This window comes from Callithrix jacchus, chromosome X, assembly GCF_049354715.1.
Source record: "Callithrix jacchus isolate 240 chromosome X, calJac240_pri, whole genome shotgun sequence".
Classification (NCBI taxonomy): Eukaryota; Metazoa; Chordata; class Mammalia; order Primates; family Cebidae; genus Callithrix; species Callithrix jacchus.
The window spans coordinates 4,858,180-5,002,358 of NC_133524.1; positions in this window are offsets into that span (position 1 = coordinate 4,858,180).

Sequence of the window (144,179 nt, forward strand, 5' to 3'; positions counted from 1 at the left end):
TGGTTATTATTTATCCAATTTATCTACCTTGTAAACTCACATTTAAGACTTCCCCCAAAACATAAAAATCTCTTGTAGAACAAAGTATTAAACACAAAGTAAGATTTTAATATAAATAGATTGTTTCCATTATTTTCTATAAACAACAATGAAACTACAGTGACATTTTATTTTTGCATACAAATTTTATCATTTTGATATAATTTACTACTATAATCAGTGTTAATACATTTGAATTTCTAATAGTCATGTATTTGTTTTTATTTTAGTTTTAAAAGCTAGTATACACTTACCATGAATCACCTGTTTAATGAGTAGTTTGATCTCGCAATACCCATTTTGTTGTAGATTCAAATATTTTAATAAAATTCTAATTTGACAAATACTTTGATGTTTTTATATTTCAACATAAAAAACTGCTGGGCTACACATAACCATCGTTTTTGAACTTGTGCAAAGGTTTTTTTAATGTATTATTCAAACTATATGTGCACTTACTATAAACTGAGTAAGTGATAGCATTTGAGTTTTGTCAATATATTTTTATGGTGATAGTCTATCTCCAGAATCATGTTGCCTCTATTTGATAAAAAAATCAGATTGCAAAGCCTAAGAACAATATGAAGTGACAGCAAAGGATAAAGAGACAGGAAAAGAACTCTGAGCACAACTCTCTACAGATGGAAGCCTATGTGTGGAAGACATGCAAACACATGGCAGTGTGCTTTGGGTATTCAGTTGGTACCTCTGACAATTATTTAAAGATAAATTGTTAAGACAAGTGTCCTGAGGTATGGAGAGTAAAGCTTTAAAACAATAAACATGGAAAAGGGCAAATGATATAATTCAGAGAGAGAGAGAGAAAGAAGAGGGAAAGAGAGTGAGACAAAGAAAGGGGGAGAGAAAGAAATAGAGAGAGAGAGAGAGAGAGAGAGAGAGAGAGAGAGAGAGAGAGAGAGACCTTGTTTTTGGAGCCATTTGTAACGCAATGAACCAGTCCACAGCAAGACTCAATATACCTAAGAAAAGGCTAAGGTTATGATTTGGGGTGGGGTGGGGGAAGAGAGAGAGAGAGAGAGAGAGAGAGAGAGAGAGAGAGAGAGAGAGAGAGAGAGATCATGTCTTTGGATCCATTTGTAACACAATAAACCAGTCCACAACAAGACTGAATAGACAAAAGAAAAGGCAAAATGATTTAAAGGCAATTTGTAACACAATAAAGCAATCCACAGCAAGGCTATATTTAGATCCCGGGGTACAAAAATATCACCAAAACCAAATAACAGCTGAGATATCAGTGTCTTACAGTTATCAAACAACTGATACAAATTAATTAGCCCTCATAATGAGCATTTACACATACCTTCAAATTCAAAAAGAACAAGCAAATGCAAAGCATCTTTAAAACCTTGACACAATAATGCGGGTTTGATTTTTCCTCATTGTGTTTCTTTCATCTTAGAGTTTCTCTCATTACATCAACTTGGCAGCAAATGACAGATATGGAATTTTGGGAGTCTGCGTGGCTCACTTGTGAATCCTCTTCACTTCAACTCCCCACCTCCAAACTGGGAAGTCACAGTGAGGGTAAGTGCTCAGTCAATAAAACCCTGGATGCACTCACTAATGAAAGACCACATTGTGAGAGAAACATTTAAGGGCATGAGTAGGTGAAATGAACTAACCTTTAGAAATAAGCCTGACAAGCTCCATCTTAGCTTTGCCCTCTCTGCCATGGGCCCCTCAGGTGCATTACTGGGTCATTCTGTACTCAGAGCCTTGAACCTTTGAGGTTTGGGTCATGCTGTTCTCAGTACCTGTAACTGTTGTAACCGCATCCTGCCTGGTAAGTCTACCTGCTATTGTGAAAATCCCCCCTTGGTGATTGATTGTATGAATAGTACCCCCTGCTACCCCACTTGATGATTGTATGGAAATACTCTTACTAACCAGCAACTATGGGAACCTCCTGCCTCCTGGTTACCAGCTTCCTCCTACTAACTTGCTTGTTCTGCTTCTGTAAAATTTTGCTTCAGTTAGACTCCTCCTCCCCTCTCTTCTAGGTTAGGTATAAAAGGAAATCACATTCCCCTCTCTGGGGCCAAGAGATTTTAAGTGCGAGCTGACTCTTGGTCACCGGCAATAAAAGACTCTCAATTGGAACTCAGAGTGTGGCGCTTTCCTTCTTACTCAATCGGGTATAACATAAGTAGACATACATAAAGTCAAATATGCCACACACACCCCCATAGTGCAACACTCCCTAAACACTTTTTAAAACACATGGTAGCAAGAAATGTGGTGAGACCTAACTATTTTCTTGGATGAATAAAAACAGAGTGCTTCTGCTCCTGGTCAGTTTTGGTTTGATGAAGAAGGCAGCAATTTAACAACTGTGGTCGATGTTAACATTGCTGTGGAATATGGAGAAGTCTGTCAGAAATCACATGTGAACCCCCAAAATCTGAGACAGATCTCAATTAATTTAGAAAGTTTATTTTGCCAAGGTTGAGGACATGCACCCATGACACAGCCTCAAGAGGTCCTGATGACATGTGGCCAAGGTGGCCAGAGCATAGATTGGTCTTATACATTTTATATACATTTTAGGGAGACATGAGATCTCAATCAACATATGTAAAATGGACATTAGTTTGGTCTGGAAAGGCAGAACAACTCAAACTGGGGATGGGGCTTCCAGGTCATAGGTAGATAAGAGACAAATAATTACATTCTTTTGAATTTCTGATTAGCCTCTCCAAAGGAGGTGATTTGGTTTGGCTGCATCCCCACTGAAATCTCAACTTGAATTGTATCTTCCAGAATTCCCATGTATTGTGGGAGGGACCCAGGAGGAAGTAATTGAATCATGGGGCCAGTCTTTCCCAGCTATTCTCCTGATAGCAAATAAGTCTCATGAGATTTGAAGGATTCATCAGGGATTTCTGCTTTTGTTTCCTCCTCATATTTACTTGCTGCCACCATGTAAAAAGTGCTCTTTCCCTCCTGCCATGATTCTGAGGCCTCCCCAGCCACGTGGGACTGTAAATCCAATTAAACCTCTTTTTCCGTTTTTATCAGCAGCATGAAAATGGACTAATACAGGAGGCAATCAGATTTGCGTTTATCTCAGTGAGCAGAGGGGTAACTTTGAATAGAATGGGAAGCAGATTTGCCCTAAGGAGTTCCCAACTTGACTTTTCCCTTTAGCTTAGTGATTTTGGGGGCCCAACATATTTTCCTTTCATACAATGTACCACTAAAACAGCTCTACTTAATGTACCTCATGAAATCCACATTTGTAATACACAGACCACATTCAGTACTTAACAATTTTCCACACTGCTTATTTCCATTAGCATTTTCTTTAGCCTTTGATGATTCTAACAATTTGTATTCTTCCTCTTAGTTCCTCATGATCTTTTTTACCCTGTTTTATCAAATAATTAACTCTTAGTATTGTTCAGGGTTTTCTCACACAGAACATATTTTTTCTGTAAATTGCCTCATTTGCTCCCAGGGAGTCCACGAGTATCTATCCTTATTGTAATTGTAGACTCTTGTGATTGTTTGCTTGTTTGTTTGCTTTTGGCATAGTCTTCTTTTCTGATATCTACATAAAAACTTTTTAAATTGTATAAAAGGTAATTGTGTCATTCATTCCTGATGGTTTCTGTAATAAATTATCACCGAGTGGCTTAAAACAGCAGAAATACATTATCTTATGGTCTTATAGGTCGGAAGTCTTACATGCTAGAATAAAGGCTATGGCTGGGTTGCATTTGCTCCTGGAGACTGTAGGAGAGAATCTGTTTCTTGTCCTTTTCTGGCTTCTAGATGAAACCGCCCATGTTGCTTAGCTCATACCCTACTTGATCATCTTCACAGCCATTAACATCACATCTCTCTCTGACCCTTCTGATGTGAGAACCAGGAAGTGTTCTGGACCTTTATCAACTTTTGTGATTACATTGGGCCCTCCTGGATAAAGCAGGGTCTTCTCGCATGTTGAAGTCAGTAGCCTTAATGCCATCTACCAAGTCCTTTTTGCCACAAAAGGTAACATATACCCAGGTGCTGATTCTTTGGGCTTAAGCATCTTTTAAAAATTTATTTTTATTTTTCGTGGGTATATGGTAAGTGTATATATTTATGGGGTACATGAGGTGTTTTAATACACACATGTAATGCATCATAGTCACATTTGGAGAATGAGGTATCCATCCTGTTGAGCATTTATCCTTTGTATTTCAAACAATTCAATTATACTCTTTTAGTTGTTTTTAAGTATATAATTAGGTTATTATTGACCGCGGACCCAGGCATCTAGGCATCTTTGAGAGCTCATTACTTGGCATATCACACTGATATGGTTTGGCTATGTCCCCACAAAAATCTCATCTTGAATTCCCCCTTGTTGTAGGAGGGACCTGGTGGGAGGCAATTGAATAATGGGGCAGGTCTTTCCCCTGTCGTTCCTGTGATAGTGAATAAGTCTCATGAGATCTGATGGTTTTATGAGGGAGAGTTTGCCTGCACAAACTTTCTTTTTGCCTGCCACCATCCATGTAAGATGTAACGTGCTCCTCCTTGCCTTCTACCATGATTGTGATGTCTCCCGTAATGAAATTGTTATGTTATATTATAGAGTAGTTCCCCCTTATTTGTGGTTTCACCTTCTGCTGTTTCAGTTACTCATTGTAAAGTCTGTAAGATATGAAAAGAAAGGGAGCAGCAGTGAATGCATGCTCACATAACTTTTATTAAAGCATATTGTTATAGTTGTTCTATCATAAGTACATATGTATAAGGAAAAACTATCTATCTATAGTTATCTATCTATCATTACTATCTGAGATTTCAGCCATTCACTGGGGGTGGGGGTGTTCTTACTACATATCCCCTGTGGATAAGGGAAAGCTGCTGTATTAGTATAACAAACACTACTAATGTCAAGTGAAAAATAAATATTGCTTCTAAGATTCTGATGAGGTGGTAAAAATGCAAATGAGATCATTGCTCTTCTCGCTGAAAATAAAGCAATGGATTCTCATTTATTTTATGATAAAGCAGAAAGCTGAGCCATGGCCCTTAAGTTCCTACACAGTCTAGTTCCTCTTTTACCACTTAACTCATCAGTTTACATTGTCTCTGCAGCTCAAAACTTCAGCCACACTCATTGCCCTTCTCATGCTAGAACCTGCCTAGCTTTTCAAACACTCCTTTTTCCACCTTCAAAGAGTTATGTCCCTCTCATCACTCAAGACTCAACATAAATCATTTCCCATCACCCTACCCTATCATAATTAGACCTCATTCCATCCCTCTGACATCTTCTCTTCTATTTGCTTTCGAATCTTGTCACATCCTGAAGTCACCTGCTTATGTATTTGCTTCTATTTGTGCATATTTTACACTCAACACTCAAAAGAATGCAACTCATGAGAGCACAAACATTGCCTATCAGGGCTACACATGTACATAAAGAAGGGAATAATAGACACCAGGGCCTACTGGAGGATGGAGGTTGGGAGGAGGGAGGGGATTGAAAAACTACCTTTCAGGTACTATGTTAATTACATGGATGATGAAATAGTTTGTACACCAAACACCCGTGATACATAATTTACTTATGTATCAAACCTGCATATGTACCCCTGAACCTAAAATTGAAAAAAAAGATTTGATAGCCAAGCTATAACATGGTGGTTACACAATTATGTACATATTTTTTCCAGTTACATCAGCAGTCCCTAACCATTTCGGCACAAGGGATTGGTTTCACGGAAGACAATTTTTCTATGGACCAGCTGGGGGTTGGCTGGTGGATGGTTTCAGGATGATTTAAGCACATTACATTTATTGTGCACTTTATTTCTATTATTGTTACACTGTAATATATAATGAAATGATTATACAATCCCCCATCATGTAGAATCATTGGGAGCCCCAGTCTTGCTTTCTGCAACTAGATGATCCCATCTAGGGGTGATGGAAGACAGTGACAGACCATCAGACATTAGATTCTCATAAGAAGTGTGCAACCCAGATGCCTCACATGTGCAGTTCACAATAGGGCTCATCCTATGGGAATCAAACCCTGCCACTGATCTGACAGGAGGCAGAGCTCAGGCAGTGATGCAAGTGATGGGGAGTGGTTGTCAATACAGATGAAACCTCACTGGTTTGCTCACCCACTGCTCACCTCCCGCTGTCAGAACTGATCGTTGGCCTGGGGTGAGCCCCTGAACAACAGCATTTGCTCCATATTTAGCAGTCACGACTGGGCATTTTATTGTAGAGTTATTTTTCACATACACACACACACACATATGCATTTTACATATATAAATGTATGCGTATACACATTGTATATTACTTTATATACACATGCATATTTATATATACCTATTTATATTTAATATGGACAGATACATTGCTGTTTGTGAAAGGATTACAATTTACTATTGTACTTATTTTATTTGGTGCTTAAATTATCTCAGAAATTGGATGTTCTCCATTCTGGCTTCTATGTTTTTCTCACATGCCCTTGTAATATTATTGAGCACTTTCTCACATTGTGACATATTTGAAGATATTTCAGGCTCTTTTCATATTTACCCAGCCACAAAACTGGAGTTGGTCATATCTATAATGAGGCCAGGTAAGAGACAAACAATCTGCATGCTAGGGTGTGCTCATTGCTAATGGATGTCTTTGCTTCTCTTGGATATTTCAGTGAAGTGATCTAGGAATTATATGTATTTATGCACAAACATACACATGCTTGGGTTTATATACATACATTTACAGATATACATATGCACATGTACTGGTAAATAGACTTATCTTTGCATATTTTAGAAATAATCAAGTCACACTCATACCTTCAATTTCAAGCCTTTCCTATAAAGATCTTATTTATATATTTGCATAATATACATATATTTGCATATTTTAGAAATAATCAATTCACACTCATACCTTCAATTCAAAGCCTTTCCTATAAGGAAATGTTATTTTATTTGGATATCTTTTTTTATTGTGAGAATCCTAACTTCCAACATCAGCAAGTGTTAATTCTTTTCATCTTGATTATCATAATTATTAAAAGTGCACTGTTTATCACCCCTGTATATGTGTGTGTACACACACACATACAATGGTTACATTCAAAGCAATGCAACCATTACATTTTTACAATAAATAATTATATTCAAAAGTAATGAGTTTATCACTTTGGAATATGCTGCTCAATACAAGAGTGAAGATTTCTTTCAGTACTTTAAGTGCAGAGGGAGTGAGTCTACTAATAAGACATATATCATGGAAAAATAGCACTAGAAGATAAGACCATATTTAGCCTCTAATAAGTACAAGATTTGCAAATGTTTTATGAAACATTATTGAAACGACATTTATGAAACAATATTGCCAACTGCATGTGTTCAGCAAAATCCACAGTATAGTCCCCATTAATCTAATAAATACATGATAGGAGTAAATACATATACATGTACACTATAGAAAGCAAAGGGCTTGTTTTATAGCATCCAATAAACTTTTGGCAAAAGATAATAAGAAAAGGTCCTCTTTTCAGTTATAATTTCTCATTAAAACAGAAGATGGCATCTTATCTACAGTATGTGTTTCTTTTACTAAAAGTTGTATTACTCTTTTGTTTGGAGTACACTTGTGACTTTTGACCATTTTTTGTCTAAAATAATATAAAACTGAGCTTTGCAACTCTTGAGAATAGCGAAAAATATAAAAGCAGAAAGGGCAGTGATTTGTAGATTAGTGTTATTTTTCTGCATGTTTACTATTGAGCTTCAAATTAGAATTGTAAGATGGATAGATAGGCAAGGTATGGGATTCTGCCATGTGTTTGTCCATGGGATCACATAACGGGTCACCACTCTTGGTATTTAATTTTCTACAGATAATCTTTTTGTTTTGTTCTTCTACAGTGTTCCCCCCAGAACAATTGCTTCTTCGAAAACAGGCAGGAAAAAGGCAGCGTTATTAAATGAAAGTTATCATCGCTCCTTCGGTGTAATTCTGCTATCAGTCTGAATTCAGAGTATCTTCTCATGGGCCAGAAGTTTTTCAGCCCTCACAGAAATAGGAACGAGACTGGGAAAAATGCCAAGTTCTAGCTGTGGTCTAGGTTGTCTTGATTAAAGGAACTCTATCAACAGAAGAGTCTGAACTCATTGTTTGCTGAATATTCTGGAATATTATTTGACATTCCAGAGCAATGCATCGTGAGCAAGAGGTGCCATTCTCTGAGAGAGAACAAGAAGGGTGAAAATGTTCATGATGAAACAAATCCATAGGCATCCCGACCTCAGCCACAAGCAAGTTTGCTGAAAAACCACTGCTTTGCAAGAGTGGCCATTCAAAATTGAAAAAAAATGATTGTTCTCTGGAAAATGTCCAGTTCATTTTCCCAGAGGGAAATAATAAATCTTCTATTTAACAGTTCTGGATTTTCTCTGACTTGCTGTACTGGCTGCCCCCCTATCCTATTCCTATTTGATTATATTTTGCATGATATCAATGCAGCTCTGGGTCAGGTATTATAACTGTTTTTAATTTAGCTTAGCCATCACCTTTTGCAAGTATCCCTTACTCTGAACTGTGATCATTCAATTTTAAATATATGAAAAAATATTTCAAACATAGAAGATTTCAGAAACATTAAAGAATCTTTCTTAATGCTGGCAAAGATATGGTAAAGAGAAACTCTCCTACAGTGTTGATGGGAATGTAAATTTGTACAACCACTATGAAAAACAGTATGGAAATTCCTCAAAAAACTAAAAACAGAACTTCTATATGATCTGGCAATTTCACTATTGGATATCTATCCAACGGAAAGGAAATCAGTACATCAAAGAGATATCTGCACTCCCATATTTATTGCAGCACTATTACACAATAGCCAAGATTTGGAAGCAATCTAAGTGAGTATAAATGGATGAATGAATGAAGAAAAGGTGGTATATACACAAGAGAATATTATTCAGCATCAAAAAGAATGCAGTGGTGTAGTTTACAACAGCATGGATGGAACTGGAGGACATTATGTTAAGTGAAACAACCAGCCACAGAAAGACAACTTTCACATGTTCTCATTCATAAGTAAATGTGAAAAATGTTAAATCTCAAACCCATAGATGTAGAGAGTAGAATGGCATTTACCAGAGGCTGAAAAGGGTAGTGGGGAGGGGAGTAAAGTGTTGATGATTAATGTGTACAAAAATACAGTCAGATAGAATGAATAAGATCTACTGTTCAGTAGTACAATAGGGTAACTATAGTTCATGATAATGTATTGTTTATTTAAAAATAACTGAAGTCATGGAATTGGAATGTTTCTAACATAAAGAAATGATGTATACTTGAGGTGATGGGCATTTCAATTAGCCTGATTTGATCATTACGCATTGTCTGCCTGTATCAAAACAGCAGTTGTACCTCATAAACATATACTATCATATACCAATAATAATTTAAAAATTTAAAGTTACTCCACATAAAATTACTTCAAATTTTAAAAAGTGACTCCAAAGACAGCAAATCAAGCTAATGAATGAACATTAAATCCATACTCAACATTTCACCAACACTGTAACAAGGATAAGTGGTTGATATGCATAATTTAAATGTTCTACAGGTGGAAAATAGAGAAATAATAACACTAATAAAAAGTAGAAGTGGATTGGGAGAGACTGCCAGGTAGAAGTTGAAATAGATTTCTCTCCCTCTTTTCATGAAGAAAGTAAGCAGGTATTTTAAAGAGGATACATTAATGTAAAGACTTATGGATATTCTTAAAGAGTTTAGAGGAATCACTAGAAAAATTGGAAATAAAATAAAATGAGACAGTAATGATTATGGGAAGTTTGAATGATCATTTTTCTCCCTAATATCTGATTTTTTGGACACTAGGAATCAATAATCCATGTTTAGTATTCATAATCAGTGAATAATTTTGAATGCATGATTATTAAATTTAACATTTATATAACATATTATATAATGTCCATTTTTAAGAAAAGTAACACACACAGAAATAGACCCTTTATTTATAATTGTCAGATGGAAAAAACAAATGTGGCAAAATGAAAAGCCACTTTTCTTGTGGTGGATGGCTGTCCATGTTGGATAAGGAGTTATTTTTTCCACCCTCCTGCGCTGCCTTAACTGCAGGGTTCTCCAAGTTAAATCTCCCACCAAATAAGAGTGGGGGTGAACATTTCTGAGTGGTGAACAATTTTAATGCCACTCAGAAGATGAATGTTGAGTAATGAATTAAAGGAGAAATGGATAGAAGTTAAATGTTTGAACTTTACTCTTTCATAGGTCTGAATGCAAAAAGATAAAGTGGAATCCCAGGAAATGGTAAAAGCACAACATAATAATTTTAAAAAGATAATAATCATAAAGACATTGAAAATAATCAGATAAAAAGAAATAATCAACAGAATAAACAGAAAACCCACAGAATGGGAGAAAATATTTGCAAACTGTGCATTCGACAAAGGACTAGTATCCAGAATCTCAAAGGAACTCAAATCACCAAGAAAAAAAAAGCAAATAATTCCATCAAAAACTGGGCCAAGGATATGAATAGATATTTCTCAAAAGAAGATATACAAATGGCTAATAAATATATGAAAAATGCTCAACATCACTAATAATCAGGAAAATACAAATTAAAACAACAATGAGATACCACCTTACTCCTGTAAGAATGGCCATTATTAAAAAATCAGAAAAACAAGAGATGTTGGCATGGATGTTGGGAAAAGGAAACACTTATGCACTGCTGGTGGGAATGTAAATTAGTACAACCTCTAGGGAAAATAGTATGGAGATTTCTTAAAGAGCTAACAGGAGATCTAGCATTCAATCCAGCAATCCCACTACTATCTACCCAGAGAAAAAGAAGTTATGTGAAAAAGACACTTGCGTATTTATGTTTGCACCAGCACAATTTACAAAAGCAAAAATGTGGAGCTAACTCATCAGCTAATGAGTAGATAAAGAAAACGTGGTATATATATGCCATAGACTACTACCCAGCCATAGTAAAGAATGGAAAGAACGTCTTTTGCAGCAACTTGGATGAAGCTGGAGGCTGCTATTCTAAGTTCTCACTTATAAGTGGGAGCTAAGCTATAAGGATGCAAAGATAGACAGAGTGATATAATGGGCTGTATAGACTCAGAAGGGAGGAGGGTAGGCATAAAAAGCTACACATTTGGAACAATGTACACTACACAGGTGATGGGTACACTGAAGAATCAGAATTCATCCCTATATAAAACATCCATGTGACAAAACCTTGTACCTCAAATGCTGAATAAAATAAAAAATAATTTTAAAAAGCTGAACTGGCTCAATGTGGAAGGGGAAGTTGGTGATGGATGAAGACAGCACTCTGTTATCAGTAATGTGGTTTCTAATCAACTGGAAAAACCAAACCTAAGCTAGAAAAGCTTTTGTTTGGATAAAAAGAGGGCAATTGAAAATGTAAAAGAAACTATTTAAGAAATGTATCATTTATATGCATTCTAAATGAAATATTCATGAAAGGGGCATCATTTGTGCTTCTGTTGTTGCAGATGATGTGGAAACACTGATAACTGTAGAGATGAAAAATTCAATTGTAACAGCATAATTGGCTCTGCAGTTTAAAATAACAACAATTGTAGAGCTGTACAGATATTATCATTGATTTTTAAGTTTTAGAGTCACACCCGTCACTGAAAATGTGATCATTGTTGCAGAACTGAATAAAACCTTTGTCTCAAGAACAGAAAAATATGAATAAATTGATGAGAATTAAAATGCAGAAGTGGCAACAGAAACCAGGAGGAAAGTAACAGTGTTAGGAAAGGGGATACACAAGAAAGCAGAAAGGGATTTGGCTTCATCTTATACAACCTAATGTATTGATGAATGATACACATAAATACAGAACTCAGACAAAATGACTTCCAAGGGAAACAAAAATCACTCAGATACCAAAAAGAGATACATGAAGTGTTATTATATAATTATCATAGAATATGTCAATAGGAGTCTTAAACATGCTTAAGTGTAAATGTTTGCTCCCTTAAATTTTACATAATGTAACATAGCCTTTCAGTGATAATTAAGCTGTTTAGAAAGTGTATAAAGAAGGAAAACTTTTAAAGCATTAATTTTTCTGTTTGATATAACCGAATGCTAACACCTGTAGATTAAAATTATTTATGATTAATTGGTGCAATATTTCTACATCCATAACAAGCAGATGTGAGCTCAGAATGTAAATAGTATTTTGTTCATGACCTAATGGGAAAATTCCAATAATACAAGAATGTTTTCACGTTGGAAATTAGTGACATACGTGTACATGAGCATTTGTGAGTGTAAGTGTAATTATAACTTTTTTTCTGGCTAGGAAAATTCAACAGGATAGGGAAAGGGGGGTCTTGGATATAGATGAAATGGTGACTTAGAGGATGGCAAGAATATCTAAGTTGCATAAGGGATGACTCAATCCAAGCAGGACCTAGCTGAAAAGCAGAAATTAAGAGTTTCAAGAAGGTAGTGGGATCATCGATGAGGGATGCAGGAACAGATGGTTTCAGGTGTGAACATGATGGGGATGTGCATCACATTTGTATGAAGATACTTGTGCTTCCTACAAAGATGGAGGCCATTGAGCAGAATCTAGGATGCAGAATGACAATTCCACAGGGCTATTGCTTTTTGTTCTGCCTCCTATGAACTACATCACACATCTGCATGGAAAGTGCATATGGGAAGGGTGTGCTGTTTCAATAAATGAGTGACATGAGTCATGCAAGAATATCTCCATTTCCATATCAGGTCATTAAGATCCTCACCTGAATTTAGTTTTGGTATTTCAACAGAGAATAAAACTGCATATTACTTTGTTCTTTTAAAAATTTTATCTCCACTTGTTTATACAAGAACAGGTATTACTTGTCTGTAAGTAGTGGCAAAAAGAGTACCTGAGCAGTGCACATCCATGACCAATCCACATTTATGCATTTATGTTTATTGTGGCATGTACATTTTCTTTTCTTTCATTTTTCAAGACAGGGTTTGCTTTTCTACAGGTGCATGCTGCCATGACTGGCTAATTTAAAAAAATTCTTTTAGTACAGATGATGAGATTTTGCTATGTTGCCCAGCCTGGTCTTGAACTTGAGAAATCCAGAAGTCCAGAATTCACATTTGGAAAAAAATGGGGCAGTGAGATCTTTGCAGCCCATACTGTCTGAGTTATTATTGTAGAGTTCCTCCTTCTAGGAATCAATCCATTTCTCAGCCTATGGTCTCTAGATTAGAAAATTGCTTCATTTATTTATTATTTGTTTTTGAAACACGGTCTCCCTTTGTCACCCAGGCTGCAGTGCAGGGGTGAGATCACGGCTCATTGCAGCTTCCAACTCCCAGGCTCAAACAATCCTCCTACCTTAGCCTTCTGAGTAGATGGTACAACAGGTACACACCACCATGCATGGATTTTTTTAAAAAATTTTATACAGATGGAGTCTTGCCATACTGCCCAGGCTGGTCTTGAACTTCTGGGATCAAGTGATCCTCCTCCTTTGGCCTCCCAAAGTGCTGGGTTTTTAGGTGGAGCCATTGTGCTTAGCTGGCATACACATTTTCAAAGCTCATGGAACTGTATTCTCAAAATACTTTCATTCCATTGCATAAATAAAGTTGATTTCAAAAAAGAGAATTTTCTGAGAGAGGGTTTTTCCTCCTGGATACTATTGACATTTGGGGCTGGATAATTCTTTGTGGTGGGGGCTGTCCTATGCATTGTTAAGATGTTTAGTAGCACCTCCAGCCTCTGCCCACTGGGGAACATCCCTGGCTCTATTCCCTCTTCCACACTGAGCCATGACAAAAACAATGTCTGTAGACTTTATCAAATGTTCCCTGGTAGACAAGATTTCCACCAGTTGGAAACCACTTATCTCATGCTACAATATTTGGTTCACTTAAACGACAAAATAAATAAAAGACACTGAAATCAGCACACAATCCAGAAATGGTCACAGGCAAATAGGAGTTTTAGTGCATGATGAAGGTGATGCATTTAATGAGTGTTAGAAACACTAGTCTTGCGTGTTTTTTGAATAAATGCAAACTTTGGAAAAAACAAATGTGGGTCTCTATTTTATGTCAAACGTCAAAATTCCAGAGATATTATAGAGTTAAATTGCCTGATACAACGAGAAAAAGAACATAGAGGTGGGTATGATCTTAAAGCAGAGAAAACCCTTCTAAGTAATTTCAGAGATAGAACATCAAAGGGGGAAGTGATTTTTGTTACTTAAACTCAGTAAGTCCTCATAGCACATTTTTTCCACATCTTCAAATAGAATGGTTGCATCTCAGAGCACATATCCTGTCTCCATCCAGCACCGAAGCCCAGAATGAAATGTGACCATGAAACTTTGCACTACTAATACTGTAATCAGCCAATTAACAATTTTTTTCCTATTTGGAAGCCTGAATTGTATTGAATTATATGCTATAAATTAAATTGATATATTTATTATTCTCAGTCCCTCTGTGTGATATGAATGGAGAAAATATATTGCAAGGTTTATGGTTTAACTAATCATTTTAAGAGGAGAATAATACAATTTTCTTGCAGGAAAATGCAGATATAACCTTTAAGCACATATAAAAAATATGCTCTTCTCATATTTAAATTAAGAGAAATATGACTATTTTGACATTACACAATGACATATAAGGACTATAAAGATTTTTGTTGCCAACAGAGAGAATATGTCACTAAAATTGTGTAAAATCAGAAAAGGTAGAATTATTAATGACAATATAAAACAAAAACAGAAGTCAGAATCACAGAAAAATATTTTAAAATTGGTTAAAAATATTACACAATGAATAACTGCAAGTTATTGTTCTTGACATACTATGTATAGAAGCAACATATTCTAAAATACAGTGATTTAATGAAGTTTAGTGATAAACATTTGATATATCTCTCATTTGAAAATATGTCAAAATGATGAATAATTTAGCCATGATTATTGATGGAGTGCTGATACTAGAAAACCACATTGCTATTATCAGCCAAGAATGACTTAATTTTTCTTTTCTTGGTGAAGTATATTTGGTTAGTTGCTTATGCAAATCTAAATGCCCATTTTTTCTAGCTAACAGAAATCCTAAAACTGTGAGAGCAATGTGAAACAAATCAACTGATTAATTGATATAGATCCAATGCAATGTTGATAATTCTCTTCTTGCTTATCCAACTTCTCTTGGGCCATGTGACGTGTATAGCCAGTAACATACATGGTGAATCCACCGGGGCAGGGAGTGGTGTGGCCATCTATCTTCCATCTCTCTGTCTGATGTGTAGACAGGAAGCAGAAAAACATTCTCATGGAGCCTCTTACCTCCTGCCAGGACCGACAGAATTTCTTTGCTTGACTAAACTGTGGTCATGCTCCTGAACCTTGTCTTAGGTCCCCTGTGCACTTCCTTGTAAAATCCAGTTTTAGCAAGAACTCTGCTAAGCCAGTTTAGCAAGAACTCTTCACGCTCCTATCTGCTCAGGCTTCTCATTCCCCTCCCTCCTCCAGGTGATGTCTGATTTCACTGGCCTGACTTCAGCTAAAATCCTATTAGGTTGATTTAGCCAGAATCCCTCTCACCCTTGGTGTATTCTCTTAGTCATTTTTCATCCACGGACTCCCACCCTGCTCCCTGGCTATAAATCCCCACTTGTCCATGCTGTATTGAGAGTTGAGCCCAATTTCTCTCCTCCACTGCAAGACCCCATTGCCATAGTCCCTGTATCTATCCCAATAGCCCAGAATAATGTCTGTTTTACCATGCTTTAACAGACATCATTTATATTTCTTTTATTTAACATGTCATAGCATTTTCAGGCTTCTGGTTAGCTGAGAAAATTAGCACTCTGCATGTTTAATCCATCTAGAGTTAAATGATAGTTGCTGTTTTAGGCTGAGCTTTATCTTCTCCAAAATTCACACGTTGAAACATTAATCCCCAAGACCTCAGAGTGTGACTGTGTTTAGAGACGGGGCCTCTAGACAGGTGATTAACATAAAGTGAGGTTGTTACTGTGGACCCTAAGCCAATAGGATTGGGGTCCTTGTAAGAAGAAGAGATGAGTGGTGGCGCACACCTGTAGTCGCAGCTACTCAGGAGGCTGAGGCAGGAGAATTGCTTGAACCCGGGAGGTGAAGGTTGCAGTGAGCAGAGATCGTGCCATGGCACTCCAGCCTGGCACCTGGTGACAGAGCAAGACTCTGTCTCAAAAAAAAAAAAAAAAAAGAGAAGAGATGAGGACACAGGCATGCTCAGAGAAACCACCATGTAAGAACACAGGGAGAAGGTGGCCTCTACAAGCCAAGGAGAGAGACCTCAAGAGGAACCAGCCCTGCCCACACCTAGATCTTGAACTTCCAGCCTCCAGAACTGTGGGATAATAAATGTCTGTTGTTTATAAGCCACCCAGTCTATGGCATTCTGTTATAGCAGCCTAAAATGGACTGAGGTCACAGACACGCACAGAGGGATGACCTTGTGAGGACACAGAGAAAAGACAGCATCTACAAGCCAAGGAGAGAGGCCTTGGGAGGAACCAGTCCTGCCCACACCTTGATCTCAAACTTCCAGTCCATAGGACTATGAAAAAATAAATTCCATTGTTTAAGCAGCCCACTCTATGACACCTTCACATAGCAGCCCTAAAAATTAATATATTAAATAGTTACTTCCAGCCTAAGGAATGTGGCAGCATTGACATATTAATATATAGTTTTGATTATGAGACTTAACCACAGATTATTTCCTGGAGCCAGATATAGATATGGTACATTCTGACATTGGCCCGGGCTATAATGCCAGTGACCATGAGTAGACAATAGCCATGACTGACAACTTCAACGCATTTAAGATTATGGTCATGGTTTCTGGGGAGGAGCCCAGGTGGCTACTGTATAAAGACCCTATTGGATTTGTCAAGCACCAGTTGCGAACTCAGTGATCATACCAGCCATGAGACTCATATTGTTACCTTATCGTCAGAGTGAATTAACAATTATGAGAAACCTGAGCTCACACAAAGTTTTAGAATATTTACTGCATTATAACTCAGAATATGATCATACTGTTGAAAGATTAGGGCACACGGCGGTTTTCAAAAATGGATGCCTACTGCAAATCCATCTAATCAACACATACTCATTTAGTAAACACTTTTGGCTAGAGCCTGTGCTACCAAGACTACAGCAATATCTGGATGACTTTGCTGTCCTCCCAAAGCATAAAGTGGAGCAATAGAGAGGAACAGCACCTATAAGCATATGAAAAGTATAACAAAATGTTGATGGATATCAGCTGTTCTGATTTCTCTGTCCCATCTAAGTTGCAGAGGAAATATTGAGCTTCTTTATTTTTCCAGGTCAGCTGACACCATGACTCAGAGAGCCCATCTCAACAAGATGATGAAGCAAACTCAATTTTTCTCCTTCTTCCATGGATATGCCACGTGGGTGAGGTTGTTCCTGCACTGTGCATTTTTGAAACCAATAGGGTCTTACAGGCACTAGTAATTAATCTGATTTTGTGCTTTGTACAGAACAGAATCAATTTGCCAGAGGAGAATCATGCAGCTATTTCAGATTAAGGAATGATAGCACAAGTACCTTGCTTGCAAATCCAATAGACTATACCTCGGATTGCTCTTCTGTGCTTGGCAAAACTTTTTTAAGTTCAAGTAAATTCCCCTTTTTACAATTAGGGCATCCCAGGATTATCACCCTCTGCTTGACACCCAGTATAATTCCCTGGAATTAGTTGCTCATTTTGGAAACACAAAAATTAGAAAGATAATGGATTTCTTGAATTATTATTATTTTTTTCGAGGAGTGCTTGAAAATTTCTGAGCCTAGGTATCTTAGTGCATAAAATTTCTTTAAGTAAGGGGATGGAAACAATATCTCACTGCTCCAAAGGAAATAAAATGTGGGGTCTCTTGAAAATGAAACAAGGCTAACAATGGTATTGGAAGAGTACATATAAAAAGTCCACTAAAGTGAGGGAACATATGAGAACTGGCGGATGATTGATGTTAGTTGAAGGTGGGAGAAAAATGACTTCTTGCAGGGGATAAAGCTGTATGCACTTGAAAGGAGTAATAAAAAATACATGCATGAAATTTAATAAACGGGAAGTTACTGGGAGAGTAGCTGGAGTAGAAAGAAAATGGATTATGGAAATAAAAGGCAATAAAACAATAATATATGAAAGATGGGACTTCCATTGATTAAAGGTGATGATAACCAGCCATAAACTGAGGACGGTGATCAATTCAACCGAAGGCTAGGAGTTTCAAAGTAAAATAATAATGTTTTATCTGTGGTCCATATCTATCTATCTATCTCTCATTTAGCAATATATTTATCTATCATCTATCTATATCTATTATCTATCATCTATCATCCATCTTCTATTTATCTAGATTGATGGATGAATGGATGGATGGATGATGGATAAATAGATCAAAAATAAGGCAAATAAATGATAGATACATATGTATTGCTATTGAGGGTGGTCAGCTCTTTTTATCCGAATACTTTAGTAAACAGCATTTTACAAAAAGTTTTAAATTTGGTATATGACTCTTAAGTATACCCAGTGTAATGATAAGTTAATATAAATCGCTAACATCTACCTGTTGGTCACTCTACATAGGAGCTCAACTATACGAGTAGGAATATAAGTATAAATTAATGTAATATGTAATACATATTTGATAGATTAGCTTCTATCTATCTTTGTTCTAGTTGTCTTTTGCCTATGTATTCATTATCAATCTGTATCTGTTTATTATCTGTCTATATGTATTATCCAGCTATTGTTTTTCTATTTATCTTCTATTCATGTAGATTGATAGATGGACAGATGTATGAATAGATGGATGGGTGAATAGACAGATGAAAAGACAAAGAGATAGGTGACAGAGATAAATATAACCAATTAATATTGTTAATGTTCACAAACTGAGGGAGATGATAAGAAAAACGTAGAGTTGCCATAGAGTGTTAACCTCAAGCTATTGATAAAATTGTCCACTTTGCCTAACCCACTCAACTTCAAGAGGTGGGGAGTGATGGATGTTTTCAAATGGGGGATGTTGAACCCAGTTTCCCATTGGTGGTGCGGAAGTGCAGGGGATGACTGACTCTCACTCAACATCTATTTCAAACCCTTTCGATGTATCCCTCTGTATTGCTGAGCCCAGAAAAATAAAAAATGTTCATTCTTCATTTCCTGTGTAGATAAAGATTATGTATGCAATTTAGACCTTTTTTTCCTTTCTTTGTAAACTTTTTCGATGACATAAAGCATGCACTCTGAAAACGTTCTTACAAAAATTAAACAGCTTTCCAAATAAGGCAAGACCTACAGAACAACCTCCCTGTCAAGAAACAGAACACCATCAGGACCTTGAAGTACCCCAGAGTTCTCTCCCTTTCCCCTTGGAGACAGCTTTAGCTTATATTTTACTACAATTGCTTCCTTGGTCTTTTTTTCTAAACGTGTATGCATAAGAGTGAAAATTTGGGAATTTCACATAAATGAGCTTATAGCTTACCTGTTGTTTTGTCTCTGGCTTCTTTCACTGACTATCACATTTTGAGATCCAGTCAGGTGTTCTAAGTACCTTGTAGTGGATTTACTTTCCCTGGTGTCTAGTATTTTATTCTGTGAATATACCACAGTGTATTGATTCATTCCATTGTTGGCAGATATGGTAATTGATTTCATTTGCAGCTTCTTTAAGCCATGCAGCTGTGAGCATTTTTCATCATATTACTTAGTTCACAGAGAATATAATTATGAGTAAAATTCCTGGGGCTTCATGTGATTTAGGCTTTGCTGACTGGATAAGGCACCCAAAATTCTGAAGGTGGAAGGTAAACCGCCTCTGCTCTTTCTCATTGGAAAACTCAATCACAACCCAGTGTTTGTCGTTTTATTTTTCCGTGCCTCATCATTCCGTAGGACAGTTCTTAGCTTTGTGGGCATTACAGGAGACAGTGCCAAGCATTCACTTCTGCTTGTTCGGATGTCACAGGACAGTACAGTGTGGAAGACAAGCCGTGCAGTCATGAGCCATGGGACTCAGAGAATTGGATTAGGGTATTTAATTGGACTCATGACTCTAAGTTCACTGAACTTCCAAATGTAACCAGTCCCCAATTGACCCCGAAATGCCCTCTCTCTCCATGTGAGGAGCTAAGTTTTGCTTGCTTGCAAATTCTGCATGATATCACTTGAGGTGGTTGTCTTGCAAAGGAAGTTACTTATTATCATACCATCAGTAAAGGCCTTCCCTTCCTCCAGATATTAAAATCAGATTCCATCTTGCCCCAGGAGGAAAAGTAGAAAGTCTCATCTAGGAAAAAACAAGATGCATGCTAAAGAAATAAGATTTTGCCAAGTTATATTGTTAGAAATGTAAGTGATCTATATGAAGATGGATGCTAAGGATGTTAGACATGGAAATAAACAGAACCATGAATCAAGCCAAATATACCTATTTGGGTGGACTCGAGACTTTGTAATTAAAAGTGATGGCTCCATGCCTAGGTGAAAATATGCAGTACTTGTTTTTTGTATCTGGCTTATTTTACTTTGCACAATGTCTTCCAGGTTCATCTTTGTTGTTGCAAATGACAGCATTTCTTCCTTTTTAATGAGCGAATAGTATATTCTTGTGTGTGTGTGTGTAATATTTTCTTGATGCATTCGTCTGTTGATTGTCACTTACAGAAGTTGAGAGGTACTTCTACTCCAATGAGCTCCTCAAATGTAGTTGGGATAATGGAACTCCTGAATGGCTGTGCCAGTGGAAAGTGCTTAATCACCAGAGACAACATGACCACGAGTATTATAATAGGAAGTATGACTTTAAACTCACTTCATAACGGCCCAACTACATGCAGCCTTCACATTGTATGATGCATCAAGAGGGGTCGATGATGGAATAAAATAGAAAACCCAAGAGGATTTTACTTGCTCTACTTGAAAACAGCAAGAGGACTTTACTTGATCTACTTGAAAACAGCAACAAGAAAACTCCAGGTCTGATCAACAGCATCTTGTCTTGAGTAAAGACAATGAATGGTCCTCAATTAGTCACCACACCTTGACTGGTTTAATCTTAGAGACACTTCAGTACTGTTGAAGAGGCTCTCTTGTTAAAGAACCCACTGACACTAACAAGTGTGGATGACAAATCTCATTGTTCAAAAAGTCTTACATTTTTGATATTCATTTCTGATTATTCACAGAGCTGCCATTCATTTCATTTCACTGTCGTACAGTGTTTCTTTATATAAATTTCCACAATATACTTATTCATCTACTGCTGGTGGGTGTTTATGTTACTGGCAGATTTTAAGAGGCTGGATGCCATATATACATGCACCTTTTACATCTGTCTTGGTTTGCATATGTCACTTGTTAAAGGAGAGCCGTTGTCTGAGCTATTGGCCACTGACTTTAATTTCAGCTCTAACCTCTTGCTCATGTTTCCATAGCCTACTGCTGTATATGAACCATATGATTGGTCCAGACCAATCCTAGGGCTGCAGGAAATCTCAGAACAATAGAATACAATGCCTGCTGCTGAAATGGTTTGGCACATGTGAACTGGTATCCTGAGCAATGTCATTCATGGGAGATAATGGGCACCCACATATTCCTGAGCAGTGTCATTCATGGGAGGTCACTTAAGATCGGAGTTACCTTTTACCACATGCTGTGTGTTATTGAAAATTTTGTGTGTCTGTAACTTATAGAGGACAGGTTCATAAATGGCTGGGCTAGACTGGAACATTCTATAACATTTGGACCATAATTACAACATTGCCTAGGAAACTGCACCCTATAGAACAGCAAGGCATATGAACCAAATGTGTGGGTATGACACCCTTATGCTCTACCCTCTCTTGCATGGAAACTTTAACTTGTCCGTAACATGGGTTGCTCCATCTCTGCTCTGTGGCCTTTTGAACTCAATAATACCTGCAAGCCATAAAGCAAGAGACTCATCCGTCCTGGTATTCTACCTCTGCTTTTTGTCAATGCTATTAGCTCATCAATACTTCCGAATGCCAATAATAGCTTACTTAATCCCAGAGGCTGTCTTTTGCTTAGTATTTTTCTACACTCTTTACAATTTGAAAAGAGAAGTTGGCTTCTACATGTACCCTCTCTGCACAGCACAACAGCTGTGCTTATTACTCAGTGAATATTTTTAATAGACTTTACTTTCATTTTCAATAATTATTTTATTTCATTGAGACAGGGGCTCACTCTGTCATCCAGGCTGGAGTGCAATGGCAAAATCTTGGCTCACTGCAACCTCCATCTCCTGGGCTCAAGCATTCCTCCCACCTCAGCCTCCTGAGTAGCTGGGACTATAGGTGCACACCACCAACTATTAGCACGCCTGGCTAATAGTTTTGTATTTTTGTAGAGATGGAATTTTACTGTGTTGCCCAGGCTGGTCTCAAGCTCCTGGGCTCAAGTGACCCTCCCATCTTGGCTTCCTAAAGTGCTGGGACCATAGGTGTGAACCACCACACCAAGCCAACTTTATTTTTAGAGCGGTTTTAGATTCATAGCAAAATTGAGCAGAAAAATAAACCTACATTGACACATCATTATCACCCAAAGTCCATAGTTTGCATTAGAGTTAACTCTTGGTTTTGTACGTTCTTTGGGTTTGGACAAATGTACAATGAGATGTATCGATCATTATTGTGTCATACAGAGTAATACCATTGAGAGATATTTATACAGCATAATAATCACTCACTGGAAAAATGGGTGGATATTTAGATGAACTTAAAGCTGTGCAAATTACAGCTTCTAATAGTGAGAAAAATGAAGTCTACGTCTAAATACTGTGAACATGTAAACACTATGAAGACAGGGTGCAACAATAGTGCAAACAATGTGAAAACTGAAATAACCATAATACAGATTGTATGACAATGGAATATTATAGTCATTACAGGGCAGGAAATTCTGTAATTTGTGATGAACATTATATTAAAGGAAATAAGCCAGGTGCAGAAAGACAAATACTACATGATCTCACACATACGTGGAATCTAAAAAAGTCGAACTCACAGAAACAGAGAGTAGAAGAGTGGGTAACAGGGGCTGGGGACTGGGAGAATGTGAGATGTGGATGAAAGGGTTCAAAGTTTCAGTTAGGCAGGATGAGTACGTTCTGAAGATCGAATGTACAACATAGTGATGATTTAATAGTAGTGTGTTTTTTACGTGCAGTTTGATAACAGCGTATTTTAAGTGTCCTTATCACAAATTCACACACAGACACACTTGCACACACTCACAATAACTATGGGTGCTAATGGATGTGTTAATTTGATTGCAGTAATCATTACCCAGTGTGTATGTATATAAAATCATCATGTTGTACACCAAGCTCACCCAGCCCACAGCCTGCGGGCAATATGTGACCAAAGACGGCTTTGAACACAGCCGAACTGAAAGTTGTAAACATTCTTAGAACATTATGAGATTTCTTTTTCGCAATTTTTTTTAGATCATTAGCTATCGTTAGTATTAGTGTATTTTATGTGTGACCCAAGACAATTTCTCTTCTTCCAGTGTGGCCCAGGGAAGCCAAAAGATTTGACACCCCTGTTGTATACCTTAAATGTATCCAGTTTTAATCTGCCAATTTAGTTTTTTAGAAAACTTTGTATGTGGGAGATGTTAAACTTTTATGTAACTGAAATTAGATTTCTTTCATGCTTTATGAACTGTGAACATTTGAAATTGTTTTTAATATTAATTAATTTCCAGATAATTCAAGTTGGAGACCCACATACATACATACAAACATGAATTCAGATTTATGCTGCTCTGCAAATATATGACTTAAATAAATTCACTGTTAACTATAATCACTCTCCTGTGCAATAGAACACAACAAATTATTTCTCCTAATTAGAACTTTGTATCCATTGATCCATAAGAACGTTGACACACACATTAGTTACATCATTTTTCTGTTCATATGCTTTTTGTTTTTTGAGACAGAGTCTTGCTCCCTTGCCCAGGCTGGAGTGCAGTGGCACAATCTCAACTCACTGCAACCTCTGCCTTCTGGGTACCAGCGATCCTCCTGCCTCAGCCTCCCAAGTAGCTGGGATTACAGGTGCTTACCACCACACCCTGCTAAATTTTGTATTTTAATAGAGACAGGGTTTCACCATGATGCACAGGCTGGTCTCAAACTCCTGAGCTCAGGTGATCTGACCCTTCTGTCTCCCAAAGTGCTGGGATTACAGGTGTGAGCCACCACACCCGGCCAGTTGCACTTTTAATATGGCCCAAAAGTTCAAGACAAATACTACATGATCTTACATGATCTCTCTGGGCAACATGGCAAAACTCTGTCTCAACAAAAAAATACAAAAATTAGCTGAGAGTGGTAGCATGCCCCTGTGGCCCCAGCTACACAGGGATCTGAAATAGGAGGATTGTTTAAACCCCGCAGGTTGAAGCTGCAGTGAAATGAGATCACACCCCGCACTCCAGCCTGGGTGGCAGAGCAAGATCCTACCTCAAAAATAAATAAATAAATAATAAGTGCTTTGGACCTAGAGAAAAATCTTAGACCAAGATGCTTTTTGTACAGATTGAACCCATAAGGAAATAATTTCACCGCAAAATGCCTGAACAAAGGGATAATGATGGAGAGAGCATCAATCTATACCATAATAGTCACTCATTAAAAGACCATAATAAGTCATGTTGTGGGTATCTATAAGTTATGTTATAATAGATCACTCACTGATGTCATCAGTCAGTGAGAAAACTACTAATGAATCTTTCCTCATTTCATACATTAGTGTTTGGGGAAGTTATTACTTTAGAATTCATCATATGAATGAGTCAAGTAATGTCCATATCCTAAGAAAGCGTGGTCCAGTTTAATTACAAAACGTGACATATCCATTTCACTGCAGGTCACAGGTATGGTTTAAATGCAACTGCATTGAAATTGAAATTGAATCATAATATATGAAGAAATTTGAGGGTATTACTGGTGGCAAATTTTCTTCTTTATGAGTACAGGTTGGAGCTACCATAACATCTATTTTAAAACTCAGAGCTCAAAAATATAGGACATAGTAAACCAAAAGGCTAGTATTATCAGGTTGGTGCAAAAAGTGATTGCAGTTTGTTCCATTAAAAGTATGGCAAAACCCACAATTACTTTTGCACCAACCTAATAGTAGCAGGGATTATTTCCTTGACCAGTTTCAAATGGGAATAGAGATGAGGGTGTCGTGACTGTTCTACAACATTCTACACCCAATACATCTAGAATCATGAGTTTATTTATTTTCTTTCTTCTTGTGGCCTGCATGTCACTGTAGCCATAGATGAGTTATCTTGCTTGGGTTTCAATCATGTTTGATCAATTAGGTTTATTTTAGTAGATGTTTCAAAGTGTTCCCAGCACAGTCACCTGGAAGGAATAAATATCAGACATCGCAAGGACTCTCTGAGGACTTCTATCATCTGAGGCCTGGATCGTCTCAGCTTCCTGGGTGGAACAAACCAGTTAGGCCAGTTCATGTATGACTTGCATTTTCCAGTAACTGGAAAAAGCACATTCAAGTTCTCTTTCTTGGAGAAAGTCCTTAGAGATGGTGCCATTTGCCCTATGCCTACATTTTACTTGTTTTGTGATTGATTCACATCCTAGTGTTATCTTAAAATGTGTTGCTTTTCAGGTGCAGACAAGGGCCGAGCGATGCCAGCAGAGTCTGCAAGAAGATATGTGAGCCTGTTTTCTAAAAGTGGCAGTGGGACTCTAGCTAGCCACTCTGTTCTCTTGAGAGTTTGCCTGCTCTGGCCAACCACATGTAGTAAATGGCCTTAGACATGCACCCTAACTTCTTGAAGCAGAAAAAATAGGGTAAGAAAGTAGCATTTAATGAGACACTAAGATATGCTAAACCTTTTGTCTTCTAAATTTACTTTTAATTCTTCCAACAATCTTATCAAGTATGTTTGTGATACTGCCATGCTAAAAATTTGAGAACTAAAACTGAAATTCTTGAATATTTCCAGCAAATGCAGCTAGTATCCATTTAAAAAGGTTTTTTTTCTGAAGTTTTATAGATTTAGGGGGTACAAGTGCAGTTACATTACATGGATATATTGCATAGTGATGAAGTCTGGGTTTTCAGTGCAGCCATCACCCGAATAATGTACGAATAATGTACATAGTACCCATTAAATAAGTTCTCGTCCCTCACCCTCCTCTCACTTTTGCACCCTTCTGAGTCTCCAATGTCTATTATTCCACTCTCTATGTCCATTGTACACATTATTTAACTCTCACTTTTGAGTGAGAACATATGGTATTTGCTTTTCTGTTTCTGAATTATTTTAGGTAAGATAATATGCATAATATAATATGATATTATGTAATTATATATAATGGGAATAGTTATAGAGATTCTAGGTGTACTTGAATTATATAAAAGACAGTAACGCTGGTATATATCTATATACATCAGGTTTAGGATGTGATACCTGCATAAAATGCATATATATATAAATTCTCCTATAAATACACATGCACACGTATGTTTATTGCAGTGCTCTTTGTAATAGCAAGCACATGGAGCCAACCCAAATGACCATTAATGATGGACTGAATAAAGAAAATATGGTACATATACACCATGGAATACTACACTCCCATAAAAGGGAATGAGATCTTGTGCTTTTCAGGGACATGGATGAAGCTGAAAGCCATCATCCTCATCGAACTAACACAGGAACAGAAAACCAAATACCACATGTTCTTACTCGTAAGTGGGAGTTGAACAGTGAGAACACATGGACATAGGAAGGGGAAGGACACACACCAGGGCCTGTTGGGGGGTGGGAGGTGAGGGGAGGGAACTTCGAGGACAGGTCAGCAGGTGCAGCAAACCACCATGGCACATGGATACTAATGTAACAAACCTGCACATTCTGCACATGTATCTCGTTATTTTAGAAGAAATTTTTAGAAAGTATTGCATATTTCAAAATCACTGAGAGTACATTTTAAATCTTTTACCACAAAAAATAAGTCTGAGAATTTGGATCTGTTCATTTGCTTTATTTATTTATTTTTTTACATATTTTTATTCATTTAGAGACAGAGTGTCACTTTGTCACCCAGGTTGGAGTGCGGTGGTGCTATCTCAGCTCACTGCAACCTCCACCTCCTGGGTTCAAGTGATTTGCTTGCCTCAGCCTCCCAAGTAGCTGGAATTACAGGGGCACACTACCACACGTGGCTATTTTTTTTTTTTTTTTTTTGTATTTTTAGTAGAGACAAGGTTTTGTCATGTTGGCAAGGCTGGTCTCAAACTCGACCTCATGTGATTTCCTTGCCTCAGCCTTTCAAAGTGCTAGCCTAATTTGCTTTCTTTAACCATTTCAAAATGTATACAGATATCATTGTACCCCATAAATACTATGTATAATTATTTGTCAATTAAAAATTTTAAAGATGAATGTAAATGTTCGAAGTTAGAAAGCTGACCTTATTTCTTATATGCAGTATTGTTTCAGACACTTATAAGTTATTTACAACAGAGTTTCAGAAAATATTTATTCATAATCACAATTTGAAATATAATCACATATATCAATTAGTCTCAACTCACTAGGAGCAGTTTTGAGTGATCTTTTACCATCCTCTCCTCCATATAACCTAATTCTAACATAGTTGTATGTATCCCCTTTGCTTTTTTGTATATTCAAAAAAATAGTTCATACAGTTGCATCATATTTCATGTTTTACTCATAGAAATGCTAACACGACCTTCAGCTGTGAACTGCTTTAGATTAATGGCCCTGGTATTCCACTCAAATAAAAGGCTCTTTAATTGTGACATGTGTGTGTCTAATAATCTGGCTTAATTTTTGTAAAAAGGCAAGTCATCTCTTTTTGGTGTACGCTTTGTAGTTGTTTTAGAGGGAGAATAAAGCAGAATCAGAGAATGCCCTATAACCCTGATTAAAATTTTATTGCACCAAGCACCAGTTCCCAACTACTGAGAAAGGAACTTCACCCCGTTGGAAAAGTCTTAGAATAGATTTGGGATTCAGTTATCTAGTTGGAACACATTGGCATTGTCATTTTTGACTTATAAAAATGGCGATTTCATCAATCAACCTCTTATTGTCCTAATCATCTGTCAGAGAAAACGTATAACTAATCTTAGCTTATTAAAACAAACCATGGGTCCTAATGGCAACAAAGTGTCCTTTCAATAATATGTTTCCAGCCTAAATTTTACAGGTGCTCCTAACTCACCCAATCTCATAGTTAATGAACAAAAAGTCTCCCTAGAATGCAGTTCTTTTTGAATGGCATGGCATGAAGAAGGATATTCTTAATGCTTCCTTTATAAGCTTTTGGATAAATACCTTTGCAATCTTTTATTTTTCTCCTGCATGGAATACATGTGAAATTCACCTGCTAACTTGCAAGTTAAATATTTAAACTCTGAGCAGGTATGAGCACACGGGGGTCTGTTTGCGTTTTGTAACTTGCTATCATGCAGAACAAGAATATTTTAGTTATTTAGAACCTAATAGCCCTGAGACACTTACAAAATAGCACTCCAATTATGTTGACAATGCCTGGAATATTTAATTTATGGCATGCACTCTGATTATTAAAGTTTATCTATGGATGTCCATTGTTATGCAAAGTACATTTGTGCACATTTTCCTTACCTGTATGGAAGGCATCTTACTAGATGTGATTAGAAATATTATTTTAATGCCTTACATATTGGATATTTAATTAGAGACTGTGGTTACGAGATTGAACAGGAAGCATAATAGAAATGTATTTTGGTACAAAGTCAATTTAATTATATTCTAAAAATAAACAGTGTTATCTACCTCCATAAAAAACAATGAAAATATCTGCACCCTTACGTTCATTGCAACAGTATTCACGGTAACCAAGATGTGGAATCAACCTTATTTGATTGGATAAAGAACAAGTGGTACACACACATCACAGAATTCTATTAAGCTTTTTTTTTTTTTTTTTTGTCATTTAAGACAACAGGAATGGGCCTGGCATGGTGGCTCATGCCCGTAATCCCACTACTTTGGGAGGCCAAGGCGGGTGGATCACTTGAGTTTCAGGCATTTGAGACCAGCCTGGCCAACATGGTGAAACTTTGTCTCTACTAAAATACAGTAATTAACCAGGCGTGGTAGCATATGCCTGAAGTCTCAGCTATTTGGGAGGCTGAGGCAAGGGAATCCCTTGAGTCTGGGAGGCGGGGGTTGTGGTGAGCTGAGCTCATGCCACTGCACTCCAGCCTGGGTGACACAGTGAGACTCCAACCCAGAAAACAAACCAAACCAAACCAAAAAGGCAAAATGAATGAATCTGGGAAACGTTGTGCTATGTCAAATAAGGCAGGCACAGAAAGACAAACACTGCATGATCTCACTTATATGTGCAATATATGAAAAAATTAGACTCACAGAAACAGAATACAATTGTGCTTACCAGAGGTTGAGGCTGCAGGATGGAGTGGCATCATGGAGATGTTAGTCAAGGGTTGCAAAATTTCAATTAGACAAGAAGAACAATTTCAAGAGCTCTGTTGTGCAATATGGTTATTATAATTAATAATGACGTATCTTGTACTTAAAAATTGCTAAGAGTACAGATTCTAAAGTTTCTCCCTACAAAAAAAAAGATTAGTATGTGAGGTGATAAATACGTCACGTAGCTTGATTTAGCCTTTCCATAACATATACATGTATCAAAACATCGTGTTGTGCACCATACATATATACAATTTTTATTTGTGTATTGGAAAATTAAGTGATCATAAAATAACCTTCTGTGCACTATCTTGGCATCATGTCTCACTGATAGGTTCACCTGGACATCCACAGTTTGCAGGCTTCCGAATATGTACATGTGTTTCTGTGGTTCTTTTTGCCCCATGATTCTACATCACAAACGTGAATAAAGCAAAATGAAATTTACTCACGTCAATCAGATATGGAGGAAGACCCCTCATTATGACTTTTTAGAATGCTAAGCCAGAGCTCAATACCATTTCTTCTGTTGTTGTTGTTGGAGGATGTGGTTCTTCACCAAGAATGGCACGGTTTCTCTTTGCAGGATACTGCAGAATGAGAAGAAAATCAGGAGACAGATAAATAGGCTTGGTATTTTTATTTTAATCAAATAACTTTCAAGTTTTTCTTTGGTTTCATTAAATCAAGTCCCCAAAGATACAGAGTTTTGTCCATATTTCATTAAGACATTGGTTTGATTTATCACATTCTCGGGGGACATGTAGAGTAATTATAGCAGACTGACCCTGGAGATTTAGTGTTTAGATTTGCTCCTCAAAATAATGAGAAAATGGTTTGTTAAAGAGCTCCTATTCTTAAATGTTGCTCTCCTATTTTCATTTCTTAGGACCAGTACTGTGCCTAATATAAAACCAGTCTCCTGTGTGTGTTCACATCAGGTGTTTATTTTTTCTGCAGAAGCTAGTTTATTGGTTGTTTTACTTATTTGACTCTTAATATTCCCACACGTTATTGCTATTCTGTGATCCTGGCCTTTGGTTTCAGTTCTACTTGCATGATACCCAATCATTGAAGATCATGTTATTCTGTAAATAATTTAGTAATAGTCAAGGGGCAATGCCGGTATTATAAAAGATAAGTGAGACTTTATAACTGAATGTAGCCACTCTGTTACATGCTTTTCTAGGAAGTATTGATTCTCATTTGTATTGAAGTTCTAGACTGTATATATGTAGTTTAGAAATATATATATATACAGACACTATCGTGTACATATATATGCAATAAACATAACTGTACATATATGTTTATATGTATATAAATATGTGCATATAATATGTAAATGTATATATGTTCACGTATAAATATATGTGAATATATGAAGATATCTGTTAATATATACACATACGTATATGAATATATATTTATATATACAAATTTATAAAGTGTACATATATATCATACATAAATATATATATGCACATATATAAGCATGTGCATGTATATGAATATATAAATTTATTTACTTATTTATTTATTTTTTGAGCTGAAGTCTTCCTCTGAGTATAGCAGCATGATCTCGGCTTACTGCAACCTTCAACTCCCTGGTTCAAGCAATTCTCCTGCTTCAGTATCCCAAGTAGCTGGAATTACAGGTGCCTGCCACCATGCCCAGCTAAGTGCTGCATTTTTAGTAGAGACAGGGTTTCACCATGTTGGCCAGGATGATCTCTATCTACTGACCTCGTGATCCACATGACTTGGCCTCCCAAAGTGCTGGGATTACAGGCATGAGCCACCTTGCCTGGCCTGAATTTATTAATATACACAAATAGATAAACATATGCATGTAATTGTATATTTATCTAGAAACATAAATATGTATGTATAAATATATACCAATATACAAATACGCATTTATAATAAACATAAATATATTATATATAAATATAATATAGAGTTAAACATTTACCTATATCAAAATACATTAACATGTATATGAATGTATAGATATATTTATTACATATATATATAGTCTGAGACTATCTGTGTATATAAGCTGGGTTATAGATGTAACCTATATATAGGTTTACATATATTTATATAAATATAGGTTATATATATTTTTATATATAGATTACGTATATTTTTATGTATATAAAGCTTTAATGCAAGTGAAAATCTATTCAACCTAGAAAACAATGTAACAGAAGGGTTATCTCGATTATATATATATATATTTATACAATATAGTAATACATGTCATAAACATGTCTATACATATACATACATATTGGTATATGTCCACATATGTACATATTTATATATATTCATCTATATGCAATACAGAAACACATACATTATGTGTTTCTAATGTCTCTGTCTATAAATATAGTCATGTGCCGTGACAACAGAGGGTTCTTAGTAGTGTGTAAGTAATACTTATTCATCCTTGGAGAACATGACTTTACAGATCCATAATTTACACTGAGCTCATTTATTAACATGAGGTTGGCTAATGACTCCAGTTTCTCACTCAAAATCAGTAAATGCCATAAAGTATTTTTTCACGTAGAAAACAGATGCAAGATAATTTTGACTAATGCCTGAACATCAGATGCAGTTTTAAAATCAAAGTACAGTTGAAGACAAATTTCACATCCTTTTTATTTGTTCTAACTTTCTAAATGTATTAGCATAGGTGTAAAATAATAAACTAAGACAAAAGAATTTCCAAGTGCCTAACATGTCTCCACATACCATGTTCTGCATGCAGTGATGCCAGCTCTACAGAGACAGCACCTTTCCTGGATCTAAAACTGGTCTACTGCTATATCTAGCTATGTGGTCTTCCTTTTGCAGTTTTTGGAGTTGCCTTCTCCAAATTTATTTTCTTTCATTTGTATGTTTCTAGTACATGGAATTCTTCATGTTTATAGAAACTTAACAGATGATTTCCACAAATTTATCCTTAAAAATATGAAAATGAATTTCTTATATCTTTATTCATCTGGTTTTACAGATTTCTCTTCATTGAACTGAATTTCTGTCATCATAAATCTTCATTTTTACACTCTAGTAGTTACATAGGTAATGGGCTATTCTCCAGAAATCCATGTGGCATAAATCCATTGTTTCTAAGTATTTACTATAAGCCACATCACCAGCCCAGTATACGTTGCCTATACTATTCCATAGATAAGGGATTTTGCACTAGGAAATGGCATTAGTATGTTTCCAGAAGCTCTATCTTCAGTGTTTTTACAAGGAGGAAGGAGAATGGATTGTTGGTCAGCACCTGGCTCTTCTCACCCACTCTATTGAGACACTTTATATTTGTCCTATTTACTTTTTTCCTATTTCCCTGGCCAGTTGATGAGGTCAAAGTTTTTTTGTTTGTTTTGCTTTATTTTGTTTTGATTAGAGACAGAGTCTCACTCTATCACCCAGGCTGGAGAGCAATGGTGCAATCTCAGCCCACTATTGCTCTGTCTCTTGGGTTCCAGCAATTCTCCTGTCTCAGTTTGCTGAGTACTACAGGCACGCATCACCACACCCAGCTAATTTTTGAATTTTTTGGTAGAGACAGGGTTTCATCACATTGGCCAGGCTGATCTGGAACTCCTGGCCTCAAGTGATCCACCCATCTCAGCCTCCCAAAGTGCTGGGATTACAGGCAGGAACCACTGTGCCCAGCCTGATAAGGTTAAGTCTTTGAAGTAGGAATTTATTAGACAAATATTTTCTAGTTATAACCAAGTAAAAATAATCTGTGAAAGAAAAAGAAATAATTGTTACAATTGTTAAGAAAATGAATAGACAAGCTACAGATTGGGAGAAGATATATATAAACAACCTTTATGGAAAAGGAGATTTGTATTCTGAACTCCTAAGAACATTCAAAACTCAAAAAAATGAAGACAAACCACCGAATAAATAAAAATAAATGGATACATGATTTGAACAGACATATAACCATTGAGAATTTACCAATGCATGGCAAATAAGCACATGAAAAGATGCTCAAAGGCCAGGTATGGTTGCTCACTCCTATAATCCTAGCACATTGGGAGGCCAAGGTGGGCAGATTGCTTGAGATAAGGAGCCTGAGACCAACCTAGGCAACATAGTGAGACCCCTGTCTCTATAAAAAAAATTAGCTGGGTGTGGTAGTGCACACTTGTGGCCTCACCTACTTGGGAGGCTGAGTTGGGAGGATCACTTGAGCCCAGAAGAGGAAGATTGCAGTGAGCCAAGATCATGCCACTGCACTCCAGCCTGAGTGACCTGGCAATACTCTGTCTCAAATATATATAATTGATTTTGAATATGTATTCAAAATTATTAGTAATGGAAACATGCTAATTAAAATGAGATACCAGTACAGAGATATCCAAATGCTTAAAGCAACAACAACCAGAACCAAAGAAACCATCAATCTGACTGTACTAAGCGCTGACACAGATGAAAACTGAAGCTCTCATACATGGCTGTAGGATACAAAATGACACAGTTATTGGAATAATAACCGGGCAGGTTTTATATATATATATACACACACACACATACATATATATATGTATATAAAGTTGAGCATATTCTTAGCATTTGAGCTGGCAATCCCAGTCTTAGATGTTTAACTTAAAGAAACAATTACTTATGTTCAAACAAAAATGATTGTTTAAATGAATACAGATTTATTCATAACTGCAAAACTAAAAACAAGGTAAATCTTCAACTGGCAAACATACAATTAGATTGCAGTACAGTCAGAAATTGGGGTATTTCTCAACAATTAAAAACAAACAAAGAAAACACTGGCACTTAACTAGTGGTTTACCAGGAGTGCAATAACTAGAACACATGGAGAACTGGATAAATCACAAATGCTATAGTCAGGGTGATGGAAGTCAGACTCAAATGACTGCATATAGTTTAATTCCCTCTACATGACTTTCCAGAACAGGCAATGCTGTAGGGATAAAAATTTGTTCCATGTTTGTCAGGGGATGTGGGTTGGGAAAAAGTTTGAGCACAAAGAGGCACAGGGGAATATTTCAGAATGACAAAACTATTTCCATATCACGACTGTGGTAATAGTTACCATCAAAGAGTACAAACTCCAGAATTGTGCACCCAAAAACTAAGTAAATGTAACTACATAGAAAACATATGGATATATAAAAGTATACAAAACATACACTGATAAACTGAAAGAAATAATAAGAACAACAAAATAGACTTCTACTTGCAAATTAATCTCTATTTTCCCCAAATGATTCTTACTGAAATAGCAGTTACTTAAGAAATAGCAAATTTTCCAACTTCCCAAGCTCTGATGACATGTTTGAGCAAAACAATTTTTTGATAATAAATGAGGCATCTAATCACGTTATAGATTGAGATTCTGTTAATATAACAGGTGCATTATTCTACCTGCTTACTTTTTCTAAACTGGCTTAAAGAAATCAAGGACCGTAATAACTTATGTTTTCCATAGCACGGCTGTAATATGAAGTCGCGAAGAGGTGGAAGTATTCGAAGTGAGATGGACTGCAATGAAATATAGGGCTCAGTGAAAACTTTTCCAAGGTATATTATTAAGTTTGGTTTGCACAAAACATTTTATATGTTAATAAAATTAAATCAAACAGGTTACAAAACCACACTTATAAACAGTACCAACAATAAAAGAAAAAATCTAACTTTACATCAAATTGATAGTAATATTGAGTATTATGTTAATAAGGAAACAAATTGCCAAAGTTAACACAAATAGATATGTTATTAGAAACTACGGTTTTTGGTACAAGAAGAAAGCAGCTTCAAATACAAAATAACAAAATAATTTGCTTGTGGGAATCCCTAAACAATGTATAAATATATCAAATTATATTTTGCACTTTGAATATTTCCAATATTTGTCATCACATATTTTAAAAGGAATTTTTAAAAATGCAATGCTAAGAGACAACCCAAATGCCCATTGATGATAGACTGGACAATGTGGCATATATACACCATGGCATATTGTGCAGCCATCAAAAACGATGAGTTCATGTCCTTTGTAGGGACATGGATGAACCTGGAAACCATCATTCTCAGCAAACTGACACAAGAACAGAAAATCAAACCCCACATGGTCTCACTCATAGGCGGGTGTTGAACAATGAGAACACACAGACACAGGGAGGGGAACATCACACAGTGGGGTCTGTAGGGGGGAAATAGGGGAAGGACAGCGCGGGATGGGGAGTTGGAGAAAGATAGCATGGGGAGAAATGCCAGATATAGGTGATGGGGAAGAAGGCAGCAAATCAGACTGCTACGTGTGGTACCTATGCACCAATCTTGCATGTTCTTCACATGTACCCCAAAACCTAAAATGCTATTTAAAAAAAAAAAAAGCTCTGGAGGAGGTTTTGATGTATGCTAAACTTTGAGAGTCACTGTCATAGAGAATCTAATGGAGATGTTAGTTTTTCCAGAAAATGTACTGCATGTTTAATTTTAAACACAATTTTAGGTGGTAGATGGAAATCCCCTCCAGTCCCTTTCCATTTCCTCACCCATATCCTGGAATCCCGGTTAAGAATGAACTCTCTGGGCAGTGAGTGCCACTGAAAATTTTTCAATAAAAGAGGGATAGGAGAAACTTTGGTTATAGAATAATGACTGCTGTTATGTAAATAATGAAATAGAATGGGGAGGGGCTGAAGTTAAGGATACCATGCCAGAGGTTATGGGATTATAAAATAAAGTAGAAAAAAAATGCCAAGCTAAAACTCACAATTTCTTAAAGAAAAGGTGTTCTATAACTCAGTCCAGTAGTAAGGTCTACAAGCTATGATGTCAGTGCAAAAATGAAACAATCCTCAGATCTTGATTTTTAATTATTGTTGTTATAAAAAGGAAGCACGGCTCTTTGGGAAAATAGCTGATTTCATGGATTGAGAGACTGTGAGGTGAACCAAGAATATCGTATTTTTGTGCCCCAAAGAAAAAAAGAACTGAAAGATGAATTTAGAACATATACGAAGGACTCAATAATAAATTTGTTTTTCTCCTTCCTTTTTGATGAAAGTTTTAACTGCTGTGGTAATAGATCGGTTTCACAACAGATGCTAATGATGCTATGGTTAAAATATATATCACTTTCACATATGTATATATATTAAGTATAAGGTGTTTCAACATTTGATACAGTAGATGATTCACAGGAGAACTGCCTTCCTGTAACCAACACTATAGTCTTGTTAGATATTTTGTATCTGCACTATTTGGCCATAGGATTATACCTATTATTCATTAGTACAATTCATATTATGCCGAAAGAGGGAAGTCTAAAATGAGAAATGACCATTTGTCTAGATGTCTGAATCTTAGTGGATTTTAATAATTTTTGCACATCCAACTAGTCTCTCTCCTTTGCCTTCGAGACTGCTTTCTCAATATAACTTGGATTCATTTGGCCTTCTGCATAATCAAGAGTAACCTTCAAAAATGCATTTGATAAAAGGAAAATTTTATCCACTGTTTGAGTTTCACCTGTAGCATACAATTCAACTGTGAAAGAAGTGACATTCAGACCCTGGGATCTTTAGTTTTAGTAAGTTTATTTGTTTCTTTTTAAAGTGAATTTCCTGGTTGGAAAAGTACAGTAGATGTTCAGCAAGATAGCTCTTGCTTAAATAAAAGTTATAGCAATGTTTTGAAAATATTGTAGAATGTGTTACACTTTATTTATATTTATTTATTTATTTTTGAGATGGTGTCTCGCTCTGTTGTCTAGGCTGGAGTACAACAGCGGGATCTCGGCTCACTGCAACTTCCACCTTCTGGGTTCAAGTGATTCTCCTGCCTCAGCTTCCTGAGTAGATGGGATTACAGGCATGTGCCACCATGCTGGCTTGTTTGTGTTTTTAACAGAGACAGGATTTCACCATGTTAGCCAGAATGGTCTCGATCTCCTGACCTTGTGATCCTCCCACCTTGGACCAGAAAGTGCTGGGATTAGAGGCATAAGCCACTGCACCCAACCTACACTGTTTAAATAAGCAATTATATGTATTATGTGCTTTTAATAATTGTATAATTTAGGTATAATTTTAAGGAGTCATTCATTTTCTAATATTTTCTGCTTCAAATTCAATGGAAATGTGGCCCAGAAAATGAAATCATACAATAACCCCACATTTAAATATCCTTTCCTGGTTACTACATAAAACAGTAAAACAGTATAATATAATATAATATGTAATATTAGATTTCATGTTGGATGTTATCACAGGTCCTCAATTTTTATGGTTTATAATTTTACAAAAATAACTCAATTTTCCAATCATTTCTTTTCCATGTGAAAAACTATGCCTATTTAACTATAATGTTTTTAATACCACCTGTCACTTAAATTTCAGAATTGCATCCACATTTTGAGGCAATTTAATTGTCTCTGGTAGAGAAGGAGATTGTTTCTCACCGCTTTGAGTGGCTATGTAAAGTGATTAGAGATTATCCAACTTTTCTTTATCCAACATTTCACACATTTGAGAAATAACATCACAATATATCTCAAGAATGGGAAATAAAATTCAGCTGTGTTCAACAAATACTTTCTTCACTTCAAAAATCAGACTGTAGAAATTGTACATAGGATAGGGAATAGTTAGTCAATTCCTATTGGAGGTCTATCACAAATACAAATGCTTTTGTCATAGCATTATTTATGTTTACAGAAGAAAAATGTTTGCTTTTAATTTTTATTTTCTGGTGTATAATACAGAATAAGAATTTGGAAATATAGAAGACAGGAAAAAAAATTAAAATCACGTGTATTTTGCATTATTTCTTTTAGCATTTATTTATTTTTGTGTGTTTTGTAAAATTAAGAACAAGATATACAAACAAATGGATTCATACAGTTTATTTTATTCAAGATAACTTTGAAATTATTTTTTCATTGATAATTTTTTATTGTTTTATTTTAATTTTTTTTTAGAATTAATAGGCCAATATAACAGAAAAAAATATTAATCATTTTAAAGGGTTGTTGGGTACCTGCATGGATTCCTTACTGAGAATATTGTATCTTTAATTATGTATCTCAGATCGAAAAGCCGTATTTCCTCTTTTTGATATTTGACCTTTTCGAGTGATAATCTTTTATTTTTATTTTATTTTATTTTTACTTTTTATTTTTTTAGGTGGAGTTTCACTCTTGTTACCCAGGCTGGAGTGCAATGGCACGATCTCGGCTCACCGCAACCTCCGCCTCCCGGGTTCAGGCAGTTCTCCTGCCTCAGCCTCCTGAGTAGCTGGGATCACAGGCACGAGCCACCACGCCCAGCTAATTTTTTGTATTTTTAGTAGAGACGGGGTTTCACCATGTTGACCAGGATGGTCTCGATCTCTTGACCTTGTGATCTACCCTCCTCGGCCTCCCAAAGTGCTGGGATTACAGGTGTGAGCCACCGCTCCCGGTCTATAATCTTTGCATACACATATTTCTAGATAATTTTGATAGATCTTTACGATAGATTCCAGTAAACGAAATTACTGTGACAAAATGTAGGGTTGTAAGGTCACTAGTTCAGGCTGTTAATGTTTTTCCAAAAAGAAATAGCAACAATATTGCCAGCCAACAGCATTGAGTAAGGTCTTTTTGACCTGCCTTTTAATCATTGGGTTGTCTTTTTTTTTTTTTTTTGGAATGGAGTCTCACTGTCACCCAGGCTGGAGTGCAGTGATGTGATATTGGCTCACTGTAACCTCTGCCTCCCAGTTTCAAGCGGTCCTCCCACTTCATCCTCCCAAGTAGCTGGGGTTACAGGTGTGTGCCACCATGCCTGGCTAATTTTTGTATTTTTAGTAGAGATGAGTTTCACCATGTTGGCCAGGCTTGTCTTGAACTCCTGACCTCAAGTGATCCACCAGCTTCAGCCTCCCAAAGTGCTGAGATTACAGGTGTGAGCCATGATGCTCGGCTCATTGTGTTGTCTTTAAAAAACAATAATGTTACGATAAAGACTTCTATCTCATTATTAATAGTGCATTTATGACTAGATGGAAGGATAAACATCATTTTTTGGTATGTTTCTTACTAGCCCTGCATAAAATATTTACCTCCATTAAAACAATCAGGACAAGGATTTTGCTCTATATTTAAAATTTAGTTTTTGTCATATTTTATTTTTATGTCTCTTTGTTGTACTTCATTGATCCTCTTACATTTTCAAAATATATTCATTTTGAAAATCTGATGTATGCTTCTCCTTGAGAAAAAAGAAGTACAACATTACAGATGACAAGATTAATAACTAATAGAATCTTTGTTAATGCCTTATTATTATTCTATTTGAAGAATTAGTCTGGCAATTCATCCTATTTAGAGAGGCTGCACTTTGACCCATTTTAAAGTGCAGTCATGTTTTCTTTTTCTTTTTCTGGCGATGCTATACTTTTTTCCCTCTTATACCTTTTTTCCTCTTTTGTTTTACACTTGTTTACCTCGTTCGTATGCCTTTTTCTCTCTTTTTCAAGTGATGCTATACTCAAAAGAAAATATTCTAATAGAAAAGAAAAGAAGGAAAAACACAGAAAGGAAGAGAAAATAAGAGCCACAGGAACAAGCCAAAAACCTGCTGGTGGAAATGCAGCAGAAGCTCCCTCTCTCAGACAATATTTCTCTGCTGAGTTCCAGTGAAGCACAATATGGCTCACTTGGAAGCCTGGCTGGAATCCGGGTATTGTTTTAAGTCATTCAGGAAATGAACTCACAAGTAGACATTGAGGTGGGGACTATTTATAATCCACATACATATTTCTATACACATTTATCTATTCTTGTTTACATATGTATACATATGCAAAATATGCTGAAAATTCGGCACAATAACTGTCAAAATCCTCCACAACTGATTTAATTAGACAATCTGTGAATAATCCAAGTTTTTAAAACAAACGGTTGCTGTGCAGCCATTCATGTGGGTGGTGTGTTGACAGCAGGGTGTTGGGAGATGAAAGGCATCTGATCCCTATCTTCAGGCATTTGTATTAGTATGTGAGCCCCGAATACCATAGAACCACATACTTTATTTCATGGAATTGTGAAATAGGACGATAGGGGTATACGTAAGCAACTCCTCCCTGAGGGATTCAGGAAGTTCTTCACCTGGAGAATGGTGTCTGAGTCGAGACAGAAAGCGGTGGGGTCACAGCCTGTAAGAACCCACAGCACTGTGACATGCAGCACAGACTGTTTCAGAGATGGAGACCCCACATGTTACATGGGGCCCCCGGGTAAGGAACAAGAGTTCAGAAAGAGGAGAAGACCGCAGCATCCATCTACTGACTTCTCCGAGTGGCTCTGACTGTGCTGTACTTGGGAAGACTCCATACAGGGAAGGCTTGCACATTACGAGGACTTATGTAAAACTCTGGGAAGCTGACCAGAATGTGTTGAGATGAGATGTGGAGAGAGTGTAACAGGAATCAGGAAATAAAAAAAGACAGTGATGTGGAGAGGGGAAGATTGAGGGGATGGGGCAAGAGGGCACAACTCAGATTTGGGGATGGATTGTGTGTGTCTGAAAGAGGAAAAAGGAGTATAAATTTTGGATTGGCTGAGTAACAGCTATGAGGAACGAATATGCAGAGATGAGTGAAATTTAATAGAGATGAGAGGATCCCCTGTGGACATTTTTGGCTGGAAGTATCTATACATGTTTAGTTTACAATAATGCATTTTGAAAAAAAGTACACTTCCAAATACAAATGTGGTTTTTAAAAAATGAAGCATTATTAATCGTCTTTTGTTTTAACACCTTCTAACTAATTCAGTAATACTGTGTCTTCTTTTGAATGAGCTACATCATACAGAGTGCCTCCACGAGCAAAACAAAATGATAATGAAAAGATTCTTAATAATTGCTTTATTGCTCCTCAGCACTTCGGTCAACTCAGGCTGATTCCATATCTTTACAATCATAATAGCAACAGCGTAAAATGTTTTATAATTTAAAAAATGACATATGACCCTATTTATCTCATCGCTCTGCAGGTAGAATAATACTGCTATTATTTTTAACTTTAAATACAAAAGGTTAAGTAATTCTTTGAGATAATATAGCTAGATTGTAGAAAAGCTTAGAATTTGATCTTTCAATTCAGAATCCAATATCAAAAAATTTAAAAAGCATCATTATTGAAGATGTACTTGAAATATTTGTAAAAGTGTAAGTACATACATGTGAAATTAATATTCTGTGCATGTACCTCTGCATCTCTTTCTCTTCTTATAAAGACACCAGTCCTGTGGATTTGAGCTTTATCTTGATGACCTAATTTACCCTTAATTACATCGTTAAAGACTCTATCTTCAAATACAGTGCAAGTGGAGAGTGGGGTGAGGGGGAGATACAATCAGACTGTAACAGAGAGAAATGGATGCATAAAGACATTTAGATTTTGTGAATTAAAATCCTCTGCAAATCCATAGTCATTATAATGCATAGTTGATATCAAGCAACCAAAATGTCTCATACAAAAAAATTGTGTAAATTTGTAGATGAAAAGTCCATCAATGTTCCAAGCAGTAGAAGCTATGAATGATGAGCCTCTGCTTCTTCCTTAAGTATAGTTGCAAGTTATTCTGATGAAATTAAGTGAAAAGTGGTGCTTAATATTTGCTGGAGTATCTAGTTTTGTTTTCTCTTTATTCACTTGATGAAAAGTACTCCCAAGGGCAGTGGCTCATGCCTATAACCCGAGTTACTTGGGAGGCGGAGGTAGAAGAATCACTTTAGCCCAGGGCTTTGAGGCTGCAGTGAACTATGATCATGCCACTGCATTCTAGCCTGTGTGACAGAGTAAGATCCTGTCTCTAAAAAAAATTTTTTAAAAATTAGCCAGATTTGGTGGCACATGACCGTAGTCCTAGCTACTTGGGAGGCTGAGGTGGGAGGATTACTTGAGCCAAGGGGTTTGAGGCCAGACCAGGCAACATAGCAAGACCTCATCTCTAAAGAAATAAACACTCCTAGGCACTGATGGAATGACTGAACATCACCTAATATTGAATCTTTCACAATATTTACAGTTAGACTCAGATTCACCTATTGCCTATCCCAATATATCTCCCAGCCTTTCTCCTAAACAAGAGCACCAGATCAAAAATGGATATTGCAATGACAGGTTCAAATGATCATGTTTTACTTGGCTTTTTTTTTTCTTCCTGATCAGTGTTCTACTCTCAACTTCATTAGGTCTGTACTTGACTCTAAATTGTTTGCAGAGTTAATTTTGTCTATGCATTTCATAGTGACATCTCCAAAAACAGTCCAGCCTTGAGCACTACACTGTAAAAGACTTGAATTCTTAACAACTTCTTAAAATGTTATATAAAATACAAAAAGATAGTCCTGACATTGGGAAGCAACATGAATTCTGAGGTGGTGGAGAGAAAAGAGTCTTTTTAAAAATTTTTAGTCAAGGTCTTGCTTTGTCATCTGGGCTGGATTGCAGTGGTGGAAGGAAGGAAGGATGGAAGGAAGGAAAGGAGGGAGGGAGGGAGGGAAGGAGGAAAAGAAAGAAGCTGTAGCTCAGTGAAGCCTCAACTTCCTGGACTCAAGTGATCCTTCTGTCTCAGCCTCTCTTGTAGCTGGAGTTACTGGTGTGTGTCATCATACACAGCTAACTTTTTAATGCTTTGTAGACACAAGGTCTCACTATGTTGCCCAGGTTGACCTCAAACTCCTGGCCCCACGCGATCATCCTGCCTTAGCCTCCCAAAGTACTGGGATTACAGGCATGAGCCACCATGCCCAGCAAAAGAAAAGAGTGTTCAAGGCTGAGAAATTCACATTAGGGAGACAGGTATCACGAACTGAAAATATGAGCACATTCAGCACAGGTGATAATGTGTCTGCTTACACAGAAAGCCCCAGAATAAAGAGGGACCATTTCCCAGAGGTGACATTGATGGGACAACTTGGGAAGAAACTGCTCATGCTTCCTCTGATCCCCACCTCATGAGCATTTGTTCATATTTTTCTCTTCATTTCCATTTTTTTCCTCTGCATTCTGGAAGAATTTCTCAACTTTTTCTCTGCATCTCTTATTAAGCTGTCTTGGATATGTCAACTATGATGTTTGCTGCTACCAACACAATTTCTACCCTGTAATGAACCTCTGGTCTCCCTGGGGCATTTCGGTTTTGTTTGCAGCTCTCTCTCTTACTTCCACTAGGAAGCTTGATGGATCTTTTACCAAATTTTGAAGTATGTATAATCCCTTGGTTTCTGCAATGTATGCGTTGTTTACTTCTGGCGAATATATTCATTAGAGAATCTCCACCTTCTCATTCTAGCTTTTAGTAGGTTGAGAAGATATGAGAAGGTCTCTATCATTGGCTCAGAAGGTGAAGGAAGCATACACAGATATGACTTTCACCATGTCACGTATCAATCTGTTGCTACCTTGAGGGGTGGCAAGCCTTTCTACGTATGTTACCTTTGAGGCAGGAGAATCACTTGAACCCGGATGGAAGAGGTTGCAGTGAGCCTAGATAGTGCCACTGCCACTGCATTCCAGCCTGGTGACAGAGCGAGACTCCATCTTAAATAACAAAAACAAAACAAAGCAAAAAAACAGAAACACCACTGAAGGCATAAATGAAGCTTGTTGCTTTTGGTCATTATGACTTTTTTTTTCCACAGAGTAAAACTTATTTGTTCTTTCTCAGGAATGTTAGTTAAGTGTGTCTCCTTCTTAATTCTCCTCTTCCGATAATTCTGTATGTAGGCTCTAAAACTAGTATTTTTCTGTATTCACTTAAGAATAGATGTAGGCCAGGTGCAGTGGTTCATACCCGTAATCCCAGCACTGTGGGAGCTGAGGCGTGTGGATCACTTGAGCTCAGGAGTTGAAGACCAGCCTGGGAAACATAGTGAGACCTGGTCTGTAGAAAAAATTGAAAACGTAGCTGGGCATGTTGGTGAGCACCTGTATTTGCAGCAACTTGGTAGACTAAGGTGGGATGATCACTTGAGCTTGGGAGGTGCAGGTTGCAGTGACCCAAGATCACTCCAGCCTAGGTGACAGAGTGAGATCCTGAAGAACGAACAAATGAAAGAAAGAGAGAGAAGGAAGGAAGGAAGGAAGGAAGGAAGGAAGGAAGGAGAAAAGAAGAAAGAAAAGGAAGGAAAAGAAGGAAGGAAGGAAAAGAAGGAAGGAGGGAAGAAAGCAAGCAAGCAAGAAAGAATAAAAGAAAAAAGAAAAACTTGTATATATTGGATTTTACCTGAAAAACATGAGGAGAACATATACTGTTTTGAGTCAGGTGGCAAATCACTGAAAAAAATTCTCCAAAAAAAAAAATAGGAAAATAATTGTAAAAACAAGGAAAAGAATAAACTCAGAGATACAGGTTTGGGCAAAGCTGCAACAAGTAATAAAAGCACATATTGGGATATTTAATTTGTAATCAACATGTAGAGAGATGGGGTGGAGATGAGAATTATAGGGAATAAAAAGGGCAGTGTTTATAGGCTATCAAAGGGCAAGGAATGTGGATGCAGGGGAGAACAGGGGAGGTTCTTCTCAATTGCCTCATTGATCCTAGCGTCAGTCCTGCCTCAGGTGCTGACTGCTTATTGACTCCAAGATTTTAGGAAATTTCACAGGCTCTGGGTTCCAAGTTCTGGCTCTCTTATTCTTTCCAATGTGGACAATTGATTAAATCAGCATGGATCTCTTTTTAAACATTTTTTAATCCATAAGATAATAAGATGGGACTAGATATTACACAATCATGTATTTTTCATGACAATGAGTTTAGCCTCAATTTGAGATTCCTTTTGCAATCAATACTAGATATTCCATCTGTCCATTTCCCTGCTAAGAACTGAGCCAGTCAACCATGCACCCTCACCGCAGAGAAAGAATGGAGACTACTTTCTTGATGTTTGGCTCATGACTTCTAATCCCCTGCTGCCAAATGGTACAATATTTTGGTTGTCACCCTAGACACAGGTAAGCAAAGACTTATGAGACTATTTCAATTTCCCTAGCATGTTGGAGAGACAGCTGTAATTTCCCATGAGGTCTTCCAGGATAATATAGGAGACATACTTTTCTCTCTGTTCTCTTATGCTCCTTTAATGTACTGATTGGGAAAATGGTGACATTTGTCATTTTAAAGAGTATGTCACTTGTTGAAAGCTTAAAATCCATGCTTACACATAATCTCAAGGGAACAGGGTACATTTGACAGGAGGCTCAGACAACAGTTTCTGAGTATTGCACACAGAAGGTGCACTTGGGATATGTTTAGCTTGTTGAAGGCAAGAGCATTTAATTCGCTCACAACTAGGACAATTGTGGAGCCATTTTTTGGCAAATTTGGAGAGATATCTGCATGTGAGAAAGTTAGCCAATTGGAGAGGAAACAGATAGATGCCGCCTAGTCCTGGGCCCACAGGAGCACTTGGCAGAGAAAAACAATGTGAGTAATAAGTATTGTGCACAGGGGATCCACTCAGCCATCCCTTCATCTCAAAATGTACCCTTTTGTGGGCAGGGAGGTGGGTTTCTGACACTCTCAAAACTTCGTGAAGACTTCATTCAAAACAGTAATCGTTGAGGGGATGCCTTAGCCTGTTTGGGCTGCTATAACGAAAGGTGTTTCACTGGATAATTTACAAACAGCAGACATTTATTGCTCACATTTATGGAGGCTGGAAGTCTAAGATCAAGGTACCAGGACATTCGGTGTCCGGTCAGGACCCACTTTCTGATTCACAGACAGCACCTTCTCTCTGTGCCCTCACATGGTGGAAGGGGTGAGGGAGCTTTCTGGAGTTCCTTTTATATGGTCGGCAATCCCATTTATGAGGCTCTATCCTCACAACTTCATCACCTCCCAAAGGCCCCACTTCCTAACACCATCACTTTGAGATTAGATTTCAATATAAGAATTGGAGGGGCCAAAAACATTCAGACCATATCACTGTGTAATATCTTATCATCGATAACTTTGTGTGGTGCTTGGTTGTTTGGTTAAGCACTGATCTAGATGTTGCTATGCAGGTATTTTGTGGATGTGAATGACTTTTACAATCAGTAAGATTTGAGTATCACACAGTATTCTCTGTAATATGAGTGGGCCTCTTCCAAAAAAATACAAGACTGAAGAGCAAAGATTAAGGTTTCCCAAAAAAGAAGAAATTCTGGCTCAAGACTGCAAAGCAGAAACCCTGCCTGAGTTTCCAGTCTGCTGGTCTGTGTTGAAGATTTAGGGCTTAAAACTGCCACATGAATGCTTACCCAAATTACCCTGCCAGCCTTGCCTCTAAATCTTAAACCTGTGGACCTTCATAACCTAATTAGACAATTTATTAAAATAAATATCTATTTCCTGTTAGTTATATTTCTCTGTGGAACCTTGACTAATGCACATGGTTTCACCATATTATCTGCTCATGTGCAACCAAGAGTGATTTAAAAAAACAACAACACTCATTTGGTACCAACGTGAGTTATATTTGACTGAGTCTATAGTAATGGATCTTAGCTAATACCACTCAAGAGCTCAGAGGACATGGACATCTTTATTTACTAATTGATTTCCCTTGGGTTCAAGAGAGCTGATAATGCAAATTCCAGTCTGAGTCTGAAGGTCTGAGACCCAGGACAGCTGATGGTGTGAGTTCCAGTCTGAGTGAGAAGACCTGAGACTCAGGAGAGTTGATTGTCTGAGTTCCACTCTGAGTCTGAAGGCCTGAGACCCAGTAGAGCTGATGCTGAGTTCAAGTTTGAAGGCTGACACCCAGGAGAGCAGATGGTATGAGTTCCAGTCCAAGAGCAAAAGGAGATGAATGTCCTAGTTTGAAGGTAATCAGGCAGGACTGATTTTCTCTTATTTGGGGGAGAGTCAGCTTTTTCTTCTATTCATGCTTTTAACTGATTGGGCTAGGCCCCACTAACATTGGGGAGGACCATCTTTTTTACTCAGTTTATGATTCAAATGTTTGTCTCCTCCAGAAACATTCTCACAGACAGGCCCAGAATAATTTTGAGCAAAAAAATTGTGCATTGTGTGGACCAGTCAAGCCAAGACAGAATTTACCATCCAAATAGGCCCTGGGAACAATTCCTGTCATGGGATTTTCCACCATTAAGAAAACAAAAATAAATGAACAAACAAAAATCAATATCACAGGTTAGCCTATAGATACCTGTCTCATAGAGAAGTTAGCCTCAAAAGTCATGGTTATTACTTCCCTCATACAATAGTATTGTATCTTACTTGATAATTTTATTTGTAATTCCTTCATTTAGGGAATGCTTTTTCTCATGGAATATATAAACACCTCTTCTTCAAATGCCCTCAGAACTGGTTCTAACCATGTTAAATATTCCTGTATTAATTTATAAGTTGAATATATTCATTTACTTGTGTTTTTCCATGTTTCCATGAGTTGGATATTATTTTTAAAAATTAACTTTGCCATAAAAAGTCCAAAAAAGGGGGAAAAATCAAAATAGCTAAGGGCCCCAAGGTAAAAGGAGAGGACACTTAAATGAGTTCAAAATGCAAGTTACCAATTTTGGACTTTAATCAGTGAAGAATGTGAAGACAGGAGAGTAATGCTTTAGGAAAACTAGTTGTGGGAGAAGATAGGGACTGAATTTCATAAAGAAAAAATGATAGCAGAGAGTTAAGTTAGACAAATAGTATGGTTTATGACATGATACTATGGGATACGTATAAATAATACAATGGTTACTGTATTAGTCCATTTCCATGCTGCTGATAATAATAAGACATACACAAGGCTGGGCAATTTACAAAACAAAGAAGTTTAATTGGACTCACGGTTCCACGTGGCTGGGGAAGACTCACAATTATGGCAAAAGGCAAGGAAGAGCAAGTCATGTCTTGGTAGCAAGCAAAGAGAGTTTGTGCAGGTGAATTCCTCTTTTGAAAACCATCAGATCTCATGATACTTATTCACTATCATAAGAACAGCATGGGAAAAACTTGCTTCTATGATTCAATTACCTCCCACTGAGTCCCTCCCACAACACATGGGAATTCATGATGAGATTTGGGTGGGGACACAGCCAAACCATATCAGTTACTATAATGAAACAGATTAACAACCAATTGTCTCACAGTTACTTTTTGTGACAAGAGCAACTATCTACTTATTTAACAGAAGTCCCTAATATGATACAATGTTACTGATTTTCATTCTCATGGGGTACATTAGACCTCTCAACTTCTTCATCCTATATGTCTGCCATTTTTTTTTCTGAGATGGAGTCTCACTCTGTTGCTCAGGCTGGAGTGCAGTGGCATGATCTCAGCTCACTGTAATCTCTGCCTCCTGGGTTCAAACGATTCTCCTGTCTCAGCCTCCTGAGTTAGAATGGTCATGAGAGGAAGAACTGTGAGGGAAGATTCAACACAAGTGGAAGACCTCTTGGGTATTGTTGGTACAGCTAGGGCTGCTGTACCAGTTTGTTCTCATACTGCTATAAAGAAATATCTAAGACTGGGTAATTAAAAAGAAAAGAGGTTTAATTGGCTTACAGTTTCTTAGGTTGTACAGGAAGCATGATGCTGGCATCTGCTTGGATTCTAGGGAGGCCTCAGGAAACTTACAATCATGGTGGAACCTGAAGGGGAAGCAGGCATCTTACATGGCCAGAGTAGAAGAAAGAGTGTGGGGTGGGGGGCACCACACACCGTTAAACAACCAAACCTCATGAAAACTCACTGACTATCAGGAGAACAGCAAAGGGGGAAATTCACCCCCATGTTCAAAATCACATCCCACCAGCCCCCTCCTCCAGCATTGGGGATTACAACTGGACATGAGATTTGTGTTAGGACACAAATCCAAACTATGTCAGCTGTCATAGCACAATACTAGAAACTAGGTGGCTTAAAACTGTAGCAACTGATTCTTTCGTGGTTCTGGAAAGCAGAAGTTGGAAATTGATGCTCCTTCTGAGGGCTCAGAGGGATAATCTTCCCCATGCATCTCTCCAGCTTCTGGTTGCTTCAGCAATCCTTGGCATTTCATGGCTTGTGGCTACATCATTCCAATCTCTATTTCCCATTCCTTCTTCATAATATATTGGTAATCTGTTTCACTATAGATTCCTCTATGTGAATCCCTGTTTCATCATGCTCCTTTTTTTTTTTGAGATGGGGTCTCACTCTGTCTCCCAGGCTATAGTGAAGTGGCCTGATCTCAGCTCACTGCAACCTCTGCCTCCTGGGTTCAAGTGACTCTCATGCCTCAGCCTCCCAAGTAGCTGGGACTATAGGAGTGTGCCACCACACCTGGCTAATTTTTGTAGTTTTAGTGGAGACAGGGTTTCCCCATGTTGGCCAGACTGGTCTCGAACTCCTGACCGCAGATCATCTCCCCACCTCGGCCTCCCATAGTGCTGGGATTACAGGTGTGAGCCACCAGGCCCGGCCCACATGCATTTCTTGTAAGGATACCAAGCATAGGAATAGAGCCTACCCTAATCCAACACAAGTGCATTTTAACTTCTTTATGTCTACAAAGACCCTATTTCCAAATAAGGGTACATTCATAGGTTCTGGGTGGGCATGAATTCTGAGCAACACAATTGAACCCTGTAGAGTTGGCAAGTTATTGTTAAATAAGAGGGATTAAAGAGTTTGATACCCATGACCTCTGTAAAAGTCTAATTCTATATATTTTTCTGTATCCTGGAACTTGCCTCAAGCTATTTTCTCGAACAATTCACAAGACGTAGGTCCTAACAGTATGTAGTGCTCACGGCTCTGCACTGAGTTTCCTAACATCTTGTATACAGCTGCGGGCAATAGTTTCATTGCCAGCTCATCTGGGACGGGTTCTTAAAAACTTATGGTACGATCTTGGACATAGAGCAGCTCACTTCTGCTTCAATGTGAAGTTTTAAGCATTCTAAGAAAATATCAGCTATATTCAGTTGGGATCCCAAATTGCCAGATGTCCCTACTCAGCAAGGAAAACTTTTAATGTAAGACGCCTCTATACATTCTTAAATTCCAGCAATCTGTAGCAGCTGTGAGTCCCCGCTCCAGCTTGTACATTGGTAAAAGTTGATCTTTGCAACCTACAGTTAATGTGGAGAAATCATCTGATATTTAAAACTGCATAAGCTGTAGCTCAGTCTTACAAAACATTCACATTTACAAGCAGAGAGTACTTCATTATATAAACCCAGTTTGTCTCCTTAATTACAATGATGACGATTCACGGTATGGAAATACAGTAGATATGAATATGTAGAGTTCACTAGGTTACATTTTGCTTAATCCTGAAATTAAAACATAGCACATATTATAGGAGTTAGAGTGTCTTTGTGTCTTAGAATTACTGGTGTACATTTTTCCTTAGCATAATTAATAAATCAAATCAACCCCTTAAAATATTAAAATGTAAAGTAGTATGACTTGTCAATTATTTCATTTTTCATTAATGTTTAGTTACTTACCATATAGGAACATTGAAGGCAAAAGTAAAAGGAAAAATCTGTATGGTACAGTAAACACCTCAAGTAGCTGTATAATGTGTAATTTAAAAACATATTTTATTTATAAATTTTAAAAATTACCTCTTAGTAATAACCTCAAGTAGCTGTATAATGTATATTTTTAATATGCATTTCATTTATACATTTATTTAAATGATCAGACACAATCTCAGTAACTTCAAATGGTTTGTGGTAAAAGGATTGTATTTTTTCCCCCAAATGTTTAACTCTCTTAAAATTAAAAATTAATCTTAAATAATGTGCATAGAGAAGTGGAAGATGGGCCAGGCACGGTGGCTCATGCCTGTAATCCCAACAATTTGGGAGGCCAAGGTGAGCAGATTGCCTGAGGTCAGGAGTTTGAGACCAGCCTGACCAACACAGCAAATCTTCAGCCTGACCAACACAGTAAAAATACAAAAATTAGCTGGCATGGTGGTGGGCACCTGTAATCCCAGCTACTCAGGAGACTGAGGCAGGAGGATCACTTAAACCTGGAAGAGTAACATATATTTGGATCATAAAAAAGAAAAAAAAAAGCAAGACAAGCATGAAGCATTCAAAATAAAAACTGTTAACATGGAAGTAATCATTGGTGACTGACTAACGTTGCAAGTCATCTATTTGCTTTTGCACAATTAGGTCATTCTTAAAAATGTGGAGTCTCAGGATCTTTTTCTTCTTGAGATCAGTCCATCAAGAATGATTAGTTGAGCACTCAGGTGCTCCTTATACCTTACAACTTAAAAAAAAAATAAAAGGAGACTTTTTTCCAGGTTCTAGTTAGCTGGATTCTGCTCTAAATTTAGATAACATTTGTAGCTATTTAAAAAAAATGGTTTTACCTATAGGATGAGGTAGGACATGGCAGATGCATGCACGAAGGAGTTATTGATTGAATTGTCTAACCCTTAAATATACACTGAAGTCCTAATCCCCAGTATGTGTGAATTTGACTCTATTTGGAAACAGAGTCTTTGCAGATATAATCATGTGAAAATTAAGTCATTAGGGTAGGCCCTAATCTAATATGATGGTGTTCTTATTATAAGAAGAGGTTAATAACCCACTGTTAGATGAATATACAAAATGGAATACTGTTCCGCCATAAAAAGAATAAAATTTCCTCATTTGTAGCAACATGATTGGAACCGGAGAACACTGAGCAAGGTGAAATAAGCCTGACACAGAAAGTTAAATACTGAGAAGCTGGGCACAATGACCCACACTTGCACTTTGGGAGGCTGAGGTGACAGTATCTCTTGAGCCCAGGAGTTTGAGACCAGGCTGGGCAAAATAGCAAGGCCCATCTCTACAAAAATAAAAATAAAAATTAGCTGAGTGTGGGTGGTGCATGCCTGCACTAGCTACATAGGAGGATGAGGTGGGAGGATCACGTGAGCCCAGGAGTTGAGGCTGCAGTGAGCTGTGAGTATACCACTGTGCTCCATCTTCGGCAACAGAAGGAGAGCCTGTCTCAAGAGGAAGAACAAGAGAGCGAATTGGGTTGAGGACATGGTGACACCCAAAAATCCAGCCTGTGGCCATCTGGAGATGGCCAGCACCATTTATATATTCTTGTGTTTTCTCCCACACTAAGAAAGCCCAGTCATGGCCAACCGAAGACAGTAGAATTGAAGGTTAATACAGAACCAAGTCCCTAAAGGGGATAAAGTGGTAACCAAGAGATTGAGTTCAAAACCAACAGCACAGAAGGAAATGTGGATTCATCTTCCAAAACTGAGGCACAGGACAGAGACTCAGGAATTAGCTGAGATGCCAGTGAAGTGAAGCCCTCAGTCACACGCACTGTGATCAGTTGAAAGGGTTCAAGCTTATAAGAAAAAATGGCAGCAGATTTTAAAAGAGTATCATTAAATGTGCTAAGCTTGAGTGAGAACGTTATCTCCATATTCCATAGCACTGTATTTAAACTTCAATACCTTCCCAATTATGGTTTCATAGTAATTCACTTAAAAATGTTTTTTATTAACATTAGGGATATTTCTAACAGCTTCTTTGAGGTTGTTGAATTTATGGTTTGATTCATCAGCACGTTTTTATTATGTCTTAATAAGTGGGTTTACTTTAACAAATAAATATTATGCTGTAATAATTAATTATAATCATATTAAATACTATAAATGCCATCATGTAACTTCTATGAACAGATACCAGTTCAGTCTGAATCTTTCCTTCATTTTCTTCACTTCCTGAAAACTTCATCTGTTTTTTTCTTATTTTCTTATTTTTATTATAATTTTTTGAGACAGGGTCTCCTTCTGTTACAGAGGCTGGAGTGCAGTGGCACAATCACAGCTCACTGCAGCCTTGACCTTTACAGGCTCAGGTGATTCTTCCACCTCAGCCTCCCAAGTAGCTGAGACCACAAGCATGCCATATTATCCAGAATAATTCCTGTATTTTTGTAGAAAAAGAGTCTCATCATGTTGCCCAGGCTGGTCTTAAACACCTGGATTAAAGCAATTCACCCACCTCAGTCTTCCTAAGTGCTGAGATTACAAGCGTGAGCCACCACACCCGATCCACTCATATTTTATCATGTAGAATGACAGTTCTACATAAGCAAAGACTTCCTCCTGCTCACTGCTCTGCACACAGCTCTGACAACCATGTTGGACACTTTGTAGTTTCTGATGAGTATTTGCAAGATTAATAAATTCTTTTGTCTTTTTTTCTTAGTTGTTTTTTCTTTTTCTTTTGTTCTTCTTTCATTCATTAAAAAAAAAATCTCTGAAGGCTACGAAGTGGTCTACAGGAGAGTTTAATCAGCAGTAACTCCCTGCAAAGTTTAAAATCTGTATGTAACTTTTGTTTGACTTCCCCAGAACTTACCTCTTAATAGCCTACTGTTGACTGGAAGCCTCACTGACAATATAAACAGTTGATTAGCACATAGTTTGTATGTTATATACGTCATTACACTGTATTCTTGCAATAAAGTAAGCTAGAGGAAAATATAATATCATGAAGAAAATCATAAGGAAGGTTGGATGTGGTGGCTCACCCCTGTGATCCCAGCACATTGGGAGGTCAAGGTGGATGGATCACGTGAGGTCAGGAATTTGAGACCAGTCTGGCCAATGTGGTGAAACTTTGTCTCTACTAAAAATACAAAAATCAGCCGGGTGTGGTGGCTGTAACCCCAGCTACTTGGGAGGCTGAGGCAGGAGAATCACTTTAACATGGGAGGTGGAGGTTGCAGTGAGCCGAGATGGTGTCACTGCACTCCAGCCTGGGTGACAGAGTGAGACTTTGTCTCAAAAAACAAAAAACAACAAAAAAGGAAAATCATAGGAGAGACAAAATATACTTACTACTCGTTAAATGAAAGTGGATCATCATAAAGGTCTTTATCCTCATTTTCACGTTGAGGAGGCTGAGGAGGGGGAGGAAGAGGAAGTGTTGGTCCTGCTGTCTCAGGGGTGGCAGAGGTGAAAGAAAATCCATGTATAAGAGACCCACGCAGTTCAAAGCTGTGTCGTTCATGGATCAACTCTACTTAACCTCATTCATTTTCGTTACCTGCCTCAAATTCTGAGAGTTCTTTCATCGTCTAGTTTTAGTTTGTATACAGCAGCTGACCAACTTACATTTTTTTTTCTTAGAGTTTTGCTTAGAAGAATAAAACTTTAAATACTGGATATAATTTTAAAATTTAGTTTTCCACTCATATATTATTACACTCTTATATTGTTTTCTTAGTACAAGCTGGTTGAATATGTATTTTCAATTTTATCCCATTTAAATGTAAGGTTTTAAGGTGTCTAAAAATAACATTCTTTTGGTGGAGGCAAGCATTCTGTTTCAAATTGCATCCGTGTGAATTATATCTTTGAAATTATGTATACATATAAATATATATACACACACACATACTGGTGTATATATACCTGATATATATTTCTCTCTCTATAGCTATAGATGTGGACTGACTTGTTTCTCTCTATAGATGTATGTATGTATGTATGTATGTATAAGTAACTATTTATAGAAAATAATCCAAAAAGTATAATATTTTTAAATGATTTTTAACATACCAATGACTCAGCTTTAAATATCATCAATTCATGGCTAAACTTGATTATTTATTCCTTACATTTTTTTTCTCTCCCTTCAGATTAAGCAAACCCCATATATGATAAGATCTATTCATTGCTTATGTGTCACTATTTCAGAATTTTCTCTGAAATGTAGGAGCAACCTCAAAACATAAATCCATAATTTCATTGGAGCACATAAAATATTAGTCATAATGGCTAGAAGTACAAAAGTCAAATCATTGTTGAATTTCTTAAATTGCCTCATAAATTATTCTTTTTACTATTATTAATAGTTTACTAGTTTGAAATAAGATCCAAGCATATTGCATGCTAGGCAATTGGTTAGTATCTCTCTTAAATCTCTCTTAAGTATAGGAACTACCCTTTTTCTTTCCTTGTTATGATTTATGTATAGAAGAAAGAGGATCACTTTCCCCTACATGATTTTCTACATGGAATATGCTGTCTAATTGTATATTTATGACACTTTCATAGTATCCTTTGGTTTTTAGTTTTATTGTGAATTGTAGTCAGATCTAGTGTCCTGATCAGGTCAGAGTTTGTTTTAGTGAGATTATTTCCATTAAGTGGTACAGATTGTACTTTGTTTTGATATTAGGAGCCATTAGTACTTATTAATTATAGGTTACAGAGTATTCTTTCACTATTTGTGTCAACCTCTCACATTTATGAGGTGGACTATTTCCATAAAATTAAAATTGCTTTTATGAAATATTTTGTTAAACTGAAGTACATTTTATTTAACAAAGTGAAAGGGATCAAGGGATAACGGTTGACTGGTTCACATTATTTACCAGGTTTCAAACAACAAGGTATTTTGGGGGGAGGGTTGGGGGTGGTTTAAATGAAATATCACCAGCTTCAGCCACAGATGAAACCTCTCTTGTGAATATCCTTGTCAGAACGCTCTCATGCTCTTTAACTTAAGAGTATCTGAAAGTCGCATTTTTTTCAATGCTGCCTGTCTGGGAATATCTAATACTCTAATCTAGGCCACACTTTTTACAGGCCTCAAAATCTCCCTTGACAATGGAGTGTAATGAACTGAAAAATTTTATATAGCAGTGTTGAGTCTGGCAATGATGAGTGAAGCTGACAACCTCTCTCCCCTAATTTTCAATTCCACATCTTTTGGATATTCTTCACCACACTCAGGGCTGCTAAAGGTGGATGGAGTGATGGCTCAGCCCCTCTTTGTCCCATTCAAATAGTTCACTGCTGTTAAGTGTCTCCAGTGGTTATTTCCTTCTGGGTACTTTAGTCATGTATGGTCAGTACTTAGCTATGCATTGGTTTACCTCAATTTATCCACGTATTCAGGTCAAAAGCCGCACTGGTATAGCTTTTCTGGGAGAATAGAAAATAAAATCTCATCTGTGGTCATTACCAACCTTTCTACTTTCATGGCACTGCCTGGAACCCAGCCTCCTGCCTCAGAAGCCCTTCCCTACCCTGCATATTCTATTTCTATGCGACTCCCCTCTGCCATCACAAATATTAGATTAAGCTACCAGCTCTCTGTGTCTTGGACACTGAGCTAAAAATCTTTGAACTTTATCTCAAAGATTTGGAGATAACATGGAAAAGTTTAATCAGAGAATGACATGAGGGTGTTATGGCCTCAGAAAATTGATTCTGGCTGCAGAGTGCCAAATAATTTGAAGATGAGCAAAGAGACAAAGAAATCAGTGAGATGTCTACAAAGGAAAACTCTAAAGAAAAAAAATAGTTGTGAAAATGATGAAGGAAAATATACAGCTAGACTGCAGTGTGCTGGTGGAGGTATCACTAACAGGCCCTGAGAAGAGATTAGGGAGAGAAGATAGTCTCTGATTACAACCAGTTGTGTCGCTGAAGTGGTAGTCGGTGATAAAATTGTTTCTTTGCTTACGTATTCAGCTTTTTTGAGAGATGATTGACAAATTAGACTTGCAGGTATTTAAGATAGACAACATGATGTTTTGATATAAGAATGCCTTGCATAATGGTTTCCACAATCACACCAATTAACAAATACATCATCCCAAATAGTTATTACTGTATTATCTCTCTCTCTTTTTGCCTCTCTGTTTGTGTGTGTGTGTGTGTGTGTGTGTGTGTGAACACTTAAGATCTACATTACCATATGATCCACAAATCTAACATCTGGGTATGTATCCAATGAATATGAAATATTACAATAATAAAAATAATACAAATTTAGAAATATAGTAAAACAAGTATTTACATCAAATTTACATTGTATTAGGTAGTATAAATAATCCAGAGAGGATTTAAAATGTACAGGAGGATGTGCATAGGTTACATAAAAATACTACACCATTTTATATCAGGGACCTGAGCTTCTGCAGATTTTGTTATCCATGGTGGGTTGCAGTGGGTGAAAGTCTGCAACCAATCATCTGTGGATACCAAGGGACAACTGCATATGTGTGTGTGTGCGCGTGTGCGTGTAACAGAATATCATTTTTAAAAAGAAGAAAATTCTGCCATTTGTGACTGTATGAATGGAGCTGGAGGGCTTTATGCTAAGCAAAATAAGCAAAACCCAGAGAAATACCACCTGATTTCACTTGTATGTGGAATTTTAATAAGTTAAAGCTACTGCTTTAGAAGAATAGAATGGTCATTACTGTGGGCTGGGGAAAGAAGGAATTGGTGATGTTTGTCAAGGGTACAAACTTTCAGTGACTACAGTTAATAATTCTGCATTATATACTTGAATTTACTAAGAGAGTAGACCTTAAGACGTGAGAGTATTTAATTAAAATAGGGAAAACTGGCTGGTTGTAGGAGGAATGGTGGACCATGTGGATGATAAACTCAGCTGTAGACACATGAGGCTTACTTCTCTTGTGATATACCACAAGATGGTCCTGATGGGTCAGGACAGTAATTGAATTTTATAATCATGAGCTTGAGAGGCAGATCTGCCAGTGATATCAACTGAGGAGCCGCTACCAACATGGAGATGAGAAATGACAACAAGGTAGTGGAAAAAAACTCATTGGCAAGAAGACTAAGACAGGACACACTGAACTTCCAGATCAAAATAGAAATGTGGATGTGAATTCCCTCCTTCTGGCATGCTCATTGTGATGGTTAATAATGAGTGTTGACTTCAATGGATTGAAGAATGCAAACTATTGTTCCTGGATGTGTCTGTGAGGGTTTTGCCAAAGGAGATTAACATTTGAGTCAGGGGACTGGGAAAGGCAGACCTACACTCAAGCTGGGTGAGCACCATCTAATCAGTTGCTAGCCAGGGCTGGGACAAAAACAGGCAGAGGAACATGGAAGGGTTAGACTGGCTGAATCTTCTGGCCTCCATCTTTCTCCCGTGCTGGATGCTTCCTGCCCTAGAACATTGGAGTTTAAGTTCCTCAGCTTTTGGACTCTTGGACTTACACCAGTGGTTTGCCAGGGGCTCTTGGGCCTGCACTGTTGGCTTCCCTACTTTTGAGGTTTTGGGACACGGACTGGCTTCCTTGCTCCTCAGCTTGCAGACAGCCTATTGTGAGACTTTACTTTGTGATCATGTGAGTCAATACTTCTTAGTAAGCTCCCCTTCATATATACCTCTATCTGATTAGCACTGTCCCTCTGGAGAACTCTGACAAATAACACTCATCTTATATCAACACTGCCATTACTATCTATTCTCTGTCTCTCTCTCGTCCCCTCACTTCTCCTGCTCAATGCTTTCTCTCCCTCCCTCTCTCTCCCACCTCTGTCCTCTCTTTCTTTTTCCTCTCTCTCCCTCCTCTCTCTCTTCTCTCACTGACTTGCTCCTCTCTCTATCCTCTCTCTCCTCTTTTTTCTGTCTCATATATAATATATATATTTATATGTATATACACAAATATATATACGTGTGTGTGTGTATACCATGCTGACGCACTCTTTTTTTTTTTTAACAGAAAGAGGGTGTAACTTAGTAGAAACAACAGAGCCTTTGGAGGCAAACATATTTGGATCAAAATCTCTGATCAAAACCCAAGACTACACAGATGTTACACAACCAGGAACAGTACAAATTGTCCTCTTCCTTTTCTCAATCATTGAACAAGTTCAGTGGAAAGAGAAAGAAGGTGGAGTCAGGTAGTTGTGGATTTGTTTCCCAGTGACACAATTGTCTGAATTACATTGGACATGTCATTTTACTATTTAACATATTCCCATCCCTTTCTGTAAAAAGTAAATAAAAAGATTTTCAAAAGGGATTTATGAAAAATAAATTAGAGTACTTGCATGAGCAGAAAGCAGAGGATGAATACTGCCTAATACTTCAACCGATGCTACAACAGAGAGCAGAGGACAGCTTCTTTCAAAGAAAAGAACAATAATTTGATTATATTTTTAAGTATGACCATGGACCTGGTCTAGAATGCAACAGAAAGGGAAAGTAGATAAAATGCAGAGTATAACTTTCTACTCATAGATGTAAAGTATCAATATTAATACCCTTGTTGTGTAGAGATGTTATATAAAGCCAAGCCCTTCCCAATATCCACCAGAAAGTCTTGGGTCCACCATATGTGGCAAGACACATGAGTTGCTGAAAAGAAACACTTTGGACAAATGGTAAAATGGTATAATCAAGAAGAGACACAAAGAATTAGGTACTATTAATAAATGAGGTAAGAAAAGATGTAAAAAACAACCCATATCCCCAAATATATGTCCCTTTCCTGACCAGAGAATCCCTGAGACATTGCAGGACATAGTGGGTATTTGAGACAAATTTAATTAGTGTAATTTTAAATCTCAAAGGCAATAGTATTCCAGGCTAGAAAAAGTGGGTGATCTCTAGTAGTTTATACAACTAAGGTTCATCTGGCATATTCTAGACCCTCAATTAATAACATCACTGCTTTTTTAATAGTGGTAAGACCAGTCATTGATGTTATCATCAATACTATTACAATACCATTCACACGTATCTATAAAGAGGGAATAGTTCAGTTTTTTTCAGTTTTGCTTTCTGACATTGTTTTTCTGTTGTTGTATCTGTTTCTGACTTTCCAAGCACTTTCAGAAGCATTACCAGCCAATCTCAATTCATAATAAGGATGCAGTATATGTGTTACAGTATATGTGATACGGTTACCTATGGCCTAAAAAGTTGCAATCAGAAATATATGTGATGGATAAAGTAATTGGTGCCATCTAAACATGCTTCTAAGCAAACTTATTTTACTTTTTGTAGTGTTGATGTTTCTTGGTACTTAACAATTTTATTTGGGGATGTTAGTTTTAATGATATTCTACAGATAATTCAGCAGTGTGATGGTTAATTTTATGTATCAACTTGACTGGACATTGGGTGCCCAGATAGCTGGTTAAATATTATCTCTGAGTGTGCCTGTAGGGGTGAGGGTGTTTCCACAAGGAAGCCACATTTAAATTGATGAACTCAAGAAATACTTTTCCCTCCCCAGTGTCAGTGTGCCTCATTTAATTCCTTAAAGAATTGAATAAAACAAAAACTGCAAGAAGGTTGAATTAACTCTGCCTGACTATTTGAGCTGGGACATTGATCTTCTGCCCTCAGTGCTCCTGGTTCTCAGATCTTCAGAGGAGAATATAATCTGCAGCATCATGCCTCTGTCTCTTGGGTCTTTGAACTACACCACTGGCTTTCCTGGGTCTTCATCTTGGAGACAGGAGGTTATAGCACTTCTCAGCCTCCATAATCAAATAAGCCAATTCTTTATAATAAATTTTTTTTGAGAGACAGAGAGAGAGAGACAGGGTCTTGCTCTGTCACCCAGGCTGAAGTGCAGTAGCATTATCTGACTCACTGTAACTTCTCCCTCCTGGGCTCAAGTGATCCTCCATCTTAGCCCCCCAAGTAGCTGGGATCACAAGCATGCCCCACCATGCCTGGCTAATTTTTGTATTTTTTAATAAAGATGGGTTTTGCCATGTTGTTCAGGCTGGTCTTGAACTCCTGAGTTCATGCGATCTGCCTGTCTCAGCCTCCTGAAGTGCTAGGATTATAGGAGTGAGCCACTGTACCTGGCCCCTTATAATATATATCTTAATAGATAGATAGATAAATATAGACATATATCTTTTTTAGTTATGTCAATATAAGTAAAAAATTTTAGTTATACCTATATCTATATGTATAGGTATATATCTGTGTCTTATTGGTTTGGTTTCTCTAGAGAACAATGACAAATACAAACATTTATACTGTAATCTTTGAGAAGTTATTTTATGTCTTTCAGCCTCAGTTTCCCAACATGCAGAATGGAAATCACAACTTTGACAAAAACATCAAGTCATTGTAAACTTTAAAATCATAACATATGCAAAGCAAGATATTTCTTTTTTTTTTCTTATTTTTTTATTGCATTTTAGGTTTTGGGGTACATGTGCAGAGCATGCAATACAGTTGCATAGGTACACACATGGCAGTGTGTTCTGTTAAAGCAAGATATTTCTATAAGAAGGATGAGGATTCAGGATTGTATTTGCATTACAGAAAGAAGAATGTCTGAAACCCTTAGAGATATATTTCAATGATGGTATTTTAAAGTACTACCTTTCATCTCCTCCCACTTGCTACAACTGGATGTCTCAAGTGGGTAATGTTTGAACAATTTTTGTTGATTCAGCAGGTAAAGTAGAATGTTGGGTCTTTGACAACTTTGCTCATTATTAAGTACAAAGGAGGAGTTTAAAATATTTGCCTGTAAAGCCCCTCTCAAGAAATCCCCAGCCCAGACTGTTTAACTCAGAGGCTCCAAGAGTGGACATGAGATGTCAGTATTTATAAAACTCCCTCAAAAGATACTTATGTACAGGCAGGATTGAGATTCACTAATTAGTAGTTTGGATAGATAAAAATTAAAATGAAACTTAACTCTGGAATTCTCTGGCATAAATCTGCTGTATAGAAAAAGTATTTGAATTATGTACCAGTCAAATTTTCTGACTCAGATCAAAAGCTGAATTGGTGATGAAGAAAACAAGAAAAAAAAAATACCCTCAACATCAGCAAATAAACTTCACCCATCAGATGCCGATGTGAATTTTGAGACTTTAGAATTATTGAACTGTCAAGAGGACCAGGAGGAAAGAAATATGACATATGTTCAGCCCTACAAGGGAAAAACTTGTGACAATTTCCAGGTTTAGGACATTAAAAAAAATTTCTGGGGGAAGGTTTCTAGAGTAGAGTCCAGATGGCACAGTGGTTGGTGGAGTTATTAATGTGGCAGGAGACCCTTTTCTAACATCATTACGTTCCATAGCGTTGTCAATGTTTATTAAGAGGAAAAAGTGTCTAGAAGTCCCTTCGACACTATTAATGGCTAAGTTATTAGCAGCCATAATTAAATTCCAACATAAATCTTATGATTAATCTAAAAAACAGAAGATTTAAGGGAAAATCACCTAGAAATAATTTTAGAAGACAAAATGAGTTTCCATATTTCAGGACTTTAGAATATACATTTCCGAATCAGATTTCCATTGAACTTTGTGGAAATACTTCATATGTGTCATTTAAAACTGACCAAAGCCGGTTGAAATTACTTTTAGTATTTTGATTCATGAAGAAAATGCAGAATTAAGTCAATTATTTTTTTTATTAAGACTATAATGCCAGTCACCTCCAACATGAGTTTATATGCTTAGGAAGGGTGATTGAGGGAGATTTTCTTCCTCTGTAGCAGAAAGTAAGTCATTTCATTTAATTCAATTAGATTTTGTAGGCTTTATCATTATTCTCTAGAATCTTAGATCTGGAAAGGAAGAAATGCTTTAAGAAATTCATATTCTGCAGGGAATTGATAGCAAGTAGATACACGCAAGGCAATCAACAGTGTGAACCCCATTCTTATTCCTGGCTACCTAAGGGTTAAGAGTTTAACAACCAATACGTGGCATACAGTTTTCTTTCTTTATTCACGTGTGTCCTGTTTTATTCCAGAAGTACTGAAAGTAATGGGCTAATATAACAAGTCAAGCATTATCGTAGAATGTTGGAAAACCAGTGTAGAAAAAAGTGGGTTCTGTCCTTGTTCCGAGCTTGATAAACAAATGCACTCCCCACAAAACAGCAAGTAGAAAAGAACTCTACTGAGAGTTGGGGGAACCTGGGAGCCACTCTGACTTAGCTTTTTCAGTTTTCGTTTCTATTTGGTTTTATTTTAACTAAGCAAGGGGAAGCCTTAACTGCCCTCACTTTCTCCAATTAAGGAAATACTCCAGAAATACAATGGACAAAGTGGGACTAGCACCAGTAAGTCTTCAGTTTACATTTCAGCTCCACTGTTCAGGATCTGAAAAGAAAAATGAGCAGGCTGGACTTTCTAAGTATGTATGCAGTGCTTATAAAATAGAGATTTGAGTAATAACTTCTGCTTTAGATGTTATTTCAGTGTTTATGTAAGAGGATAACATCAAATGTTTACTTTATCTCTAATGCATAGCAGACTTTTTTTAAAATGGTTGGTTTAAAAAAATTAACTATACTCCTCATTTCAAAATTTAGCAGCAGGTACAATTAGCTAAATATATATACCTCTAGAAGAAAACTCCAGGTAGTCCAGAAAAGTATTTTTCGATATTGTAATGCATATATGGTCAACTGTCAATACTTTATTAAGTTGTAATTAAATTATTTCTTGATTGCCTTGTGTGCATGTGTTTAAAAACTCACCACATTTTTTTTTTGAGACAGGATCTCGCTCTGTTGCCCAGGCTGGTGTTCAGTGGCATGATCTCTGCTCACTGCAACCTCTGCCTTCCAGGCTCAAGCCATACTCCCACCTCAGCCTCTCAGGTAGCTGGGACTACAGGTTCACGCCACTATGTCCGGATAATTTTTGTATTTTTTTAGTAGAGATGGAGTTTCACCATGTTGCCAGGCTGGTCTCACACTCCTGACCTCAAGTGATCTACCTGCCTCCACCTCCCAAAGTGCTGGCATTACAGGCATGTGCCACCACGTTCCGCCCTCACTAACAATTTAGTGAGCTGTGGAGTTTAAGCATTTACAAACCAGACTGATTCAAATGTTGCAGAGGTAGGTTGTCAACTGCTTTCAGTAACCTATTATGTTACCTAAGAAAAGAGCAGAACTGTGCATAAGGATGTATGGATGCCTAGGAACTACACACCAAGAGGGGATCTGCCACTAGTGCAAAGATAAACATTTAGATCGGTAAAGGATTGACTCCAGCTGGCCTTCTCCAGATTGCATTCTCTCCTGCTGCTTTACCCAACTGCAGTGGCTCCTCCAGCATTCATAATGTTGCTGCCGCTGTGTATACTGACCAAATCGAAAGGTAAGTGACATATGAAAAGACCAGGAGCTGCTGAACCTCTGGCATCCTTTCAGAGTTCTGGGACCATCCAAGGCTTTGGATAAGACCAACACAGTTTGATCTTGACTCTTCTTGGTGTGTTTTAGTTGCCCGCCATAACCTGAGTCAGGATGGAGAACTTCTGGGAGAACAGATAATGTCCTTAACCAATATCTCTGAAGAAAATTGCAGATGCGTTTGTAGCACTTACCTTGGAGGGGTAATTCAGCAACACTGAGTCCAGAACAGGTTTGTGCGGGACTCACTGAAATTAGTAATAGGCTCTTAAATATTAACAACCCCTGAAAACAACTCCAGGTGGGAGAAAAGAGACCAATTTTCTATTTTGGTAGAGGCCAGGCTTGCAAAATGGAATTCTGGTTTCATAACAAAAGACATCATATTAAATTACATGAGGGTCTGTTGTGGTCTGCAGGTGTTGCCTGGCAGGGTTTCCAATACCTACTGTAGCTGCACATGTTGTGATGAAAAATCAGCCAATATTTTTGGGCAAGTGGCACAGATGTCTCATCTCCTAAAGGTCTAGGAGGGCTTGCCAATCACACTCCTCTGTCTTCATTGCATCTTTCTAATAATAGTTATAGCTTCCAAACGTCATTTCTGTTAGAAGTCCAAGGCGTGCATTTAATGAAAAAGGGTCAGATTAAGATGTTTAAATATAAATATATGGAATATGCTGGAAGGCAGATTTGTGATGTGTTGCCTCTTTGACTCTCATCTTCAAGGTGGAGATATGAATTGGAGGCAGCTCTTGACTTTTCCTTGATTAAAACCATTAGCACTGCCTCACGTAGAAGGTCTTCACCCTCTCTATTTGAGGATGACCTGCTCTCACGCTGATGACACACAATTCCTTTGCAGATCTGGTGATCAAACCCAATCTTCCTTCTTGCTTTCAGAGATAAAGAGCACATTTCATACATTTCATTTCCAAAATTTCTCATTATTATTTAGGGATATTAAAAAGCAAGAGACACCTTTGAACAGAGCTTGGATAATGTGATCTTTCATTTAATCTAGAATATTTTATAGACTTACTAGTATCTGAAGCTCGAAATAGACACTCAATGGCAAAAGAATCGGAGTCCAAGAAAGAGATGTGTTCGTGACCTATAAAAAATTAAAAATAAATAAATAAATTGCCTTTGGCTTTGGTTGGAGATGGTTTATTCATGAATAATGTTTTACACCCAGCCTTAAATGCAAACAATACAAAGATGAGATGCCTTGGATGTTGTTATGGAGAATTTCCAATTGAATTTCAGCTGTGGGTCATTGACAGTTCAGAAAACCTCCTCAAAATTGAATTCCAGGTTAATGCAGGGGTCCAAACCCATTTTCAATTTGAGGAGATAAATATTTGATGAATAAATTCCTTCAAAGCTTTTTGAGTCAGGAGAAAAGTGCATGTACAGCAGAATAAATTGGCAAAGCAGGCCTGGTTAGGATGAAAAAAACATATTCTACATTAAGTCTGCCTCTGATTACAACTCAAAGCTTGGACAGAACATACAAGGCAATTACATGTAGATTCCAAGAAGTAGAGTAACCAGCAGATTAGAGAGGAAAATCAGAACCCAAAGAATGACCAAAGAGCAGTGGGCTCTGTATAGAGTATCCTTGACATCAATTACTCCATCTTGGAGAAATGCTCAATCTTACGTTTCAAAAGGTGCCTTGCCAACAGGAACCAGATGTTTTACCTAATTAATAAAGATTGCACTCAACCAGGTAAGGACATAACCAAGCACACTCTTCCACGATCAGTCCTCACCAGAGGACTCTGTGGCCATAAAAGCAGCAGAACTTCAGCAACTTGAAATGGTTGCTTAATGAGCACTATCTTGTTGTCACTTATAATAAACGCCTGACATCTGCTAGCAAAGGCTCTGCCCATATTAAACTTTCTTCCTTGCAAGATGGATGGACTGAGCAGGCCATACCAGGATCTTCTTTTTGTCTGTGTTGTTCTCCCTGGACTGGTTTGTTTAACTCTTTTTCCTATCCCTTTTCTCTTGATATTGAATGTTACACTATTTGTTGTGGAACGTTTATAATATTTTATGTATTGGTTATGTCTGATGCTATCTATGGTTTTGCAGTATTGACTGGCTTGTGGAGTAACCTGAGCCTCTGTGCCTGCAGCTCTGACCACTGAGTGAACAAGAAATACTAAGGAGAGTTCTCTCCTTGGGAATTCCATGTGGCTTGTGGCTTTTACAATTGAAATAGCATCAGTAAAAGTGTAACCTTGTGTAAAGATGCAAATATGCATGGATGGGGTTATCGCTGACTTTGCACTGCTCATGATAGTCCCTCTCTTTCCTTCCCATCTCTCCTGACTCAGACCTGTGGCAAGATTGACCTTTAAAAGGATGCTGTAGACATGGACAGACAAAGGACCAAGAAAAATCGCTCTATAAACCTCTTTATTGAGTTGGAGTTCCAGAAGGTGGGTACCCTGCAGGGAACAGCCCATTGATCTCTCCTGTCCTCCTTCCACAGGATGTTTTACATCTCTGTAGTGGCTGAATTAATATTAGACAAAGTAGTTTTGAAATAAAATTACTATGGATCAAAGTGGACATTACATAATGATAAAATGAACAATTTGTAACTTATTTTTTAAATAAAGACAAATGGATTAGATCATATTTTCACAATTAATTAATAATTAATATTTCCATCTATGAACTTAATATTTTAAAAGATTTTTACAAATATTTTATATTGAAACATTTTCCTATTTTACATCTATAAAATTGCTCATCAGTTTCTGATCAACATAAAATAATGATTGTTATAACAGTGAAATGAAGTAATTCAGAGTCCAAAGCAATTTTCCATTTCATTTTGTCTGCAAATATCTTTTCCATGTAAACTATGTTTTCTGTTAGGCTTTTGTAATTTAATAAGAAACCATGGTTTTCTAATACTAATTTCAAAGACACTTTATGAGACGTGTGACCCATAGATGCAAAACATTGGGCATTTTTTGTCTTAAGATTCCTGTATTACAGACTAGCAGATTTCATGTAAGTCAGTCAAATTTTGATAGTTATATTACTGCTAGGTTAATAATGATTATTATTCTAAAATTCATGTCAAATTATCTATCATTTCTAAAAGGTGGTAGCAGAAGAAACAAGTGATCATCATTTATTTCAAGCAAATTCTCAAGAATGACCAGACCAGGTCTGTAATGTCTGAAAAGAGTAGTGAGAACATAAAACATCAATGTCTCTGGGACTTCCGCCAAGATGTCCAAATAGGAACCGCTTCAGAGCGCAGTTCCCAGAGACAGCGACACAGAAGGTGAGTGATCTTCGCATTTCCAAGTGAAGTACCAGGTTCACCTCAATGGGACTGGTTGGACAGTGGGTATAGCCCAAGGAGGGCAAACCAAGGCGAGGGGGCAGTGCCTCACCTGGGAAGTGCAACAGGCTGGAGGGCCCTCCCTGCTACCCAACGGAGGCTATCCGGGACTTTTCGGCCACTCCAGGGCTCCAGTTAGGATGCTGGCTTCTCCCAGGGTCTTTGCAGCCCGCAGACCGGGAGATTCCCACCTGCTGACAGGCGCCACAGGTTTCCAGTGCAAATCTCAGTGGCTGATTCAACCAGTGCTGCGGATACCCAGCACAAATCTGAGCAGCCATTTCGACTGGCGCCTGGAGCACCTGCGAGATAGAGCCGCACATACCCATGAGAAAAAGGTGGCTGAAGGCGGGGAGCCAGGTGATCTGGCTCTGCAGGTCCTACCCCCACAGAGACCAGCAAACTGAATTCCACTGGCTTGGGATTTTCACAGCCAGCACAGCAGTTTGAGCTCCACCGGGGACACTCAACCTCTGTGCGGGGAGGGGCGTTCACTATTACTGAGGCAGTTCTATCTAACTTTGCCTGTGTAAACAAAAGCACAAAGAAGTTTACACAGCAGCTGGCGGAGCCCGCGGCAGCTCAGCAACACCTCTGCAGGTAGACTGTGACTAGACTCCCTCCTAGCCGGCAGGGCAGCTCTGAAAAAAGGCAGCAGTCTGTCAGGGACTTATAAATAAAGCCACCCCTTCGAGACAGAGCACCTGGGAAAAAGGTGGTTGTGAGTTCCACTGCAGCAGACTTAAACTTCTCTGCCCAGCAGCTCTAAAGGGAGCAACGGAGCTCCCAGCAAAGCACTTGAGCTCTGAAAACACAGACTGCCTCCTCAAGTGGCTCCCTGAACCCTGTATATGCAAAGAGTCACCTCACACAGAAGAGCTCTGGCTGACTCTGGGACGAAGCTACCAGAGGAAGGAACAGGCAGCAATCTCTGCTATTCTGCAGACCACACGGGTGATTCCCAGGCCAGCAGGGTCTGGAGTGTCCCACAGCAGTCCCACAGCAGAGGGGCCTGACTGTTAGAAGGAAAATTAAAAACAGAAACAAATAGCCTCAACATCAACAAAATGGCATCTACTCAGAGACTCCATCTAAAGTCACCAACTTCAAAGACCAAAAAATAAAGATATCCCTGTGAAAATTATCCTTTCACAGGATCATCTTAGCTGGATTTTACATAGAAGAGATGTTATGATTTGGGATTTTTGTCTCTGGCTCAAATGCATGCCATCATTCTCAGTAATCCATTGGGGCTTTAGAGAAGGACAGACCTGGGCTGGAAACTACCCTCAGCCACTTTCTAGCTATGTGACTTTGGACAAATGACTTAATTCTGTAAACCCTCAAAACTCTCATGTGTAAAATGGGGATAGTATTAATACCTACCCCTTATGGATGCTGTGGATATTCTACAGGATAATGAGTGCTAAGTTTCTGGTACAAGGTAGCACTGATCCTAATGATAATTAGTTATTTTATTTTATTTATTTATTTTTTGAGACAAAGTCTCACTCTGTAGCCCAGGCTAGGCTGCAGTGGCAGAATCTTGACTCACTGCAACCTCTACCTCCTGGGTCAAGTGATTCCTCTGCCTCAGTCTCCCAATATCTGGGATTACAGGCGCCCGCCACTGTGCCTAGCTAATTTTTGCATTTTTAGAAGAGATGGGGTTTTGCCATGCTGACCAGGCTGGTCTTGACCTACTGACCTCAAGTAATCTGCCCTCCTCAGCCTCCCAAAATGCTGGCATTACAGGTGTGAGCCACCAGGCCTGGCGATAATTAGTATTCTTGTTGTCATTATTTCACAAACAACATCCAGCTCTTCTTAGTCCCTCATCACAAAGCTACGAAGGCAAATGTAAAGGTATGTTGGGATTTCTGGGAATCATCGGAAAGTATATTAAGAATAAGGCAATTAATCATTCATGTATTGTTTCAATAACAACACACATTTTGTAAAACTCCTTCACTGTTTTTCTTACCAATGTAAGCTCGATCACTCTTTCTCCTATCCAAATAGCATACCCATTTTTCTCTCTCAAAAGATCATTTTCCCTTTTGTTAATTTTCTGGTATGGCTTTATATTCATAATAGCAATATTTGCTTTGTTTAAACTCCCACTTTCCTTGATTTTATATCCTTGGAATGCATTATTAAACAAAGCCTGAGGAATTTGACTATCTGTTTGACGTTGCCAGTGGCATGTAGACACTATGTATTTCCAATCATCTTGTTGAATAGGCCCCAAAGTGAGCTCTATACGTTTGTATGTGGATCAGCTGGAAATACTAAAAAAGAAGTGATGCAAATACAATCTCTTGCCTATACCTCTCCAGGGTAAGTGTAAACATGCATCTCCTACATATTTTAGTATTATTGAAGGCCAAAAAACACTTAGAAATAATCATAATAATAGCTGAAATAATAGTGTATGCTTTATTTTGATGCTTTACAGTCTTAAATATATAGGAATCCATTTGATTTCCATCTATTTATTTGAATTAGGATTATTATGACCTTTTCTTCCTATGAGAAGATAAGGCGCAGAGGGTTTGCCTATTTGCTAGAGGTAACTCAACAAATAAATGGTAGGATTGGAAATGACAACTTTTCCCTTAACTTTGAAACCCACAAGATATATTTCATAGCAAGTGGAATCTCAAGGAATTAAAAGTGGGAAGTTAAGAAATAACATGGGTTGTCCTTTTCTTTTAATTACCAATAAGTAGGGCTACATACACAGTCTAAGAATGATTTTTTCTTCCTCTTTAAGCTAACAATAGCATCCCAGATCTTACTGCATAAATTCTACAAGACTGTAAAACTAAAGAAATTCACAGCCACCCAGTTAGTTGCTACTTTTGCTTCCTTTCATTGATTAGTTTGCTTTTGAGTTTGTTTCCATGCTTATTAGTTAGTGAACTGTCTTCGGCGCTACATCATTCACATGTGTAGAATACCAATCCTACTGGTTAAGTACCTGGGAACCTGCCTCCCACTGGGCATTTTAGACTGTGTAATTTTATTTAGAGAAGCAATTTTTGAAAAATTCTGTGCACCAGCAATGGCTTTACTTCAGAGCACTGACCTACGCTCACTAGCTAATGGATGTCACTGGCCTTGGGAATGAGTTTCAGCCTTTAATATGGCTTAACTGAAATTTGGGGCATAAAAAAAGAAAAGTACAACTTCCAAATGCAGCTGGCTTCAAGATTAAGTTGCTCCCAGGGCCCATATATCTTGGGCTCAAGCTATCTTCCATGGGGCTGCCATTTTTGGGAACTCATCTCAGGCTGAGACATTGCCAGGTGTGATGGTTAATATTAAGTGTCAACTTGATCGGATTAAATGATGCGAAGTGTTTTTTTCTGGGTGTATCTGGGTGCTTCTGTGTGTTGCCAGAAGAGATCAACATTTGAGTCAGTGGACTGGGAGAGGAAAACCCACCCTTAGGAAGACCTGCCCACAATGTAGATGGGCCCCATCCAATGGGATGAGAGCATGGCTAGAAAAACCAGGCAGAAGAAACTGGCTGAATCTTCTGGCCTTCATCTTTCTCCCATGCTGGATGCTTCCTGCCCTTGAATATCAGACTTCAAGTTTGTCTTTTGGACTGTTGGATTTATACAAGTGGTTTACCAGGGGTTCTCAGCCCTTTGGCCACAGACTGAAGGCTGCACTGTCGGCTTCGCTACTTTAGAGGTTTTGCGACTTGGGTGGAGCCCAAATCAGCTTCCTTGTTCCTCAGCTTGCAGACCTCCTACTGTGGGACTTCGTATTGTGATCATGTGAGTCAGTTCTTCCTAATAAACTCCCTTTCATCTATACAGATATACCATTAGTTTCTTCCCTCTAGAGAACACTGACTAATATACCAGGTATAGTTTTGGGATAGTTATATTGTCTCCCCCAAATTTATATATTGTAGTGGGGGTTAGGACTGCATGAGGAAGACCCACCCTCAGGGAGACCCACCCACAATGTCCTAACCACCACTTCTTCAGCTTATGATAGTATTTGGTAACAGAGTCATTGCAGATAATCAAATTAATATGGAGTCATCAGGGTTGGTGACCTTTTAAGAAGGGGAAATTTGGACAGAGTCACAAACAGAGAGAGCACTGACTTATATAGGATGAATACAGAGATTGGTGTGTTGCATCTTCAAGTCAAGGAACACCAGAGATTACCAGAAAACCACCAGAAGCTATGGGGGAGGCATGAGAGTTTCTCTCTCAGAGCCTCCAGAAAGTACCAAAGCTGCCAACAATCAGACTTCTGGCTTCCAGAACTGTAAGGCAATCTGCCTACGTTGTTCAATCCATCCAGCTTGTGGTCCTTTTGTTACTAGAAAGCATTCTGCACCCGACCCCAAGAGAGGGGACCTTGCATAAGAAAGAATTTGGAGCAAGTCCATGGAGTAAATGAAACCAAATTTATTAGGGATGTAAAAAAAACAAGAGAATGGATACTTCATAGGCAAAAGAGACCCAAGGGTTGCTGATTGGATGTTTTTATGGTTATTCCTTGACCATATGCTAAACACAGGGTGGATTATTAATGAGTTTTCCAGGAAAGGTATGGGGATTTCCCAGAACTGAGGGTTCCTGCTGTTTTAGATCATATAGGGTATCTTCCTGACTTTGCCATGAAATTTATAAACTGTCATGGTGCTGGTGGGAATGTCTTTCAGCATGCTCATGTATTATGATTAGCATATAATGATTAGTGAGGATGACCAGAGGTCTCGTTTGTTGCCATCTTGGTTTGATAGGTTTTGGCCAGCTTCTTTACCACATTTTGTTTTATCAGGGGGGCCTTTGTGACCTGTATCTTGTGACGACCTCCTATCCCATCCTGTGACTAAGAATGCCTAACTCCTGGGAATGCAGCCCAGTAGGTCTCAGCCTCTGTTAACCCAGCCCCTGTTCAAGATGGAGTCATTCTGGTTCAAACACCTCTGACACTTTGAAAATGGAGCTCTCCAAAATGAATACAAGCTCTCCATTTGGTAAAAGTCTAGAACATGCTAGATTAGCCTCTTAGCCTGAGATAGCGAGGTCCAGAGAAAAGAAAAAGAATTATCAGACCCATGTTTTAAGCTATTCTTCCAAATAAAAATTTCCCACCCTGAACCTGTGTCTTCATGAGATAAGGGAGGTGCAAATATCCATTCCGTTTATGCAAACCTCAATGATCGAAACTGAGGTTTTGATTAGTCCCCTTAAGAAGAAGCAACATTTTGGCTGGGTGCGGTGGCTTACGCCTGTAATCCCAACACATTGGGAGGCCAAGGCGGGCAGATCATGATGTCAGGAATTCGAGACCAGCCTGACCAACATGGTGAAACCCCACCCCTACTAAAAATATAAAAATTAGCCGGGCATATTAGTGCGCATCTGTAATCCCAGCTACTCAGGAGGCTGAGGCAGGAGAATCGCTTGAACCTGGGAGGCAGAGGTTGTAGTGAGCCGAGATTGCACCACTGAACTCCAGCCTGGGTGACAGAGCAAGACTCCATCTCAAAAAATAAAAGCCAGCAGAAATACATTAACTTAAAGGAAAAGCAGCGGCAACATTTTTTAGGGGTAGTACAATTCAAACAAGTGTTTGTAGAGAACTATTCATTCCCTAAAGGGAATCGTTTGTACAGTTGCAGTCTTCCAATCTTAGGTTAATTTTATAATAAATACGTCAGTTCATCTTCCATACCAAAAAACCTCAAACATCTACATTTTGATAATTATTTTTGCTCATACGTTGTTAGAGTTCACTATTCCATTTAAACGATTGCCCTGAAGTAAAATGTCACCCACTTAGAGCAACCATAAATGTTTAAGGCATTTGTGCAAATTTCTACTTGGCCTTTTCTGTATCTCAAGATCTTTGTGTAGATTTTACTCAAGGTGGCCTGTTATGTAAATCATGTCTCCCACTATTCCAGAGCTTTGCGTGAGTATAACTGCTGCATTTCTTCGAGTGTTTCCTACAGGCTCATGCCTAGAAATGTGGTCTCAGGACAGCAGCCTCAGCATCACATGGGAGCTTGCTAGACATGCAAAATATTGACCCCTTTTTCAAATCTGTGGAGTCAAAATTTGTTTAAGAAGAGATCTCTAGGTATTAAGTATGTCCAGTAAACTGTTGACATAGAAAATGCTTGTTATTCAGGATATTTCTCAAATAAAAGATATGCCTGATCAAATAAGTTTATAATAAAAACAAAACAAAAACATATGGAAGAAAACCCTATATTCATTCTTAAGGATTTTTTAATGTACATTAACATAACCAATGGAGTACTATTCAACCATAAAAAAGAATAAAGTCTTGTCATTCACAGCAGCATGGATGGAACTGGAGAACATTAAACAGTGCATGTTCTCATTCATATGTGGAAGCTTAAAAAAACTCATAGAAGTAAAAGTACAACAGAGGATACCAGAGGCTGGGAGGGGTAGGGGGTAAGGGGGTATAGGGAGAGATTTGTTAAAGGATACAAAATTACAGCTAGATAGGAAGTGAAAGTTCTATTGTTCTATACCACTACAAGATGACTATAGTTAACAATATATTACGTAGTTTCAAACAGCTAGAAGGAGGATATGGAATGTTCCCAGCACAAAGAAATGATAAATGTTTAATATGATGAATATGCTAATTACCTGAACCTAATCACCTACATTATCTGTATCAAAGCATCACTATGTATGACATGAATATATACAACTTTTATTTTTAAATTAAAAAGAATAGATTGTAGTTTTTTTAGAAGTTCCAGAAACCACTGCATTCTGGAAGTATTTAATTTGGCTCTACCAAGATCTCTCACCAAGTTGCCAGAGACCCTACGTCCAACAACCTTAATTGTCCTGATGTCTGGACAAAGACTGCGTGAACACCAGTCTCTATCTATAACCCAAAACGTGTGTGTTTTATTAGCTCTGTCTGCCCATGTTTGAATTTAAAAGGAAAGTAGAAGACACACTGCAATGCCCCTAATGGACTATGCTGGCTGCCTTTTAATCTTTGCCAGACTGTATATTCTAAGGAATCCTGGAGTGTGGTATTGACAAAGACTCTGTTTGCAAAATCTTTCCAATAGATGAACATCTGCTGCAGTCTGGATTGAGGGGTGGAGTCTAGGATTGTGAGAACTCCAGATTTTGAGCCCTAAACTATATCCCACCTGTCCAAACTTGTATGGTTGAATCTCAAAGCATTTACTGGTGTTGACTCTCAATCAATTTAGAAAGTTTATTTTGCAAGGTTAAGCACATACCCATGACATAGCTTCAGGAGGTCTGGGTGACATGTACCCAAGGTGATCAGAGCACAGCTTCCTTTTGTATACTTCAGGGAGACATAATATATCCACCAATACATGTAAGGTGTATGTTGGTTCGATCTGGAAATGCAGGAGCACTCGAAGCATGGGCTTCCAGGTCATAGGTAGATTTTAAAATTTTCTGATTGACAATTGGTTGAAACAGTTATTATCTAAAGACCAGAAATCAATAGAAAGGAATATCTAGGTTATGATAAGAGGTTGTGGAGCCAGGTTTTCCCATGCAGATGAAGTTTCTAGGTAGCAGACTTCAGAGAGAATAGATTGTAAATGTTTTTTTATCAGACTTAAGGTCCAAGTATAAGTTAATACTGGTCAACTTTTCCAGAATTCCAAAAGGGAGGAGGATATAATGAGGCATGTCTGACCCCACTTCCCATCATGACCTGAACTACCCTTGCTGAGAGGAAAGTTCTGTTCAGATGGCCAAGGGGATTAGAATTTTATTTTTGCTTTACAAATGATTATTAATGCACTGTGACTGATGCATATAAAGTCAGAAATGTGCATTAGTTATTATTCAGTGGTGATGCAATTATCTCATGTTCATGGGACCATTAAATGGTGGAACCAGGGTTTAAATTTGTGTGTGGGTTCCAGTGTCACATGCTTTCTGTTGGCCATAAGGTTTCTCTGGTTGGAAGGTTTCAGCACTACCATAGTCTTCCTTTTTCTACTGCATCCTCCTACTGCCTCAGTCTTCTTCTGCAGGGAGTGCACAGTAAGTTTCTGAATGAGACTGATTCTCACTACCATTAAGTTAGAAGATTTTCTCCTACAAATGTGCTTACCTCAAAGAGAATCCCTTTTCAACAGAGTAGCTTTGGAAGGAAACATTACAATGCTTAGTTAGGGTGTTCTGCACTTTGCTTTTTTGCATGGAAAAGTTTACTTGTGAATGATCCTGGAGCTTGCAGGCTTGACTGGCTCACTTGTTAATATCCTAGAGAGATCAGATACTCTGCCCTCCATCTAAGACCTGGGGCAATGCTTGAGAAAACCAAAATAATAATTCAGTGTTTGTTTGTCAATTCGCTCCCAGTAATAGTGTTTAAAAAGTGGTGACTAAGTAATCCAAATCATGAGGAAAAGGAGATTATTAATAGTTGGCATTGTTAATGCAAAATGTTAATAATCTTAGAAGCTCTGCAAATTATCTTATGGAAATGTATCAGTGCACATTTGAAGATGGTGAAATTCAGTGAGGCCAAGATATCAGAGCCAGGAAAGGGAGAGTGTTCATCAAAGGCCTGGGGGTGGCAGTTCTCCACATCCTGTTCTTTATTCTTTCAAGTTAAAATTCAAGCACTGACATTTCTAGGATAACAATCTATTTCTCCTTACATATAAATCAGACATGATTATTCTTAACTAGATATAGTCAGGGTGTGTGCATAATCATTTAAATTGAGAGCTGAATAATGGATCTTGATTAGCAATACATTGAAGAAAATGTGGGGGAGAAATTGGAGTGCTTCTCTGTTCATTTCATGCCTAGAATATGTAAAATATGGGGAAATGGCAAATTTTTACAGATGAGCTCAGAAAAATGCTCCATGTGATTTAGAATTCTTTTTCCCAAAGTAGTATTTCACATTGCAGACATCAGAACTGGTGCATGAACTGAGGTTTAGAAAGGGCAAAGGCAGATTATTGAATTTTTCTTTAGTTTTTTTCTTTTGGTGGGTACATAGTAGGTTTATATATGTATGGGTTGCATGAAATATGTTAATACAGGCATGCAATGCATTATTAGCAAATCATGAACAATGGAATATCCATCCCCTCAAGCATGTATCTGCTATTATTGAATTTTTAATTCAGGATACCATTTTCCTAATATTCTATAATATTTTATTGTTGGGTTATTTTCAAAGGCTTATTAGGATCTTAACTTACATCTCCATCTTTTGTTTAAATTGATGACTGTATTAGTTGGTTTTCAAACTGCTATAAAGATACTTCTGGGACTGGATAATTTATAAAAGAAAGAGGTTTAATTGAATCTCATTTCTGCATGGCTGGGGAGGCCCCAGGAGACTTACAGTCATGGGGCAAGGGGAAGCAGGCACATTTTACATGATGACAGGAGAGAGAGGAGCAACAGCAGGGGAAACTGCTGTATAAACCCATCAGATCTCATGAAAATTAACTCACTATCACATAACAACATTGAGGAAACTGGCCCCATGTTCCAATTACCTCCCTCCCTCAACATGTGGGATTATGATTCGACATGAGATTTGGGTGGGGACACACAGCCAATTCATATCAATGAATGATGGAATAACATAATTACTTAGAAACAGCAAATTATATGGTGTAGTTGTATTGCTTTGCATTGGTTCATTTGAAAAGAACAATTAATGTATGCACTTCAATGAAGATACCAATGCTCATAGATTAGCAGTATCTGGATACGTTTCCCTGATATAATTCTTAAGCAGAGTTATATTTGTGGAAGAATATATTTTTATGGAGCTTAAAGTATATTTATTTTGATACTTAATCTTTATTAACAACATCACCCAGAAAACGAAAGAATATTTCTTACAAATGTGTCCTAGCAGCAGAAATATGGAGTGTCTTTCTGCACATAGAAAGTATGTAAATGTTACAGTGAGATCTTACTAATGAAGAGTGATGTTTTATTGGCATGACAAGGCAAATATGTAAGAAAAGATGAGAAGATGTTATATGTTTTGTGCCAAATGTGTTAATTTTGCTGATGTTAGACCACAGAGGAATAGGATGTCATATGACAGGATATAGAAAGTCGATAGATGTACCTCACTAGAAAAGAAAGGAATGTTTATCCATGGGTAGAATAAGGGAAAATCTGGGATGCTGTGGAATTAAATCAGCTATTGATGGATATGTTTTAAAGACAGTAGATGATTGTATGGGCATGGGGAAAAAGAGGGAAATTTCATGCATTAAAGATAAGTTAAATATTTTTTAAAATATGTGTTAATCTATGGGGTGCCTACTATGTGCTATAAAGAATATTTTTCATTGAAGAGAAACAAATAAAAACATATGAAAAGGAAAATCTATACCCCATGGCTATAAGAATGCATTAAATTTTACTGATATAGTTCTCCATTGAGTTTTATGCTTAGAATTCTCAAGGGGAAAAATTCATTAATACATTTTGAAAATCTTGCATTATCTATAGTAATTCCTTGTAGATTAAATGTTCATGTTTTCTCTTTCTTTTCCACTCTTCTCACATCCCAAATTTCTCTTCTTTTTTCTGTTAGATGCTACCTCTTCCTGATTGTTGATTCCAGCCTTCATATCCCAAAAGCCCTGCCTCAATCTTTCATTTGAATCTTAACTGAATTAACAAAAGGCCAAGTGAACCTCACATCCACATTAAGAAATATCTAAATACTAAAATGTAAAAAATGCTAATTGCCATGTGATTCTGTGAGCCAGCCCTTCCATGTGTTAAAATGTGATGTGGAATTTGTTATGGAAGCATACATGAATAAATCTCAGCTGAATTTCTATAATTTTTAACAGTGGTCTATTGGTATGCAGAAAATACCCCGAATATGGCATGTTGGGCCAGGCATGGTGGCTCATGCCTGTAATCCCAGCTCTTTGGGAGGCCGAGGCAGGTGGATCATCTGAGGTGAGGAATTTGAGACCAGCCTGGCCAACATGGTGAAACTCTGTCTCTAAAAAAATAGAAAAAAATTAGCTGGGCATGATGGTACAAACCTGTAATCCCAGCTACTCGGGAGGCTGAGGCAACAGAGTTGCTTGAACTTGGGAGGCAGATGTTGCAGTGAGTTGAAATCCAGCCTGGGTGACAGAGAGATGCCCTGTCTCAAAAAAAAAAAAAAAAAAAAAAAAAAAGCACTTTGGCATGCTGAGTTCTTTGGATTAAAGGAATTTGAAAGGTCTCAGAAATAAGACTCTAGACAAAAGTCTTTCTCTGTCTTTCCGCTACCCCTCATCTCTCTGATTCTTTTTCTTCCCAAAAGCACCAGGTGGAACTCTAGAAAACATTTATCCAAAAGAAGTGCAATCATCTTAAGACTTTCCACCCTAGGAATATCATAAAATATCCAGGAAATATTTAGTCACTGGAGAAGAGACAACTTTTATCTATTCTTCTGAGTGCAACCCCAGTATGTTGCCTGAGAGACTTTATCTTCATGATAAGACATTTGTTCACAGTGAAGTTCTGTCCCTCGCCTTCACTTCTCCTCCCAAAAGTCAGAAGAACTTCCTCTTAGACCATTGTTCTTTGGGCTTATCCTTTTCCCCTGAAAATCATTTGCTCCCACAACTTGCATCTCCCCTTCCCATATGTAAAAGGGGTATATAAGTACATGGGCCTCATTGGTTTATTGAGTAATCACTCTCCTGCGATTTCTCTGTGCTTACACATGTTCAATAAATATTGTATGCCTTTTTCGCCTGTGAAACTGCCTATTCTCAGTTCATTTTCAGGAAACTTTTATGGGGCAAAGGGGAAGCATTTTCTCCTTGACCATATGGGTCAAATAATATGTAGAATAAGGATAAAATATATAAGAAATAGATTTTTATGCCACTTGTAGTGGCTCACGTCTGTAATGCCAGCCCTTTGGGAAGCCGAGGTGGGTGGATAACTTGAGGCGAGGGGTTTGAGACCAACCTAGCCAACATGGTGAAACCCCATCTATAATAAAAATACAAAAATTAGCTTGCCCTGGTGGCACATATCTGTAGTTCCAGCTACTCAGGAGGCTGAGGCACAAGAATCACTTGAATGCAGTAGGCAGGTGTTGCAGTGAGCCAAGATTGTGCCACCACACTCCAGCCTGGGCAACACAGAGAGACTGTCTCAAAAGAAAATAAAAGAAAGAAAGAATTTTTTAAAGCTAACAAAAAGAACCAGGGAGATAAATTATCAACAGATGAGGAACTCTTCATATGAACTAAATGCATAACAAGGTCATTTTCTGTTCCTCATGTTCAAGCAGATGTCTACGACAGTTGGATGTATTCACTGACTTTTCTCCTTGCATAGGTGAAATATGGGTGACTATTGCATGGAGCTGGTTCCCCAGGTGTGTTCAACATTCCATGGCATTAACAGTGTTAGGATGTACAGGTGCCGGTTCTGTGTTGCAATCCTTACATGGGGCTCTGTTTTCTCTTGAAAAAACAACTCTGACAATTAAAACAGGGTAGCTTTGCCCCAAAAGCAGCCAAGAAAGCTCTTTGATTTGGGAAAGTCCCACATAAATGCGCACACACACATACACATACGCATTCACCAAAGAACACAACAGCTGGGACCCTCTGTTATGTGGGATTCAGCAGCCAGCATAGGAAACTCATGTATCTAAACATACTCTCTCCCAGAAAACACCATTATGGCCCTAAATAAACCTGTTTCCACATCTCCCTCCTTAGGTCCCTGAAAAAAAAGGTGAATGACCCCAAATAGTTTCCGTATTTCGGGACGTGCTTTGGTTAATATCAGCATAAATTCACTGATTAGCAGAGAGAGATTTGCTTAGAAAAAAAGATGCATATATTAATTTTACTTATCTTTTTGCTTTGAAGCATCCTGAGTCTTCAACAAAATGCATATATGATGAAACCCCACTTGTCTATTTTTGCTTTTGTTGCCTGCATTTTTGGTGTCACATCAAATAAATAATTGCCAAAACCAAGGAGCTTTTTTTCCCATGTTTTCTTGTAGGAGTTTTATAGTTTCAGGTCTTAATGTTTAAGTCTTTTGTCTTTTTATGTATGGTGTAAGGTAGGGGCACAATTCACAATGGCTAAGATATGGAGACTATGTAAATATCCATTTACAGATGAATGGATAAAGAAAATGTGGCACATACATACAATGTAATATTATTCAGCCTTAAAAAGGAGGGAAATTCTGACACATGATGCAGTATGGATGAAGCTTGAAGACACTGTGCTAAGTGAAATAAGCCAATCACAAAAGAACTAATACTGTATCATTGCACTTATATGACATACTTAGAGTAGTCAAATTCATAGAGACAATTAGGAAGACATTGTCCTAAGTGTGAATAATGTCTTATAATTACAATTTTGAATTGGTCATGGAGAATTCACCAGGGGCTCAGATCAGACTTACAATTTTCAGGTCCAGAAATTTGATCTCTGTAGAGCCTGAGAATTGATGGTTCACAGTTACACTGTCTCTAAGTGATGATAATTATTAGGTATGGAAAGTCTTGTAGCTAGAATGCCCCATTTATTAATTTAAAATGAAATGTTTAACTGTCAAGTGGAGGCCATGCATACCAGGTTTACCAAAACATGCTCCTGAACTACTTAGAAATAAAATGAGTGAAACAGCATACTAGAGGCAGAACAGGGAGATGCATTTAAGAATTGGATATAAATGTGTCTGACTTTAAGCTGAGAGTGTATGCATTTATGAGTGTGTGCCCATACCCTGGCAAGATTTCCTTGATAGCTGGCCTCAACCATCTCTTTGTCCTGAGAGACAACTGTCAATATCTGTCTCCATGACTCCATTTTTTTCTATGCATTCATTTTTGGAGAACTCTACTCCAAACTAAAAGAAAAAAAATTCTTGGTGAAATGTAATATTGCTTAGTGCATTCACAGCCTGGTTACCTGAGACTCATCTGTTCTCTTTCAGCTTATTTTGTGTTACTCGGTACTTTGAATTTTGGAAGCCAAATATGTCAAAAATATAAATCCACTTAAAAATGCTAACAGAGCCAGGCAGATCACGAGATCAGGAGTTCGAGACCAGCCTGGCCAACATGGCAAAACCCTGTCTCTACTAAAAATACAAAAAATTAGCCAGGCATGGTGGTGCATGCCTGTAATCCCAGCTACTCAGGAGGCTGAGGCACGAGCATTGCTTGAATTTGGGAGGTGGAGATTGCAGTGAGCGGAGATTGTGCCACTGCACTCCAGCCTGGGCAACAGAGTGAGACTCCATCTAAAAAAAAAATGGTAACACAAAGTAATTAATTAAAAGTTTCCCTTTTTTTAGAGGGAGCAATATATCAAAGAAGTGAGCTGTGTTATATCTTACTCTGCTGACTAGTTCCTTTAGAAACAAACTAATTGGGATTAACTAAGCTGTAACTATAACTAATCTATGGCAAATATGAGATAGTAGAACTTCATAAAAGGAAGATCAACTATTGACTCCATGTAATACTAATAGGGAGACTAGGAGGCTCTAGGGGAGGATCCTTCCTACCTCTTTCAGCTCCTGGTGGGTCCAGACAGCCCTTGGCTTGTGGCCATATCGTTCCAGTTTCTGCCCCACTTTCACATGGCCTTTTTCTCTGCTTCTCACCTTGTCTTCCCTCTATGCCTGTTTCTATCTCCAAATTTCTCTCTTCTGACAAGAATACTACTCACTGGATTAGGGTACATGCTGAGCCAGTATGATTTCACCTTAATGAGTTGATTACATCTGCAAAGAATCTATTCCAACTGAGGTCACATTTTGAGGTTCAGGGTAGACACGCATATTTGGAGGGAGGCCAGGTGTGGTAGCATGTGCCTGTAAACCCAGCACTTTGACAGACCAAGGAGGGAGGTTTGTTTGAGGCCAGGAGTTTGAGAACAGCCTGGGCAACATAGTAAGACCTCATCTTCACCAAAAATTTAAACAAAAATTAGCTGGGCATGGTGGTGCACTCTTGTAGTCCCAGATACTCAGAAGGCTAGAGTGGGAGGATCACTTAGAAGCAGCATCATTCATCTCGGGTAATACTTGAGGTTTGTTGCCTCATGCCAAGGAAATCAAGGATGTGAACACACAAGGAGTGAGGTTAAGAGTGGAGGTTTAATAGGTGAAGGAAAGAGAAAAGTGCTCTCCTTCAGAGAGAGGGGCTCCCAAATGGGCCTTTTGATTCTATGCTGAAATTCATGAGATTTTATAGATGAGCTTGAGAAGGCAGTGTCTCATTTAAAAAGATCCCAAAAGATTGGTTGAAATCATGGGGACTTCCAGTTTAATGTGACTTTTTTGGTGCTCATGGTGGAGAAATTTTTTAAGTTCTACATACTTGTTTTTATTTTCAAACATGCTTCTATTTAGTCTAGTTTATACAACCAGCATTATAGATACACCTTTTCAAACAGAAATTATGTTGTTACAGCTAAGTACAGTTGTATGATATTTTAGTTTGTTCACAAAAGAATCACTTAGCATAAAAAGAAAATTACTCACATAAAAAAACTTCATTTTGCCAAATCTTTCACTATGTTAATTCTGAATAGCTAAGGTAAGCAAAAGCTTCACTCAAAAAAGAAAAAAATGTATATTTAGCAGGTTGCCCAGGTGCTAGTTGATGTTTATTGATAAAACATAACAATAATAGCAAAATATTTATTTTAATCTTTAATTTCTTGCAGAGATAAAATGACATTCTACAAAATTCTTGCAGGTTTAGACATTCTACAACTTTAAAATATATATTGTGTGTGTTTTTATTTGTTCCAGAAAATAGTCAAGCATTTTCGCATTTTTCTTTAAAAAAAAATAAGTCCTCATTTCTTTCCATCAAACCGAATCATTTTTTCATAAGGCCCAGCTTGAAAACTGTAAGGGAAGGACCCTTCTTAGTGGATTTGGAAGAACATTCTATTGCACTCAAGAAATAATTTATATCTTGCTGAGAAATAGCTATCCATTATAGTTTTGTACTATTGCAAGTACAAATAAATGGAAAAAATAAATGCTTCACATGTATTTCATGAAATGTGTGCAAGTACCTTTGTCTAAGCTAGAACATTACTTCGATACTGGAGGCAGTAAAGTAAAACCTTGCCAAACAGAAATTCAGTTATGATGGCTCACATCTGTAATCCCAGCATTTTGGGAGGTCAAGGAGGGTGGATCACTTGAGGTCAGGAGTTCATGACCAGCCTAGCCAATATGGTGAAAACTTGTCTCTACTAAAAATACAAAAAAAATAGCTGGGCCTGTAATCCCAGTTACTTGGGAGGGTGGGACAGGATCATAGCTTGAACCTGGGAGGCAGAGGTTTCAGTAAGCCAAGACGGCACCACTGCACTCCAGCCTGACTGACAGAGCCGACTCTGTCTCAAAAAAAAAAAAAAGAAAAATTCAGTTATGTGAAAGTACTATAAAGTTACGAAATACACAATGCCCAATCAGTGACTGTTACCTGACAAACCAAACTAAACATTAATCATGTTATTTCAGTCATTTTGGCATCAGTAAATAAAATTTAAAAACTGCTTTTATTCATCTACATGTTATCCAGCAAGTTAAAAAACAAAGCTATCAACCATTTGTTTAATAATTAGATTAGAAAATGAATGTGCCATTTTTACAGTCTAGAATAATTAAACAAATCAGCACAATTCCAAAAATATTTTGACTGAAATTTGTGCATTTGCCCTTTTTAAAGTAAATGTATTATTTCAAATTGCAAAAAAAAATTATTCATTCTCAGTCTGCTTAAAGTTACCAATATATGTTTCTATGAATGTGACATGTCTTTGCCGATTTTACCTAGCTGATATTTTTTTTGAGCTTTTATATTTGCCTTTATTCTTCATTTCACTTTTTAAAACACTACTATAGTTGATTAAAACAAAAACAAGAGCAAGTAGTGAGCATATTATGATTACATCCTTACTCATTCACTACTGCACATAAAATGCCAGCAGTGAGTGCTATTCACTGGCCCATTAAGAGGTCTGACACTGAACACCACCTCTGGGATGATGTTCATCATCCTCATATGCTTCTCCATTGTAATGGCGCCGTCTTTCCTGATTTGGATGGAAGTGGAAGAGACTGATGAGATGGATCAGGTAGAACTGGTGGACCTAGCTGATATTTTAAGACCAGTTTCTACTTATCTCTACTGCCTGTTTCCCCAATTTGAGTTTAGCATTTATACCATGAAAAATATTTTTAATAAATTGATCTAAGTATTCAGAAATGTCTGTGGAACTTAAAGGAAAAGTTAGCCAAAAACATAGTAAAGTGTTTTCTCTTTTTTTGTTTGTTTGTTTGTTTGTTTGTTTGTTTGTTGGTTTTACTAGCAGTTGTTTCCCCTCTGCTTAATCGAGTTTATATTTGAATTGGTTCTAACCACCACCACCAGAGGCAGAACAATAACAAGAAACTATTTCCAATTGAACAGAAAGGAAAAGCTCAATCTATTTAGCGAGAGTTTCTCCTTCTTTCTCTTTCTTCCTCTGTGTTTCTGCTTCTCTCTTTAATTATTCCTTTCCTTCTCTAATTTTTGGTCAAATCTATTTGTGAACATGTCCCCCTTCAAAGTCTTCTCTGATTGAAAACCCTGAAGTGGCTCTCCCATGTTGAAATGGCTGCAGGGTACTGGCACATCAAAGGAGAAGCTGCAATGTTCCTAAGATAGGTAACGACACTTTGCACTTCATTTGATACATAAACATTGCTGAAACTTGGTAGTGTAGAAGCTGGAGTTAACATATTATAGTATTAAAATAACATTTAAGATCGCTAGTAATTTGAACAAGTGACCACAAATGTTGACCTGGTTTCAATGTAACACAGCACACTTCAACTGGTGTAAAATCTGTCCCCCAGAGGATATTTGGCAATGTCTTCAGGCACTTTTGGGTGTCCCAGCTGGGGAAATTAGGTTCTACTGGCATCTGGTAGGTCGAGTCCAGGGAAGCCGCAAAACATCCTGCAATATACAACATCACAGAGATGTATCAAGTCCCAAGTGTCAACAATGCTATGATTGACAATCCTTCACCCAAATAAAGGATTAGAATGAGTTATACTAACTGGATCACTTAATGCGAACATTTTAACTTGACTTCATAATACTTTTTTATTATCCATTGATTACTTGACATTTATAGGCTTTCAAGCATGTTCATTTTATTTCATTAAATTTTCATTGCCTCGGGGCTCTCCTACAAAGAAGACACTGACAGTTCCAAGGAAAGTCTGAAGGTGCCCAACAGACATTGTAATTATTAATTTTATGTGTCAGCATGACTGGGCGAGGGGAGACCCAGATAGCTGGTGAGACATTATTTCGGTGTTTCTGTGAGTTTCAGGAAGAGATTAGTGCTGGAATCCATGCACTGAGTGGAGAAGATCCAATGTCACCAATGTACGTGGGTATAATTTAATTCGTTGAGGTCCAGAATAGAAGAAAAGGTAGAGAAACAGTGAATTTGCTCTCTCTTCCTGAGCTAGGACATTAATCCTCTCCTGACTGTAGACATGTGAGCTCTTGGTTTGCAGGCCTGCAGACTTGGGCAAAAGGACCTCGACAGTTTCCTTTCAGTTCACAGATGGGAGATTGTGGAACTTCTTGGCCATCATAATCGTGTGAGCCAATTTCCACAGTAAATCTCCTCTTATACATCTCTATATATCTTATTACTTCTGTTTCTCTACAGGCATCGTGGAATATACCACAGGGACATAATGAGATTGTCTAACTTGGAAAGCTGGGTGAGCAAAATTAGTTTCAGTTCTACTTATCTTGGCTGGGCGGAGTGGCTCATGCATGTAATCCCAGAACTTTGGGAAGCTAAGGCGGGCAGACCATTTGAGGTCAGGAGTTAGAGACCACCATGGCCAATGTGGTGAAATTCTGTCTCTACTAAAGATACAAAAATTAGCCACATGTGCTGGCACATACCTGTAGTCCCAGCTACTTGGGATGCTGAGGCTGGAGAATTTCTTGAACTTGGGATGCAGAGGTTGCAGTGAGTCAAGATTGTGCCTCTGCACTCCAGCCTGGGTAACAGAGTGAGACTCCATCTCAAAAAAATAAAAATAAAAATAAAAAAGTTCTACTTGTCTTCATTCTGGATCTTGTTTTTTTTTCCCCACGTTGTAAAACTGTGTGAAGGGAATGTGCTTTAATATGGTTTGCGATGAGGGGCCTCCCTCTGCAGCTTATTCATATTTCCAACTTTGCTCCAATCCCCAGGGAAAACTGACTGGACTCTCTTAATTCATCTCCATCTGAAGTGATGAATTTTGTTAAAAACCATGAAATCAAAGAATAATCCAAATTAAATCTAGAACTGATGGTCTAGGCTTACCTCAAAGTGTCCAATGTTTTCTTATTCTTCTTGGGACCAGCTCACTCATGTGAGAGGCTACGCAGGGTTTTCAAGAAGATGTTTTCATTGACAGTGAACAACTTTTATTTTTTATTGATAAATCCCTCAGAGGTTAATAGGAAAACAATTTCTGACATCTTGTCCACTGTGAGAGATTAGAGATTTTAGCCAGTTTTTGTATGTCCGAAAAGGTGTGTTTGTGATATTTTTATTTGAGTGGGTTTACTCATCTCTTTGTAAAATACAAAACCAAAATCCCTACCATTAGCAGCAATAGAATTACCATTTATAAAGCTGTACACAGTGGTGTACTCCTGTATTCCCAGCACTTTGGGAGGCTGAGGTGGGAGGATTGCTGGAGCCCAGGAGTCTGAGACTAGCCCGGGCAACATAGTGAGACTCCATCTCTACAAATATAAAAATAAATTAGCCAAGTATGATGGCACGCATCTGTAGTCCCAGCTACTTGGGAGGCTGAGGTGAGAGGATCACTTGAGCTTAGGAGTCTGGGGATGCAGTGAGCTGTGATTGCACCACTACACTCCAGACTGAGCAACAGAACGAGATTCTCTCTCTCTCTCTCTCTCTCTGTCTCTCTCTCTCTCTCTCTCTCTCTCTCTATATATATATATATATATATAAACTAGTAGAGATGGTATATAAATATTGTATATAGTGTGTGTGTGTATATATATATATATAAACTAGTAGAGATGGTATATAAATATTGTATATAGTGTGTGTGTATATATATATATGTAAACTAGTAGAGATGGTATATAAATATTGTATATAGTGTGTGTGTATATATATATAGAAACTAGTAGAGATGGTATATAAATATTGTATATAGTGTGTGTATATATATATATATAAACTAGTAGAGATGGTATATAAATATTGTATATAGTGTGTGTGTATATATATATATAAACTAGTAGAGATGGTATATAAGTATTGTATATAGTGTGTGTATATATATATAGAAACTAGTAGAGATGGTATATAAATATTGTATATTGTGTGTGTGTATATATATACATAAACTAGTAGAGATGGTATATAAATATTGTATATAGTGTGTGTGTAAATATATATATATAAACTAGTAGAGATGGTATATAAATATTGTATATAGTGTGTGTATATATATATATATAAACTAGTAGAGATGGTATATAAATATTGTATATAGTGTGTGTATATATATATATATAAACTAGTAGAGATGGTATATAAATATTGTATATTGTGTGTGTGTATATATATATATATATATAAACTAGTAGAGATGGTATATAAATATTGTATATAATGTGTGTGTGTGTATATATATATATAAACTAGTAGAGATGGTATATAAATATTGTATATAGTGTGTATATATATATAGAAACTAGTAGAGATGGTATATAAATATTGTATATAGTGTGTGTGTATATATATATATATAAACTAGTAGAGATGGTATATAAATATTGTATATAGTGTGTATATATATATATATATAGAAACTAGTAGAGATGGTATATAAATATTGTATATTGTGTGTGTGTATATATATATATATAAACTAGTAGAGATGGTATATAAATATTGTATATAGTGTGTGTGTATATATATATATAAACTAGTAGAGATGGTATAGAAATATTGTATATAGTGTGTATATATATATAGAAACTAGTAGAGATGGTATATAAATATTGTATATAGTGTGTGTGTATATATATATATAAACTAGTAGAGATGGTATATAAATATTGTATATAGTGTGTATATATATATATAGAAACTAGTAGAGATGGTATATAAATATTGTATATTGTGTGTGTGTATATATATATATATAAACTAGTAGAGATGGTATATAAATATTGTATATAGTGTGTGTGTATATATATATATAAACTAGTAGAGATGGTATATAAATATTGTATATAGTATGTGTGTGTGTGTATATATATATATGTGTGTGTGTATACAATCTCTATTAGTTTCCTATGAGTGCTGGAACAAATTACCAAACGTAGGGTAGCTTAAAATGACATAAATGTATTATCATCCAGTTCTGGAGGTTCCAAGTCCAACATGGGTGTCTCCAGGCTAAAATGTAAATGCAACAGGGCTGTGTTTTCTTCTGGAGTCTGTAGAAGTCAATCGATTCCCTGGCCTTTTCCACAGAGGCCAGTTTCTCTCTGGTTTTTGGATGTAGCCTCCTATTTTAAGAAACAGTCCAGCGACCAGTATGGTTTTGCTGTGGTGCCGCCCAAATCTCATCTTGAATTGTAGTTCCCATAATCCCCACATGTGGTGGAAGGAACCTGGTAGGAGGTAATTGAATCACAGGGACAATTACCCCATGCTGCTGTTGTTGTGAAAGTGAGTGAATTCTCATGATATCTGATAGTTTTATAAGGGACATTTCCCCCTTTTGCTTGGCACTTCTTCTTGCTGTCTCCATGTGAAAAAGGATATATTTGTTTCCCCTTCTACCATGATTGTAAGTTTCCTGAGGCCCCCCAGCCATGTGAAACTGTGAGTCAATTAAACCTCTTTCATAAATTACCCAGTCTTAGGTATGTCTTTATTAGCAGTGTGAGAACAGTCTAATACAGGGATGTGGAGTTCTTCCTAAAATGCCATCTCACACAATCTTTTTTGCTTCCATTTTTTACTTCTAAGAACTCATGTGGTTAAACTGAGCTTCTCTGGGTGTGGTGGCTCACACCTGTATTCCCAACACTTTGGGAGGCCAAGGCCAGTGGATCACTTGAGGTCAGGTGTTTGTAACCAGCCTGGCCAACATGGTGAAACCCTGTCCCTACTAAAAATACAAAAATTACCCAGGCGTGGTGGCGGGCACCTGTGATCTCAGCTATTTGGGAGGCTGAGGCAGGAGAATCACTTGAGCCCAGGAGGCAGAGGCTGCAGTAAGCTGAGATCGTGCCACTGCACTCCAGCCTGAGTGACAGAGCAAGACTCTGTTTAAAAAATAAATAAATAAATAAGTAAGTAAAATAAAAAATAAACTGGGCTCACCCCAATAATTCTATGATAACCAGTCCACCTCAAAATCTTTCATCTAATTCCATTCACAAAATCTGTTCTGCTATGTAAGGTCATCTATCCATAGGTTCCAGGGATTGGGACGTCCAATATGTTTTTGTTTTTTTGTATGTTTGTGTTTTTTGGTAGAGTGGTAGTATTCTACCTACCACATCACCCAAAACATATTTTATGACAAACAAGAATATACATATAACACATTGGCTAAAGTTAAAGAATACATTGCTTGTTTTGGGGAGGTGAATACAGAGAAAAAAATTCCAAAATAAAATTTTAAAATACTATTTCATTTATTCAGCAATTTTTAAATTATTAACAATGAGCTAGATTGTGTTTAGAGTACTTGAGATACAGTAGTGACTAAAAGAGGCCAGCATTCCTGCCTTGACAGAGATTTCATTCTATTGTGGAAAACTGACAGGACATTTAATAATGAAGTAACATGTGTAGTTCTTTGGGTGTGGGAAAATGCCATGGGAAAGTGTGTGGTGGGAGGTGGAACCACACACAATGTGTGTGGGATTCACTTTTTAAAAATTGTGGGTGACAAATAGATTGCTGTCAATGTGATAACTGCACAAAAATTAGAAGAACCAAACCACCTAGAGAGACAGAGTAGCATGGAGATGAAATTGCAAAAGAGAAACCATGCTTGGTAAGTGTTTGGAAGATCAATAAGATCAGTATAACAGCAACAGAATTAAATACGTGGGAAATTGGTAGGGTCAGATATTGGACAACCAAAGGGGATACCAGATCATGGTGGGCTATGTCATTTTCATTTTCAACATTTTGACCTTTATTCTAAGTAAAAGATAGAAACATTGGATAATTTCAGCAGAGGAGTGACATAAAGTTTCATATTTTATTAGTAATCTTCTGAATGCTGTTAGGACTAAAGTGTTGAGAAGTAGAAAGACCAGTTGGAAAGTAGCTTTCAAATTCCAGGTAAGAAGACATGCTTATTTTGAATACAAAAGAACAGATTCACATAATTAATGTTCTATTACTGCTAATTATTATTATTATTATTCAAAATATAATTAAAGCCCATTTTAACAACATACTCAAGATTTCTGAAAATTGTAATTCCAACATTTGGGGATGCTGAGGCAGGAGGATAGCTTGAGGCCAGGAGTTTGAGACCAACCTGAGCAAAATAACAAGCCCCCATCTCTACAAAAAACACAAAAATGAGCCAGGCATGATGGCGCATGCCTGTAGACCCAGTTATTTAGAAGGCTGAGCTGGGAGGATGGCTTGAGCCTCAGGAGGCTGAGGCTGCAATGAATTAGAATTGTACCTCTGCACTCCAGTCTGGGTGGCAGAGCAAGATCCCGTCTCTTAAAAAAAACAACAAAAAAAGAAGTCTGCAATTATCTGCTACTCATGAGAAAAAAAGAGGACAACATTGAAGTGAGAAGGAATAAAACGGGAGATTCAACTGGAATTGGGCAAGAAGAAGTAGAAAAGTCACTGTTCTTAATATTTTAAAATATATTGTTTGATGTGCTGATGAAATCATTGGCTGGGCTGGGTTCATGAGTAGATAGGATACTCATCAAAATTTCACATAAAAATTTGGGTTGGATTAGCAAGGATGCAGGTTGCAGAGAAAAGGAAACACACATTGTTGGTGGAAATGTGAATTATGGAAAACAGTATAGAGATATGTCAAAAATCTCTATATGAGATTTTTGAATGCTATAAAAATTGCTATAAAATGTGTGTGTGTGTGTGTGTGTGTGTGTGTGTGTGTGTGTGTGTGTGTGTGAATGAGGGACAGTCATTCAACCCACCAGTGCCACTACTGGATATCTAACCAAAGAAAAAGAAATTGAGGCAGGCATGGTGGCTTACACTTGTAATCCCAGCACTTGGAGAGGCCAAGATGGGCAGATCACTTGAGGTCAGGAGTTTAAGACCAGCCTCGCCAACATGGTGAAATCTCTACAAAAATATGAAAAATTAGCCAGGTGTGATGATGTACACCTGTAATCTCTGCTACTCAGGAGGCTGAGGCCGAGGCATGAGAATAACTTGAACCTTGGAGGTGAAGGTTGCAGTAAGCTATTGTGCCAAGATTGTGCCACTGCACTCCTGGAGGACAGATCAAGACTGTCTCAAAAAAAAATTGTTTTATCAAAATGAACAAAATCATGAGAAATCTATGGAGACAATCATCCTTTTAGTGTAACCAGTTGCAGGTCTCTTTGTCTAGGGGCAAGCCTCCAAACACATGACTACTAACCTTTTCTCTTCCTAGGAATAGGTATGGTCTTAAGTAGTGGAAAAAATAAATTCTACAATAAATACATAATCAGGCCAAGGACAGTGGCTCATGCCTGTAATACCAGCATTTTGGGAAGCCAAGGTGGGTGGATCGCTTGAGCCCAGGAGTTTGAGACCAGCTTGAGCAAAATAGCAAGATCCTATTTCTACAAAAAATACAAAAACACATTAGTTGGGTGTGCTAGTGGCATGCTTATGGTCTCAGTTTCTCAGGAGGCTGAGGCAGGAGAATCTCGAGCCTGGGAGGTTGAAGCTGCAGTGAGCTGTGATCACATCACTGCATTCCAGGTTGGACAATGGAGTGAGATACTGTCTCAAAACCAAAACAAGCAAAAACGTAATCAGCCATAAGGCTGAGGCTTTGAAATGTCTAAGAAAACAAAAGAAGCACGTTTGCACCGTGGCTATAAACCAGGAATCTGCAAACCACAGCTGGTGGATCATGTCTGTCTCAATGCTTGTTTTTGCAAATGGAATTTTGTAAACGCACAATCACACCCATTAGTTGACATACTGTCTCTGGCTGCTTTTGTGCTACAGCAATAGAGTTAGGTAGCTGCAACAGAGACTTGGAAAGCTTAAAATAACTACATTCTACGTTCCTCCCCTATAAAGAAAAGGTTTATTGACCCCCATAGATTCTCTTCTGTCATAGTTTCCTTTAAATCTACTTGTGTTCTCTTCACTTCTTTCCCATCCCTTTCAAGGATTGCAGGTGAATGCAACTTATTTCTAACCCATAGTAAAAACTCACACCTGTTTTAACATAGGTCTTCTTTTACTCCATATGAAGAGAAGAATGTATTCTATAGTCTCTTGGTATTGCCTCTGTAGTAATTGTATGTTAATATTGTTCCTATGAAAACTTTCTATGTTTGAGCAACAGTTTATGTTGGACTAAAATGCACAAGCTACAGTTAGTAAAGGAGTCCCTCATTCACACACACACACACACACACACACACACATTTTATAGCAAAGTAAGAAATACAAAATAAAGAACTGTACAGAATTTGGTGTCTGTTTCTTGGAATACGTGTTACTTTATATCCCATGAGTTTCTATTAGGAGTAATTTATTACTGCTAATAAAGAAAAATATATCTATCTATTTTGGTACAAAATGCAACCTCTTTAGGGTGTGATTGTATTACTAGCACACCCCTAGGAAGGGATCATCTACGTCTTTTAACATCTTTAGTACCGACATGATTTAAGTTGAAAAACACTAGAAACAGCTCTTCCATGTTAGGTTTATTGCAGCCTTTAATAGTAGACTCTTAGACTCAATAGAGTTCTGAGCATATTGATGAATTAATTATGGAGAAGGCGATTAATTATATAGAACATGAAGCCTTCATCGTTGCTTAATTTAAAGAAAAAAACAAAAACAAAAATTAAATATCCTTCACAAGATTCAGATAAATGTGGGCTATCATAAATGTCTTAAATCATGGGACATTTCTTGTTGACAGTCTTGGAAAACCATGAGCTGAATCATTTCGTTCCCACAGGAACTGATACCACCAACCTGAAGCTGCTCCTCTCTCTTTCTGTCAATAGACACTATTGCAATTGTAACAGGTGTGCATTAATTTCTGCATTAACATACTTTTCTATTTGAGCTCAGTTAAAAGTTCCTCATAAGGAAAAATAATCTCATTTTATTGAAATTCATTTCCTATCAAATATTATTGAATGACGACAGGTGTTGCTTGTTCTATTTTACAAGAGAAACAGAATAAAATGAAATGGGCTCCTGGGTATACTGTCTTCTTGCAAAAATCAAACACACTAATTACATTTCTTAAGTAATTGAAGACAGTTGGAGTATCTTTCTGCAACTAAAGTTTAATATAAGAAGCTCAAACTAGTGAGACCAACACTTACAAGATGTATTTTAAAATTTTTTATCTTTCAAGTTCATGTAAGGAGATGTATTTTAAGAAATGATAATTTTAAGTAATATATTTTTGAATTATTAACAGAATATGTTTTCTATCAAACTAAACTATATTTCAATATTACCAATTTTATGTAAGAATCTTTACAAATGTGTGTCAGTACTAAGTTCAAGCTATTGATTTTTCCTTCCCTGGCTCTCTCTTTTTCACATAAACCCAATTCTTTTTTTAAAAAAATGGCTGAGAATCTTAGGCAGCATTTAAAATTTGAATGTTAGAATTTTTCTCTTTCTTTCCTCCATTCTGATTTGGCATTTATACTTAAAAACATTCTTGTAAAGTCAGAGACTAACATTCCGATAACCCTGCAAATGTGTATCCTGCAATTAATAGTCATGTTCTCTCAAATTACACATAAAGTACTTTTTCTTTATTCTTTTAATTTATATGCCAGTTCTCATAATGCCCATTGCAAGGCAAATGTATACACATTGTGCTGCTGAATTAAGATACATGTATTTCTCAAGACAATTAGTAAGACTATGCAAGACATGATCTGAAATGGAGTTAAGAAAAGCACACACACATAAACCATGAATAAAATTTATGGTTTTTATGCCTCTTCCTTATCTTTCCTGTTATGACCCAAATAATCAGATGCTAACCCTGTGGTAGTCAGGACAATGGCTCTCCCAAAATTCCTGCATCCTCTGTAAACTCTGCCTGTATCAACTTACATGGAAAAAGAAGCTTGGAAGATGTAATCAAGTGTGCAGATTTTGTAATGGGGAGATGATTCTGAACTATTCAAGTGGACCCAGTTTCATCACATGAGTCCTTAAAATCAGAGATCATTTTACAGCTGTGACCAGAGGGAGATATAACTATGGAAAAATTCTCAAAAAGAGCTGTAGCACTACTGGCATTAAAAATCCTGGATAGGACCATGTACAAAAGAATGTGTATCACCTCTAGAATTTGGGAACAGGCAAGAAAACAATTTCTCTCCCAGAGGCTGCAGAAAGAAATGTAGTCCCACTGACACCTTAATTTTGATTGCCAGCCCTTCTGCAGAACTGTAAGACAAAACACTTGCATTTAGAGATTGTGGCAATTTGTTACAGAAGCTGTAGACAACAAATGCAAGCCCCACATTTGTTGTATGTTAGTTCTCTTGAACTACAGTGGATACCATGCATTTAACTCCAGAATTCTGCTGACTATCACTGGCAGTGTGGATGGAATCATCTTCCTAAATGATACATTTCAGAGCATAATCCTTTCTTCGTGAATGTTAGCAATGCTAGAGCACTCAATCTGCTGAACATGTTTCATTAAGCCCTAATAATGCAATCTTCTCCTTAGTGCCCATACATCTGAGACTCCTAGGCAGAAACCATAGTGACTTGTTATAAGAATTCCTTTGTTAATTATTTTCCTGTCTTCTGGATTGATTTCTGTGCCCATCTATGCTGCCATAACACTGTATTTTCTTGGACTATAACTCAGCAGAATTAAATCAAGTCTTATTAGGTAAGTGTCATTAATTGGGTCTTTCCTGATCTTTCTTATCACCAGTGGAACTGGGTCCATCATCATTTGTGAACCATTTATGAACTCTGCATGTATTGTATACAACACCATGATGCTTTATTCACTGGTTTTGTTTGCAGATTTTCCTCCATCACAATTTCCAAGAAAAGGACTTATGGGAACTCCCGTATTTCCCATAATTACAATTAAATGCAAACCTTGCATGATTATAATCATGCTCTGAGAAATAGTGTATGGGATTGGTAGGCAATGAGATAGGAGATAAAAGGTGAGTACTATAGACATTCTCTTGCTTTCATGAAGCATATAATCTAGTATGGTAGACACTGCCCCATAAATAAAGAATAACATTGCAACTTTTACAAATGATCTGAAGGAAAAATAAGATATTATAAGTGTGAATGGCAAAATGAAAGAATTTCTCATATACAGTCTGGAGATGTCTTGCTGAAAATATTAATACATGTCATCTATGACCTGAAAGATGAATGCAGTAAATTTGATAGCAATGTGATAAAGAATTCCAGGGAGGGGCTGACATCCATCAATAGTGGAGGCACCATGGTGCTTTCATAGGAACTCAATGATGGCCAGCAAAGATCTAAGATTAAAAAAAAGAAGAGTAAGTCAATGCCAAAAGAAGTAACTGTAGGATTCTGCAGTATGGAAGATCACATCTGAAAGACAAGTAGAATAGGTGGACTTCAGCATAGATAGGGAAGTCAAGATTGAGAGACAGAGGAAAATCAGGAAAGAGTTGTATCTTTGAAGACAAGAGAAGAAATTGTTTGCAGTTGCTGGGAATAGACAATAGGTGCAAATGTTGACCAAAAGGCCAAGAAGGACTGGGAAATTTCTATTTGATTTACAGTGTAGAAGTCAAACGGGACTTGTCCACCATCTACAGTGGTAGAATAAATAGGTATCAGAGAAAAGCAATAAAATAAACAAGTAGAACTTTTCCTTAAAGGCAAGGGTTATGTCCTCATATACACAACTCCTGGAAGAGAGCAGGTGTGTAAAACTGGTTGTTAACTGAAGACAGCTTTTCTTCCTAATGCCTGGTATTGATTGTACTCCATGGAAGAATCATGTATATATTCAAGGCTCTACTTCTGCATAGGAACAATAGAATAGGGCCAGCAATACTCAGAGTCCTCTCAGCCACATGTGTCAGTCAGTGAAGGACGTTCTCTCTCTGCCTGGAATGCCTTCATCCTGAGCAATGTCTCCAGATTCGAATGTGCTTCATGACAAGTGCATAGGAGGGTTAAAATAAAATCCTCTGAAGGGCAAAAACAGTGCCTGAAGACTTCTACATGGGTCTTGAGAACTTCAGATGATATCTTAGTATGGTTGGGGAATATATATCTTTTAGTGTTAATTCTATTGCTTGTTGTATCTTTGATCATGACCCCCCAAAAGTTAAAAATACACCAGAAAATGTCTCATATTTAAAAGCAATGGCTATGAGAGCACATTTTTAATCCATGGCATATGGACTTAGCATCTGCCAGGTACACCCGAGAGTTAACAAGATGTGATGGTAAAGAAATTGAACATTAGAAAAATGATTAAGTATTACAAATTTAGATCAAATTACACGTATGTCTATAGGGATCTAGAATAAATTCCCAATTAGAAAGAACATGTGGGTATTCTTTTCCCCCAAAACTTTATTTAGTAATGAAGACAGAAGCAGCTTATTTTAATCCAACTATTTTTTACTTAAACGAGACATGTAAAAAGTATAGGAACAAAGGAATAACAGATGAATAGAGAAAAACGGGTAATATGCGGTTTTAATTTAATAATTCTTAGAATATACTGAGATTAAATGGTTGTGAAGGTAGTCGAGACTTCTGAACAAACCAACAATCCTGAGAGGACCCACAGACCCTCTGAAGGAAGCTGACTGCTCCTGCAGGATCTGGGAGACCCTCTGCCGAAACTATGAACCCCAACTGCAGAAGTGGGAAACAGATGTTGACATGGTTATATGTTGAGAAAGAAACTGTTATTCTAAGATCAGTCATATTCCTACAGCAAAAGAAATTGTTGTGGAAGTCTTTCATGATTGTGGTAGAAACCATGTCATAAGTATGAGATGAAAAAAGAAAATTTCCCAAATAATGACCCTCCTAAATTATGAGCCTCATAGTAGGCCAAATGATGGTTTTCCAAATCTTGGTTCTGGCCAAAATTCCCAGAAGCTGCAAATGCATGAGCTTGCATGGTAAAAATGAATTTGCAGATGTGATTAAGGATTGTGACATGGGGTGATTATCTTGGATCGTCCTGGTAGGCCCAATATAATCATGAAGTTACTCATATATAAAAGGGAGGTGGGAGAATGAGAGTTAGTAGTGGAAGATTTGAATACAGAAGAAACTGGTTGAAAGAAAGCAAAAAAGCAATTATGAGCCAAGAAATGAGGACGGACTCTATCAACTGAAAGAGATGAGACCAGATGTCTCCCTAGAGCCTTGAGAAGAGACATAGATCTGTTAACACCTTGATTTTATGCTTTCTGACTCCAGGGCTGTAAGAGTATAACTTTGCATTATATAAAACACTAAAGGTGTGGTAATTTGTTACATCTGTATTAAGAAATTAAAACCAATTCAAATAGCATTTTATATTATGTTTCATAAATACATATATGTATGGGTTGTAGTAATTTAAATATATACTATGTATTTAATCATGTTAATGGTAATAGTAATCATATTACTATGATTGTAGTAATTAAATACATACTATGCACTTCTGGATTGATTAGAGGTATTTCTGTGCACATATCTTGACCCGATGCACTCTATCATGTTTCCTTCCAATGTATTCATCCTTCTCCCCAAACCCAGCTGCTGACAACTTATCCTGTCCCTATTTCTGCAATCTATCTTTTTTTATGCCAAATCTATGTCTACCCTCCCATAAACACTACACTGTTTTATTATTGCAGCTTTATTGTAAATTTTCAAAACAGATAAAAGAAGTCTTCCAGCTTTGTTATTTGCCAAATTATTTTGGCTTAGTTCCTTTTTTTTCACATATATTTAATAATTAACTTGTCAATATCCATGAAACAAGTTTGACTGGAATTTTGACCAAGAATGTGTTTGTTCTAGTCAAGTTTTAATTCATTGTCTTGCCTCTGAGCAAATCTATAGATTTTTTGGGAGGATGCAAGGAATTGAAGTATAAGAAACACTTCACCCATTGTTTCTTCCTTTCTATCATAATACCCAATGAGGGCAGGATTCAAAAAAATATGTTGAAATATTTTTTTCAACATATTTATGAATGTTAGGACAAGTGATCCACCATCTTACAGCTTGTAATAGAATAAATTATATTAATTTATCATAGGATTAATCAATTAATTATAGATCAATTGACTGATAAATCTCTAAAAGCCCACAGAATCACCAAGCACTGTCTAAACTTTTATTTATTTTTTTCTTGCCATTTTGAAATATAAAGTTATCCATTTTATAGTACAATATGGGCAAGTCATGGTCACTGAGGCCTGTAATCCCAGCACTTTGGAAGGCTGAGAGGGAAGGACTCACTTGAGTCCAGGTGTTCGAGACCAGCCTGGACAACATTGTGAGACCACCCACCCTGTCTCTGCAAAATTTAAAAAAAAAGTTGCTGGATGTGGTGATACACAGCTGTGGTCCCAGCTACTTAGGAGGCTGAGGTGGGAGGATTGCTTAAGCCTGGGAGGCCAAGGCTGCAGTGAGCTACAATCATGCCACTTTACCCCAGCCTGAGAGACAAACTCTATTAAGAAAACACACACACACACACACACACACACACACACACAGAGACACACACACACTTAAAAAAAAACAAAAATGGTGAAGTAAGAAAGGACAAGTAAGAAGATTTTCAACTTTGCAAAAATCACCCTAAGTTTTCTTAAATGTGAGCTTTCTTGGCTCACTAATTATTTACTGAACATGTAGGAACTGAGGATAACCCTCACTATGTATAAAATTAAATTTAAAAGAAGGTCTATTTGTTGAAATATATCATTCACAAACTTATATAAAACAGTTGGAAAGCAAGAATCCTAAATCTGTAAAACTGATTAATTCACAGATTTTTAAAACTTCTATTGCTTAAAGAAAGATATACGTTTCTTTAAAGACTTGTATATACATACATTTTTACTTAAATTTCTTTCTATCTGATCCCAGGTAAAAAAAGGAAAATTCATCATATTAGAAAAAAAGCATTTCACACATCAGCACTATTTTCTTCTATGTATGTTAATCTTTCTTTTTCAAGTCAATGTAACTATTAATTTTCTACAGCCATCTTTCTGAACATACATGTTTTTCTCATTTTGCTGAAGGTGAAATAAGAATTCTCAAATACTATTGTGAAGAGCAATATTGCTCTATGTACCAAAAACTTGTTAAGTGTTCCATTTATTTCACCAAATGATTTCAATTCTTTTGATGTATCTCAATGAACTGGTATATATTTTGAAAAAATAATATTAAAAACAGATTCATAATGCTTTTAGTGGGTGCTGTAGATGTTAATGATCAAAAAGAATCTGAATGTTGAATTATAAGGGATTTCCTAGGTAATTTTGCTATGAGTACCTCATGGAAGAATATTTAACCATTTAACTGATACATAATGCCATAGAAAAATTTTGTTAATATAAAGTGGCTAAAAGTAGGGTATGTACTTATATGGATAAAGGGAATACACATACACGTGCATATATATATATATATATATATATATATATATATATATATAACAACATGACTCATATATTTAAAAAGAAAACTATGGGCCAGGCTCAGTGGTTCATGCTTATAATCACAACATTATGGGAGACTGAGGCGGGCTGATCACTTGAGGCCGCGAGTTCAAGACCAGCCTGGGCAACATGGTGAAACCCTGTCTCTACTAAAAATACAAAATGTAGCTGGATGTAGTGGCACACCTGTAACTCCCAGCTGCTCCAGAGGCTGAGGCTGGAAAATTGCTTGAACCTGGCAAGTGGAGGTTGCAGTGAGCTAAGACTGTACCACTGCACTCCATTCTGGGCAACAGAGCGACACTCTGTCTCAAAAAACACATACATAAAAATAAAAACAAATAATAACTATGTAAAAACAACACTAGATACATTTGTAAACATGTTAGTAATGAAATTTTTTGAATTGTGCCTGTATGAGTAGTTCTTTAAATGTTTCTCAAATTCTCTCACTGCTGTGAGCTCCTGCCCCACACATATCCTACATCCTGACTATTTCTTCCCTGTGAGTGTCTCCATTTCTGTTTTTGGCTCCTGTAGTGCATTCTCCAGAGAGCACACAGAATGATTGTTGAGCCTATAATCCCGGACAGACCACTGTCTGGCTTGAACTCAGCAGAATTCATTACACTCGGAATAGAAGGTAGATTTTCTACACTGGCGTGGGAAGCTGTCCACACCTGGACCCATGCCTGGCTCTCTGATCCTCTTCCAGCTCCTCCTGTCTTTGTTCAGTGAGCTCCATCCAGGAGTTTTCAGCTTTTCTTGGAACATAAAAAGCTTGTCCTACCCTTGGAGAATTTATACTTGCTCTTCCATATTATAGAAGAAACCTCTTTCATCCCATACTTCAAAAACTCACATGTACGGAAACTTCTCAATCTTCAGGTGACAGATTATAGCTTACTCACCTGACTACACCACATAAGACAACATTTTCCCCTGTCACTTCTCCTACAGCTGGCTCTATTTTATTTTCTCTCTGGCAGTCATTACTGTCTAAAGTTCACAACTTTTCTACTACTTACTTTTTCTGTGTATAGGCTCTATTATCATAGAAGAACATGAGCTCAAGACTTCATCTGATAGATTCTCCTAGCTTTGCTCCTACTTCCTTATGCGATATATAGTCCTTAACAAATATTAAACAAAGGAATGAATTAATGATGAACATAGCTACTTTAATAATAAAAATTAGCATTATTTTAAAGGAAAAATATCCAAAAATTGACCAATGCACATTTTAATAAAAAAAGATGCCTCTAATGTGAGTTTTAAGTCTTTTTCAGTGAAAATAAAGATAAGTTTATTAGTGAGCACATAACAATGGAGTGAAAGTATAACATGTTAAATTAATTGTATGTTTTTATAATTCAAAATAATTAGAATATAGGTATATTACTAAGAAACTCAGCATGTTTGGTGAAATATAATATCATGGGTTAGAAAAATGTGTTTTTTTTTTAAATTGTACTTTAGGTTCTGAGGTACATATGTAGATCGTGCAGGACTGTTGCATAGGTGCATACATGGAAAGGTGGTTTGCTGCCTCCATCCCCCCGTCACCTACATCTGGCATTTCTCCCCACGTTATCCCACCCCAACCCCTCTGCACCTGCTGTTGTCCCTCCCCTAGCCACCCCCAGACCCCAGTGTGTGATGCTCCCCTCCCTGTGTCCATGTGTTCTAATTGTTCAACACCTGCCTATGAGTGAGAATATGTGGTGTTTGATTTTTTGTTCTTGTGTCAGTTTGCTGAGTATGATGGTTTCCAGATTCATCCATGTCCCTATAAATGATACAAACTCATCATTTTTTATGGCTGCATAGTATCCCATGGTGTATACATGCCACATTTTCCTTGTCCAGTCTATCATTGATGGGCATTTGTGTTGGTTCCAGGTCTTTGCTATTGTAAACAGTGCTGCAATGAACATACATGTGCATGTGTCTTTAATAATAGAATGATTTATAATCCTTTGGGTATATACCCAGTAATGGAATTTCTAATTCTAGGTCCTCGAGGAATCGCCACACTGTCTTCCACAATGGTTGAACTAATTTACACTCCCACCAACAGTGTAAAAGTGTTCCCACTTCTCCACATCCTCTCCAGCATCTGTTGTCTACAGATTTTTTAATGATTCCCATTCTAACTGGTGTAAGAGGGTATCTCATTGTAGTTTTGATTTGCATTCCTCTAATGACCAATGATGATGAGCATTTTTTCATATGTTTTTTGGCCAGATAAATGTCTTCTTTTGAAAAGCATCTGTTCATATCCTTCACCCGCTTTTGAGTGGCTTTGTTTGTTTTTTCCTTGTACATCTGCTTTAGTTCTTTGTGGAATCTGAATATTAGCCCTTTGTCAGTTGGGTAGATTGCAAAAATTTTTTCCCATTCTGTTGGTTGCTGGTTCACTCTAAGAATTGTTTCTTTTGCTGTACAGAAGCTCTGGAGTTTAATTAGATCCCATTTGTCTATTTTGGCTTTTGTTGCCAATGCTTTTGGTGTTTCGGTCATGAAGCCCTTGCCTATGCCTATGTCCTGAATGGTTTTGCCTAGGTTTCATTCTAGGATTTTTATGGTGTTAGGTTTTATGTTTAAGTCTTTAATCCATCTGGAGTTTATTTTAGTGTAATGTATCAGGAAGAGGTCCAGTTTCTGCTTTCTGCACATGGCTAGCCAGTTTTCCCAACACTATTTATTAAACAGGGAATCCTTTCCCCATAGCTTGCTTTCGTCAGGTTTGTCAAAGATCAGATTGTTGTAGATGTGTGGCATTGTCTTTGAGGCCTCTGTTCTGTTCTGTTGGTCTATATCTCTGTTTTGGTACCAGTACCATATTGTTTTGATTACTGTAGCCTTGTAGTATAATTTGAAGTCAGGTAGCATGATGCCTCCAGCTTTGTTATTTTTGCTTAGGATTGTCCTGGCTTTGTGGGCTGTCTTTTGGTTCCATATGAAGTTTAAGGTGGTTTTTTTCCAGTTCTGTGAAGAGGGTCATTGGTAGCTTGATGGGGATAACAATGAATCTATAAATTACTTTGGGCAGTATGGCCATTTTCATGATATTGATTCTTTCTAAACATGAGCATGGAATGTTTCTACATCTGTTTGTCTTCTCTTATTTTCTTGAGCAGTGACTTACAGTTCTCCTTGAAGAGAGGTCCTTTACATCTTTTGTTAGTTGTATTCCTAGGTATTTTATTCTCTTTATAGCAATTGTGAATGGGAGTTCATTCTTGATTTGGCTCTCTGTTAGTCTATTATTGGTGTATAGGAATGCTTGTGATTTTTGCACGTTGATTTTATATCCTGAGACTTTGCTGAAGTTGCTTACCAGTTTCAGGAGTTTTTGGGCTGAGATGATGGGGTCTTCTAGATATACTATCATGTCGTCTGCAAATAGAGGCAATTTGGCTTCCTCCTTTCCTATTTGAATACCCTTTATTTCTTTTTGTTGCCTGATTGCTCTGGCTAGAACTTCCAGTACTATATTGAATAGGAGTGGTGAGAGAGGGCATCCTTGTCTAGTGCCAGTTTTCAAAGGGAAGGCCTCCAGTTTTTGCTCTAGAAAAAAGGTTATCTAGATATCTTTGTCAGTTTACAGCAAGCAGTCAGCACTTCTTTTTTTATTGTAGAGAGCCTTATAGTAAATCTGTTTTAGATTCGTAAGCTGTACGATCTCTCTTGAAGCTCCAGTATCTACTGCTGTATTGCAAATGTAAGGATAGACAATAAGTAAATAAATGAGCATGGCTGAGTTTTCATAAAATTTTATTTACCAAAACCGGGAACAAGCTGAATTTGGCTGTAGTTTTCCAGCTCCTGGCTTAGACTATTTCTCTTATCATTAAGTTTTCTGGGGTGTAACTTTAATGTTTGAAAATAAAATAAAATAAAATGTCTTAGAATGATTATTGTTTTCAAAATATTTGCTTCTGTAAATTTTCAATATACATGAAAGATTAAATATTTATGATATTTATATAGAGTCAATACTTTATGGGGTTACAGCCACTGTATTTTTATCATTATTTTCATTATCTGCTCTAAAACCTTCAGACATGCAGAATACTTTAAAAATCTTTCAAACATGATTTCATATCTTTAGAGTTTTAAATCTGACATGAACTTTGCTTCCTCATTAAACAGATAACACATTTATCTTTTAATAATGCCATGGAAACATTGTTTCAACAAAGCTACAGAACTCCAAACAAAGCTATAATTCAGAGCAGAGTTGATGCCAGAGAGATTCTCTGATGAGTTTTTTCCCCACCAACCAAGTACAAAGCAGACCACCAACAGAAAAGAAAAGGAGACAATCATGATAGGTTGTATTATCAGTTGAACAAGTTTTATCCTTTCATTTCTAACTTGTTGGTCTAAGAAAAAATACTCAGGTGAGATCTGCAGGCATATTCTCAGAGCGATCTGTGTATTACCCAGTGTTATCAGCCTTTGTACAGACTAAACAAATTGAGTGCATTCAAAGTTACTTTTATACATGTAACTGAATATGTAATCCACCAGATTACAATGCTGAGTATCAAAAACATTGTCGATTTTTCAAAGTTTTAATTAATTATTATTATTTTTTAAATAGAGATGGGGTCTCACTATGTTGCCTAGGCTGATCTCAAACTCCTGGCCTCAAGCAAACTTCCCTCATCAGCCTCCTAAAATTCTGGGAACACAGGTGTGAGTCACTGTGAGCAGCTGATGGTAGATGTTTGCAAAAATCAGTTCCCTGAGTACCACTCCAGACATTTCCCATCCATTTTAGGTCTGTAGTAAGCTCAGGGATTAAGGGATTGAATTCCAACTGGTTGAGAAACTCTGCTACAAACATCTTGCCAAGAAAAAGACTCCTTTGTGTTTTTAAATAAAGATACTTCTTCTTGTATGTGTGAGATCCATTATGTAGCGCTTTGTTTTTATTTCCTAATTGGAATCATAGTTTCTGCTTATACACTACAAATATTAAGAAGACAAGCACCATTCAGATGTGTCCTAAATGGTAGTGTTTAGAGGTCATTCTCTGAGTGATTAGATTTTTACAAAACGCTTCATATGCAAAACGCATATGACAAGGCAAGTGGGCCGATCTACATGCTGTTAGTCTTTGCATTTCTTTTATTAGCTAACAAAACTTAAGGTTTTGCTGATGAATCATGCTATGCTCCAAATGTGAAATTCATTTCCAAAATAACTGATTCTCAGGGCTTAATTTTATTGATAAATTTGTTGCTGGTTTAAGCAGAAAACAACAAAGAACAAAGTGCATATCCCTGACCAACACCTAGAGTACATTTCTGTGTGCTCTGGTGTTCAGAATAAGGTTTCATTAATGCTCTGAGATGACACATCATTGTTAGATCAGGAAAATGGGATGATGGGTAGAAAACTTGACAGTTGTTCACCTGTTTCTCTATAAGAGGCTGCATTATGCATACACCTCAATTTGGTTTTAAAACAATGTTTATGGTTTCTCATCAATGGTTTATCGGATGTTTTACTGGGGCATCCAAATACAGATATGCAGTGGTTAGTAAACAAATATTTCTAAAAGCTATTAAGGATCTGTAAACTGAGCAGGGTTTACTGCCCCCAGTTCAAACAGTTGACATAAACCATGCCAGTCATTCATCCATCAGCATTCACCACAGTTTGATGACCAGAATCAAGAACAATTCTTCCATTAGCTGCTGTAGGAAGGCTACCCACAGTTGTGAGCTTTATCAGGACCACACTACAAAACAAATCTGCAATCATATTCAGAGACAAATGCATCTAAGTACAATTAAATGTTCAATTACATGTCTATGAAGTAAATTATGCCATGCTTATAAATAAGTAAATTTAGTAGTCTTGAAAATATCACTGCATTTAAAAGAATGCAATGGATCCTTTTTTTCCTTAGTTCTTAACCATTCCTAAATAAGCATGTTTACCCTTCAAAACCACATAGGCCAGTTTAAATTAAACGGCCTGTTACCAGGCAGACAAATAATGCTCTTTAAATATTGATTATAACACTATGTTATAATTGCGCTCAAAGTATTTAGAGTACATGGGTTTGTTTTATACAGATAAGCATTGAGAATACATATATGCCTTCTCTTATATAACTGCATATATGTAAATTACATATATCTCTTCAAATAGATAATTCTCAGTGATTATCTATGTAATGCAAACATGCATTCTCAATGATTATCTATGTAAAACAAACCCATGTACCCTAAATATTTTGAAAGCAAATAAAACATTTATATAAATATTATGGATTATATTATAGAATACTATATTATAGAATATGTTCTGGATTATATTATAGAATGTATCTATTTACATATGTATATATTCTCAATAATTATATAAACAAAATAAATAATATCACAAATACACATATTGATATATGTATATCTATCTGTATGTCTTTATCTAATCTATATCTATCTATCTGTACCACAACCATACAGAGTTGAGGCTGAAATTATATTGTGATAACATAACATTCCAAAATTGGGTCCAGCATTTTTTATCTGAAAGTGGATTTCAAGTTTGCTTTTAGGTAGAGTTATTTGTTCTGTCTATTGAAGAGAATTCCCATTAAAATAAAATTTCTTTAGCTTCTGCAGAAGAACTTATGTTAATCATTGATATCTGCCACCATGAAGAACAGAAGATATCAACTGGACCTACAAATGTAAAATACATAGCTTATCATGTTTCTGTAGAGCAAAGCCTTAGATTTTCAAATTCTATGTAACATCCCACCATCCCAGAGCTTGTTAATACTTCTTATTTCAAGGTGATTTTTGCCAATTACATCAAGGCAGAACATCCAAAATGGCGCCCAGAAATTTGTTTTTACTGAGTTCCCTAAGAGACTTTCATGAATCTATCCCAACATCAAGCTTTCAGCAATAGCAGCATAGAATATTGATTAGTAAAGTAACAATAACAGCAACAAAGCCCAGAGAAGCCTTGAAATGACTGGAGAGTAGGAATGTGGAGAAACAAGAAGCCAGGGTTCCATGAGGAGGTATTATCATGGAGGTCAAGAAAGAAGCGAATGTCAAGAAGGCACTGGTGTTTTTCGGGGGTAAATTTAAGATCTGAAAATGAAATAAAATTTCTTGCAATGATTTTATATATATATATATATAAACATATTATATATAAATATTTCTTGCAATGATTATATATGATATATTATATGTCATGTATAATATATCATACATTATATATATCATATATTATATATAATCATTGCAATAATTTTTGTATTCTAAAATTCTAGGAGATTTTATATATATATTACATATACTGTATAATATATATAAAAACTCAGGTATATAATGTAAAACAGAGATAATTGAAGTACCATAGAGTATATAGAAAGTTTGAATTATTATTAGTTACCTAAAATATATACAACCCATTAACTAGAAATTATTTAAAAGTACACTAACATCATTTTGTAACTATCAGTTTTGCAATCCTCTTAAATTTTGACTTAAGTCTCTGTTATAAGCTCTGAAGTGTGTCAGATGAGCTAGAAAATTAGCTACAATTCAATTCCTACCATGGTCAATTGGTAAATATCTAAGAATATTACAAGTGTACCTATACTTGACCTAGAAATCTTATCGTTAGGAAATTATCCTATTGATACATACATACTTTTATGAAAAATAAGCACAAGCTTATTTATAGCTGCATTTTTAAACAGAATTGGATACACAGCTAAATCATTTTCCATATGTATAAAGGAAATTATGTAGCTATAAAAAATACGGTATTTAGGAATTACTCTGTAGTATTATGACAAGATGGTCAGAATAGAATGCGAAAGAAAACAATAAAGTATTAGTAAGTAGAGGACAGAATAAAGCTATATGACATCTCTCGTGTAAAGGAATGTGGAAAATGAACACTGGTGTTTCTAGTTACCTGCCATTGCACAGATAATTTCTTGGATAGATTCATAAGACATTAATACATGCAGCTCTACTTGTCTAAGTTAGGGTTTAAGGGGAACAGATGGCACTCTTATGTCAGGATAATTGATGATTGCTAGATAAAGGGACATTGTGCAAACATGTGAGGAAGGTTACAGGAAATGAGGACGGGGAATCAGGACTAGTTACAGCAGAAAACCTGGTACCCGAATGGGGCCAATGAAGGGAAGGTACCAAATTCTGAACATAGGCCGTGGCCATCCAAGAAAGCCTGAAAAGAGAAACTTTAGCTTTGCATAAAGGCCCAGGAAACAACTACAGGACATGGATAACTCAATTTCATGCTCTGCCCAATCTTCTGATATCCATTGGCCAAACTTAAGCAGAAATCAGAGGGCTGGAGAAGCTTCTTGAAGTTGGGCCAGGCTCCAGATAGAGAAGGTTGAAGAGTCAATGTCTAGGAACCAGGCTGGACCCAATGGCTCATGCCTGTAATCCCAGCACTTTGAGAGGCCGAGGCAGGAGGGTTACTTGAGGTCAGGAGTTTAGGAGATCGAAACCAGCCTAGCCAACACAGCAAAACCCCATCTCTACTAAAAATACAAAAATTATTGGGGCGTGGTGGCGTATACCTGTAGTCCCGACTGTTTGGGAGGCTGAGGCAGGAGAATCTCTTGAACCCAGGAAGTGGAGGTTGCAGTGAGCCGAGATCATGCCACTGCACTCTGCCTTGGTGACAGCAAGACCATCTGTCAAAAAAAAAAAAAAAAAAAAGGTTAAGCTTCAGAAAGCAGCCAACAGTTCAAGGCAAAGGATACAGGATATGGATTCAGAAGTAGGAGAAAGTGTTTTTTCACTGCGAAACACTTCAAAATCTCTTCAATTTTTGAAGCATTGGCTGTATCTCTTATTCAAAAATAATTTGTGATGCCTCAAAGAATTCTTGTTTGACAGATTATGTTTTCACCGTTCTTTTATCCAATGTTTACAACAAGTTTTCTTGAAGCTTAATAAGATTCTCGTGGAAAATACTTTCCCCTGAAGCCATACTCACATGTTGACAAGTTGGACATTTCTGAAGAGGACTTGTCATTCTCCTAACCTGAGTTGTCCGAACCAATGCTGTCTTCAAATGGATTTGTTATTTCATAAATGTGTAAAATGTCCCTCAGGAACTACTTTGAAAATCACTTTAAAAAATACATTCTTCTTTTCACAAATTCTTATTCAATATGCAATGCAAAAGTTTTATTCTGTTCTACTAAGTAGCCAAGGTACTGTACAATTACAGGCTCATGCCTGTAATCCCAGGACTGAGGCAGAAGGATTGCTTGAGTCCAGGAGTTCGAGACCAGCCTGGGCAACATGGCAAAACTCTGTTCCTACAAAAAATACAAAAATTAGCCAAGTGTGGTGATATGTAACTGTAGTCCCATCTACTGGGGAAACTGAGATGGGAGGATTGCTTCAGCTGGGGAGGCAGAGGCTGCAGTGAGCCAAGATTGCCCACTACACTCCAGCCTGGGTGACAGAGTGAAACCTTGTCTCAAAAAAAAAAAAAAAAAAAGTATTTGTGTATAACTCACAGCTGTTACAGTAGCTGCTGTGGTAATAATGATTTTTAAAAATTAAGCTCATAGTAGTTAATAATGGCCCACAAAATTGTTCATTCCCTGGAGTGTGAATGAATTTCATCATTCATCTTAAATAATGCTTGGATTTGAGTAGAACATTATCTTGATAGGTTGAACCTAATGTTGAAACATCAGTATTAAAAAAAAAAAAACTAGAAAAATTTTCTTCCAGGTAAAAATGCTATACATAAAGCCTTAAAAAATTTTTTTAAATGGGTTTGCTGTGATAAATTAAGCATTCCAAAACAAAGCATTTAATAAAATGTGGTTTGCTATAGTCACTATCCAAAGTCACCCTGACCCCAGACATATTTCACTCTATCCTATAGAATGTTTGATGAATCAGAACCTGAAATAATTATGAAAGCTTTAGATTCTATTCACGAAGCCAAAGTATTATGTAACATAATTTGCACGATTTCGATCGACAGTGATTTTGAAATGACAACATGTTGAGGAAGCAAACATGAATGAGAAAAATGTCCATGTTCTGCTGCTCATATCTGAGTGCAGTAGACATAAAAATGTGTGACAGCATGATCAAGAATACTTCCTTTCCTCCATGCTCTGAGTTGATGTTACTACAAATACCTAATTCAACAAAATGGACCCATTTATGATGTAGAGGCAAAAGCCAATCTCTTTCTAAAGTGTTTTATTTCCCTTTGTAGAAATCTTTCAAATTATTCCATTTTGAGACTTGGCTGGGTCTAAACGTTGCCACCTAATAAACAATCACATCGACAAATTACTTTTCACTCCTTTATGGGCAATGCTCTGAAAATTATAAATATTGATTCTGACCTGAGGTATTTATACAGAATCATTGAAAGGGAAAAATAAAATGATTCTCGACAGAGATTATGCTGTTTCTTCAATCAGGTTTATCTGAGTACAATGGGTGACGTTTTTGCAGTTATGACTCACTGCTATTTTAAAAAATCAATCAAATACATGCAATTTAATCAGGAATGGGTTTGTAAACCCATAAAAAGGCAAAAGAGGGAAGCATATAAATCAATGCATTAAAAGCAGTCTTCACACAGCATATTTCATAACTCAGCCTATGAAATCATCTGTTTTTTCCAGGACAAGTGAAAATTTCTGTAATATGCTCAACAACCGAAGGCCAAGAAAAGTCCAAATGGCTTAATTCCAGAGTTTGTATGTTTTTCCGAGTAATCACAGTGCTTTATCTTTTCTGTTGCCTTATTTCCCATGTATTCTTTCATAGAAAATGCTCTAGTATTTGGTGTAAAGCATTTTTTCTACATCAATATCAATAATTATATCAATAATATAAGGACATTATCCAGTGTTTTATTCTGAATTTTTGAAGCATTTGCTTTTCACATCAAGGTTTTAAGTTCACCTGGAGTTAATTAATTGTGCATCATGGAGAATTCTATTTGTTTTTTTCCCCTGTATCAACAACTGTGACAATATTGCTATTTGATACCGCAATATCTATTCTTTTCCATCCATATGTGTTTGCATATAAACAGATCTTTCCTTTGTTCAGGATGATCGACGGTTATAGTATGATATACACTCCTCTGCAAACTCTCTTAACACTTAACTATAGCTATGGGATGCATTTCCAAAAAACGCAATGAGGGTTCAAGTCAGCTGGAATAAAACTACTGCGCTCCTACAAGAAGGATCCTTTGTACGTATGACCTGCTCTCCTCTTTCATCCTAGCTGTAGTGAGAATATTATTTATACAGAGCTTCTTGGAGCCATAACCCTGCAATCCTGGCTTTCATAATAATGAAGAGGAAAACTGCAAAATTTATGGTACAGAGTGACTTTCTTGAGCACTTCGTGTTCCATACCTTTAGGCTTATTATTATATAACAAAAATAAAGTGCCGTTTGATTAAGCCATTGATATAAATAGCTGTCAAATGTGGCCATGAGCAATTATTACAAAAATTGTCATTTTATCATTATTTATTTTGTATGTAGCATGTTCTCATGACAGCTGTTTATAATGCAAACTTTGCAATATGAAAATTGTCATGTTTCATCTATCTGCATCTAAATAAATCTCTGTAGTTTACAGAAATTTATTTTATTCACCTTGCCTAGATTCCCCAGTGACCACTGTATAAGCCATAATAATTATTCTGAACTGTACTTCAAAATGCTGTTGGACATCTTTGGCTTGTTATATTTCCATACACATTTTGGGGAGAAGTTTGTCAGTTCAAGAAAATATAGTTGGCCGGGCGAGGTGGCTCAAGCCTGTAATCCCAGCACTTTGGGAGGCCGAGGCGGGTGGATGACGAGGTCAAGAGATCGAGACCATCCTGGTCAACATGATGAAACCCCGTCTCTACTAAAAATACAAAAAATTAGCTGGGCATGGTGGCGTGTGCCTGTAATCCCAGCTACTCGGGAGGCTGAGGCAGGAGAATTGCCTGAACCTGGGAGGCGGAGGTTGTGGCAAACCGAGCTCCTGCCATTGCACTCCAGCCTGGGTAACAAGAGTGAAACTCCATCTCAAAAAAAGAAAAAAAGAAAAAAAAAAAGAAAATATAGTTAACTATGTCAGAATTTTAAAATGAATTTAGTGAAAATTTTTCATCTTCTAATCAAATTTGAGGGAAAATTGACATATGTATACTTTTGATCCCAATCTGTATCAAATACTGACATATCTCAATTTATTTCAATTTTCTGTTACTTTTCTTTTTAAACTGTTGTTCTTTTGCATATAAAGTTCTTGTTCATTTTTAAAATCTCATTTATCATTAAGAACTTACAGATTTAGTGCAATTGTAGTTAGGATTTTCAAATAAATAATAGTCACATTTGCATTTGATGACTGATAATGTAAATGAATGGCACTAATATGTGTTCTTTGATCTTTCACTGAGCACACTTTAAAAAAAATAACACATCGTTTTATTCATGAATGTATCTATGTAAAAGTTATGTCATCTGCAACATCTGCCAATAATAACTGTTTCTTTCCTTTTCTCTTCTATTCTGTACTTAAAGGACTTCCAATTTAGTGTTAAATAAAATTGTCATAGTGGAGACATTTGTTTTATTATGAATTTAAAGGGAATGTTTCTAATATTTCACCATTAATACCAATTTTGCTTCAAATTTTGTTGGATCTCTTTTGTCAAGAAAGTTCCTTTATCTTTCAAATCTTATAAGCTCATTGTGTAGCATGATGTCACTACGTATCAACTAATTCCCTCTATTTCTTGAAAAAAGTAAGGCCTTTCTATTTTTAATCTGTTAATGGATACATTGATTCTGCTGATTTTTGCAATGTTGTATCATGTATGCAAGTTTGTTTCATTGAAGCTATTGCCATTATTATCTGACCTAATTTGCTCAACTTTGCAGCCTGTTTGTTTCTATGTCAATAAGGAGACTCAGTCTGTATTTTCCCTCACTGGCACTCCTGTTTTGGAATTTGTTAGGATGTTGGCTTTATGGATGCAAGGCTCCTGCACATCCCTTGACTTGGCCATGGTGAGATTAGCAGATGTGATGCAACAGACATGTGAAATGGCTCTGCTCATCTGGGGCTGATTTTGCTGGTCAACCTTTGGCTAAGCCATTTGGAAATCCTGGGCAAGACTGACTGAAAGTAAAAGATAAGAGAAACAACTTAGTTGCCCCATGCATCCCAGCCAAGACTATGGTTGCTGAGTGATTGAAAGCTGATTCCCAGATGGGTGAGAGAGCCCAGGCAGGATGGAAAGCCACCTAGAACAAACAACTTTCACTACTGTGGTCTGCCACTGGATGTTCTGGGACTTTAAAATTCCCCCAAATGTAACTGAACTCAGAAATATCCTATAGTAAATTATATTTTCTACAAGACTGCTTGTTTTATAAAATTTTCAAATTGGTTGTTCATATCTTAATGTTCTTTATATTTTTATATGTTATATCAATTTGAAGTAAGAGCCTTGTAAAACATTCTCAGAAACATTTACTTGTGTTTCCTGTCTTTATTCTGAAAAAAAAAAAAAAAAATGGCTGCAGTGACTTACATCTGTAATCTCCAGCACTTTGGGAGACTGAGGTGGGAGGATGGTTTGAGGCCAGGAGTTGGAGATCACCCCTGGAAAAAATAGCAAGACTGCCTCTACAATAAAATAAAAAAACCATAAGTTTGTCCTAAAAGTCACTGAAGAATTTATAACATATTTTTTTGCCTATTTTTAGATATTATTTAATGTAATGTTAATGTTGTTTGCCAATTATTTTATATTTATTATGAATCTTTAGGTTGAGAAAATGAAGAAGAAAACAAGGAATTTATCATATAGGTATCCAAAATGAATAATGTTTTAAGAAGACCATATTTTAAACAAAGTATAAAAGATAACAATAAGTTAAAAATTATTTTCAAAAATGATCATTTTTACAAATTAAAAACTCATTTCAACAAAAATGTTTCTGTTAAAAAATAACTTTAAAAAACTAGAATTAGAAAACAAATAATCCCTACTTTTCTCTCAACTCTTGTTTAGTACTGGAACATGATAAAATTAGTAGTTAACATGTAATAAAGTCTTTAGCTTTACCAAGAATGAAAAAAGAGAAAAGAAAAATGAAAGAAAAAATAATAAAGGAGAGAAAGAAGGAAAGATGGGACAAAAAAAAGAATAGAAGTTGAATTACATATAACAAAACAAAAACAAACATCAGGCCTGCTGATAAAGTGCTCATATTTGCCAGTAGAAAAATCATTACTTTCACAATGTTTTCAGCAGGATGTATCAGCAAAATATACTAGAATTACTCAGGTGAATTAACTTTAAACCTATAGATTTGTGGGACAGTGTTCCCTGGAAAATATTGCCTACACCATGTAATTAACCCAGTAAAATGATGTTTCAGAATAAAATAGTCAACTTTTTCTTTGATCAGTTCTAGACATTATTTAGTTAAACATCTGGACAGAGTGGGTCCCAAGCAGCTAAACAGAGACCTAAGTGGAGAATTCAGTTTTCTGATACACATCAATCCTTTCTGTGCATATACTTGAATCTAGAAATCATCATCAAAATTTTATGCTGGGCTCCCAACCTAGCAAGGCAGGACAATATTCAAGTCCAGGAAATACAGAGAACACCACAAAGATATTCCTCAAGAAGAGCAACCCCAAGGCACATAATTGTCAGATTCACCAGGATTAAAATGAAGGAGAAAATGCTAAGGGCAGCCAGAGAGAAAGGTTGGGTCACCCACAAAGGGAAGCCCATCAGACTCACAGCAGATCTCTTGGAAGAAAGCCTACAAGCCAGAAGAGAGTGGTGGCCAATATTCAACATCCTTAAAGAAAAGAACTTTCAAACAAGAATTTCATATCCCGCCAAACTGAGCTTCATAAGTGAAGAAAAAATAAAATCCTTTGCAAACAAGCAAGTACTCAGAGATTTTATCACCACCAGGCCTGCTTTACAGGAGCTCCTGAAAGAGGCACTACACATAGAGAGGAACAACCAGTACCAGCCATTCCAGAAACATATCAAATGCTAAAGAGCATCAACAAAATGATGAATCTGCATCAACTAATGTGCAAAAGAGCCAGCTAGCATCAAAATGGCAGTATCAAATTCACACATAACAATATTAAACCTAAATGTAAATAGACTAAATGCACCAATCAAAAGACACAGACTGGCAAATTGGATAAAAATCCAAAACCCATCAGTGTGCTGTATCCAGGAAACCCATCTCACATGCAAGGATACACAAAGGCTCAAAATAAAGAAATGGAGGAAGATTTACCAAGCAAATGGAGAGCAAAAAAAAAAAAAAAAAAAAAAAAAAGCAGGAGTTGCAATTCTCATCTCTGATAAAATAGACTTTAAAGCAACAAAGATCAAAAGAGACAAAGAAAGCCATTATATAATGGTAAAAGGATCGAGAAAAGAAGAGCAAACGATCCCAAATATATATAGACCCAATACAGGAGCACCCAGATATATAAGGCAAGTTCTTAACTACTTACAAAGAGACTTAGACTCCCACACAATAATAGTGGGAGACTTTAACACTCCACTATCAATATTAGACAGATCAACCAGACAGAAAATTAACAAGGATATCCAGGGCTTGAACTCAGACCTGGAGCAAGCAAACCTGATAGACATTTACAGAACTCTCCACCCCAAATCCACAGAATAGACATTCTTCTCAGCACCACATCACACCTACTCGAAAATTGACCACATAATTGGAAGTAAAGCACTGCTCAGCAAATGCAAAACAACTGAAATCATAACAGTCTCTCAGACCATAGTGCAATCAAGTTAGAACTCTGAATTCAGAAACTAACTCAGAACCGTACAGCTTCATGGAAACTGAACAACTGGCTCTTGAATGTTGATTGGATAAACAATGAAATGAAGTCAGAAATAAAGAAGTTCTTTGAAACCAATGAGAATGAAGACACAACATACCAGAATCTCTGGGACACATTTAAAGCAGTCTCTAGAGGAAAATATATAGCAATAAGTGCCCACATGAGAAGAGTGGATGGATCCAAAATTGACACCCTATCGTCAAAATTGAAAGAGCTAGAGGAGCAAGATCAAAAAAACTCAAAACCTAGCAGAAGACAAAAAATAACTAAGATCAGAGCAGAACTGAGGGAGATAGAGACACAAAAAAACCTTCAAAAAATCAATAAATCCAAGAGCTGGTTTTTTGAAAAGATCAACAAAATAGACCACTAGCCAGACTGATAAAAAAGGAAAGAGAGAAAAACCAAATAGATGCAATAAAAAATGATAAAGGGGAAATCACCAAAGATTCCACAGAAATTCAAGCCATCATCAGAGAATATTACAAAAAACTCTATGCACATAAACTAGTAAACCTGGAAGAAATGGATAAATTCCTGGACACTTGTGTCCTCCCAAGCCTAAACCAGGAGGAAGCTGAAATTATGAATAGACCAATAACAAGGTCTGAAATCGAGGCAGCAATTAAGAGCCTACCACACAAAAAAAGCCCAGGTCCAGATGGGTTCACAGCTGAATTCTACCAGACACGCAAAGAGGAGCTGGTACCATTCCTTCTGAAACTATTCCAAATAATCCAAAAAGAGAGAATCCTTCCCAAATCATTTTATGAGACCAACATCATCCTGATACCAAAACCCGGCAGAGACTCAACAAGAAAAGAAAACTTCAGGCCAATCTCCATGATGAACATAGATGCAAAAATATTCAATAAAATATTGGCAAGCCGATTGCAACAGCACATCAAAAAACTTATCCATCATGATCAAGTAGGATTCGTCCCGGGGATGCAAGGCTGGTTCAACATACGCAAGTCTATAAATGTAATTCACCACATAAACAGAACCAAAAACAAAAACCACATGATTATCTCAACTGACGCAGAGAAGGCATTTGACAAAATTCAATAAACTCGGTATCGATGGAACATGTCTCAAAATCATAAAAGCTATTTACGACAAATCAACAGCCAAAACCATACTGAATGGGCAAAAACTGGAAGCATTCTCTTTGAAATCTGGCACTAGACAAGGATGCCCTCTCTCACCACTCCTATTCAATATAGTACTGGAAGTTCTAGCCAGAGCAATCAGGCAAGAAAAAGAAATAAAGAGTATTCAAAAAGAAAAGAAGGAAGACAAATTGTCTCTATTTGCAGACGACATGATAGTATATCTAGAAGACCCCATCATCTCAGCCCAAATACCCCTGAAATTGATAAGCAACTTCAGCAAAGTCTCAGGATATAAAATCAATGTGCAAAAATCACAAGCATTCCTATACACCAATAACAGACTGAAAGAAAGCCAAATCAAGAACGAACTGCCATTCACAATTGCTACAAAGAGAATAAAATACCTAGGATTATAACTTACAAGGAATGTAAGGGACCTCTTCAAGGAGAACTACAAACTACTGCTCAACGAAATCAGAGAGGACACAAACAGATGGAGACACATTCCATGTTCATGGTTAGGAAGAATCAATATTGTGAAAATGGCCATACTGCTCAAAGTAATTTACAGATTCAATGCTATCCCCATCAAGCTACTATTGACTTTCTTCACAGTACTGGAAAAAACCACCTTGAACTTCATATGGAACCAAAAGAGAGCCTGCATAGCCAAGTCAATTCTAAGCAAAAAGAGCACAGCAGGAGGCATCACATTACTGGACTTCAAACTATACTACAAGGCTTCAGTAATCAAAACAGCATGGTACTGGTACCAAAACAGAGATATAGACCAATGGAACAAAACAGAGGCATCGGAGGCAACACAACATATCTACAACCATACAATCTTTGATAAACCTGACAAAAACAAGCAATGGGGAAAGGATTCCCTGTTTAATAAATGGTGTTGGGAAAACTGGCTAGCCATGTGCAGAAAGCAGAAACTGGACCCCTTCCTGACACCTTACACTAAAATTAACTCCAGATGGATTAAAGACTTAAACATAAGACCTGGCACCATAAAAACCCTAGAAGGAAATCTAGGCAAAACCAACCAGGACATAGGAGTAGGCAAGGACTTCATGAACAAAACACCAAAAGCATTGGCAACAAAAGCCAAAATAGATAAATGGGACCTAACCAAACTCCACAGCTTCTGCGTGGCAAAAGAAACAGTCACTAGAGTGAATCGGCAACCAACAGAATGGGAAAAAATGTTTGTAGTTTACCCATCTGACAAAGGGCTGATATCCAGAATTTACAAAGAACTCAAACAGATTTACAAGAAAAAAAAAAACAAGCCAATTCAAAAATGGGCAAAGGATATGAACAGACACTTTACAAAAAAGACATACATGAGGCCAACAAACATATGAAAAAATGCTCATCATCACTGGTCATTAGAGAAATGCAAATCAAAACCACATTGAGATACCATCTCATGCCAGTTAGAATGGCGATCATTAAAAAATCTGGGGACAACAGATGCTGGAGAGGATGTGGAGAAATAGGAACACTTTTACACTGCTGGTGGGAGTGTAAATCAGTTCAACCATTGTGGAAGACAGTGTGGCGATTCCTCGAGGACCTAGAAATAGAAATTCCATTTGACCCAGCAATCCCATTACTGGGTATATATCCAAAGGACTATAAATCGTTCTACTATAAGGACACATGCACACGAATGTTCATTGCAGCACTGTTTACAATAGCAAAGACCTGGAACCAACCCAAATGCCCATAGATGATAGACTGGACTGGGAAAATGTGGCACATATACACCATGGAATATTATGCAGCAATCAGAAATGATGAGTTCGTGTCGTTTGTAGGGACATGGATGAATCTGAAGAACATCATTCTCCGCAAACTGACACAAGAACAGAAAATGAAATACTGCATATTCTCACTCATAGGTGGTTGATGAAAAATGAGAACATATGGACACAGGGAAAGGAGCACTACACACTGGGGTCTATTGGGGGGAATAGGGGAGGGACATCAGGGAGGGGAGGTGGGGAGGGATAGCATGGGGAACAATGCCAAATGTGGGTGAAGGGGAGGAAGGCAGCAAAACACACTACCATGTGTGTACCTATGCAACTATCTTGCAGGTTCTGCACAGGTACCCCAAAACCTAAAATGCAATTAATAAAAAACATTTTATGCTGGGGAAGATCTCCAATTTTAAGATTGATAGATAGACATAGATATAGATATATAGATAGGCAGAGAGATAGATGGGATGGATAGATTAGATGGTTGGTTAGGTAGATAGGTAGGTAGGTAGATACATAGATAGCCAGAAAGGTAAATAGATGAGTGATTTCTACTGTCACTTGTTTAGCAAATGAGATATGTAGAATTTTACTAACATGTAAACATAAGTTGTTCATAGATTTTTTATTTATTTCTAATTCCGTTACTTCACCATCAGAGGAAGAGGTATATTTGACCTTTCTTTATGTTTTTGCTTTTGTTTTTGAGATTTCCTTCAGAATTGGAGTTAATAGATTTAGAAAATAAAAATACAGAATGCCAAATTAAATTTGAATTTTAGTTAAACTGCAAATAATTTCTTTGTATAAGTGTGCCTAATGCAATAATCTGGGCATAGGTTTACTATAATTTGTTAGCTTAAATTCAAATTAATCTGAGTGGACTGTCTTTTCTCTGGCAACCTTATTCAGAACAAATCAAAAGGTTGATTTTGAGAAATGTTCTATGAATGCTTAAGAAAAGCAGTAATGTTCTTATAGTTGAATTCAGGTTTGTAAACAGTTCTACAAGACCATAGAAGCACATCAATGACGATAGTTAGCATAATTTACATCTTCTTGATTTTTACTAATTTTTGTCAACTTGACTCATTTCTGGAAGAGGTGGAATAAAGACTTTCATCACGACTGTTAAATTGTCAGGTTGCAATCCAGTATGTTTGCTTACTTTAATATAATAAGTTAAGACAGTCAAGCCCAGAAATGATGTCTTTTCTTATTGAATTATTTTGTTAAACTTTTTTTTTCTTTTTTGTTTTGTCCATCAAATAAATAAACTCATCTTAATTTTTAATTACCCAGATTCAGAATGTTAAGTTATAAAACGTTTTGAAGAGAGAATAGAAATAGGCTGTTTATTAGTTGCTGATGTCAGAGCTTGCAAGATATTATTCAATATTTTCAACCAATCCGAGCCCTTTGATGTGCTCTAAACACATTCCTTACTTCTAGTTCTTTCACCTCTCGCTGTTTCTTCAGGCTTTATATTGCTCTCTCTATTTCAGTGTTCACATGTTGAAATTTCATGATCTTTCTATTCAGTTAAGTGTCATGTCCACCATCAATGTACTCTTAAAATATGTGTGTAGTTTAAACAAAATGTTGAGCTACACATATAAAATATAGATGAGACATAATCCTAGATACATGCCTGACACACACAGCATTGCTTTATACCTTCATCAAGGAGTTATAAGAATAAAGTGTTCATACATATTTACATTTCTTTTTAACACTTCAATAAATTTGGTTTTTGATCAAAATATACAACATCTCCCTTTCTTGTTCCTCCTATTTTATGACTCTTGAAATTGTCAGAATGATAAGCATGTAGTAAATGTTATATAAATCCTCCATTAGAACGAAAAATTTCTGTAGATATTGTCTCCCTTAACTTTATAATTTATACGTGCCCTGTTGGACATTTTCATAACAGGTGTCCTACTCATACATATAATCAAGATCGAGGGAACCTCTCCTATCACACACCATGCCCCATTTACTTTTGTCTTTAAACTCATATAAATCCTGACTACCTAAATACCCATTTTAGACAACATAAAGATTCACAAAAGTGCTGTACTAACTAGAAAATTAAAAACACACACACACATGCCAGGTATTTCAGACTGAGAATTTTTATATAGGGACTTGGTTTAAAAAAATCAGTGTCAGGTTGGGCACAATGGCTAAAGCCTATAATACCAGGATTTTGAAAGGCTGAGGCAGGAGGATCACCTGAGCCCAGAAGTTTGACACCAGCCTGGGTAACATAGCTAGACCTTGTCTCTATAAAAAATAAGAAATTGGTTGGGCATGGTGATGTGTGCCTGTGGTCCCAGCTACTCAGGAGGCTTAGGTGGGATAATCACTTGAGCATGTGAGGTCAAGTCCGCCATGAGCCATGATTGCACCACTGCACGCCAGCCTGGGCAACAGAGTGAGACCCTGTCTCAAAAAATAAAAATTAAGATTAATGTTAGAAATGCCAGGGAAGGCTAGCCACAGTGGCTCACATCTGTAATCCCAGTACTTTGGGAAGCCGAGGTGGGCTGATCACAACTTTAGGAGTTCGAGACCAGCCTGTCTAATATGGTGAAATCCTGTCTCTATAAAAATACAAAAATTAGCCAGGCATGGTGATGCATGCCTGTAATTCCAGCTACTTTGGGATGCCAAGGAAGGAGAATAGCTTGAAACCAGGAGATGGAGGTTGCAGTGAGCTGAGATGACACCACTGCACTCCAGCCTGGGTGACACAGCAAGACTCCATCTCAAAAAAAAAATAAAAATTAAAAATGCCAGGGAAGGGAAGAAGGGAAATGTTGTAAGTGAGAAAGGTGATATCTTCCAAATAAGGAAGTTTCTATCAACTCTGGGCTGAATTCCCAAGCTCTAACCTTGCTCTTGCAAAGTCCAATTGCCTGCCCAAATTCACACTCTAGCTACTACAAAAGACTGCCAGCCACTGGCATGACAGCATGCCCATACAAAAATCTCTCTTCCTTCTGTTTTCTGATTCCTCTGCCATTGAGACAGAATCTACCAGGAAGACAGCTGGCAAAGACATCTGGGAAATGTAGCTTGCTGACTGCTAGCCTCAGTGTTACAGAAGGGAGTTTAGAAAAGTTGGCCTGAGCAGGACAAAACCAGATAACAGAATAACCAGAACTGGCTATTAGATATATATCCATGTACACATTAAAACATGAAAGCACATGTCATGACAATTCACACTTACTATGTCATTGGAGGATCCTTTGCCATTGCACAAAACTAAACAGTCACCATTTCCTGATCCAATTTCGTTCAAGGAAGTCTTCATTTTCATATTCTTGGCTATGTAAGTAGACTCCCAGAACATCACGCTAAATTTTGACTTTCTTCCTGTAATCTTTGTTACTCTTCCAGGAATGATATAGTAGCAATACATTTGTATTGAAAGCTTGGCAATTTTCAAGAAACACGTTTGTTCAAAATTTGGCAGAATGATTTGCAAAACTAACACATAAGATACTACTTTGTTTTATCAATTATTCTTTGCCTGTGTTCTATTGTTTTTCAGGTATTTGCATGAAGTGGGGCAGGAAGCTTAAAGGCATATCCAGGCAAGTTAAGTTGCTACTTTCTTCTCTGGATACGGAAATCAAATAATTACCATAGGATGTCTTGAAGGGGAATTTCATAACCTTATGGCTCTTTCTCTTAACTGAAGTTATCTTTTACTTGTACTTTTTCATGTGACTTTAATGAGCAGAAACTTTGAATTTAAGAGCCAGTTCTGAAAAACTCAATACAGTCGGCCATCATTCAAAACTTTTAGTAACATAACCTGAATCTGATTATATCTTCATATTAATAAGTTTGCAATTTGTTTTCTAATTAAAAAATAATAGAACTGAAGAATAAATTTATATTCCTAATTGGAAAGGTCATTGCATGTTTTTAGCACAGATGGCATTATAATTATTTTTGAAATTACTATAACAACAAATTTTCTCTTTAAAAGTCTAATTACTTTTAAAAAGTCAAAATTACAAATTGGAGTTCCTGTCATGGGGTTTACATTTCCCTTGATAGTGACAATTTTGACTTGTTCCCGATGATTTTGAACAGCTGGGGGAGCAGCATTTCTGATATACCTTTTTCCTACATTTATATACATTTTCATTTAGGTTTCAACTTATCGAATAGTCTTTTCATTTATGGTTTTATTATGCACTGTAGCATGCGCCTATTAGAATTAAGATGTTAAACTGTGCACACTACAAGAAAATTAAAAGAGCATATATATATATGTAACATTTTTCTTCGGTGGATGGTTGCAGCTGTTGAGAGCATTTTACTCATTTACCTTGACTATGAGTTGAATTCTTACCAATGTTCCCACAAGGCATGATTCCTACATAGAACAATGCTTATAGCAATAGTATTCTTATTTCTGAAACTCTGTGCTCTCATTACTTTATATATCAGTTAAACCTTAAGACACCTGTAGTTTTAGATTTGATCTTATTGGATACTGAAGATCATCCAACACTATGATAGAATATTTTTGTGTGTGTGTCCCAATAAATAGTCCTGAGCTTTGTTCTCAGATTCAATAAGGTATACCGAAAACAGTTTGGTCCTTTTTGAGTAATGCATATTAGGGGGTACCAGAGCAGCACTTAATCTAGGCAAAACCAAAAAAAACTGCTAAAGATGCTAAACCTTTCCATGTACTTCACCTAATCCCATTGACTTGTGAATTGTTAAACTCGTCTAGCTGGTAAAAAGTTACACTATTCCCAGATGTGGGTAAGCACAAAAAAATCCCTGCTCTGACTCATTCAGCTGATTCTTTCCTGCCCTCAGGGATCTTCCCAATACACTCTTCTGCTGAATAATGAGTGGTACCCATGGTAGGTCTCTGGATTTTCTTCCCTTCTTCAAGACCCTTTCCTGCAAATCATGACTGTATTTTTCTTTGATTCTAAATCTCTGACTCTGATTCTCTGATTTTGAGTTTCGTCTCCTTGATTGATGAAGTTTCACTGGACTTCCTCTGAAATCCGCTTCCATATGCAGTAGCCTGCAAACTCTCAACTGATTGTAAGAATGGGACAATCGTGGGGTTCATCTTGTTTTGCCGATCTCTCATTGCCTTTTGCTCACTGTCTTGAAAAGTTTTGTTTTTGTTTTATATTTTAAACATATATATAATATTTATTTATTTACTTTAAATAATAGGTCATTAAAATTTTTATTCCAAATCAATCTATTGGGTTTTCCTCTCACTTCTATCTAGCATGTTCATCCCAGAGAAGTAAGACCTGTAAGATACAAGTGGAAAATAATTTTTTTCATTTCCTTCATGGTGTGTTTCAACTCTTCTTCAACCCTATTCAAAAGGCAGTTTTTTCTCAGATAATGAAATCTCCTCTTTTTATTGAAATCTCAAGGGTTGTTTATCTCATTTCAAAACAACATGAATGTCCAGGTGAACATAATAGTCAACTCTAGAAGTCTATTCATTTTTATGCTAAAATGGTCATAAAATATAATTTGCAGTATTTGTTTTTAATAAATGAAGGTCCCCCACAGAAGCAAATGTGCCTCCACCCATATAAGTTGTAATGTTTCTGATGTCTACCCCCAATATCTAAGCTTCTACCATTCTTTAAGTATTCTTCACCATGGCAATCATTTGTTTTCTTCATATGGTTAATTTTCTTATGCATTATAATTCTCTTATTAGAGTAAATTGGAATAGAAGTGTTACATATTTCTACTCTTTATAATTCGAGCAGAATAAAAGCTAGCATAATACCATGAGTCTTTAAAATATACTTGAGTGAATTGTATTGAAACGTGTCTGTTATTCACTAATCAAGATTTAGCTGTGTATGTACAGATGAGAACATTAGCTACTATGTGAATTTAAATGGATAATAAGTTCATATAAGTTATGCAATTCTATTTTAGTGCACAAAATTATCCTGTACTTTTAATTTGACTTAAGATAAATATAGCATAATTCTATAAAGATGGGGAGACATTTCACAATTATTTTAGTCAGAAATATTACCAGAGCATGATATTGATTACTAAGTAAAGCATGAGTAAATTCCATTTTACCTTTCTTAAGTATAGCTATGATTAGTAAATGTGTTGACACCACTTCTGATAAGTCTATTACAATGTCTCCAATGTAAACATAGTGTTTCCCAATTTCGTATTACTACTTCTAGTCATAATCAAATCAAAACTCTACTCACAATCAAATTATTTGATCAATATGCCAAAATATCCCACTAACAATCTATATTCATGATTCCAAAACAATCTTACTATTAATTAAGGAGAAGCAATTGACATAACTGATTTAAATTTAAACATCGAAATGATTTATAGCTTGCTCTGAAATTTATATTTGAAGCAGATATACATTTAACTCCAATTTTAAATTGTGCATTCAAAGAAGTAGAAATAATACTTTTTAAAAAATACATGGGACAACCTAATTCTAGCTCTTAGCAAAATCCTAAATACTACTTACATTTGTGAAATCCAGACAAAAGTTTAATAATTTTGATTTTTCTCTAGTGATAGTATCTGGTTTTGATATTTTAAAATGTGGTTTAGTGAATTTACAAATTAAATACCCATTGTGTTCAGTATAGATGCTCTTACAATATGCTTTATGAAATGCATTGTATGCCAATGCTTTAAAATCCCCTTTGCATGGTTTATGACTGGAGCACCTTCTATCATTTCACTAGAAGCACCTTTAAATAGAACAGCAAATCAGTGAGTTTGATGGTGCACACCGAAAGTAAAGTTCTAAGCTCAACTAATTGAATGGTCCCTGCTTGGACAAGGGCATTCCAAAGTAAACCTAAAAATTCTAGTTCAGATCATGATTGGAATGGATGGTCAGACATGCCTCGTTATACCTTCCTCCCATTGGAAGTCAGACACAGCTGACCAACATTCACATTAAAATAGAGATCTTAAGACAGATAAAACAGACCCTTTGTAAGTTGTAATATGGTTCTGGTCTCTACCCCCAATCTCTAAGCTTCTACTATACTCCATCATGTGTGATGGTTAATACTGAGTGTCAACTTGATTAGATTGAAGAATGCAAAGTATTGTTCCTGGGTGTGTCTGTGAGGGTGTTGCCAAAGGAGATGAACAATTGATTCAGTGGACTGGGAAAGGTAGAACCACCCTGAATCTGGTGGGCACCATCTAATCAGCTACCAGTGTGGCTAGAATAAAAACAGGCAGAAGAACATGGAAGGACTAGACTGTCTGAGTCTTCTGGCCTCCATCTTACTCCTTGCTTCCTGCCCTTGAACATTGGACTCCAAGTTCTTCATCTTTTGGACTCTTGGACCTACACCAGTGGTTTACCATGGTCTGTTGGGCCTTTGACCACAGACTGATGGCTGCACTGTTGGCCTCCATACTTTCCAGATTTTTGGACCCAGCTTGAAGGTGGCCTATCATGGGTCTTCACTTTGTGATCATGTCAGTCAATACTCCTTAATAAACTCCCTATCATATATACATCTATCTTATTTGTCCTGTGCCTTTAGAGAACTGTGACTAATATAACATGGCAATTGTTTTTTTCTTCATTTGGTTAAATTATCTCTGATGTAGTAAGATACATCCCACAACAGATAGAGGACACTAAAAGAAATAAAAGTATATTACCCCAAAATATTTTTGATGTATTTTAAAATAGCCTGCAAAGCTGATTCTTGTGGAGAAAATCTACATTTTGTAGAGAATCCCCTTCCCTTTCCAGGTGTCTTCCTTCCTTAAATAGGAGAGTTTAACTAAGAGTATGCCACCTTTTAAAGTCTGATAAGAAATATTTACCATCTATTCTCTCTGAAGCATGCTACCAGGAGGCTTCATCAGTATAATAAGAATCATGGTCTCTATAACCCCTTATCTTAACCCAGACACTCCTTTCTATTGATTCTAGGTCTTTATGTAATAAGTCTTTCAACCAATTGAGGATCAGGAAATTTCGAAATCTCCCTGTGATGTGGAGACCTCCCACCACCAATTTGAGTTGTCTCATTTTCCCAAATGAAACCAATATATATCTTACATGTATGGATCCATGTCTGTCTGTAACTTTTGTCCCCTTAAAAATGTATGAAATCAAGCCGTAACCCAATCACCTTGGGCACATGTGCTCATCACCACCTGAGGTTCTGTCACGGGCGTGTCCTTAACTTTGGCAAAATAAACTCCTAAATTGATTGAAACTTGTGTCAGGTAGTTTTTGGTTTTACAACATGAAGGTGATACTGCTGTGTGGCTCACTAAGAGTACCTTCCTAATGCAATACATAAATTTAAAAAGGGTTAACAGATCTGCAAATCACTATGTCCTTATGAGAGATTGCATGTTAGAAACTGCAAATTATGTTCAATTGAGCTTTTCATAAAAATATACCATTAACTGATAACAGGGCGCTATCTTTTATAGTTATCAAGCATAGGTGCCAAATCTCTCCTGGCAGTGTCCAATTTTCAGGGAATTTACAGCTGTTCCCTTGACAGCCTCTGCAGTTCATTAAAGTCTCATGATGTCTCATTTACCTCATTCTAATGTCTCTGCTATTCAGGATTAAGTTTCTTTTTGTTGTTTGGTTGGTTGTTTTGTGAGAGAGGGTCTCACTCTGCCACCGAGACTGGAGTGCAATGGTGCAATCGTGGTTCTGTGTAGCCTCCATATCCTGGGCTCAAGCACTCCTCCATCCTCAGCCACCTGAGTAACTGTAACTATAGGCATGTAGCATCATGCCCAACTAATTTTTCTATTTTTTGCAGAGAAGGGGTTTCACCATGTTGCCCAGACTGGTCTCGAACTCCTGGGCTCAAGTGATATGTTTGCCTCAGCCTCCCAAAGTGCTGGAATTAAAGGCATGAGCTACCACACCCAGCCATACAGTATTTTAAAATAGAAACTGTTCAACATATTCATCAGTGTCTGAATCACCGTATGTAGTGTTTTCTATCCTATCCCTTTGTATAAACGTTGATGTTCTTGAATAAATTCTAATGCCCTACACACTTCTTGCTCTTTCTATTTCAAACCACAGGCTTGGGCATTTATAAATATTTAAATACATCTAAGTTTTAAAAATATGGATCAACAAAACAACTTTTGAAACAAATGGTTAAATGTTTAGATGAAATATAAAATGGGTAACTATACTATAACTTCTACAAAATTATCTTAGTGTTGTAGCATGAAATTTTATTCTTAAAATACTCATTTTCCAGGAACAAACACAAACTCTAAAGAAAAAAGAGGGTTTACTTTGTGCCTAAGATTAAGAATAGTATTTGATTCTTTCTCTGGCTTTGAACAGAAGCCAATTTTGAAGTAAATTAATAGCTACCTTTTAGTCCTAGTATAACCAGGTGCTTGTAGTAAGCGGATATAGTAAGCATTGGGAACTTAAAGGAATGATGTCTGAAACCCAGGATTAAAAAGAGTTAGAATACTTACTATGGTGAGAACGAGCAGAAAAGATTTGGAGAAAGAATGTATTTTGACAAGAATAGCTGTCTGTTTTTTCTTTTTATTTGAATTATTGTAAGTCTGCTGGAAGAAACAATGTCATCCAAGGAAATGGAAATGCATAATATCATGCCATTGATAAACTATTCAGTTAGATTTTAAAAAAGGATTAATTTCAATTAAACCAGGTCAGAAAATATAATCATTAAGAAAAATGAAAACCTCAGAAATATTTTTAAAATAAATAACAAGAAGAGGTTCAAAAATCATATTTCTAATAAATCTAAAAGAGTGACATGAAAATAATATATAATAAACAACATGCAGAAAATATAAACTATGTTGTGATAAATGTAGTTTATGAGAATAATCCTCAGTTATATAGTTTGAGCAAAATAAAAGATTTTAATAAACCAAAATTATGGAATAAAACATTTGGATTTCAAATTGTAGCAAATATAAGCAAAAGGAAAAGGTAAGTATGTTTGTGAGTAATACAACCAATATACATATGAACAAATAAAGAGGAAAACTGTTCCTAAATAGTTATTTGACATCCATAGAATATGTGTGAAAGAAGTTTGTATGAACGATTATAAAATTAATAAATCCAAATATATACTTACTAAGCTTAAATTATGAAACTAGAATATAATAATAAAAGACAGTCAATGTCTTAACTGCTTACAGATTAAGCAACATTTCCCTGAATATTCACTGGATCAAAGTGCTTACAATGAACTCCTCTGAGTGTTAGAATACAAAGATGCATAATTCAGACTGAATGCTAAAATATACACTAAAATGAGATTATACAGATGCAAATTTTATGAATGACATTTTATTAAAGACAACTTTTGAACACAAAGAATGAATAGTCACTTTAAAAAATTATAAAATAAGGTTATGGGAAGGCAGTATTGGTTCAGGTAAGAATGACAAAACATTGTATAGAAAATAAGAAATGGTAGCAATGATGTATAATTGCAAATGGTGGTTCTTTGAAAAAAATCAGGGAAGTCACTTATCATAACACAGACTGAGAAATAAGGAGAAAGTGGACAAAGGAGCACGGTGTTAGAAAGACAAAGGAAAAATAAGCACAAATAAAGAAGAGTTTCAACAAAATGTAGAAAGAGGATAGTAACTACCAATTAACCTAAGAGATTCTCAATATTTTTTATTGATTTTCATTGCAAAATGTTTTATAACTAGAATATCAAAGCTAAATTATACATTATTCCTTTACTCTACAAAACAAGCGCACAAAACCACATAATTTTAATTCTATTTAAGGAGAGTTTCCCGATCCATTTAATTAAATCATTATAAATTACTACCAAACCCCAATCAAGATAACAATAAAAGAACCACAGATCGGCCAGGCATGGTGGCTCCCAACTGTAATTCCAGCACTTTGGGAGGCCGAGGCGGGTGGATCATGAGGTCAGGAGATGGAGACCATCCTGGCAATGGTGAAACCCCGTCTCCACTAAAATACAAAAAAATTAGCCAGACGTGGTGGGTGCCTGTGGTCCCAGCTACTCGGGAGGCTGAGGCAGGAGAATCTCTTGAATCCAGTAGATGGAGGTTACAGTGAGTGAAGATCGTGCCACCGCACTCCAGCCTGGTGAAAGAGCAAGACTCCGTCTCAAAAAAATAAAATAAAATAAAGAACTACAGATCAATAATTAATCTATATTTCTGAAAACATTTTAATAAATCACAATCAACAAGTCAACACTATGCTTATAAAGCAACACAATATTGTCCAAATAGAAGGTATTAATGGAAATCATGTGCTTCATTTAGATAAATGATTCTATCAACACAATTGTGGAGAAAGAACAACATATCATTACAAGGTTAGAAACTGGCTGGGCACATTGGCTCATACCTGTAATTCACTTTGGGAGGTTGAGGTAGAAGAATCACTTAAGCCCTGGAGTTCGAGACCAGCCTGGGCAATGTAGAGAAACTCTGTCTCTGCTCAAAATATAAAAATTAGCTTGGCATGGTGACACGCACCTGTAGTAGCAAGTAGTCTTATAGTCCCAGTAGCTGTCTCAGCTACTCAGGAAGCTGAGGCAGGAGGATCACTGGCATCCATAAGGTCGAGGCTGCAGTGAGTTGTAATCATGCCAGTACACTCCAGCCTGGGTGACAGAGCCACATTCTTCTCAAAAAATAAGTAAATAAAATAAGAGAAAAGAAACTAATAAGGCAACTGATAAAATTGAAGATGAAATGTTAAAAATCTCTGTAAAGTTGAAAATGAGAAATTACACAGAGTAAAAGGTCTTAGCAATATCTATTAAATGCAGGTAAAATATATTAATGTTCTTTCTTACCATCATCCTTTAAGATACTCAAACCTTTTTTTAAACTCACTATGTATAGTGCTCCAAGGTTTTTAAAAACATTAATAAATAATTTTAAAAAGTGGCAAAATTATCTTTACTTATAAAGGGCCTATATGTGTGTATATATGTGTTTATATTAATCTGCTAATGACTAAAATATGTAAAACATAAAAAGCACAAGAACAGCTCAAACAGCTCTTTAGTAGAGAACTTCATTTCTATGAAAAATACAAAAATGCTAAAATGTACAACAATTAGCCAAGTGTGGTGGCACATACCTGTAATCCCAGCTATTTGGGAGGCTGAGGCGGGTGGACTGCTTGAGGAGGGGGTTGCAGTGAGTGAGGCAACAAAGCAAGACCCTGTCTCAAAAAACAAATAAATAAGATAAATAAACCATCTCTTCTCATTGCATTCTACAATTTGCCTTGTATTCCTTCCTGTGAGAGATCCAAGAAACCTCTGAATTTTTAATTTTTTTATAAAAATTTTTTTGTTTAAGTATATAACCATTCAACTTTTCAGCAAATGACCTTTTAGAGATGTTTATGAAACAGCCAACTCAGTTCTGCCACCCCTATAATCTCACCCTCCATATACGTGAAGGATGAGTGAGGAAGGACAATAGTATTTTGGGAAGATACCCTTGCCAAACTGCACAAAAAGAGGTCTCCAGAGGTCTGAGCCATGTGTTCCATGAGAAAGCCAGCTTTAGGGCTCTGGCCACATAATTTTCATTCACAATCTACAGAATTGTGAATGAAAACAATGGCTTTGCTGACAAAGACATTGTTCCTTCTATGTACAGGGGAGCATAGAAGACAGAGAATAAAGAGCAGAACACAGCATCTGCAGTCTCAGGTGGAAACCTGGAGGATACTGGGGCAGGAATAGGGAGGTTAAATTCTATAGGATGGTACATTCACTTCCTAGGCTGCTCTAACAAAGTATTGTGATATAAGTGGCAGAAAGCAAGGCTTATATCCTCTGACAGTTCTGGAGGCCAGATGTCTGAATAAAAGATGTTGGTAGGGTTACTTCCTTCTGGAGGCTGCATGGGAGAATCTGTCACTTGCCCCTCTCCTAGCTCCTGGTGACTGCTGGCAGTCCTTGGGGTTCCTTGGCATCACTTCAATCTCTGGCCCCAGCTTCCCTTGACCATCTTTCCTCCATGTGTCTGATCTAAAACTTCTCCTTATAATACCCTCAACTTTTGGACTATGGGTCTACCCTCTCTAATGTGACCCCGTCTTAGCTTGACTGCATCAGTCAGACCTGCTTCAAAACAAGGCCACATTCATAGGTTGAGAAGTTTATGAGTTTAACATATTCCTCCTTTGATACACATACAAAAGTAAGCATGTACATGGAGTTTAATTTACACTAAGCTTCACTGTAAATTAATTTTGCCAGAAAGTAATGGAGTTAATCAAGCATGTCTTTTTTTAATTTTGAGACAGAGTGAGACTCTGTCTCCCAGACTAGAGGGCAGTGGCGTGATCTCTGCTCACTGCAACCTCCACCTCTCAACTTCAAGTGATTCTCCTGCCTCAGCCTCCCAAAGTAGCTGGGATTACATCACACCTGGCTAATTTTTGTATTTTTAGGAAAGATGGGGTTTCATCATGCTGGCCAACCCGGTCTTGAACTCCTGTCCTCCTTTATCTGCCCGGCTTGGCCTCCCTGAGAACTGGGATTACAGGCATAAGCCACCATGCCCGGCCAGTCAGGCCAGGTCTTTATGGGATGGGAATAAATTATTCTGCCAGATGTAGTAAGAGGTGTGGCCAGAGAAAAGCTAATTCATCTTTGCACCTATAATATTCAGACTTCTCATAAAATGGTCAATTTTTCTGTGTCTACATATTATGTTCCTCAAAAATTTCTTTCTCATTTAGGTACAAATAGAGTCACTGAAGCTCAATAATTTGGATTCATGACAATTATAAAATGTCATGTGTATAGGTACAGAGCTTCTTTTACATTCTACCAATGGCAAAACTAAGCACAATTTAGGAGTCATGTTGAACACAAAAGGCTTAACGAGATATCCAAGACATTTACTTCCTTAATGGGACTCCCTTTTCAGGCTTCCAAAACATCAGATGTAGTTGCAACCCAGTGTGACATTCTTTAATGATACTTAAATGGGACTAATCAATATACACATTTAACTTTTGTGTACAGCATGTGAACAAAAGCCTATCCAGATTTTTATGGTATGCAATTGAAACAGATAAGTTTATTACACAGTAATAGATGTTGCATTACTTTTGAAATCTTTGCTTACAAAAACAAGCAATAGGAAAACACTCCTTATGCAGTAAGTGGTGCTGGGATAACTGGCTAGCCCTATGCAGAGATGAAGCTGGACCCCTTTGTCACACCATACACAACAATCAACTCAAGATGGATTAAACACTTAAATGTAAAACCCAAAACTATAAAAACCCTGGAATGAACAACAGATGCTGGGGTCTACTTGAAAGGGGTGGGTGGGAGGAGGGAGAGGAGCAGAAAAGATAAGCATTGGGGACTGAGCTTAATAGCCGGGTGATGTAATAATCTGTACAACAGACCCCCATGATATGTGTATGTCTATGTAAAAAACTTCATGTGTACCCCTAAACCTAAAATAGCATGTATCCTTAGATAATTCCAAACAGAACACCTGCCAATGGTTGTGCATGTAACTAACATGGCACCTCTTATTGTTCAATGTTTTAGAATTTCAATATAATGAAAATAAAGAGAAACTCTATACATTGTAAAAGGGGTAGATGTTTATTTTTTGTTGATGAATTCACATGGTTCTCATAGGAAAGATTCTAAGAATGTGATTTAACTGTATCACAGACCTGAGCAGAACTCCAAAATTGTTGTTGGTTTCTTAAGCTTCAGATAAGAAACAATTGAAGGCAGCACAGATGAATAAAAATGTGCACTGTTGGCTTAGAGTTTTCCTGAACAAGTCATTTTGTGATTTGCTTTAGTAGTTAAGTCAGATATTCAATCACCATCATCTCAAAGAAACCACCGTTAGTGTCTTTGTGCTTCATTTTGGGTGACGAATTAAATCCCCTTGTCATGAACTCCTGGATCTTCATCTGCTATTACCAGTGTTTACAGAAAATGAGCATTTGAACCTCATGTCGTTCTGGGCTAAGGGTCATTTCGTTTGAGAGAATTACTGAAAGAAAGAGAAACAGGCCATCCACATAGAGAACATCTAAATCCATCAATATCCTCTGTAAGTATCTTGAGTCATTGTGAGGGTTCCCAAATCTGCTCAGTATACCTCTTGAAAAGATCCTTTATCCTGGACATGAAGAATCAGATGAGAAATGCGAGTGTAGAAACGTGAATGGTCCTAATCTATGAATGCTGTAGGCTCCTACTTCCAGGTAAGACAAAGGCTCTTCAACTTTTGTCAGCCATTCATCAGAACTGCCTGGAAAACGTATGGGAAAACACATTCCTGGATCCCGTAACTAGCTTATCCATGAGATACAAGGACTTATGAAAATATTTCCATGCTTTCTAAGATCAGAAAAAAAAATTAATTTAAAAAAATCACAAGAAAAAATTGAACTTTTAAGTCAAAGAAATGTTTGAATATAGAATAGTAACATTTTTTTTTTACCAACTCAGTCATAAAATATAGTATGTTTTCTTTTTCGATGGAGGAAGAAGCCCATGAAGGCTTTGATATCCTTTCCACTGAGAGGAAAACAAATAAGCAAACAACAAAACAACAAAAAAATCTCACTCACCGCAATGTTGGTTTTCATGAGTCAACATAGTAATCTCCATGCTGTGGTCTCATGAAGCCCAAATTCTGCTCGCCTCTTCCCATGCATTGCCAACTTGAAATTTGTCAGTGCTGCTATCCCTATCTCTAACTTTTGCAGATGTGACAGCCACAAGCATCATGCTTGGATGTCTTCATCACTCAGCATTAGCAGATCTAAGTGTCAGACAAAAGAAAATGTACTCACAGAAATCCACAAATGCTGTTTCAGTATATTCCAATTAAGAAAGAATCAAGTTTGTATGAGCAAATATTATTTAGTGTAATATCAAGTAAGGGAACAGCATACACTACCAAGCCTCCAGGACATTAATTATTAGCACGCAAAATGCTGATAAATCTTATGTGTTGATTTTGAAGCAAGCCAAGGTTGATTTGTGAAAGAAGCAGTTAAATTTCAAAACAATCTTGAAATCTCAAATCCTGACATTTTCTTTAATTTTCATATATTTTATATAAATGCATACCTTTCTCTATTAAATATTATTTTTCAACATTAACAGGCCTATGCAGCACTTTGCAGCCTGAATTAACAGAATACTATTACAGACACATCAAAATGAAACAACAAAAACAATCTACAATTGTTACTAAATTATCTGTGTGTCCAGTATTCATTTTAGAATGTGAAGTATTTTTCAAAAGAAAATACTTCAGCAATGAGGACAATTTAATGCTGATATTAAAATTATACAGTTTTTAAAAATGTCAACATAATAAAGTTGGTAACAGAAATACTTCCTGAATGCATTGCTAAAGATGATCATTACTGAATTAGAACCTTATTGATGTAAATTAAAACCAGCTTAGAATCCATTGATTTAGAGACACTTAAATCTCACCTGAAAGCTCCCATTATAATCACAATTGATGACAAATACTAAAACCTAGTTTTCTAATATATCAACTCATAACTTGTTTCTTGCTGTCCAATTAAATAATCCTGTTTAATTCTAGTGGACATCTTAAATTAGTAGCTTTTAAATCTGTATTTAATACTTTTTTTAAACAAAGTTAAATTATAATGTAGTATGAAGAAAACTATATTTTAAAGTGAATATAACTCCAGAGAAAATTCTAAAAATGCTTTATTAGTATATAATATTAATATATATTAAAATTTTAATATAATTTTAGAAAAAAATAGGGATTTATTAAATAATTATGTTGAAATCTGAAATCCTAAAGTTTTAATTTTCATATATTGTATATAAATTTATTTTTTAAATATAATAAAAATCTTTAAAACCAGATTTTTAAAAATTAATTAATTAATTTATTTATTTATTATACTTTAAGTTCTGGGGTACAGGTGCAGATCGTGCAGGTTTGTTGCGTAGGTATACACGTGCCATGGTGGTGGTTTGCCCCATCATTTACATTAGGTATTTCTCCTAATGCTATCTGTCCTCAGTCCCCCAACCCCCTGCTATTCCTCCCATAGCCCCCAGCCCCCCAGGTCCCAGTGTGTGATGTTCCCCTCCCCATGTCCGCGTGCTCTCATTGTTCAACACCCACTTATGAGTGAGAACATGTGGTGTTTGGTTTTCTGTTCTTGTGTCAGCTTGCTGAGATTTTTATGTACAAGTAATGACACCTGATTGAGTTTGAATCTCCTTAATTTGCTGCATAAATCCAGTAGAAAGAAACAGTATATCTGGAGAATAGCAACTCTTCCTCCTTTGAGAACACTGAAACCAATTCATTCATTTCATTACATCATTATCTCCCCTAAAGGAAATGTAACCTCTACCGGAGCAAGGTATGGCTGGTACATACTAAGTTCTCAATAAATATGTGCTCAGTGAAGTCGTGAATGAATGAACTACAATTTGTTGATAAATTACTAGTGAGATTTAAAGATGAATCAAATATGTTTGCTGAATCTGATCATTATTTTTTTTACAATGCAAAATACTGCACTTTCCTCTTACTGAAATGTGGTAAGTTGGATTTAAACTGTGATTAAATTTCCTAAGCTTGTCTATCTTATAATACATTTAGGTAAGTTGTCCAATATTTATAATTGAATTTACAATATAAACAAAAATTGAGCTTTGAGCTTTGCTGCATTTCTATACAAACATTGCTAACCTAAAATACCATTTAGAGAAGGTTTTCACAAATCAATGATTTACATTAAAACAATTTCTCTTTCTTTTCTTTCTCTTTTTCTTCCTTTCTCTCTCTTTCTCTCTTTCTCTGTCTTCTCCCCACTCATTCCTTCCTTCCTTCCTCTCTTCCTTTCTTTTCTTTTTTTTTAAACTTAATGGCGTGTGTGTGTGTGTGTGTGTGTGTGTGTGTGTGTGTGTAAATGATCCTACTTGAATAAGAAGCTGTGTTTCCAAAGGGCTTTTAAGACAAATGGTAACAAAATATTCCAAACTCTATTTGGTCTATTTATGCAACCAATAGTCAATTTATGAAACCAGTCTGCTATGTGACAATTACATAAATTACTGCCACCATGCATACACAGGTTCCATTTGTCATAGGAGAACAAACAGCTTGTAGAAGTCTTTTCCATCTTTTGGAAAACAATCTTTATAACACACTTTGATGTGAACACACATATGTAGTTAATTAAAACTTCCTTAATTTTACTTTTCCACGTAACTGTAAAAAAACACTGCAAAGTGTTATTATATTACCTATTTCTTCCCTCATTAATAAAATATAGAAAAGAATTTTAAAAATTATAATGCATACAGAAAATTATAAAGCTATAATTTTACTGTTACTTGACAGAGGTAGTTATTGCTAAGTGAGAGAAAATATAGAAATCTCGTGTTCATCTTTAGTATTTAAGTATAGGCTGTTTTAGTAACTAGAGACAACTGATACTTTTCTAAAAATAATGAATTAAAGATGTATTCTAGACCAAATATTAAGCCATGAGTATAGGAGTGGCTTAGAAATAAATTAATTTCTCCCTCCAATATATTAATCATCTAACTTCTATAATTTTAGGGACTCAAATTCTATAGCCACACAGAAAGAGGATATCTTTAAACAAAATAGAACTCTTTGTAGAATTTGTCACTTCTAAATGCTTAGATTTTAGTGTGAAATGAATGAAGTCATTCTACATTTTTTTATTTAAATAAAAGAGCTTAGAACTTAGTAATGAGTGCATAATTATTATTCAAAGCTGACATAAAAAGACATAAACAAGTAAAATTTTTCAAAGAAGTGTTTAGTGGGCCAGGCACCGTGGCTTATGCCTATGATCCCAGCACTTTGGGAGGCCAAAGCAGGCAGATCACCTGAGGTTGGGAGTTTGAGATCAGCTTGGTCAACATGGTGAAACCCTGTATCTACTAAAAATACAAAAATTAGCTGGGTGTGGTGGCACACATCTATAATCCTAACTACTTGGGAGGCTGAGGCAGGAGAATCGCTTGAACCTGGGAGGCAGAGGTTGCAGTGAGTGAAGATTGCACCACTGCACTCCAGCCTGGGTGACAGAGCGGGACTCCATCTCAAAAAACAAACAAAAAAAGAAATGTTTAACGGGATGGTTACTTAACCAAATGCAGAAAAGAAAATACAGAATGATGAAATAAAACAAAAAGTAGTTTAACTCTATGACTTGGTCTGGGTACGCCTTTGATACTGGTTTTTTAATTTTCCATTGGGCTGTTTTGAACTTGACTTAACACCTTCAAGAATGTCAGGGACGTTGGAGTTTATTTCAACTCAGGTGACTTAGGAGTAATGCACTAATGGTATGGTTGTCTATATGTTAAGAAAATAAGACACAATTCTGTGACTTGTTGATTTGAAAGGATCCATAATCTTGAGAAAAGCACTGAGTAGTGGTTCAGAAATCAAGTACTTGTTGGGCAGGCAATGTGCTCCATTCTAGTTTCTCTAATGCTAAGAACCCTAATTTCTTCATAGGTAGCATGAGCTAGTGATAAGGGTTATATGTGAAAGATTTAGCTCAGTGCTTGGCACAAATAGGTGAGCAAAAGCAGCTCTAGTGATGGCTAAGAAAATTACCCAGATAACAGTGGGTAGTAAACTTGTTTGGGGAGCATTTGGTAAGTTTGCCTTTAAAAGCAACTAAATAAAACACAGAAAAGTTGTACAAGTACAAACTGAGAAGGAGAGGATGAGGGGCATTTTTTTAACTGCTTTCACTTTTATGTGATGATTAATATCATTATTTAAATGTGACATGAGAGTCAGGGTTATAAAAAGATCCATATACTTGCTTTTGAAAGGAAATAAGATAAAAAGATGAATTTCTATTTCTTTCGTGAGAATGCTGTAGCTCAGCTTTTCTTTTCATATTCAAACTGTGACTGAGGTGGGAACTCTATAAAGAAAAATAACTTCAATTTCATAAAACTTATTGTAGTCGATCATCTCTATGGAGTGAGGGATTTAAACCCCTTTGGCAATTTTAATTGCTCAAGTTCCCAGGAGACCAAGCACTCTCTGGAGTAGTGACAGAAGAATCTGAGCTGATTCTGTGCTGGTTTACAGGAGTCAATTAAAGAAAGCAATTACAGTTCCAAATGGTGTGAACATAGATTGACCTAATTTGATCTCTGTTAATCAGGTACATACACAACCCCATTTCCAGAACAAACTTAAATTGAGCAAGAAACATGAAATGAATCCTCTCAACTAAGTTCAACCAACAATAGACAAGGAGAAAAAAAATCCAGTAGGCATTATTTAAAACTGTACTGATGATACATAAAACGCATACTCAATCCATAAATCAGTTTCCTATCTTTGTTCCTATTTTTATTTCCCATGGGTAGATACTTTTATTATTGTTGTTCAACTAATTATTGTGTGTTAGAATTAATTAATGGCATTACCTTAATTAATCTGCAATCCCATTTGTTAAGTAGAATGCCTCTTTATGAAGAAGGAAAGGGAAGCAGGCTGGGTGCGGTGGCTCACATCTGTAATCCCAGCATTTTGGGAGGACAAGGCAGATTGCTTGGGCTCAGGAGTTTGGCACATGCTGGGAAACACGGCAAAAACCCGTCTCTACAAAATACATAAAAGAATTAGGATGATGTGGTGGTGCATCTATAGTCCCAGCTATTCTGGAGGCTGAAGGGAGAGAGTCCTTTGAGCCTAGGAGTTCAAGGCTACAGTAAGGAGAGACTGCAGCACAGCACTCCAGCCTGGGTGACAGAGCCAGACCCTGTCCCAAAAAACAAAACAAAACAAAAAATCCAAAAACACATTTTAAAAACAACTCTAAATTTTAAGGGGCCAGAACTACGCATGTATCAACAGCAACTATTTTAAATTGCAAATATTAAAGGAAATTTTAACGAAAGGAACAAGGAAGAGAATACTTACTTTCAACGTTATTATGCAACATGACCTTCTAGATTTTAGCAAATAGATTAAAGAATAAGTTAGCAGCATGAACTGTATAAATGAAAAGATACAATTATTTCTGTTTTTTCTGTGGATATGATCATATACATGAAAAACTGAGTAGCAAGAAAAAGTAGAAACTAGCATTAATATTAGCATTTGAAAAACTAGCTGGCTACAATTAATTACCTTAAAACATAATATTTTTCTAGTCCTATAATTAAGGGGAAAACAGAAACTCAGTGACGGTTTATAGTAAGAAAATAATATAGTCATCAAGAGTCAAGAATAGTATCGAAGCATATGAAAAGATCACTTTTGATGAAAAAATTACCACTGAAATTGTTCATGTGTATAAATGCACGTTTGTGTGATTCCATCCAATTCCAATATAATGATTTTATTTCTGAATTGGGCAAAGTAATCTTAAAATGCATTGAGAACACAAATCACACAAATAGCCAAATTGTTGAAAAATAGAATGGCTGCCAGGCATGGAGGGTAAAAGAGAACTTGTCTTGTCAGGTACAAAAATCTACATCCTGGCTTGTGCAGTGACTCACGCCTGTAATCCCAGCACTTTGGGAGGCTGAGGCAGGTGGATGACTTAAGACCAGGAGTTCGAGAACATCCTGGCCAACATGGTGAATACCGTCTCTACGAAAAATACAAAAATTAGCCGGGCATGGTGGTGAGCACCTGTAGTCCCAGCTACTCACGAGGCTGAGGCAGAAGAATCACTTGAACCCGGGAGGGAGAGGTTGCATTGAGCCAAGACTGTGCTACTGTCCTCCAGCCTGTGTGATAAACTAAGACTCCATCTCAAAAAAAAAAAAAAAAAAAAAGCACATCCTGATCACCATCACAAACTCCCTATGTATCCATAGAGAGATGCAGAGAAAATTTGAGTGAACAGACTAGAAGATCAGAATGAGACCTCAGGGTGAATCTCTTCATCGTTTTGCTCTCAAAGTAAACAGCATCATTTCTGTCTCTCCTTTTCACATCTTCTTTGTATAGACTCAGCACACCCTGCACAAGGTAGCTCCCCTTAGCCAACGCAATGCATAGCGCTTGTTAGGTAACAGCAGACCTTACTTGTGGCAGCCACAACCATGCAGCAGGGCAGAGCTTGCAGAGTAGGCCTGGATTTCAACCTTCCTTTGTCCCTGTCTGATGTGTTTTGTGGCCGCTATAAACCCACACAGCTCTACCTATGGGCTTTTCCTTCAAAGCAACAATCCTCTGTGTGACCAGCGACTGAGCACAACTCTGCCTGTAGACACTAGTTGTACTTATCCTTCAAAGCATTAAACATAACTGTAATTATATTTTAATGTCTTTTTAAAAAATTTTATTTCCATAGGTTTTTGGGTGTTTCATGAGGAAGTTCTTTAGTGGTGACTTGTGAGACTTCTGTGCACCTATCACCCAAGCAGTGTACCCTGAGCCTAATAATAGTCTTTTATCCCTCACCTGCTTCCCATACTTTCTCCCTGAGTCCCCAAAGTCTATTGTGTCATTCTTATGCCTTTGCATCCTCATAGCTTAGCTCCCACTTATGAGTAAGAACATATTTTAATGTCTTAAAATAATTTTCCTTACTAGAATATAAGCTCCATGAGGAACAGGAATGCAACTGTCTTGTTTACCTTGGATTCCCAGCGGCTGAAACTATAATGGTGCAACATTGATTTTCGAAGTACATAAGATAAAAAGATGAACTTATCACAGAACGATACCTTCAATGGTAGAAATTTCAGACACATCTGTGGATCTTTGTTCTCTGTGGGCTTCCAATCAAAAACGTCTGCCTAGTTTATAAATTTCTCCAGGTCTGAGCTGATTCACAATGTAGAAGTCAGGTGGTGTCCTCACTCCCTTGCATGTCAGGTGTACACCCTATGACAATTTCTAGTGATACTGGACAGTCAACAAGGAGATTTGGTTTAAGAAGTGAATGGCTTGTTGGCAGGGGCACTGGGCTCCTGGCTTCTCCTTGAAAGATGTTAGGCTGAATATCAGCAACAAAAGTGGCATTTCTGGTTTCCAACAGCAAGAGTGAAAGGTGGTATGCAACCTGCTATTTGTGCTATAAAAGCTCCAAAAATGTGGCTGAATTTCTTTTGCAGGCTGCATAATCTTTAAGACCTAACTTCTGATACCCCAGGATATGTTTTGAGCTTTGCACTATTGGATAGGAAAATCTTTTGCTGCCTAAGGTAGTAAGTGTGAATACTAGTTATTGCACCAAAAAAAAGGATTGCATGTGTTTTTTAAGTTTGCTAGAACTGCCATAGCAATGTGTCACTATTTGAATGGCTTATGCAATAGAAATTGATTGCCATACAGTTCTGGAGGCCAGAAGTGTGAGATCAGGAGGATGCTCTTGCTGAAGGTGTGAGGTCAAGATTTGATCGAGCATTTTTTTTAGTTTCTTGTAGTTTCTTGGTGGAATAAATCCAATTTCTGCTTCTGTCTTACTTGACCTTCTCCCTGTGAGTCTTTATGTCCAAATGTTTCCTTTTCATAAAGACACTGGTCATATTGGAATAAGGGTCCACATTATTCTGATAAGACCCAATCCTAACTTAATTATATCTGCAATTAACTTAATTCAAAATATGGTCATATTCTAAGGTATTGGGGGGGCAGGAAGGGCTTTATCATATAAATTTTTGGAGGATACATAAGTCAAATCATAATAAAGGCTAATGAACACGGATACCATGCAGGCTTCTATGAAAAATGGTGGAGATGATAGTTGCTAGTGGCACATCCAGGGACCCCCTTCCACTTAGATAATGACATTTCCCCTCTTTACAGAAGACTGCTAAACATGGTTTTCTAGTCTGTTGTGGTCTAACTTTTCACTCCCACCATGAGCGATTCGGTCTGTCCTAGGCGGATGTTACAGACATACTTGATGTCATCATATCTTTCAAGGGCATGCTTCTAGCACAAAAGTGTTGCTGTCAGGGAGTCATTGTGAAGCTGTCCAGATTCATGGTAAATATGACGAATGACAATGTCACATGTGTGCTGGGGCCCTTACAAGTGCTCATAA